The following is a 144,179-nucleotide window of genomic DNA, read 5'->3' as shown; positions in this document are numbered from 1 at the left end:
TCATCTAGTGGGCTCTGTGCGCACTGTCTGGCACTGTGAAGCTCAATTGGCATTTGCCATAGAATAGCAGAATTGGCAGGGCCCCCACTGGGACCTTGTGTTTTTCACAGATGAGAGAAGGTTCACCCGGAGTACTTGTGACAGACATGAAAGGGCCTGGAGAAGCTGTAGAGAATGTTATGCTGCCTGTAACATCGTTCAGCATGACCAGTTTGGTGGTGGGTCAGTGATGGTCTGCGGAGGCATATCCATGGAGAGACGCACAGACCTCTACAGGCTAAACAATGGCACCTTGACTGCCATATAGGTGCAGGTGTTACTTATAATATCCAAATCAAAAATGATGAAAAGAACAAAACACAAAAAAACTCTTCCACCTCCTTCATCTAGCTACAAAACGGATCATGAAGGACAGGCTGAAAAAAAATTAATCAAAAAAAAAAAAAAAAGAAACTAAGCACCTACTATATACACAAAAGACAGTACATATCTCCACTACTAAGTTACAGTAATCCCTCGCTATATCGTGCTTCGTCTTTCGCGGCTTCACTCTATCGCAGATTTTATATGTAAGCATATTTAAATATATATCGCAGATTTTTCGCTGGTTCGTGGGTTTCAGTGGACAATGGGTCTTTTTATTTCTGGTACATGCCTCCTCAGTTGGTTTTCCCAGTTCATTTCATACAAGGGACGCTATTGGCAGATGGCTGAGAAGCTACCCAATCAGAGCATGTATTACGTATCAAATAAAACTCCTCAAATATATTGTGAGCACGGGGGCTGTTCGCATTCCTAGAGGATTTGACTGCTCCTCAAAAAATGCTGAAAGACTACCTTCACATTGCTCCCTTCCTTGCTTGGCTTACTTGTGGTTGCTTTTTTGCGTGATATGCTTCTGGCATGGTGCTTCACATACTTAAAAGCTCAAACAGCACCTATTGATTTTTGATTGTTTGCTTTTCTCTCTCACTCTCTCTTGCTCTGACATTCTCTGCTCCTGACGGAGGGAGTGTGAGCAGGGGGGCTGTTCGCACCCTAGAGGATATGGACGCACGTCTAAAAAATGCTGAAAGACTACCTTCACATTGCTCCCTTCCTTACTGGGTTTCCTTGCAGCTGCTTTGTCAAGTGACATGCTTCCCGCACGAGGCTTTGCATACTTAAAAGCTCGAACAGCACCTATTGATTTTTGATTGTTTGCTTTTCTCTCTCTCTCTGAAATTCTCTGCTCCTGACGGGCACTCCTTTGAAGAGGAAGATATGTTTGCATTCTTTTAATTGTGAGACGGAACTGTCATCTCTGTCTTGTCATGGAGCACATTTAAACTTTTGAAAAAGAGACAAATGTTTGTTTGCAGTGTTTGAATAAAGTTCCTGTCTCTCTACAACCTCCTGTGTTTCTGTGCAAATCTGTGACCCAAGCATGACAATATAAAAATAACCATATAAACATATGCTTTCTACTTCTCGGATTTTCACCTTTCGTGGGGGGTTCTGGAATGCAACCCCCGCGATCGAGGAGGGATCACTGTAAACCAATTAGTTGCACAGATCTACATTAAAACCCAAAGTCCTGGGGCCTCATGCATAATGCTGGGCGTAGAATTCATACTAAAACATGGTGTACGGACAAAAGTGGAAATGTGCATACACACAAAAAAATTCAGATGAACAAAATCATGCGTAAGCCAACTTCCATGCATTTCCGCTACATAAATCCTGGTCAGCGTGAAAAGTAACGCTCGTGCACGTGCCTGCCGCTCCACCCAGACTCCTCCCAGAATTTTGTATATTTTAATATGCAAATCAATATAAATAGCCCTTTCCATTCAGTGTTAAGTTAAAAGACAATGGAAAATGCACATGAAAAAAGAATTTCAGCGAATGCAAAGTTGAGGGTAGGAGAAACATACTATTTGTTGACTTAAGCAGTGGTATTAACAACAAAAGGAAGTCGATCGAGTGATATAGAGTGTGGAGAAACTCGGAAGTTCAAGTTCAGAATGTCGCACAGTACCTGAAATAAAAAAGAAGTGGTCAGATGTCAAAGTTGCTATAAAAAGGCGAGTTGTTATCTACAGTCTGAGTGTCATACAGAAACGTATTAGGGTACAGAGAAATGAAAAAAATAGGGACACAGTGAAAAAAAGGTCAAAATATCCACTTCAATCTTGGAGTTAATTTTGTAATTAAAGGAGAACGTCCTAAACTTAATCTTAAAATCAATGTTTAATTTACTAGTTTCTCAAATCCGATCGTAACTAAAGTAGTATGTTAAATGCTTCGTATTCTGTGTATTCTTCTATGTACTCTATGTGTATGAATCACTACTTGCTTCTTAAATGGGCTTTCTCTTACGCTTACAGGACACAGAATACATTACATTCATGATATTACAGCTCTCTGAACAATTTAAATACTAAGATGTATACTTGATATCATGTTCATGCAAAATTAATTAAAGCATGTATTAAACCAGGGGGCATGGTGGCGCAGTGGTAGTGATGAGCTGGTTCCCCGTCCAGAGATTGTTCCTGGCTCCCACAAGGTGCTTGCTGGGATGTGCGTGACCCTCGGTGAAACAATTTATTGCAGCAGTACTGTTTCTTTCAAACTTACTAACCCCCAATTCCTGTCCTTCCTTTTCTTTCTGCAAGTAACCAATCGCCACACAATAAGTTCAATAATACATGTCAAGTCATCTGTAAGCTTAGAACAGCGATTCTTCAAAACTTTTAAGGAACATTGAAATATCTTCATAGTACATGTTTAATTATTCCATCCATCTCCCTTTTGAGAGCATTGCAGATGAAGAGACTTGGCAGCAGAGGTTTATGTGGGTTGTTCGCTAGTCTAGCACGTATACCAGTCCAGAAGCCACACTTCTGCTTCCTCATTCTATGCCGCCTCAGTCTCCTTCCACCTCGAACTGTACTCCACAAAAACCCTGGCGGTCTGACTAGCTCTGCCAGGATGTTGTGACCCTGGTGATCTTTGTCAAAAACAGAGCTGTTGTGCATAGAGGCGATGTGTATCAATTTGTGTCGGCTATATTTGATATTCACCTGTGCAGCATATGTGATATGCGGTAGTAAACAAACTAACAAAATTAACAAAAAGCTAATTAAGTAGCATCGTTTCGAGAAGTGCTGAGCCACTGCTTGTGCATGTGCCACCGCCATTGATGGAGAACTGGAGGAGCTGAAGAAAATCCAGGTATACTGAGAGTATGCAAACTTAGCATACTATAGATAGTGATATGGATAAAGCCATCTATTGGTCTACCTCATCACTCAGCAATATGAATATGTTAAATTCTTTTTTATTATTAAGTTTCTAATACTTCTAAAATAAAAGACAAAGTTTTCTCTTTTTAAATGGCATTAGTTCTTTTTTCCAAAAACACTCTGACCTGGTCTCCTAGGGTCCTAGCAAACTATATTAAAATTATAACTCATTAAAATTTTCCTTAGAGTAATTACTTTTTAATTAAAACAATGCTAGCCAATTTAAATGAATTAACTCTTTCACAGTGTGCTGAATGGTGTGGTTTTGTACAGTGTGATCATCTGAGAAGGACATTTGCTGCATATCTCTTTATTCTATAATTAAAGCAAGATAAGATTAATATTTATTACATGTATTTTACATAAACATTTAAAATATCAGGTATACCTTACACAAAATATTGAGCTGTGCGCTAATAGTAGACCCAGGTAGTCTGTGAAGTTTTTCTTTAAACTAGCAATGATTTCACAATGCATTTTTGATGATACTGAAATATTCATTTAAATAATTTTTTGAATCAATTGCAATGCTAAAATGAATACACAACATGGGAGCGTGTTATCATGCAGCAACAGCAGCTCTGCATACCACCTCCATAATGGTGTACTTTAATTATTATGTGTTGTTTTTCTTAATTTGTTAATTCAGAATGTCCATTTCCTATGATTGTCTTATGCTATTGGATATTGGAACACAATGTAAAGGATTAACCACAGCTTACATGATGTTTAGCACAGGTGTCTTTAAAACTCCAGCACAAAAAGCTGTCAGGTTTGTCCAGATGGACCAGATGGCAACACACGTGTAAGCAAGCACAAGCAGAACCAAAATAATCAGACAGGCGATAAGATGTCTGAAGCGGTCAATGGATTGTGGAGGAAAAAACTGCCCTACATTTATTTTTATAGAAATCTAGCTGCACAGCATACAGTTTCACTGAACTTTGTAATATACTGTAACTACATGGTTTCTTTGCTTTTAATTTTGACAGGACTGCCTCATTGAGACAAAACAGTGACGGTGCTCAATATAATGTACAATATAGTAATTACAACAAGGTGTTGCTCACCCAGTTTAACATTTTTAGTGATAAGGTGGTAACTAAATCCAGCTTCTGTTAGGACAGCAGACATTTTTTAGTTCTCTGTCTTCTACCTGGGAAAAAAAGTCTACACAGTTACTTGTTTGTCCTCCTTTTCACCATTAATGTTATTATTTTGCATGGTATGACCTTATATACCTGTCAAATGCAAGTATTTTCAGTTTAATTGCTTTGACAGTTTCAGACACTGACTGTTATGCCAGAAGCAAGTTTTCTAAGTGGGCTCGACTAGACTGTAGCACAGACACCACCGACTGCCTTTCAATTTCCAGCTGCCCTTTAAATAGCCTGCTGACAAAATGAGAGAGAGTAACTGCAAGACAAGGAGATGTGCATTGGTTTTGTCTAGAACAAACCAGTTGTGCTTAAGGGCAATCCTAAGAAAATTAATGATAACATTACATTAAAAAAAGTATTTGGTTAACTTGAATATAATGTTAGTCTTAGATAGATAGATAGATAGATAGATAGATAGATAGATAGATAGATAGATAGATAGATAGATAGATAGATAGATAGATAGATAGATACTTTATTAATCCCAAGGGGATATTCACAATATACCTACATAGAGAATAAAAGATTCTGTTTTTTCTGTTTTATTCCCTAAAAGGTAACATGTTAATAGAACATTCCTAACACCCTGCTAATTTCCAAAGTAACATCAGAATAGGTTAGATAGAAAGTCAGATTGTTAGAAATGCAAAGGTATTGAGGTATACAGTTTTCTGACCATATGCCGTGCCAATATCAATACAGTAATTTAAGAAGAAATAATGTAAGCCTGAAACTGAAATTACTTCTGATCACTGTGCAGGCAGCAGCCTTTTTTTATAGAAGCTCTGTATAACTGTTAATTAAAGCTGTGCACTGAATAATTTTTGTAAATTAAAAGTAAGATATATGGGCACGGCCAACTGGAAGGAGACCCTGTGCAAGACCCTGGGCTCACTGGGAAGATTATATCTCCCAGATGGCCTTGAAATGTCTTGGGATCCGACAGTATGAGTTGGCAAGCGTGGCTGGGGAAAAGGATGCATGGGCTTCACAGCAAAGACTGTTGAACCCGTGACCCAGCTTCGGGTAAGTGTTGGAAAATGGATGGATGGACTTTTTAAGGTTTTTACGTTTTTTTCCAAAACCCAAGCATACTATTGATTGTTCATACATTAAACAAAATTAAAAAAAATATTAGGTGTGGATGAGAAAAAAACACAAAAGCTATCTACAGTATAATGCTAGATTAAAAAATCCAAATACAATGATTTTGACAGAAATATAACATTTCGTTTTACCTAATAAGAGTTCAGTATTTAATGATTTAGGGCTGAAAAAATGGTTGTACTTCAAAACAGTTAAATTCCTGGGGGTAATAAGCTGAGACAAACTGCTGAGAATCCCTTTTTTGAAAAAAATAAAATTGTTAAAGTAAGCAATGACTTATCTTAAAAATACTGTACATCTCATTTCATACTTGAAAACATTTTGGAATACAGACATGCTTATTTAATGTGAAATCTTTTAACATTAAACCTATTACATACACTATGTTAAATGCACAATATGGCAGTTCACATTTAATTGTATTTCAAATCTCATTAAATCTATATACAAATGGTATCAGTTTAACATGAAATGTAATTTACAGGCATATACACCCAAAGGAGTTGCAAATCAGTGTCTTTAGGCAAGGACTAGAATAAACTAAAATCTATGCCCATCCCTTAATAGCCACTTTAAAGTAAAGACACTTAAAAAACTAAATAAAGTTGAATCCTATTTGACCATAGAAATAGCAGAGTGAGGGCATCAAAGTAATGTTGCAGTGATGGCTCCTGCACAGTCTATTTCTTGGATGGTTCTTCACATTTATTCAAAATATATACTGTTGAGAAAGCAGAAACAGCATTATTAACTGTAATGTTTATAAGTATCCATTTATCCATCCATTATCCAACCTTCTATATCCTAACTGCAGGGTTGCGGGGGTCTGCTGGAGCCTATCTCAGCCAACACAAGGCGCAAGGCAGGATGCAGACCCCGGGCAGGGAGCCAGCCCACCGCAGATGATTATAAGTATTTAACTCACAAAATACCAATGACTGTATTTTGTATTAATCATGCTGCAGAGAACTATATGATTTTATACTTCTATATGATTTTATCTGCATTTAGGTAGGAAAGGAATTATGTTTATGCACAGAATATGAGACTGATTTAATTCTTCTATGTGAAAGTGCTAACCTCTTGATATTAACAGAACACCTTGTGATATTATAAATCAATGTGATCTTTCTTTACTCTTGTTTAATATTATAAGAAAACAAGTCACTTATGAATTAATAAATAAGGATTATTAATTCTTTAATAATAAAGAAATTGCTTTTAATTTTAAATTGGTGTTTTTTCTCGTCGTTTTCCGACTTCAGCTCACACTGTACATTTTTTAACATGTGTGTATTTCTTGTAAAGAGTATGAACTTTCACATGGGGTGAACCAATGATACTCACTGTGGTTGCTCCAAACATATTCATTTTTAATACAAAAATAATTCATCCTTTAACCCTTGTTTTTTTAAATTTTAATGACTTGGTGCTTTGTAGTTTGTCAAGTTCTGACTTCTCAGAATGCAGCCAGAACTAGGGCATTCTCTAAAGAAGCATATTTTTACAAATTCCTTTTGTAACATGTCAAATGACTGTCTAATCCATCCGTCATTCCAAAAGTCTAACTGCACACACTCCCTATACAGATACTGAAGATCTAGATAGAAGACTCAAAGTTATATGATTGTTCCAAGAGAACATTAAAAGTAAAAACATGAAAGGATCCCATTTCTGTTCCCAACTGTTCAAATTAAAAACTAAATTACCACCCCGCTGTGCTTTATGATTCCAGTCAAGAAGTGACATTTGTTGTTGAAACAGTGCTGGATAAAATACTGAAAGATAACTAAATTAATCCTAAATTGTGTTGTATTTAGATACAAGTGACATAAGTGACTGAACACTCTAGAGCTATATATTGAATTGTAACAGTGCACCAAAATTGTAACCCGATGTCTAACAGGGCACACAAAAGAGTCTTTACACAGTTTTGTTCTTCTGTACTTTGTGTAAAAAGAATAACCAACATTGTAACATCCTCAGATGTGCATTTCTGCAGAAGAGCATGGATTTAGCAATCTACAGCATTTACAGTTTCCATTTGCCAAAAAGAAATCAATTAAACTGTTGAATGGGATTCATTTTTTCTTATCTGTGTCTGAACTAGATGCAATTTTGTACTTGCTCTGCTAGTAGTGACAGTGGAAAAAAAACTTACTGAATTAATTTTACATTACCAAATGTGGAATTCTCATTTGTTTGAACACCAGTACTTACTCAGTATAGAACAGTTATTGTCCTTTTCATTAATAATCTAATGCTTAATCTCTATAACAGAGTATTATTATATTGATTGGAAGATTAAATGGCGAGCCTTATTCATTACCAAAGACCACATTTTTATAAAACAGCTCATAAAAAATTATCACATTTTGTAATGTTGAACTCAATATTAAATTAAACCTGCACTTAAAAACTGCAGTATTTATTACAGATTAGCTTGGCATATGGATGTTGCATGGAAGGGATATACAATTGTGCACAAGTGAGATAGACTTTATTACTTTAGTAAAGACTCACTAATTCAATATCACCATATGGCTTCAGTGGTCTATAAAGGCAGTTTATTTCTTAAGATGCAGTGTGTGGCCACCAAGGGAGTGCACCAATTCCCTTAACCTGACACAGACAGACACAGGAGCAAGTCTCTAGAACACACAAGTCTTTTATTCAGGTATGAGAAACGTTTCCCAAGTTTCCCACCCGAAGATCACAGTACAAAGCACCACCAAACACAATATAAAAGGCCCTTTGTCTTCAGCCTTCTCTCTTTCTTTCTCTCTCCTATCTTCTTCACCTCCACTCCTCCTACGGCAACCTTTGTCTTCCACCTTCTGGCAGTTTTTAGACTTGAGGGCATTAAGCAGCATTTTGAAAGAGATGCATGTACTGTAGTTAGCTGTAGTACTAGCTATAATCTTTGGAACACTGATTTATAAGATAAAATGTTCCTAATTTGTTGCAATTGCATTTGCATTCACACAAAGTTAAACATCTTCAGTATACTTGACTTCTTAATTTGGTGCCGTGTACAGTACTCCCCAGGAAAAATATATATTATATTTTTAACTTTTAGGTTTTGAGAGCTTTTTTTATACTGTGCTTTTAAGGTTTAAGTTCTGAGTACCATAAAGTGAACAAAGTTCTTTAAAGTATAAAAAGTACCTGCTGCTACCAATATTGTGAACTATATTTTTCTCTGCTAAAGGATTTATAAATTGTTTTATTTTGTATTTAAAGTAAATTCTGAACTAGCACAAATGAAAAGTTTTCTTCAAACACTTGGCTTTTAGCAGCAAAATGAATAAAAAAATATTCTTCTTCAGGAAGGATTCATGCATATAAACAATAATTGGTTCTGAATTTTGTAGACAAATATAGCCGAGAATTGCTGTAGAAAAAAAAGGTAAATGGGGCCATAGGATTAAATAACAAAATTACTTTTGAACAATCATTTACTTGTAAGTAATTTGTGAGGAAAATAGCATATTTATTATTGTTTATTTTTATTCAAGAATTGTTGAGTACTACTTAGCAAAGACTGTCTAAGGTTACATTAAATTAATTCACTATAGCTCAAATATAATTACCCTGAATTTAATTAAACAGGTTTGAGAATGTTGTTTATAATATAATGACCCAGTTCTACACATTTCTTTTCTAAAATCATTTTAGAAATGTTCTTTAAATAACTAAACACAAAGACAAATTGATCTGCTATAAAGCAAATAAACATCTTCAATAATGAGTGCTAAATAAAAGGCTATGGTTTTAACAAGCTACTGTGCTTGTTACTAACAAGGCCCTTTCCCATTGCAGAAAATATGTTTTCAGTAACCAATGTGTTCCAATAGGCCTACAATGTAAGCCCTGAGTCACAAGTGGTCCCCAGCCACTTTTGTGTGTTGCATTCCCACCACACAACAAGAACTGTAACCTTTATGCAAAATATGTGACATGGAAACAACAGTGATGCAGTGCAAAGTGACGCACATTCAGGAGTTTACAAGGACTCCCCTGCCCTTACTCGTAAGTGCGATGCATGGCGCAGCACACCAGGGAGGTAGCTATAAACAGTAATATGGTGTGTGATGATCCATCTTTATTGATAACTGTCCAAATTTCAAACTAATAGATTTGTAAGATGCTGCCATTGCTGGTGGTCAACCAATCAGCACAATTCATTGCCAAAGTCCCACTCATGATAGTCCCTAGACTACATATCCTTGAGTTGGAGCTAAAAAAAAGTAACAGGAACTACAAATGCCCGAGTTCCTGCAGTTGGAAAGTTACAAAAGTTTCTAAAACGTCATCTGGTTCATGAAAAAGTTCCTGCAGTGGGAAAGTACATATAGTGACCTCCATCCATTCATCCATCCATTATCCAACCTGCTATATCCTAACTACAGGGTCACGGGGGTCTGCTGGAGCCAATCCCAGCCAACACAGGGCGCAAGGCAAGAAACAAACCCTGGGCTGGGTGCCAGCCCACCGCAGGGCACACACACACACACACCCACACACCAAGCACACACTATAGACAATTTAGAATCGCCAATCCACCTAACCTGCATGTCTTTGGACTGTGGGAGGAAACCGGAGCGCCCAGAGGAAACCCACGCAGACACGGGGAGAACATGCAAACTCCACGCAGGGAGGACCTGGGAAGCGAACCCAGGTCTCCTAACTGCAAGGCAGTAGCACTACCCACTGCGCCACCGTGCCACCCTATAGTGACCTTAATCTTACAAGTTTCTGAACAAACAGAAACACCACTAATTTTAATGTACTTTGTCTATCGTATTATCTAAATGGTCTTTTTCCACTTTTTTGTTTTCTGCTCTTTCCGAGTTTCCTTCATGACATTCCTTCTGTGGTTCACTCTTCATACAAAAAAACGTCTGATGCAACTCCATATATAGCTTGCATAAATATGTCTTTCCAATCTACAGATGCTCCTCTGGATGTCAAAATACAAACAAATGTCTGGGACCATATCAGTGCCTACTTCCCTACTGCTACCACTGTGGAGTTTGCACTTCCATAAGAAAGAAAATTTGCTCAGTCTGAAGCTTTGGAACAGGGATTATGACAAAAATGATAATTACCAAAACAACATGAAAAGGAATTTGTGCAGAACTTTTATATTATAAATACTGAAAACAATGAACACATTTCAAGAACTGAATGCTTTTCAAAGAACACATCTAATGTGCATATTGCAAGTACTTCTTTTTGCTATGACAAATACATATTGAATATTTTAGGTTATGGTTCCATTATAATGGTTGTCACATCAGTAACATTTACTTTTCTGCTAGCCAGACACTGCATTGTAAATTTCTTAGATCATCATCATAAATTCATACTAGAACATTTCAAGTTATCCCCATATTTGGGTGTGTGGTTTTATCCACATTAAGTGAAAACATTGTCTTTTTAATCTTATTTCTTAAACAATCCCTGAACTACAGGCAATATGAAGTGTAATTACATAGTCTTCTGTGCTTGAAATAGTCAGTCCTGAAAACGCCATTTGGTCCTCTGACAGCATTTTACACAAGTCAGTGAGTGACTGAGATTTTGTGAAAGACAGGTCATGCTCAGCAATTTTTTGTTTGAACATATGGCCTGTCATAGATGTAATGGAAACTATGGCGGCTGTCACCTCACACAATGCTGATGTAATTAGCATAAATAGATGGCCTGTGTGTTTGATTTGTGTCACGCTGAACCAGTACTTCTTTCAAGTTGTGCATTACTGTGGCTTCTTAGAACACACACTACTGAAACGAATAACTGATTCACTTATGACCCAAATGCTCAAGATTTTGTTTTTTTACCTTTCTTTTCCTCCAACTTAGCCCACCACCATTGATGTTTAACATTGCATTCTGTTGCAGCCTCAATCAACTTTAATTCCATCTTGAACTATAGTCTTGCTCATAATATGCTAAAGGCAGCTCACTGTGAACAGTCTGTTGTTAATTTGTTAATAGACTACCCTGCTTGCATACCATTTGTCACTGTGAGAATACTATTAAACATTAAGTTAAAATGCATCCAAACAAAGATCATTGTTGCTTTTTATCACTGTTGTTGCTGCTTTTAGTAAAATGGTGTAATGGACAGTGTATCATATTGTCGGAAAAGAAATCAGAGTATTGAGAAATTTTAGGACTTTTTCATTTTCGTGGCTTCGGGTGTGGTGCAAAATTTTGAAAATGTGGGTCAGATATAAACCTTTTAACAATGCAAAATGCATTGCTGTTTCCTGCAAGGCATTGTTCTACTCCCTTCTCTGTGACAGTACAGCAGACAAGATTAGCCAATAATGTAAGGAGCCAAGGCAACGTCTGTTTCTATAGGGCAGAGGGGGAAAGAAACACCCTTCTTCCTATTCTCCAAAAGGAACCCCGATCACCTCCTTCATGCCTTATGTGAAGCATAATGGCCAATAACATTAAATCAAAATTAGCCACGGTGAAATGTCAAATTACTGATAATAATTCTAGCATTATATTTTGCATCAAATTAAACAGGATTTCCTGCTTGGAAAAAGTGCTGAAGGGAACTAGTTTATGACAGTCATTGAGTAAATATGTGGAAGATAAAACATATTGAGTGCAGTGATATTTTCATAACAAAAACAAGAACTAGAACAAAAAATACTGTTTTTTGTTTTACAAGAACAAGAACTGAAATTAAGGCAAACAGAGAAACTAAAAACTAAATAAAAATAAAAATTAGTGATATGTGAACGAACTAAAATGAGAATGAAAACTGAGTAAAAACGAAAAAAAAAGCAATACTTTTTTTCATTCAGTCCAGTTCAGTCGTGCACAGGGGTTGTTTGTAGGTTGCCCAGAGTGTTCAGTTATGTTGTGCTGTTCACTATGTGGTGATCTTGTAACTTGGGCTTACTAGAATCACGTGGCATAACTTCAGTAAATGACCGTTGTTTGTTTGTTGAGCAGTAAGCACATGTGGTTGACAATGACGTGTTTTGCACAGATATTTGCGGGTAGACATGGAGTAAGTAACGTGTGAAAATACTTTAATACAGCGCAGATGATAATAAAAGCAACTACAGTGTGTGAGAAGAAGAAAACAGTCTCAGAGTTTCAGAGCAGGACCAGCTGGATCAGTACTTAATGGAAGTCCAGCACTTCTTTGGCACCATGACGGCATATCAGGGCAACAGAGTGAAGCTGCAGACCACAATACCTCTGACGTCAAAAAAAAACCAACTAATAATAATAATATAAAATAAATGTGTCCACTGGTCTGTGCTATAAATTTATTTTCTGTATGATTCCAATAATTTTGATCATTTTTATAGTCAAAATCACTGAATTGCCGCATTTCCTGTTCAAATACAGGGGAGAAACGTGAGATGTGGTACCTTCGAGCCTCACCTCAACTCGGACTGTGCTCTCCCTCACACACTGGGTTGATGCATGCAATTAGGCCACTTAATCTGTTTGCTTGTTGATAGTCAAGTTGTGTTTAACGGCATTATGAACTGTGAGTGTATTTTGCTAACTGAAACATAACTTGCATTGAAATATGTGTAGGCTGGCGTTTGTGGTCTTGCAACAGAAAAAAAAAAACTAAAATTGTACTAATATTATGTAAAAAGACTGGAAGTAAATAAAATAAAAACTAAAATTTTAAACACAGAACGAAATAAAAATAAAATTTTTTGACTTCACTGAAAACTAGAACGAAATAAAAATAAAAATTAATTTTATAAAATAAAATAAAAACTAAAACTATAACTAATATCAGTACTGAAATATCACTGATTGAGTGCTGCCAGGTGACTGTGCTGACTAGCACGTTAACCAGGAAAATTTTTTTCCATTAAATGAGAAACTTAGAGTGACAAAAAAAGAAGGCATGGACCCAGACCCATCTACAATTACAATAACAACGGGGCAAATTGATAATGTCACTACTGTTACATGTACAATGTACAGAGAAATTATTACTTGCATGGACTAATCAACATTCAGCACATCACCCTTCTCCAGCACCACATCTGTGATGTCAGAGTTAAAAAGAGGATCAACTATGCAGACACAGGAAGATGGTGGAAATTCTACATGGATGCTAGTCTTCACGGTGAAGCAAGTACACTGATCCATGAAGCAGCAGCAGTAGTGCACTACTGTGACATCACGAAACAGATTTAAACACCTAGTTTCAGCCGTAACCACACAGATGAAAACTGTGTTGACACTGTTAAAATGTAGAGGTTTTGGGTTGGTATGCAGTCCAAAGTTGCTTGTTTTATTTCATCTGCTGCTGCCTGAATAAAGGGAGCGATGCCTAAAAAAACACATTGAGACATATCGGGGGTAAAGAGGATGATAATGAAATTTATATATACTAGTAATGTGATAGGAAGAGGGGTTGAGTCACGGTAGGACCACACAGCATAGAACATAGACTAATGTTAGTCAATTTGCCTGAGCTGAGAGTACAAAAATTTGTTTAATTCTCCAGAGCAATATTGAGTATGCATATTGAAGTTTCGTGGAGAAACGCAAACACTAGTAGTTCAAACTAAAGTGTTTTTGAAAACATAATACTGCTGGTGAAGGAACTAAGTTGTGAGTATTGCCTGAACAAAGTAATTGGTACAAAGGAAGATGTCTAAAAAGGGTGTGCAGTGTATTCTAACATAAACAAAGATAGCATTTGTCTGGGGCTTTTCTGCAGTTTTTTTGCTATGCATTAGAAAGGCACCCAGGCCTATAACTGGGATAGTTATCTTTAAGTTTAAATAATACAGAGCATCAAATTTTAGATTTGCTTGTGTTTATTTGAAATTAAAAGCAACTGCTTATGTTTTTTTTTTGTACACTTGAATAGTATGCTGCTAGGAAGCTGGCAAACAGCATGGGTGGGAGTGGAGGGAGCAGGAATTATGACCAGGTGGATGCTCCTTTTCTCTCACAGTGATGTCAGCAGAGGACTTATAAAGGGAAAGATGAATGCAATGAGAGAGATAGGAGAAATGGAAAAGGATAGGAATAGGACAAAATGCTGAAAGAAGTACTGGGCAATAGCAAGGGAGGGTTATAAATAAGATGAAAAGAGAAACAGGGAGGATAGGAGGACATGGACTTTGTGTTATTTTATCGACATTCCAAAGGCTATGATATCGGGAAGACATTGACCATGACAATGGTAGCGCAATGGTAACAGCCTAGCACAATTTGCCAGAACAGCTAACAGAGGTGACAGTACCTGAGATAAGGCTCCTTCTGTGTCCATTATAGTGAGCTGCTACAACACTTTGTTACATATATAGTGTGTTTACATACTGTATTATGCATGTCAATTTCCAGTGATACATTTTTCAGCAGATTAAAATTCTAGTTTTTGATGTATAACATACAAAACTCTGAAGAAGCCTCATTCTTAATAGACAGGCAGTCGACTTTCATTAACATGCAATAATATTACATAGAAGCTAGGTAATAGATAACTTTGTGGTGCCTGTTACTTCATATCTACATATAATACAAATGTACAAGGGGTGTTCAGTTATAAACAGGAATTTTCATGCTCTGTTCTTATAAAGAGTGCAAGGTAGACATGACTCCTTGGACAAACACATGCATGTTTCAACTTGTCGTTAGTAGTGTTAGCTGCTCTTTCCCCCATTCCTGTCAGTTAAAATCAACATGTCGAAGCAGGAGGTACACAGTAGCGTTATGCAGCAAATTATTATTATATTTTTGACAAATGAAGGAGTCATTCCATCTCAGATTTCTTCGAAATTTAAAAAATAGTTTGGGGATGAGTGTCTCTCTCGGTCTAGAGTGTATGATTTGTGCAAGTCATTCAGAGAGGGACTATCATGACTTCAGTCTGGTTAAGGAATTTTTAGGAGGGAAGAAATTCAAGTTGAATGAGGAGGTTATTGACGCTGTGCAAGAATGGGTCATCATGCAGTCAAAAGACTTCTACTCTTCTGGGATTAAGAAGCTTCCTGAGCACTGGAACAAGTATATTGCAGTGGCAGGAGACCACATAGAAATGTAGTGTGTAAGTCGTTTCATTGTATTCAATTCATAAAGTGTAGCTCTTAAATTCCTGTTTATATTTGAATGCCCCTCGTATAATGTCTGACAGGGGACACTAGTACTCATTTCTAATCATGCATATTTGTTGGTGCGTTTGGGGTTGTGTTTCTTAATCATTTGGGTCACGGTCAATGGAAATGGAACAAAGGCATCTGTCCTAAAGAAGTTAAAGAAGTCTGATGCCGCTAGGGAGCATGGCAGGATTGAGAAGCCTAAGTGGGCCACCCCTAAAGAAACAACTGGTATGGTCCTATTTGTTATTCTCCACATATCAATAAATAACAAAGATAAAGGTATTCTGAAAGACAAATTTAACGAATTAGGTGCTAAGAGTTGGGCAAGAATTGACAAGATGGTCACCTCTGAAGTTTTGCATATGCCACATGCCAACACAGGTAAGATTGTAGGGAACTGTAAGTTCCTTCATGTCACACAATCAAAAAAAAAAAACAGATTGTTTAAAATTCCAGTTTCATATGTTGCCAGGTCTTAGTTGTTTGTGAGTGAGCACCATTGTGAACTTCTCCTTTGGTTTGCACAGTTTACTTTGTGCCATCTTTACCATGTGGGAACCGCATCCTCCATTTTTCACTTGATGTGGGTGTGTTCTTTGTATTCTCAGTTGTGTGAAAACATTTTGATGCTGTTTCAAGTGAATTTATGTACTTAATAACTGGAGCACTGTCTTTTTTCAGATTTATCTATGATCTTTCCCATCAAATAAAATAATTTCAGAGTTCTAACGACATTGGCAATTGCAGTGCAGCTATTTAGAGTATTACCTGCAAACTGATGAAATAATTCAAAATTTAAAAAACAATGTCCTCTGATGTGATGTACAGCAATTCTAGTATTAACACACTGCTGTTGGGAAGAAAGAAAAGCTGTAAAGGAGCCAATAAAATTAACAATTGTGTATAGCCATACTGATATTAAATTGTCAAAACATAACAACTGATTTCAGAATTTAAGACAAGAAACTATACTGTGCTGCTGGCAATATTTTAGCCTAATCACAGGAGTATATAACTGATAACAGCATTGTGCAAATGAGTGGGCAAGAGATATTACTATTTATATTATGAGATGATGGATTTTTTATTTGTTAAGCATTTGAGAGTCTAAACTACAGGGGAGAGGCCCAGAGCGGTGGTTCTGCTGCGAAAAAAGGTAAAAAAAGAGAGCTGGCTGAATCTTGGCTCTCTAATGAAAACGCCATTAACAGGCACTTGGACTTGAACCCAGCATATGCAGGATTAAAAAGAAAAACATCAAAATAATAAAAAAGACTTTATGACCATTATTAATCCCCCCCCCCCATACAACCCCCCCTACTTGTTAGATATTGGCTTACATTCCTGTATGTCTAATCATTTTCCTCTGATGATAACACCTGGTAGGTTAGTTGAAAGCTTAGGAATAAAAAAAATATTTTAAGGTACATGACTCATTTTCTCCCTTTGTGGATCTCTTGCTACAAATATACAAACTGTATCACAGACCTTTACCTCCACATTAGAAAGTATTTGGCTTTCCCTTCCTCCACTATTGTAAATCACAAGCTGATTTACTTTCTTTTCAAAAAATGTGTTAACTATTAACAAATCAGATTCCACAGCAAAATCTACTATCCTCTCCCCTTCTTCTTTTCACACCCTTACTCTCCATCCTCCATGTACCCTCTCTATTAGTTCTCTACTTTTTCCCACATGCCCATTTAGCTCACCACCAATAATTATTGACACATTATTCATGATTCAATATTGACACATATTCATATCAATAAATGATTCTGAGGAAACTATGCAAATGTACTGTATACACACATGATAAAGTAGAAGCTGTCAAATTATTTTTACACTCTAGTTTTATCCAAATAGTGTACAAATTGTGTGAAATTTAAAATGAACAAATTAGTATAAGCATACATGGCAAATAAACTCCCTCACAAAATATTTTATGGAAGTTAATTTAGGATATAACTGCAGAAGAATTAGATATGATTCCAAGTTTCATTGAGATATTCTATTACTGTAATTACAGTATCATAGACAACATATAGTCTTTCCCAATTCATAAATTGCTAAAAGTTTGCTCAAGTAAGGAAAAAAATACATGTTGCTATAGTACTCACCCTTTTTCATTGCTTACTTATACAAGAAGATTTACATCTAAATATAAATTCCTTTATTAACACTACAAACGTTTTACATATTATAGTAATGACAAAATGCTGACATGAAGTGTATAATGTGTGAAGATTGAAGTCCAAATATCAAATAAACACTTTCAAACAAAACAAGTGTGCTTTTATTCAAGAATATAACCAAATAAAAAATAAATTATTCAATTTACATGTTGCTGTCATTTTGTAAAAAACCCAAACCCAAATATCAATGATCTTAAGTGAAATGCTTTCACTTAGCAGCAAGCCTTGACAGCTACAACCGAGGAAGGAAAGCATATGTGTAAAATGCACAACGAAAACTTGAAAAACATAATAACTAAGATATATTGTGATCCCACTAAGCTGGATTGTAACATGTTCCAACAGAAAGAGTTTCAAATTGTTTAGTTTCCTTTAAAATCATCCTTTCATTCTCTAAATGAAAAAATACTAGTAGCAATAGAACTCTGGAGATGCACTTTAAAGAAAAGAAACCGAATTGGTCCCTAAGGGTAATGCTGTTGACACATCTATTTTATTTTGCTGCCATTTGACAACTGCATACTTAGACATGCCAAGCTAAGTTTCATAAATGCAGACCATTTATAGTATTTTATTCCACCTTACTTTTTCACATATTTTATACATGTTGTACTTTAAACAACACAATAATATATTAACGTTCACTTATTTTTAAGCTAAATGATACTTTAATAAATGGTACATCATATATTACTTTAATTCTGGTATAATTCTGACAAATTCACATTTAAATAGTAAAACCTGAAAAGTAGTCACTTACAGTATAACATTAAGTCTATTAACATATTCAAAAGCTAAAACAGAAAATATGTACCCTGCCACATTTCAGAGTTAAATTAATAGAAATAATTCTTCTTCTTCTTTTGGCTGCTCCCGTTAGGGGTTGCCACAGCAGATCATCTTCTTCCATATCTTCCTGTCCTCTACATCTTGCTCTGTAATACCCAGCACCTGCATGTCCTCTCTCACCACATCCATAAACCTTCTCTTAGGCCTTTCTCTTTTCCTCTTCCCTGGCAGCTTTATCCTTAGCAACCTTCTCCCAATATACTCAGCATTTCTCCTCTGCACATGACCAAACCAACGCAATCTCGCCTCTCTGACTTTGTCTCCCAACCGTCCAACTTGAGCTGACCCTCTAACGTACTCATTTCTAATCCTGTCTATCTTTGTCACATCCAATGCAAATCTTAGCATCTTTAACTCTGCTACCTCCAGCTCTGTCTCCTGCTTTCTGGTCAGTGCCACCATCTCCAACCCTTATAACACAGCTGGTCTCACTACTGTACTGTAGACCTTCCCTTTCACTCTTGCTGATACTCGTCTGCCACAAATTACTCCTGACACTCTTCTCCACCCATTCCATCCTGCCTGCACTCTCTTTTTCACCTCTTTTCCACAATCCCTGTTACTCTGTACTGTTGATCCCAAGTATTTAAACTCATCCACCTTCACCAACTCTACTTCTTGCATCCTCACCATTCCACTGACCTCCCTCTCATTTACTCACATGTACAGTATTCTGTCTTGTTCCTACTGACCTTCATTCCTCTTCTCTCTAGAGCATATCTCCACCACTCCATGGTCTCCCAAACCTGCTCCCTACTATCGCTACAGATCACAATGTCATCAGCAAACATCATAGTCCACAGGGTCTCCTGTGTTTTATGAGAATATGTCAGGTAGAATTCAGGAAGAATAATGAGGGCATTGCACAGTCTGTCACCTATCTCCCATTTCTGCCTTTACCTGACAGTATTTCTGCTCTGCCTTTGAAAGACCCACATTTTCTGATTGCCTAATAAAAGGAGTTCACTACCAAGAATGTTTGTAAATTTTGAATCAGCAGTCTTGAAGGAGAAGACCTCCTGTGACAGCTAATTTGTTTGATGGAGAATCCTCGCTGTAAAGGCCACAGATGCGAAGGAAGGTCTGACTGATTGGATTAAATTAACACATTTTCTTCTTACGCAGCCTTTTTTTTCTTCTTTCCCACAATTAAATTTGGCATCTTGGCTGGGACCTCAACTCTTCTCTCTTAAGTGTCTTACTTTTATAATGTATACAATGTAAGCATTGGCTGGAATTTAGAGGGAAGAATGAAGGTGATACACAGTCTATAACCCAACTTCCATTTCCACCTTCAGCTCTGCTTCTGAAAGACCCTCATAAAAGCATCTCACAACCCAGAAGGGTTCTTCATTTGGAATCAGCAATCCTTCCTGAGATGGATAATTTATTTGACAGAGAAACCTGGTTGCATTACCCAAAAAGTTTTTTTTTGTAATGCAACCTTTTTGTTTTTGTTTCCCATGATTAAATAGTGCATCCCAGCTAGGAGCCCAATCTTCCTGTTTTACATGTCAATTTTTACAACTTAATCCCTTACCTTTACGAGTAGAACTCCTTTACTATCTTTTACTATTAAACGGTTGTGGCTGTGTGTCAATGTAACATATGCCACAAAATATAAGTGTGAAACGTTTTTCTCTTTAGAGAATCATAGCTCTCTAAAACAAGACAAATTGTTACCTGAAAATTGCAAACATAAGAATTATACCTCCACAAAGGGACAAATAGAATATGGAGTTAGGAAAAGCACACACATTAACCTTAAAATTCCTCAGAAGCACACAGATATTGATAAAGGAAAAATCAGAAATTAGTTTGAAGAGCAAACAGAAATAGATTCCAAACTGCAAACTAATATTGGGAAATCCACAGAAAGGGGAAATCAGATCCTGATTGTGTTTTCACACCTAGTTTGTTTGGAGAGGTCATTTTGAGTAAGTAATTCTTCATAGAATCAGGTTTGTTTAGTTAGACATGAACATACCAATTGCACTCTGGTGCAGACCAAAATAACTGGACCGAGATTCTGTAGAAATGTTTGTCATGGTGCTGTACCAAGTAAACCCTGGAGTAGCTTCCATTAAGTATTAAGTGATCCAACAAAGGAAGCAATCTAACTACAGGAAATACTGTTCATTATGGATAACATTTGTGCATACTGTGGTAATCATGCTATACCATAACTCTTGATAATTAGGCAATATGAACATAAAAATACATTTGTGGGTATGTGTGTATTTAACACAATTCACACAAAACAGCTCACACAAGTACCAGTCAATTGGAGCAACATAGAACCTGATTTAGGTTCAAAACCTCTGTCTTTTATGATCAGGAAGCAGTTGACTGTGTTAGACTGGCTTACATTTGGGTTGATCAAACCATATACTGAGGTACAAAGAAATGAATAGCATTACCCTGTGCAAAGAACAGGCAAATCTTTATACAGTGAAAGTCATGCCCTTGCGTACGGGTAGCATGTCCTCTCAATGCAACCCACCGCTACAATACAGAAACTTGAGGCACATTAAATTTAATACAATCAAGGAAATTTTACTTAAACATTCCAAAATGAGCAATACCAAAAATATTTACAGGCCTAAAGGCAGTATAAATTTGATTTGAAATAAAATAAATAGAGGTTACGGCAATTATAGTACGCTCCTGCACAACATCATACAATGAAATGAAGCTCTCTCTTCTGTATAAATTAAACTGAAGCACATCACTATATGCCCACAGCAGATCTTACCATCTTTCTGAGCTGTGCACAAACAGCTGTTGTCCCTCCGTGATGATTTTTCTGCATAATGAAACCAAGTCCAAAACATGTCCATGGAGCATTTATTAGAAAGTTGACTATGTGAAATGTAACCAAACTAACAGGTGATTGAAACAAACAAACTAAACATCTCCTGATTTTACTCAAGGCAAAAAGACTATGAGTGTAAAAATACCTTGAAGCATGGGGCATGCCAAGGTCAGAACTAAGTTAACTTTACAAGCAAAACAGCTATCACTAATTAAATTAACCTGACAGCTGACATATATATGTCATTTGTAAGTAGACAAACACAACAAGTCAATTGTTAATTGGTTGTGGACCAGCAAAATGCAGAAAAGGGAAGCAGCTGTTTCTGTGTTCAACGGCTACATCAAAAAAGCCACCAGAAAGTGACTTGACTGACAAACAGAAGATGCAGAACTGTTACTGAAAAAACAAGGATGGCCTAAGACTTAATTGACAGCTGCTGCTCAGTGAGACAGAAACATCTCCAAGAAACAAAAGAAAGAACAGGCTGCAGCCATGGAAATGGAAACATGCCTTTCTCTACTGAGCAAGAAAGTTACTCTACAGTGAGAAAGATGACACACAAGAACAAGATAAACAGACAGGAGCTGATGATAGATTTTGCTTATCATCCCCCAAAACAAATCAAATAATTTTTAGGAATTTCTTATGGATATTTTAGAAGTATTTTAGAACTTACATATATTGTCTTTAGCCTGTTCTTTTGACTATTAGTTTTGATCAGCTCAAAATAAAATACATTCATCACCAGCAAATTCCTTAGTCTTTTTTGGACTGGCCTTCTACTAACATTTATAAAAGTATGCTGTTGAGGGCTGTTTCCTGCCTTGCACCCAGTATCCCAGTATAGGCTCCATGTGACCCTGAGTTGTATTAAGCAGTTCTAAGAATGTTATGTAAGTCTATTGAGTCACTTAATAAATGTTCTGTTTCTGTCTTTAAAGTTTTATTAAGCATATAGATTGCAGCATAAGTAACTATATAGAGTATTTAATAAGTAAAACACAGTTTACTATGCAACATGCCAAAACTTAAATTGCATTAAGTTATTCTATGTGAACAGAGGTCTTTTTATTGTGCACAAAAAACAAAATGCTTTTTAATTTTTAATCTGATACACACCCAGTGGTTCATATTTACACGTTTGCATCCGCTTCACAGTGATTGCATCCTATCCCTACTAGATGCAGTCTTGGAAATAAAACTGTGATATCTTTAAACCTATTTTGTCAGATTTTATAATATTTGGGGGAATGAATGCTTTGATGGCTTTTCTGGGTTTTTTTTCAAGAAAAGGTTTCATTTTTCCGAATTACTAGATTTATTGGAAATTACCAGTATTATAATTGTGATTCTAGTTATTTATAAGCATATTGTAAAACACTGAACTGGTTAGAGAAGACTGCAGCCAGTCTGTTTATCTGAAAACTGATTGTTATTGTGTGAAGTTGTTGATGTGAAGCCTAGAGAAAAAGGAAGGAAAAAAAACTTTGGGTTTTCAAAGCTTTTTGGAGTTGTTCTTAACAGACTGTTGACCTGTACAGCATAAATTGGTACGTTTATACATCATCTGCTAAAGTTCATTGCAGAGAGAATGAGGATCATGTTTACAAATATTTCAATAACACACATCCTGGTATAGCCCATTCTAGGAGTGGGCAGGAGGAGGAGTATAAGAACCTAATCAAGGACTTTGTTAAATGGTGCAACTCAAACCACCTACAACTGAACACCAGCAAAACCAAAGAGCTGGTGGTGGATTTTAGGTGGCCCAGGCCCCTCACGGACCCCGTGATTATTAGAGGTGACTGTGTGCAGAGGTTACAGACCTATAAATACCTGGGAGTGCAGATGGATGATAAACTGGACTGGACTGCCAATACTGCTGCTCTGTGCAAGAGAGGACAGAGCCGACTGTACTTCCTTAGAAGGCTGGCGTCTTTCAACATCTGCAATAAGATGCTGCAGATGTTCTATCAAACGGTTGTGGCAAGCACCCTCTTCTACGCAGTGGTGTGCTGGGGAGGCAGCATAAAGAAGAGGGACGCCTCACGCCAGGACAAATTGGTGAGGAAGGCAGGCTGTACTGTAAGCACGGGGCTGGACAGTTTGACATCTGTGGCGGAGCGACGGGTGCTGAGCAGGCTCCTGTCAATCATGGAGAATCCGCTGCATCCACTGAACAGTATCATCTCCAGACAGAGGAGCAGCTTCAGCGACAGACTGTTTTGGGGTGGTAAATGGTAACATTATACAATGTTATTGACTGTTATTTCTGCCTTGCACTGTCCACCTTGCACTTTTTAACTTGCACTGTGTTTTTATCACTCTTTAATTAATATTGTTTTTTATCAGTATGCTGCTGCATGGTGTATGTGAATTTCCCCTTGGGGATTAATAAAGTATCTATCTATCTATCTATCTATCTATCTATCTATCTATCTATCTATCTATCTATCTATCTATCTATCTATCTATCTATCTATCTATCTATCTATCTATCTATCTATCTATCTATCTATCTATCTATCTATCTATCTATCTATCTATCTATCTATCTATCTATCTACCTATCATGTCATCAAGCACACCTACAGGATCTGTCAGCACAGCAAGAACAATACTGGTTCAAAAGATCCCATAAATTATTAAACTGGACCTGCTCTTTTGAATCCAGATGTTTAGAAAAGCTTTCTAATTACCTTCTGTCTATACCACAGAAATAGTGGCTGCTGGTTTAACTTTACCGTGGGTTGAAAAAGTCTGGCAAGAAAGAGTGGAAATGTGTTCAGACTCACTATGGTCAAGAAGTGGAAATGACTTAATTCTTGAAGTTAATCGGGCTCTGTTTTAAGTATATTATTTAAAATTATTCCTCTTTTCATTGTGGATTATTGCTTATGAAGATGTGGGAGTCAATGAGGTGGTATTTTTTAAACAACTCTTAAACAAGAAAGTACAGTATATAAAGATCTTCCTTTAGAAGGGGTTAATGAAATCCAGAGTTGGCAGATTACAGCAAGACATGTGGGATAATGAATTTAAAAGGAGGCAGCTGTATAATTTCCAGAAAACAGGTGGATTAGTAGGTGTTGGGAGGAAACAGATTAAGTACAACATGTAATCATTCTTTACATTTAGTTTGGGTTTAAAATGATTCAGAAGAATTTAGACATGTTATGATACATTATAACATTTATAGGGAGCTGAGGAAACAACTTCAGAATAACTTGAATTCTTTGGGGGTTAATAATTTCACACTAGGCAATTTATTGAATTATGAAAGTAATAGTTTTTTAATTAATTGTAGTATATATCAGTATTTCTATTTGACTTTCTGGCATTTTTCCTTTAGACTGAAAATAGCATATGAAAAATAAATCTCTTTACCATTGATTTATTTTAACATGCTTACTCCAGTGTAAGTGTTATAATTAGGTGCCTTTTGTTAATCAATTTTTCTTTAACTCAATAAATTTTATTTTGAGATGTAGTATGTCTATGGTTCTGAATCATGTTTTTAGTTTAAGCTTTGTTTTTTGGTTTCATTTTGTTAATGAACTGTTTGTTTTACTTAAACACATTTATTGTTCTACCATATTGCATGACAGGTCACTGCCATCTTTTGCTAGTGGTTGTCAGTTTGTTTGTGTTCCCTTGTTGCTGCCACTTGGCCTGGGTTCAACTGTCACTGAGCCTTCCAGCATAAAACACCAGTTTCCAGTACTGTCATGTATTCCTTGGTGGATAAAACCATTTCTAAACTAGGTGAGAGTCAATTTAACAGAATATTACTTGGTTTTGTTGTGGAAAAAACTTTCCTCTATTTTCAAAGAAGGCTTTCACAGAGACCAGGGGACTCATGTATAATGGCATGTGTAGAATTCGCATCAAAACATGGCATACGAACAAAAACAGAAATGTGCTAATACACAACAAAATCCAGATGAATAAAACTGTGCGTATACCAAGTTCCACTCATTTCCACTTTATAAATCTTAATGAATGCGAAATTCAAAGCATGTACACATGCCTACAGTCACACCCCAACTCCTCCAAGAATTTTGAATATTTCAATATGCAAATCAATATAAATATAGCATGGGAAAAAACAAAATACTTCATGCGAAATGGAGGTCCTGCTAAGTGAAGTGGAGGCAAGGAAAAACATACTAATTGGTGGCATAAGCAGTGGTACAAGCAATAAAAGGAAAATGAGGGAGTGGCACAGTGTTGCGGTGGCACTCAAAAGCTCAGGTTCAGAAAGTCGCACAGTGTCCGAAATGAAAAAGAAGTGGTCAGACATCAAAGTCGCTGTGAAAAGACGAGTCACAGCCCATCGTCTGAGTGTCAACAGCACTGCAGGAGGTAGTGAAATTCCGGGACTCTCACCATTTGAGCAGCTAGTTAATGCAATAATTTGTGAGACACTGATAATCTGCAGAATGTGGCAAACTACGGAATGTGGCAAATGAAGTACGGGATTTAAAGGCAGGATTATGTAATATTGACCAGAAATCAAATGAATGGTTTAAAAAATAAATGCTGCACCTGCTTACCTGTGTTAATTACATTGAACTGAAGTTGTAACGCTGTCTGATTTGGCTGATTCGTTGGTGGGTCAGGGTCAGGTTCATCATATGCCATCTCCTCAGGTACAGGCAAACCACGATTGTGTGCTACATTATGCAGCATGCTACATGCTCGCACAATGCGATGCAGCACTCCACAAGTCAGCCAGTGGCCCTTAAGCTGCCCTATAGTATGTTCTACCACAGCCTGAGCCCGAGTATGGAGGTAATTATAACATCGCTTTTGTTCAGTTATTGCGTTTGGCAATCGGGAGAGAAGCAACGTCTTCAGAGGGTACCTGCTGTCACCTAAGTAAACATGTTCTATGGATACAGCATATAGATAATTTACAAAATTGACCAAAGGGATATTAAATGTCTTATCTTACCATGAAGCCAGCCATCATGCACAACATAATTTTTAGGCTAGTTCCCAGCAATTCTATTTCTCAGGAAGAATGAATCATGAGTTGAGCCAGTCAATCTCACATCAACATTAATGAGAAGCATTTGCACATCACAGATAAGTTGCGCATTAAAAGACTGGAAATGCTTTCTATTTACATAAGCACATTCATTCAGTCATGGTGCCTTTATCGCAATGCGTGTGTAGTCAACTGCTCTGATTTCATTTGAAAAACCAGACGTTGCTGCAAATTGCACTTTAATGCCTGCCTGTTCAATCACAGTGTAAGGAAAGCTTATATATCTGGATGACAAGTGGTTAATACCGTCCTGAACAGCTGTCATGCCAGTTCACGCTGAAAAGCTCCTGTGGCTAAAAACCTGAGAGTGGACAGAACTTGCAGTGGAACAGGTAGAGCACTCTTAGAAATTGAAATCAACTTAGAAGCCAGTCATCATCATGTGTTTGAAATCAGTATGATCTTTAAATACGTGCTTTCTTCTGATTCTTCCATCTAAGATGTCTTCTAACAGTGCTAAAGCAGCCAAGGTAGTTGGACCATTATATCGTTACAGATTGATTTCAATCAAGTGCCTTTAATTTATAAATGATAATGGGATTAATTGTGGTGTATTTGATTACAACCCATGTCATGAATGCAAATCTGAAACAGAAAGGGAAATGGCACAGAAACAGTAGCACTGCTTTGACACTGGGTGCGCCAGTTTGCAGTGTTTATATATCATTGCTCCTGTGGCAAACCAATCTAGGTCTGGATTTAAAACACAATTAAAGTCCCCAGCCATTATAATTTTATGAGTCTTCACATTGGGAATGGATGCCAATACGTTTTGGATGAAGTCCATATCATCCACATTAAGTACGTAGATATTTATCAAAATCACTTTACAGTTAAATAGATTACCCATGACAATTACATATCTCCCTTCAGGATCAGATACTACATCTGATACTACAAATGAGACTGTTCTATGAATAAGAATTCCCACACCTCTCGTTTTCTTTGTAAAGCTAGAATGGAATATTTCACCAGTCCAGTCTCTGTGCAGCAAAAACTGATCTTGGGTCTCCAGATTTATGCAATGTGGTGAATAGGTAGTCCTATTCAATCATATCAAATGCTTTTTCTGCATCCAAAGATAATAAAATCTCAAGAGTGTTAGACTTTATGGGTGATTATGTTAAATAGGCGTCGAAGACTGGAAGCTAAGTGTCGGCCTTTAATAAATCTGCTTTGTTCTTATGATATTACAGAAGGGATCACTTTCTCAATCTTTCTAGCTAGAACTTTTGAGAGTATCTTAACATCATTATTCTGAAGTGAGATAAGTCTGTATGATGCACATTGTAATAAGTCCTTATTTTTCTGTCAAAAAATGGTAATAAATGCATGGTGAAAATTTTGAGGCATAATTTTATTGTCTCTGGCTTATTTAAATGTTGCTAATAAAAGTGGACTTAATGATTTTTTAAAATAAAATTGAACAGGTTAGCCATCAGGACCTAGTGCTTTCACACTCAGTTTATAGCGTCTAGTAATTCTGAGAGTGTCAGAGGTTTATCAGTTCCTCTGCACTGAGAGTATTGGACTGTGGTTTCTGTAATGTATCAACAAACACATTAGACTGTGTCTTGTATTCTTTAAACCGAGTAGAATATAAGGACTTATAGTAGTCTCTAAATGTGTGCATTATATTTTTATGAACAATGATTTTATCTCTACGATGATCTTTTGGCATCAACCCTCACCAGCACAGTTGAGTTGTTAGCAGCAAGAATCCTTGAACTGGAATTGGTAGATTGTTCAGTAGTCACTTGATCAATGGCCGGGTCCACAGCTTGATCCCCACTCTGGTATGACATGTTTCTTTTTAGAGTTGGATGATTTGTTTGTTTGCAGAACTTTATCACAGCTCAATCTCCAGGTTCAAATTCAAGTGCTTTTATTCTCAATGTGCTATCAAAAGCAGCTTTTACCTGCAGGTGTAAAGACTTTAAAACTTTGCTTAATATCAGTCACTATTGCAATACATCATCTGTCATTTTTTAAAAGTTACTTATGGATCTCAAAATAAAAATCTCCTAAGGTGTTAAGCCTGTTTTGTTGGGTGTTCCCCCTATCAAAAATAATGCTAGCAGTAAAACAGATGGTCATTTTATCCAGTCTCTACTTGTCTCTTAGCCATTTTGATTTAACAGTCAAAAATGAATTCTGCAGCTGATAAACACAATGCGTACGTTTCCTTTCATTGCAGCTATTATGTTCAAAAGTAGATCCCTCAATAAAAATGTTCCTCTATAGTTGAATCTAGTTTGGCCATTGTTGAGGACTCCTCTCAATTAATAGTGTATTCATCATAGCAAGTAAATCATCACAATATAAAGTGAAGTTAAAGGCATTCAGTTTGTCTCACAACATTCAAACTGTTTCAACATAACCTTTGCTGTTATGAATCTAAAATTAATTTACTATAAAACATCATAAACTCCCCCCTTATTGATACTTGTGTCAATTTTGCAATTATTATTTTATGTTTAGAGAAAATGTGGAGCAACATTGTATCTGTCAATAAGGAAACTGAAACTGACCCCTGTTAATATGACAGCTTGATAAGAGCTGAATGTTATAATTCTCCTAAAGATGATACAAATACATCCAAAAATAAGAAACAACAGCAAAAGAAAATAGAAGGCAGAGTGGTGTGGAGGTTATTATTTAAAGAGCCATGTTCTTTGGAGATTCTTGTAGAAATTAAGAAAATTCCAGTTGATTATTCTAAAGTACAAATTTGTTTATCTCTGTGTTCACTGTACCCTTCCACTAATTGGATGGCAATAGAACACCAGAGTCCTCCAGAGAAGATCTCTCAGTCAGCATAGTAAGCAGAAATCAAGTAAGAATTCCATACTCCCGGACTGGTAAATTCCTAATTATTTATAAATAAGATGAAAATAACCTAAAACAATTAAGGTCCACATTCCCTCTACTATTTTTGAAGTAAATAATTTATAAAGGAATTTTATATTTAACTGTGTCTAAGGATATCAAGGTAGTTCATGTGGAAATATGTTGTATCATTTTCCTACTTAGGGTCCCTTAATTATTTCAGAAGCTGAACAGTTACTTTATACATATCCTAGATATGTTTAAGTTAATACAGTATTTTACTAATTAAATTGACACATATATTTCTTTCTGTGGTTTCACAATTTTAACAAAATGTTTCATTAAAATATCAAATTATAGGAAATAAAGCTAAGCCTTTTATCAGCTGTGTAGTCATTCCAACGGTAACATTCTTCTCTATTTCACGTTTAAAGTACAGTATACAAGTAATCCAAGAGGTAGACAGGGAAAAAAGAATTCAATATATCTCATTGTATCAAGTGCCTTATCATTTAAAATCTGTTTTGTATTTAAAATGCTTTCCGGGTAGAGTGCATTACACCATTTCATACAGTATTTAAAAGAAAATATTTTAATATATTAAATTTAGCTATGCTTAATAATATGATTTCTTTTACCCATGTATCGTGATCGTGACTGAGAAAATAAAAGTTAAAAAAAAACGGCAACTTTTACAAGTCCTATAAATGTACACCGTCTGTTACAGAGGCAAACCAAATGCATGTGTGTACTGTATAATATTAACAATAAGAGCAGCTCACTACTGAAAAATGGCAAATATAGGAGGCAGGATCGAACCGGGGACTCTTGATTACAAGTCAGCAAATCTTACCGCTACGCCACAGAAGCTGTTGCATCTTCCTTGAACCTTTTGTGAAAGTGTTTATGTGATCTTTGGACTTCAGGCTTCCTACATTATATAGTTTATGCCAACATTTTGTCATTTACTACTAAAATATGAAAAACTTTTCTGTTTTAACAATGTGTTTACACAGATTATTGTAAAAACGGAACACACATGAAATGCATGTGTTCCAAATAACTATTTATTGTTTCCACTCTAAAACTCCAGCACTTCACTCCCTGATAAACAATCAAGGCATGAGCTGGGAGAACTTTGTGCACGTTCTGCGGGGATGGAATAGCAGGCTGCTTGCTGCTTGTCTTTATCGGCACATTTACAGGACAAAAGACGCTGAGGGAGATGTGTGAATGGATTTAAGGTGGGACGGATCTACAAGTTTTTTTGTAGGCTCTGGTAATTCTAGTGTTAAGTAAGAAATAAGAGGAGTGCAAAGTTAGAAAAACACAGAGAAAAGTAAAGTTAATTTCATAAAACGACAAACAGTAGCAATTGAGAGAGAGAATATTACAGGAGCTTAAGGGGGCAGAAGGTGTAAAATAGCTGTAGCAGTTATATAATCTATTTTCTGTGACTTACAGTACATTTTTTTGTTTTTACCGTTTAAGTTAAATCATTTAATTTTAATTTAAAAAAAAGAAAAAGTTAAGGCAGTTTTAGTTATCCTAAATCAAATTTTAATAATGAGACCAGTGCATTGCAATTCCTATTTTAAGTTGGACTTTTTAACTGATGGTTTGGAGGAGCCAGTTGTCTATGAGGGCTACATCTGCAGGAGATGCCAGCTGACCCAATACCTCGAGCTCAGGGTCGTTGAACTGGAGGAGGCGCTGGCTGGCCTGCGTTGTAGTAAAGGATTGGGGAACCTGGCCCTGGTGTCCTTTAGAGAGCTAGTGTGCACCCCTAAGGAGGAGATTCCAGAACATACAGATAGAGATAAGTGGGTCACGGTCACGAAGAGTAAGGTGAAGGGTACCCTACTGATAACCAATACAAAATGATCTTGCTCCTACCTTTTCAGTAAACACCCTATCCCAAGTTGGTATCTGCTAGTCAGAATCCTTCCTAGTCAATCTACCAAAAAATAGCCATTTACTAATGATAGTTGAGCCCCACAACCTCATTTGCTATGCTATTGCCATTTACCAAAAATGAACTGGCACAACCACAGTCTTTTGCATTGGAGCGTATTCAATAGGATTTCCACCTACTCTGCACTTACTCCAATGGGGCTACCTAGTGTAATTCACTGAGGTGGCCTTCTGCCTTGATCAGGTGTGAACCTATTCCACAGTGATTGACTCAATATTACCTTACAACTATGAACCAACAACCCAAGTATTCCACTGGAGCAACATTAAACAGGATTTTTTTTTTGCATCAATTCAGCCCTTCATTGGTTTTACTGGAAGAATAAAAGCATATAATGAAACAGTATACAAGGACTTTTGCTTACTCACTGATTCTCCCAATATTATACTACCACCATATTTGACAGTATGGTAGTGACCTATAACTACTCTATAGGCCTTCCGCTTTTCTACAAACTTATTTACAATATCCCTCAATTTTGTGCCTCAATTCCGCACTCTCACTGTTCTTTAAATACTCTCTAGTTCTATAAAGGAAAACTCTACCTTTGGCAGGGTGAAATCCCTGTGAAACTGACACAAACAATTTAATAGCATAGATTCTTATCTTTAAAGGGCACAATGTTTAAGTCACTTTTCAGAGCATCATCCTGCTTTCTGGAGCACTCAAGCACCTTCTTAGTCCTTTATCTATGTGCTTTATTTGCACATAGATATGCACAAATGCCTTGGCCCATGGAGTGAGCAATCAATACTACAATTCACTTGCTTTTCTGCTACTATTACCTCATCTAATACAGCACATCATCTGACTCTTAATATACATAGCTTTATTATTTCATCCAATCATCTAGTGCCACCAGTATTTTCTGACTCCTTCTGACTCTCCCATTTACCTGAATGCTGCCTAAATTGGGATGATTTGAGGATTGTACTATTGATCTTAACACTGCTTCATTGAAGGAGTGTTTGGGCTTTCACACTACTTTATCCATGCTTTCTAGAGGTGTGTTTGTTACTCATTTACCTCATTCTAACCTTGGAAAATCAAGTTGGTGGTTTCTCTAAGATGAGGCAGACTTCACATGCTCAAGCTTTAAGCCACGTTTAGTTAACCATTTAGTTACATTAAGTCCTTTTCCTTATGTTTTAATAATTCATTGTTACAACTTCATTTATGTATCTACTGTTTTAATTTAAATATAATTTTATATTAACTAAAAATTCAATAGTTTCAGGTTAATGTTGGTTTCCACCTCATTGTGCCTAAAGACTTTTAATCTTTTCTTTACCCCTAAATCCCAGAGGCTTTGATTTATTATTTTCGGATTTTGATTTTGACTAGCCCTTGACAATTCTTTGCTGTAGCCCCTTTGCCTTTGTTTTCCAGTCTATTCTCTTGCTCACAGCCATCACAGTCTTATTTTAATTCTGCTTTTAACAGTAGGTTGTTGGGATTTTGATAGCAAAAGAAGTATAATTTTTTTATTTTCCTAAAAGTATGCTAGGCACCACCTGACAAACAAAATGGTGCCACCCATGAAAACCAGAAATACAAAATGGTGATGTCTAAAAAACAAACTCATAGAGTGTTTGTACATGAAAAATAATATTACCAAAATAGCAAAGATGATGATATCACCTTAAAAGTAAAAACAAATAATAAATCTAAAGTGAAAAATTATTTAAGCATTCCTGACAGTAATGGTTTGATTGTATTTCAGGCTATTGAATGAAACACAGAAAAATGTGGATTTTCCTTATTATAAACCAGGAGAATAGAAACATAATTATTCTGCTTAATAATATTTGTATTATATAAACCAATGAGAAATTATATAATTTGATGCTTGTAAATGTCTGAAAGGCATGATTTATTGGCATTCTACTGATATGCCTTGAAATACAATACATTAGTAAATAGTTTTCATGTGTCATTCCTTTCTGCATTTTTCTTCCATCGTTGTTATAGTTGTTCCTTCCATTGTTGTAAATTTGGGAATTAAGAAAATGGAAATGATGGATGGATGAGAATGCGGGTTATTGACATTACATGTATTTGTTTTTTACTCACAAATATGTTACACTTTTATATATAGTGATTGAACGGAATTATGCAATTGTTCAATAAAACCTGAATATATACAGTTCATTATATTCCAAACACATTTAAAGGAATACTCCACCCAAAAATATTTTTTCATATGTTGCTTACCTCATGTAGTTTATAGTGATAGCCAATAAAAACAATAACAAAGTTTATGATATAATACAAGACAATAGTGACTAATGCAATACAACACCAAATGAGTGATAAATGTCCATGGAAAAATGAAAAAAAAAAAAAACTCAGGATACATATGTTGCATAATCTGCATGTCAGTTATCCAGCTGTATGCACATAATGTGCAAAATGCTTTCATTTGGGAGATGGGTGTCAGCCCAATTGACTGGATAACAGGACTTGTCGTCTGTATCTGGAAAGGGAAAGGTGATCATCTGGATTGCAGAAACTACACAGGCATAACACTGTTCTCGGTGCCAGGTAAGGTCCTTACTAGGGTCATCCTCAATAGGATCTGTGATCACTTGCTGACCTATCAGTGAATGGAGAAGTCTGCTTTTTTTCCCAACAAGTCTATCATCGACCACATCCTGGCACTGAGGGTTATCATGGAGCACAAACGTGAATACCAGCAGAGTGTCTTAGCATTCTTTGTCGATTTTCGTAAAGTGTTTGACTCAGTTGATACAGCTGCCCTGTGGGACATCCTGTGACTTCATGGGAACCCCCCAAAGTTGCTGGATATCATGGCCGACCATTACTGTCATTGCTGTGCAGAGTGGAGGCATAACCTCTGTGTTTTCCCCAGTAGATTCTGGGGTTCATCAGAGATGTATTCTTGCTCCTACTCTGTTCAGTGCTTGCAGGGACTGGGTGTTGGGCAGGGTCGTGAGGTCTGCCGGCTGTGGGGCATCTATTGGTGAAGAAAGCTTCAGTGATCTTGACATAGCCGACGATGCAGTGATCTTCACAGAGTCATTGGAGGCTCTGATCGAGGCTCTCGAGAGACTGAGTGTCTGGGCTTGTGAGTGTCCTGGAAAAAAAACAAATCCAGGCCTTTAATGACCTCTTAGGCACAGCTATCACCAGTGTGTCATCGTTGGAGAGAATGTTGACCTTCTCAAGAGCGTTACTCACCTTGGCAGTGCCATTCATATGTCTGGTGACTCTTTCTATGAAGTCAGTAGATGGATTGGAGAGCATGGGGGTCATGACATTGTTGGAAAGGGGTGTGTGGCGCCCTAGATATCTTTGCAAAAGGATGAAGGTCCAAGTCTTTAGAGTCCTGGTGCTTCCTGTTTTGCTAAATAGTTGTGAGTTATGGATGCTATCTTGTGACCTGAGATGAAGACTGGGCTCCTACGGCACTGTGTCTCTTGGGAAAAACCTTGAGTACCATTGGTTTGATGTTGTGTCAAACAAACGGTTGCTCACAGAGTCCTAAATGAGGCACATTACCTGCATTGTGAGGGATCGTCAGTTTGGCACTACAGCCATGTGGCGCGATTCCCCATAGGTGATCCGACTCACAGGATCCTCATTGTTGAGGAGCCGAGCGGCTGGACCAAACCAAGGGGACACCCATGTTGCGTCAGAAGGGCATCTTGCATAAAACCTGTGCCAAGTCAAACATGCAGATAAGAAACAGAATGTCCATGCCAGAATGGTCGAGGCCCAGGTTACAAACAACTGCCACAGATGCTGCTTTCCAGCAGAATACTGGCAGAAACTATGTTACTGCTGGGCAAAGAAGGTGAACAAGAGGCGGAAAGCAGGTGCAAAGACAATGGGAGAGGAAGAAGGGAAAGAGTGTGGAGTTCAGAGTTGGAATTTTGAACATTGGCACTATGACTGGTAAAAGAAGAAAGCTGCCCAAAGAGCGCAGAAAACGTAGATGTACTGGTTACAGGAGACCAAGTGGGAAGGGAATAAGACCAGCAACATCAGAAGTAGGTGTAAACTGTTCTACCATGGTGTGGACGGGAACAGAAATGGAGTAATAATAATAATACATTTTATTTATATAGTGCCTTTCCCATGCTCAAGGCACTTCACAGAGTTTAACAAAGAAAGTTAGGGCATATAGTACATAGCATTGTACTAAACCAGATAAATAAATAAAGAAGAGTAAGATAGTACATTTAGAGAAAAGCCTAACAGACAACATAATTGATGGTCTAGCACACAAACACACACAAGTAACAAGAGCATCAAAGAAGGGTAATAAAGTCAGGAAGAGCTAAAAGCCTTCCTGAACAGGTGAGTTTGGAGTTGTTTTTTAAAAGAATTCATGGAGTCAGCTGATCTAATTAATTTTGGTAGGTCATTCCAGAGTCTGGGCGCTATACAGCTGAAGGCCCTGTCACCCATGGAGTGTAGAATAGTGTGGGGCACAACAAGATTTCCAGAATCAGAGGACCTTAGTGGGCGGACAGGCACATAGTGATGGAGAAGGTCATTGATATAGTTTGGCGCAAGGTCGTTTAAGGCTTTGTAAGTTATTAGTAGAATTTTATATTCAATTCTGTAGGACACAGGGAGCTAGTGAAGGCGAAGCAGGATATGTGTTATGTGCTCGCTGCTGCTGGTTTGTGTAAGGACTCTTGCAGCCGAATTTTGAATAAGCTGGAGCTGTGATACAATATTAGAAGGGGCACCTGCCAGTAGGGAATTACAATAATCAATGCAGGATGTGATAAAAGCATGGACAGATTTCTCAGTGTTAGAGAAGGAGAGGAAGGAGCGAACACGTGATATGTTATGGAGGTGAAAGTAAGAATGTTTCTTAATGTGATTTATGTGGGTGGAATAAGAAAGGGAGGAATCAAAGATGACACCAAGATTCTTTGCAGTAGAGGCAGGTCTGATGAGATCACCGCCAAGATTGACTGGGAAGGAGCTCATTTTATTAAGCTGCACCTTAGTCCCAATTTGCAGGAGTTCAGTTTTGTTGCAATTTAATTTTAAAGAGTTCTGCACCATCCAAGTTTTAATTTCACTGAGGCAAGTTGTGAGCTGAGAAAGCTCTGATGGAGTTCCACTTTTAACATTGAAATAGAGTTGAGTATCGTCTGCATAAAAATTATAACCCAGTCCAAAACTACGAATAATATGGCCAAGGGGAAGCATATCAATACAGAAGAGCAGAGGACCGAGGACAGAGATCTGTGGAACTCCTTGTATGACTGGCGCTGTGCTGGACCTGCTGTTGCCAAGACTAATAAACGCTTACCTATCAGTCAGATAGGACTTGAACCACTGGAGGGCAGTGCCAGAGTTACCCAGCATGTTTTCCATTCTGGACAGTAGGATGTCATGTCTGACAGTGTCAAATACTGCACTGAGGTCTAACAGAATTAATATGCTGGTTTGTCCAGTTTCTGCTGCCATAAGCAAATCATTGGTTACCCGTAGCAGAGCAGTTTCACAACTGTGCTGTGCTCTGAAACCCGACAAGTAGTTGGTGAGTTGGGAAGCTACAAAACACTCAAGAAATTTTGACAGAAAAGGTAAGTGCGAAATAGGCCAAAAAGTGTTAAGATTGTCAGCATCAAGACCATACTTTTTTAACACTGAGGTTACAGAAGCGATTTTAAAAGTGAGCGGCACAAAACCAGTGTCAAGGGATGAGTTTATTATTGTTGTAATAGTCTGGATTATGGCATGAAGGCAGGATTTAAGTAGTGTGGTGGGGATGGGGTCCAGGACACAAGTAGTCAGCCTCATCTTACAAAGCAGGTCATTAACAAAAGCAGATGTAACTGGTAAGAACTTAGAAAAGGAGTGTGGTAGAGCGGGTTCACAGCTCCCATCAAAGGCCCATTTTAAAAATTAATAATCATTGCGCTCGCGGCTTAGCGTGGGGGTGTGGTGGTAGTGTGGATGAAGCGGTTCTCTGCGAGATTCGCGATATGGGTGTTTCTCACCTGAGTGCACAGGTGAGAAACCACCCACATCCGTGATTGTTCCTGGGGCTGCTGATTTGCCACAGCTGCCATGCCCTCTTGATATATAGAAGCATGAGTTGGCTGAAGAAAGAAAAAGAGAGATGACAGGTGAAAGAAAGCCGGAGGTTGCAGGAGAGCAGGAAGCTGCAGTAGCAGGAGAACGTCGGTGCGGGAGAGCGAGTGACTGCATGCTCGCGCGCAGCTGATCAGGGAGCTTGGGTGTTAGGCCAACACCTGAGGAGTAGCAGTAGTGGTTGCTCCAGCAGAGTTTATTCTGAAGGGCGGGAGTGACCGGAAGGTGGGTGACTGGCCGCGTAAGTCCGAGAAGTCTGTGGGAGTCGGGACTTGGGATGTGGTTTTTCCCAGCGTGAGAGCCCTGGTCGTTAGGGAATCCCAAGTCGCTGTTCGGTGGTGCCTTCCGGAGCCAGGGATTGGAGAGGCGAACAGCCAACAGCAGAGTGAAGAGAAGGCCAGCTGCAGGAAGGGCGACTCCCCTGTTGAGAAGCCCAGACAGGGGAAGCAGGGGAGCCGCCAGGTAAAAAGGCACCGGGCTTGTTGTTGTTGTGTTTTAAAAAGAATGCTTCCTGCATTGTGTTTTAACCTTGTTGTTTTTAAAAGACTTTTTTCTATATTTTAACCTCCATGTTTTTCACTTGCTTTTTATGGATTATTTATTTAATGAAGATTTTTGTAATCACTGCACTTATTTATTTGGACAATGTTTTGATGGTTTCGTTTTAATAAAAGCACTTTGCACTTTTGTACACCATTCTCTTGCTCTATTGTTGTGCCTCACTGCTTAGCTCATCGGTAGCATTACCGACGGTGTTGGGTTTAAGGGATCCCGGACAGCAGACGGGAGCATGCAGCAAACCCACATTTTCACAAGGAGCTGGATGGAGTGGGAAACCAGAGAGAGATATAAACAGATGATGTATTTATGTTAGTTGAATTATTTAGATCTTTAATTTTGTTACAAAAAAGTGGAGGAATTTCTCACAGACTTCAGTAGAAGAGGTAGTTGGGCCAGATGCGGGTTGGAGTAGTTTATTAACTACAGAGAACAAAACCCTTGGGTTATTGTGGCCACTTTCTATTATTCTGCCATAATGGGTGTTCTTGGCAGCAGTTAGTGCTTCTCTGTAAGCTCTTCGGTGGTCAGAGAAAGCCTGGACGTGCACGGTAAGGCCAGACTTACATGACGTTCTCTCAAGGTGTCGGCCAGCTGCTTTCATAGATCGCAATTCTGAATTATGCCAAGGAGCTGAACGTTTAAAGGAAACCTGCATATGTTTTAAAGGAGCTGTTTTATCTAATGCTGAATGAAGGGCTGTGTTATAGTGGTCAACAAGACTATCTAGTGTTGATGGAATAGGTGAAGACAGTAAAAGATCAGAAATGGATCCAGAAAGAACAGAGGGACAGATATTTTTAAGGTTTCTGTAAGAAATTTGTCGTTTACAGGTAAGAGGAGGGAGAGGTAATGAGACAGTGAAAAGTACTGATTTATAGTCAGAGAGTCCCAAATCAGTGCTGTAAGTGTTGGCAACAGATAATCCAGATGTACAGATCAGATCCAATATATGACCACCAGAGTGGGTGGGAAAATCAACATGTTGTGTCAAGTCAAAACAGTCTAGTAAGGATAGGAATTCATTTCTCAGTTTAGATGTGAGGATGTCAATATGAATGTTGAAATCACCAAGAAGAATGACTCTTCTAAAGGAAGAGTATGTTAGGAGTGTATTGGAGGTGAAGAAAATGTCTGACAAAGTGCTGAGCATAAAGTGGAAATCAAAAGGGTAATGTTAAATGTCACTAGCGCATATTTTCCACAAGTGGGATGTGAGGAGGATATGAGAGAATAATTCTGGAGTGAGTTAGAAAAAATAGTGGCGAAAAAGAAGAAAGAAGAAGAAGGAGTTTTTTTTAATATAATTTTATTGATTTTATGGAAATCACACAACATTCCATACAAATAGATCAATTTTACAAAAAAAGGATTGAAAAAAATCAACCCCCACCCCTGAGAAAGAGAGCATGGGCAGCAGAATAAAATTTAAAGCTAGTAAAAATAAGTAAATGGATGAATTAATAAGTGAATAAAGATAAATGGAGAAGAAAAGGAAATGGGGAGAGAATCTGCTTCCTCAGTGCTTTAAAAGCTTATTCTAAAATGTTATTGATCAGATCCTGCCAGGTTTTGAAAAATTTCTGCACAGATCCTCTAAGTGAGAATTTGATTTTTTCCAATTTCAAACAATAAAAAACATCAGTTACCCACTGACTTAAATCTTGCCCCTGAAAACATTTTAGACAATTTTAAACGAGATAGATGTTCTCAATAAAAAAATTTAAGTTGAAAAATTGTATGCTTTGCGCATATGGAGCTCGAATGAATTCTCTGCATTGCTACCTTCCACTCCTTTTCTGATATGTTGAGTGAGAGATCCTTTTCCCATTATCCTCTTGGATCTTTGAAAGAGAGGGACTGCAAAATATTTATATATATTGCAGAAATGCTGGTTGAGTCCTTTTTTCCAGCATAGAGGAAGGTGGGAGATGAGGAAAATCAGGCAGTTCTGTTTGACAAAGTTTCTAATTTGAAGATAGTGAAAGAAATGTGTTGCTGGAAAATTAAATTTGGAATGTAATTGTTCATAGGATGCAAAGATGTTGTCTATATAAAGATCTCTAAGCAATTTAATCGCAAATGTTTTCCAGATATTAAAAACTACATATATTTGAGAGGGTTGAAAAAGGTGGTTCGTATGCAGAGGTGCCACAAATAAAAGATTCTCTATCTTGAAATGCTTTCTACATTGGTTCCATATTATGAGTGAGTGAAGCAGGGAATATAGAGAAGTACTGCAGGATTTTATTTCTATTGCTGACCAAGACTGTGTATGTTCATCTATTTGTGTCCAGGTTTTTATAGCTTGTATGTTTGCTGCCCAGTAGTAAAACTGAAAGTTAGGCAGAGCCATGCCACCTTCTGCCTTTGTAGGGTCGCTCTTTGGATACGTGGATGTTTTGAAATCCAAATAAATGTGGTTATGGTTGAGTCTAATTTCTTAAAAAATGATTTATTGAAGTATATTGGAATGTTTTGAAATAAGAAGAGAAGCTTAGGAAAGGATATTCATTTTAACAATGTTAATTCTTCCAGCTAAAGTGAGATGAAGGGTTGACCATCTATGCAAGTCTTGCTTAATTTTTTCCATACAGATGGTGAAATTTTGTTGATAAAGAGCTTTATGTTTACTTGTGATGTTTACCCCTAGATATTTAAACTGATCTGCAATGATAAAAGGGAAGGTATCCAATCTAATATTGTGTGCTTGAGAATTAACTGGAAAGAGCACACTTTTATTTAGATTAATTCTGAGACCAGAAATCTTTTGAAATTCTGTTAGTGCTGTTAGGACTGCAGGCACAGTATTTTGTGAGTCTGATATATACAGTACCATATCATCTGCATATAGAGAAATTTTCTTTCAAGTCCTTCTCTGATAATCCCCTTTATCTCATAAGCATTTCGACAGTGAACTGCCAGTGGCTCAATGGCGATTGCAAAAAGTAGTGGTGACAAGGGGCATCCTTGTCTGGTACCACTTTCTAGTTTAAAGTAGTCTGAATTAATGTTGTTAATATAAACTGAAGCTTCTGGATTGGTATACAGTAGTTGGATCCATGCACAAATGTTCGGGCCAAACCTAAATTTCTCCAACGTAGTGCAAAGGTAGTTCCATTCAATCATATCAAATGCTTTCTCTGCATCCAAGGATAATATCATCTCTGGGATGTTCAGGTATGGTGTTAAGGAAAGAAATGTTGGCAGATGGTGGTTGACTTTGCAGAAAGGATGGAAATGGTGGTGGTGGTGAATACAAGTTTTAAGAAGGAGGAAAACAGTATGATGTATTAGAGTGGAGGAAGGTGCACATACTGTAGGTGGACTATGTCCTATGTAGGAGATGCAATGTGAAAGAGATTGGAGACTGTAAGGTGCTGGCGGGGGATTGTGTAGCTAGACAGCATCAATTGGAAAATGAAAATGAAAGGCAATATGAACTGGATGAAGTGGAGATAGTAAATCACAAAGTACCAGAGATCAGCAAGGCTAAAGTGAGGGAAGCTATGAAGACGATGAAAAGCAGTTGGCCCGGACATTATACTGTATCAGTGGAAGCATGGAGATATTTAGGTGAGATGGCAATAGAGTTTCTAACTAGATTCTTTAATAGAATATTGAAAAGTGGGAAGATACCTGATGAATGGAAAATAAGTATATTAGTACTAATTTTCAAGAATAAAGGAGATGTGCAAAGCTGCAGTAACTACAGGGGTATAAAGCAGTGGGTGAGCCACACCATAAAATTATGGGAAAGAGTGGTGAATCCTAGGCCAAGAGGAGAGATAGAGATCTATGAACAGCAGTATAATTTCATACTAGGAAAGAGTATTATAGTTGCAATGTTTGTTTTAAGAGTGTTGATGGAGGAGAACAGAGGAGGTTAGAAGGAATTGCATTGTGTGTTTGTCGACTTAAAGAAAGCATATGACAGGGTACCAAGAGAGGAGTTATGGTACTGTATGAGGAAATCAGGAGTAACAGAAAAGTATTTGAGGGTGGTACAGAATATGTATGAGGACAGTGTGACTGCGGTGAGGTGTGCAGTTGGAATGACAATCTGGTTTAAGGTGAGAGTTGAATTACATAAAGAATCAGATCTGAGCAGTTTCCTGTTTGCAATGGTGATGGACAGGTTGTCAGATGAGGTCAGACAGGAGTCTACTTAGACTATAATGTTTGTGAATAACATTGTTATCTGTAGCGAGAGTAGATAGCAGATTGAGGGAAACCTGGAGAGGTGGAGGAACGCACTAGAGAGAAGGGGAATGAGAGTCAGTAGGAGTAAGATAAGAGTACATGTGCGTAAATGAGAGGGAAGGGGGTGAAAGGGTACAACTGCAAGAAGCAGAGGTGGAGAAGGTAGAAATTTAATTACTTGAGTTCAACAGTCCAAAGCAACAGAGAGTATAGCAGATAGATGAAGAAAAGAGTGCAAATATGGTGGGCTGGGTGGACAGAGTGACAGGATTTATTTGTGATAGAAGAGTAACTGCAAGAGTGAAAGGTAAGGTCTATGAAATGGTAGTGAGACCAGCTATGTTGTATGGTTTGGAGATGGTGGTACTGATGAAAAGACAGGAGAAAGAGCTGGAAATGGCAGAGTTGAAGATGCTACAATGTTCTCTTGGAATAACATGGCTAGACAGGATTAGAAATGAGTACATTAGAAGGGACAACGCAGCTATGACAGTTTGGTGACCAAGTAAGAGAGGCTAGATTGAGATGGTTTGGGCACTTGCAGAGGAGATATGAGGAGTACATCAACAAAAGAATGTTGAGGATGGAAGAGGAAATTTGGAATGCCAAAGAAAAGATTTATGGATGTGGTGAGGGAGGATATGAAGACAGTTGGTGTGGCAGGAAATGATGTAAAAGACAAGGATAGATGGAGACAGATGATGCGCTATGGTGACCACTAAATTGGAGCAGCCAAAAGAAGAAAAAGATATGAACTTTTTAAATCAATTTTGCATGAAAACATGAGATTAAAATTTTTTCTTGGCCAACGGTACAAAGTACATTGGGTAAGTAACATATAAAAAAATTTTTTTTTTTTTTGTGGAGAATCCCTTTATGACATGTTTTTCTGTTCATCAAAAACAAATCCAATAATGGTAACATCAGGGGGGTATTTTCCGTATGTCACTTAAATCATCCGAGATCAGATGCCTCATCTTGGATGAGTTAATGCCAGTGAAACTCATCCGGGATAAGTTGGTTTTTCAAACGCGGCTGTGTAGTAGATTAGTCTAGCTGGATCCTGCGCTGATGGAAAAGCCCATTTATATTGAGTCTAGAAAACACGATCAGCAAGTCTTTGATAGGCTGCAACAAAATGACGAAAGAACGGGCGCATTTTTTCACACAAGCGGAGCAGGACCTTTTACTTGAAGGATATGAAGAATTTCAAGATTTAATATGCACAAGGGGTAACACTGCAAAAGCAGCCCAAACCAGAAAAGACGGCTGGCAAAAAGTGGCCGACAAATTAAACGCATGAGTAGTGTGCATTGTACTTACTGAATGCAGCGTTTAATTTCCTATGTGTCAGATTAATTATTATTTAATATGTCATAATTCCAGATCAAACGTGAGCACAAGGAGAACATGGGAACAGGTTAAAGTGAAGTACAAGAATATACTTCAAACTGGTAAATATTGGTATATAACTATTTAAAGAATTGTTGACATAAAGAATCATGTATAATATAAAAAATAATTTTAAAGTGAATAAGAAGAAGGCAGACAAGCAAAAAACAGGTGGAGGTCCACGTGGTCCAGACCTAACCCCTGCAGAAGAGTTGGCTCTCCAGCAAAATGCCTATTGCCCTGTTTCTGAGGGCATTCCAGGGGAAAGCTCTTCCTCAGAACCAGTAGCAGGATGCAGTGGTCACTTCATTTCAGGTAAAGGATGGTCATTGCATATATTTGTCCTCAATGTGTGCCATAGGTATGTTCCATATAGCCCTCTATTTTTGTTGGGTCAGTTGCAGGGAATGTCATATCCCTAGAACCTGTGTCTGACCAACGAGATATTGACGAAGGTCAAATATTTGATGAAGACACTGTGTCTGATTTTTCGTATCTGTGTACAGTCCAGTGCCCCAATCACATTTGGAAATCCTGGGTAATGAGAATGTTAGGCTGATTGTGAGATTCTTTATAGAACTGTGGGTGTTTTGCCTGTGTTTTACCTATCTGCAATGGCATGAAACGCCTCTTTTATTGTCTGCACACGCTGGTGTTCAGGAAACACTATGAAAACCTGAAGGAAATATTTCAGAGCCAAACAGACTTTACGAATTGCCTGGCAAACTGCACTTTCAGATAAATCTTCTGCAGCGCCTATAGTATATAAAAAAGTGCCGCTTGTAAAAAACCTCAAAGCAATGCATACTGTCTTTGTGGTTGTGAGAGCCTGACTTCGCCTAGTTTGACTTCGAATATAAGGTGCTAATAAATCTTTGAGGTACAATATTTCACCTCGGCTAAAGCGGTATCTTTCAAAAAGAATTTCCTCCGGGAGCAATGAAGGATCTTGCCGATCGAGCAAAACGCTCTCTATATGAAATTCTCTTCTTATAATTTGTGCACCGATATCAATTGGTCGCTCATTCATGAACGGCGAAGCCATGACTGAATGAATTCCATGCACGGACAATGATTAAGTGTGTGAGCTAATCCTTGTTTACTAGAACAAACCTGCTCCGAGCAGGTTTGAGGATTTGGATGTGCTGCTATGACAACACATCCAGCAAGAGTTTCGAAAAAACCGACAGATCCAGGATCATGCCAAATCATCAACAATTACATCTGGCTAAACGAGTAATCCACGTACGAAAAATACCCCCAAGCAAAGCAGTTTTTGAATTTACAAATAATTCTTGTTCCTGTATTAATACTTGGTTTATTGTGGAAAATGATAATTTATGAATTATCCTGAAGTGATCCTTAGTACTAGTGAAAAAACAGCACTAATATTATTCGGTTTGCTGTTCATTTAATTATTTTGCACAGTTTAACAGATAGTAGACTTTATCTGTGTTTTTCTCTGTTGGAAAAACTGCAGTCTTAAAAAAATTTAAAGATTCTGATGTTCTTGTGCAGTGCATAATAATGATGTGTTTTCCAGTTTAAAGCTTAGTAAGACACTCAACTAAATTAAACTACTGCATGCAGCTAGGATGAACAAAGCAGAGTCATTGTTATTACATAGATCAGTTTTCAATCAATTAAAAAGCTAACTAAAATACAGCTTGCCATATCCCACTTAAGCATATATGTCTAAGTATTTTCAGTTTAAAAACTGTAAGAAATCACAGCTTTCTAGGTTCAAAGTTTTTGAAGGATGTCCTCTGGCAAAAAATTTAAAGGTTATTAGAAAATATATTGAAGCCTTATCTTGCAGTAAATGCTTGAAGACATCAGTCTTGAGTCAAGCTTTTTTAACGCATTAACATGTTTTACACAACAAATAATTTATATTTCTTTGATTATTTTTGCTTTGTATTGATTTTTCTCTTTATTCTTTTTATCAAGCACATGCACAGTACGTGGCACAACTGTGAGATGATTTTTTGTGAATCCAAGATTAAAGTTCTATCTATCTATCTATCTATCTATCTATCTATCTATCTATCTATCTATCTATCTATCTATCTATCTATCTATCTATCTATCTATCTATCTATCTATCTATCTATCTATCTATCTATCTATCTATCTATCCATCAAATGCTGAAGTTTGTTAATTACAATAGATTTTATTTCATTGCAGTTATAAAAAACATTTTGGATAAGAAAGGTTTGTAACCAAACCAATTTTTAAAATATTGTTTAAACACTTTTACCAATATCGTAAAGTTTGGGTCACAGAGTTGCACGAGAGTCAGGGAGATGAGACCAGGGGATTCATGCATAACGCCGTTTAGAATTCACACTAAAATATGGTGTACAGACAAAAGCGTAAATGAGGATGCATAAATCTGTACGAATGCAAATCAATATAAATAAATGATATTAACATTTTATCTGTATAATGTAATTAACATATTTTGCTGCATTTCATCTTAAAAATGATATTGTCATCATATGTAAATACATGCTTTATAAAGTGGCTCAGGTTGGGCAATATTATAACTATCGCAAGTTTACAGTGAGGTAATTGTACTAATAAGTACAAACAGTTCTACAAGGAGCACTTGATGGATTGATTGATTGTGTTTATAGTTCTTGGGATGAAACTGTTTCTGAACCACGAGGTCCGTACAGGAAAGCCTCTGAAGCGTTTGTCGTATGAGAGCAGTTCAAATAGGCAGCGTGTGCTTGATGCTGCATACCGATAATTCTCTTTCCGATCAGCTGCTGTAGAGCTGTGATTTCACACTCAGATACAGTGAGATAAACACTTGAGAGTAACAACACTAAAGCAGCTATGGTATTTGGAATCGTTTGGCCATTCCATGGACCATTATATTATTACAGGTTAACTATAATCAGATGTCTTGAACTAATAAACAATATTTCAGTGTATTTGATAAAGCCGCGTCAGGGATGTGGATCTAAAAAAGAAAGGGAAACCACACTGGAACAAAAGCACTGCTTTGACGCTGGGTGCCGCCAGTTTGCAAAACCGAGAGGAGAACTTGCGTATGCCAAGCATTTATCTGGCATGAAAATGTGCGTGGCTTTATGCCAAGTTTAGGTTTTATACATCATGATTTGAGCGTGGAAACGGGAGTACGCAACATTTTTGTGCGTATGCACCATTTATACATGAGGCCTAAGGTTCCCAAGGAAAGAATAACTGTATTGCAGAGAAGACAGGAACAGTCTTGAGTCTTAATTCAAAATAGTTTTTTTTTTTCCTTCAGCACACAAGCACACAGATTAAATCTTCCGTCTTCAGATTAAAAGAACACAAAGCCTTCTTCGTGGAAAGAAGACAGGAGAATGACCAAATGGACAACTCAGCACTTAGCTTTAAATGTCCGTGTGACATCATGTGACAAGCATATTACATGGTAAGCCTGCAAACCTACAGATAATCCCGCAGAGGGCAAGTTAAGAGTGTCTTGTTTCTCACTGAAATACTGTCTAAGAGGGTGTTTTTTGAAAGGTAGTTGTGTTGCCATTAGTTTACTGTTTATCAGAGTGTCTGCGTGTAGCTGGCAGCTGTATGCGGGTTAAAACTCAGCAGATCAGCTACCGCACTGTTTTTGTGCAGCTGCTGCCAAAACCAAAGAAAGTGAATCAGTGCAATGAACTTTGTTCACACTCTTGTGAATTAAATGACATTCTAAACTAGGCTCGGCCAGACGAGTGACGACATATGCATTGATGTGTGCAGAACCTGGATGATGATAGACAATAAAGTTAAACGGTTGCAAGCTAATGGACCACCTAGTCAGCAGGGAGTTTGTACCTTTCTGTTTGTACAGCCACTAGAGCGGTGCGTGATCAGTCACCAAGGTAAATTTCTGACATTTTAAGTAATAACTGAGTGCTTCCACAGCCAATTTAATCTCCAGACACTCTTTCTCAAAGATTGAGTAATTACATTACTTGGAAAGCAATTTCCTACTTTAATGCATGATGGCATGTTCCTTACCAATAAAAACTTAAGATAGGGCAGTCCCTAAACCAAACACACTCGCATCTGTCTCCAGAATTTCTTAGAAAAATCTGAATTTCTCAAATCCACGTATGACGACAAAGCGGTCTTTAAGTAAGAGAAGGACCTTTTGTGATTATCAGACCAGACAATACTATGGCTCTTTCAGACCCTTCATTAGGTCAGTTAGAGATGTGGCTCTATTTGTGAAATTCAGGATGAATCTTCCATAATAACCAGAAAGCCCTAGGCAAACACAAGCCTGCTTTTGCATTTCTGGAATCACATACGCAAACACCTTATCTACCTTTTTCATCTGTGGTCTAATCAAACCATTCCCCAGAGAAAATCCCAAATAATGCATTTCTAACATACCCAATTTACAATTCTTAGGGTTAGCTGTCAAACCAGCCTGCCTGAAGCTTTCAAGCAATACTTGTGGGCATTCCAGATGTGTCTGTCATTCATTAGTGAAAATGACCACATCATTGAGATACGCTCCAGAATAGAATGGGTACACAACATCTGATCCATCATATGTCGAAAAGTTAAAAGCATGCCATGAAGTCCAAATGGGAGCCTAGTAAATTCAAACAATCTTTTGGGGTTGGCGAATGCAGTCTTCTTGCCACTGCATTCCTCAAGAAGTACCTGCCAGTACCCCTTTGTTAGATCCAGTGCAGAGCTATACAAGGCTTGACCGAGTTTCTCTAATAATTTGTCAATATGTGGCATCGGATATGCATCAAATTTGGAAATTTTGTTCAAGCATTTAAAATCTATACAAAACTGAATGGAGCCATCTGGTTTGGACTTGAAGACGATCGGACTCTGTCCTTCGCTTTTACTATTGTGGATGCTGCCTGATTCGAGCACCTGCTTCACCTCATTACACACACAACATTCTTCCTTGCCTTCAGTATATGATACGAGTGCACTTGCACTTTAATAACAGGCTCAGTTACAATTTTACATTCAGCAAGTTTAGACAGACCTGGCAAGGCGGAAAGATATTAGTGTTCATCTCAATCAGCAACTCAGCCTTCTGAGTTTCCTTTAAATCATCGCCAATAGCAACGTCGCTCTTATTAGAGTTATGCCACTCCTTCAAAAGATTAACATGTGAGATCTGAACGGGCTTTCACTAGCCCGGTATATTAACTTTATAATTCAAAGGCCTCATCCGTTCTTATACTAAAGCTGGGCCCTGCCATTTCACCAGAAAATTATGTGGGACAGACAGGATTAAAACAAGTACTCAATCACCTCTTTTGAATTTGAGGAGTTTGTTTTTCCTATCATAATTACATTTCTGCTCCCCTTATTCACACTGTTGATGCTCCACAGTGTTAGAGGACTATTTAGAAATGTGTTCCTGCAGTGAAATGACCAATCCACAAATATAAAACTTGTGAGTTCCAGTCTATTTTCAGTCCATTCTTCTCAAATAATATCCAAGACATCTTGTGGATACCTGCCAAATAATAGTTCAAATGGACTTACACCGGTAGAAGCTCGAGGAGATTCATGAACAGCAAACTTGAGAAAGGGCAACAAAGTGTCCCAGGATGTCGAGTCATCTTGAGCCACACACCTAATCATTTGCTTTAAAGTCTTGTTAAATTGTTCAGTCAGGCCATTCATCTGAGGATGGTAAACAGTGGTGCTCAATTTTTTAATCGCAATAACTGTTTCATTATTCTGGAAGTAAAGGGCACACTATGGTCAGTTAAAATTTCGCATGGAATGCCAATGTGAAAAATCTCAGACAAAGCCTTTGCAACAATCTGCGATTTAGCTTTCCGCAAAGCTTATAAGTTTGGGATATCTTGTTACATAATCAACCAGCACAAGTATATACTGATAACCATTCTTATTCTTGGGAAGTGGGCTAACAATGTTCTAAACAACTATCTCGAAAAGGATGTCCGAAATAGGCATCGGTGAAAGGGGAGCCCTAGAGGGTCTGTGAGCGGAGACAACCTGACAGTCAGGGCAAGACTTACAGAACTGTTCCACATCTCTGTGCATATTCAACCAGTAAAACCATTTCAAGATACAATTCCTTGTTTTCTCCGTGCTAGAATGACCGCCCAAGACATGTGTCTGAGCAATTTTCAACAGTGTCTCACTATGAACAACCTGGACTACCAAATGCTTGATCAGAGTGTACGTTAACCAATCAGAAATTACCTGATACAAGAATCTGTTCTTAACTGAAAAAGTGCAGAGTTTTAAAAGTTGGGGCCTCCCGCTCCTTATAGTAGCAATCATCTGTCAAAGGTGCTGTCAGCTTGTTGCAACCATGCAAACTCCACTTGTGTGCCAGCTAATGCCTCACGAGAGCCTGAACCAGAAGTTCCATCTGAAGAAGCTGAAGGTGCAAGCACCTGTTGTGAAGAACCTGCAGGCTGTCCCAGAAAGTGAGGTATTGTCTTCCACATCCACACTACAAATCTGGTTCAATTTCTAAGCGGGTTTCATGGCTGACTCTGTCAATTACAAAACCATCTAATCAATAAAATCAAGTTGTCTTTCTTTGTGTGATACAGCTTAGTGAGAGGACTGCTACAAACCAACAACTTTTTGACTATATTGTTTAAATACTTTTACCAACATATACAAGATAATATAGCAATAAACTTCATAAAACACAAAAATAGAGCCATTATAGCTTTGTCTACTTTAACACAATTGAGTTTTCTTAGAAAGAAGAGTCAGTTTTGACCCTTTTTACAAATACAAATTTATCAGTGACTGTCCTAGATATTTAGATATCCATTATTTCTACAGTCTGCCCTTTTAATATGGTTGTTTAATATTGTTTAATATTTTTTAATATTATTGTCAGAGTGGAGGCAAACATCTAAAATCTGCAGCCACAGCTGTAAAAAGGAAAATCCCAACCACAATTTGTTATGGATTTGAGATTATCAGGTTTGTTTCTGCCAAGACTTTTTATTCCTCCCTTCATAAATATGGCTCATGGATTCATTACATATATAATTCTCAGATAGCATGCTGGTGATTTTATTCTTCGTTACTGCACAATCTTGAATACTATCGTAGCTGCATTTACCCAAAATTAGCAAAATTCTGCAACTTTAGTTTCCTTCATGGGATTCTGGCCATAGTGCGACACATTGAAATAATTCCACAGACCAAGTATCTTCATTTTAAAAAGATTTAGTAAAAGTTCAAGGCAAAACAGTTCACACAAAAATAGAGAAAAGTTTGGTATTACAAAGTAAAGGAAAGTCCTTGTTTAAAGAGAATTCAGTTTATGGCATTTATCTTGTTTAATTTGCTCATACAGTCGAAACTTTTGTAACGGTCAGAAAACTGTATGCCGTCCCATTTTCAAACTGCAAATGAGTTTATCAGTCCATGCTAGCAATGAGACTAATCCCAAAGTTGCTTAATTAATACACTGTATTACAGGTATAGCCAAGAAGGTTCAATTTCAAGGTAACTACAGGGGTTAAAGGCTATACCATAATCTATAAACTATAAAAAACTGTGGTCCTAATGGTGGAGTTTAAAGCTAAAAACTCTTAATTTGGTTGATGATCCTGTATTTTTTGGATTAGTTTCTCACCAGCATTAGCTACAAAGACCTGGAACAAATTGCAAGAACTGGAATTGCCTCTTGCACCTTTGAAAGAGATTTGCCTTTGTGTGGCAGACCAGGATTATGAAATGCTTATTATTAACAAATGCTATTAATTAAATGTCCTGCTTATGCAAAAGATCGAATTTGAGATTCATTGTAGAGAGCATATTACTATACATCCAGTAGTATGTCAAGTAAACATTCAGTTTTTAAATTACGGAGAAATAAGGTCCTTGCAACCATATTTACAATGAACACTGCTTTAATTAATAATTATTTGTTGGTCTCTGTTCTGAATTTTTATTGATAACTGGAATTATTCTACTGATTAATTAAACTCCTTTTCAAACAAATTACACCTTGCCAGGTTACCAGATTACATGTTCTATAACTCTGTAATGGCTAGTAAGATTTGCAATGCTGTAGAGGGCTGGACCAGAAATATGACTTCAGGAGAAATCTACTGAATCAAAAAGCTAATTAAGAAGGTAGACACAGCTATATGGCTCTCTCTCAACCTCTGGAGGTGGTAACGGAGGAGAAAATGAAGACAAATCTGATGAACACAATTTATAGTGCTCCACATCCCCTCTACCTTTAAGTACTTTCAGCCTACAATTAAGTCAGCAGAACTTTGTTAAGAAGTGTTGCTTGGGCCAAATGTATTTGTAGAGAGATAAGCAATTAAATAATTTTTAAAAAAGTATATATACAGTGCATCCGGAAAATATTCACAGCATCACTTTTTCCACATTTTGTTATGTTACAGCCTTATTCCAAAATGGATTAAATTAATTTTTTTCCTCAGAATTCTACACACAACACCCCATAATGACAATGTGAAAAAATTTTACTTGAGGTTTTTACAAATTTATTAAAAATAAAAAAATTGAGAAAGCACATGTACATAAGTATTCACAGCCTTTGCCATGAAGCTCAAAATTGAGCTCAGGTGCATCCTGTTTCCCCTGATCATCCTTGAGCTGTTTCTGCAGCTTAATTGGTAAATTCAGTTGATTGGACATGATTTGGAAAGATACACACCTGTCTATATAGTTCATGTCAGAGCACAAACCAAGCATGAAGTCAAAGGAATAGTCTGTAGACCTCCGAGACAGGATTGTCTCAAGGCACAAATCTGGGGAAGGTTACAGAAAAATTTCCGCTGCTTTGAAGGTCCCAATGAGCACAGTGGCCTCCATCATCTGTAAGTGGAAGAAGTTTGAAACCACCAGGACTCTTCCTAGAGCTGGCCGGCCATCTAAACTGAGCAATCGGGGGAGAAGGGCTTTAGTCAAGGAGGTGACCAAGAACCCGATGGTCACTCTGTCAGAACTCCAGAGGTCCTCTGTGGAGAGAGGAGAACCTTCCAGAAGGACAGCCATCTCTGCAGCAATCCACCAATCAGGCCAGTATGGTAGAGTGGCCAGACGGAAGCCACTCCTTAGTAAAAGGCACATGGCAGCCCGCCTGGAGTTTGCCAAAAGGCACCTAAAGAACTCTCAGACCATGAGAAAGAAAATTCTCTGGTCTGATGAGACAAAGATTGAACTCTTTGGTGTGAATGCCAGGCGTCACGTTTGGAGGAAACCAGGCACTGCTCATCACCAGGCCAATACCATCCCTACAGTGAAGCATGGTGGTGGCAGCATCATGCTGTGGGGATGTTTTCAGCAGCAGGGACTGGGAGACTAGTCAGGATAAAGGGAAAGATGACTGCAGAAATGTACAGAGACATCCTGGATGAAAACCTGCTCCAGAGCGCTCTTGACCTCAGACAGGGGCGACGGTTCATCTTTCAGCAGGACAATGACCCTAAGCACACAGCCAAAATATCAAAGGAGTGGCTTCAGGACAACTCTGTGAATGTCCTTGAGTGGCCCAGCCAGAGTCCAGACTTGAATTCGATTGAACATCTCTGGAGAGATCTTAAAATTGCTGTGCACCGATGCTTCCCATCCAACCTGATGGAGCTTGAGAGGTGCTGCAAAGAGGAATGGGCAAAACTGGGCAAGGATAGGTGTGCCAAGCTTGTGGCATCATATTCAAAAAGACTTGAGACTGTAATTGCTGCCAAAGGTTCATCGACAAAGTATTGAGCAAAGGCTGTGAATACTTATGTACATGTGATTTCTCAGTTTTTTTTTTAATAAATTTGCAAAAACCTCAAGTAAACTTTTTTCACATTGTCATTATGGGGTGTTGTGTGTAGAATTCTGAGGAAAAAAAATGAATTTAATCCATTTTGGAATAAGGCTGTAACATAACAAAATGTGGATAAAGTGATGCTGTGAATACTTTCTGGATGCACTGTATATTGTGGTGGTCGGCTGGGGGTTGTGCCCAGTCGCCATGCCTGGACGGACCAGGAGAAGGACTGTGCCTTCCCAGGACCACGAGAGGGCAGCCGCCCTGACTGGGGATGCCCGGACAATTGTGCGGCCTCAGACGTCAGCACTTCCACCACACTCGGAGGTGCTGGTGGAAGGAATACCGAGGACACCCAGAGGGCTTCCAGGTGCTCAGGCGGCACTTCCGCCACACCACATCCGGGTGGTCATAAAAGGGGCCACCTCCCACCAGTCAGGAGCTGCAGTCGGGAGGAAGAAGACAGAGCTCGGTGGAGAGGAGTGGAGGCAGTGAAAGACCGTAGGAGGGCCCTTGAAGAGGGTGTGTGGTGCAGAGGCATCGTGTGCTGTGTGAACTTTATGTAAATAAATGTGGTGCTTTTTGTAGACGTTCAGGTGTCTGTCTGTCTGTGTCCGAGGCTGGCTTCCACAATATATACGCACCAGAATGACTAAAAAGAAAGAAAATTAAAAAGAAAAATAAAAGTACAGAATTAGGCACGAACACTTGCTGTTTTGCCTGCCACTAGGGTTCTAGTAGAGTATTTTTTTTATCAGTTTTTATATCACACTACCTTGTCTTTTTTTATCCTGCACCTTGTCTCTTTCTCTTGTGGCTTCCATAGCTCCAGACTGATATGTTGAAGTTTCCCTACCTGGCAGTGCCCGCCTCTGAAAATCTTTGCCAGCTGTCCACGTCTTCACAATGTCTATGAAAGTACAGTGCTGCTAACTACATTTAAGTTTTAAATCTCACTCTTCAACAATTTCTTCTCTGAAGTTCTTCGCGAAGAAATATTATTCTCACGAGAGTTCAGTAAGTTGAATAAATGTGACTGAAAATCGTAGTAAAGCCTGCAGTCTTGATAAGCACAACCTTGAATCTCAGTAAAGTACTTCTGTGAAAACTGCCTTTGAGGTTATTTATTGGGTTTCTTTGGATCATTTATATCTGTGAAACATGCCCTTTTGAAGCATTATAGCCTTAAGCTTTGTCCAAGAAGAAAAAAATAAAGCAGTAAGAATACTTTAAGATATAATGGCCAGTTTTGGAGTAATCCATAAGCTTTGCCTTGGGGAATCAAAGGTTTTGGAAACTGCAAAAGCTTAAAGAACCAGTACGTATTTCTTTAATAAAAATATAATTCTGTAGCTGTTATAGGCAGAATTTTCATCTGTACTTACATTATGTACTTTATTACTTTTGTCTGTATAATATATTTATTTACACACATAAATGTTACTGAACTTATAGTTTTCTTACAAAACAATTAATTTTAAAAGTCTTGGCTACATCAGGTAAATTAATAATTTAATAGGTGAAATGAAAATGGCATCAAATTAGTTCTTCATTATTTGTCTGAGCTAATGCTTTAGTGTTTTGCATCTTGCTATTATTTAACTTAGCTTTTAGGTCTTTCCTGATATTTGCCTTTCTTAAAGTTTCTTCTGTGATAAACTCATTTTGTTTTCTTATTCTTCTTCCCTGTGTATCTTTGCATGTCTTCCTCCATGCTGACTTGGTCCTGCCAGTATAACTATCTGGGTCATCAAGACACACACAAGCCCCCTACCATGACAAAGTAACATTCCCACAGAAGGTTTAGGAGCTTCTGGAAATATCATAAAGTCAGTTTCACATATCACTGTACTTACAAGCTTGTTGACATCCATGTGTAATCCTGGAATTATTAATAATACTAGACTGCCTTTGCTGCAGAATAGGGTTAACCCATTATGTGTACTCATGACACTTCAGTATTGTGATTGCCAGTAAGACATTCTAGAGACACAACAATCAGAACACTAGAACACCTCACAACCCACAAAATGATGACAGTAAATGAGGCCACTCATATTTTCCCATCAATAAAAAATTGGAAAACACCTGAAAAAACATTGGCAAAACACAGTTAAAGAGGCTAAAAAATGCCAAGCAAGCACTGGAAATGTACAACACTCAAGAGTGAATGGGCACTAAATGGAACATTCTGGCCACCTTGGTATAATTCTGATGTCATAGCAAAATAAGCAAATATTGTTTGTTTGCAAATTGTAAGGTGTAAAGACATATTGGTTCTGACCATTTGAATTAATGTCATGTAGTGATGTGGTTTTGAAGTAATATAGTAACTTAAACATAACTAGGATATAAAAAACTGAAACATCATATATAAGAATTTGGGGCATTTGTGTACTACAGACGTTTTTCCTTCATTTGTGTGAACTCAGCTTACTTTGAATTTTAGGCAAAAGTTTAAAACAAAAATACTTGTAGCGTAGAATTTTGAAAACCTAAGAGATCTACAGCTACAATATGCAATATTCATAAGAACATAAGATGCCAAATGAGCGGAGACTATTCTTCAGTGCACCAGACATGTTTAGTAAACTAAATAATAATAGCTAATTTTTTTAAATTGTCAAGTTTTCTCTGCATGTGCTGTATATGACTTGGAAGTTTGCCTCCGATTCCCACAATTCTTTGTGTAAAGAAGTGCTTCAGTCTGACTTCTGTCTTTAATACTAAGACATGGTAAGATCATCACCATCTCCAACTTTATTTGAAGTTAGGACTCACTCATTTATTTGCAGATCTTTGACTTATTTCTTTTCTGTTTGTGCCACTATATTTTTGCTTTTTTTTATTGTCAGTCATTTTCCAAGGGTTCTTGGGGCATATAACCAATTATGCTGAAATTCATGTTTTCCTAAAATTATAACACAGTATTACTTCATTGCCTAAATATCCTAATATGATTCTACCCATCCATCTTCCTAACCCGCTTATCCAGGGTCATGGGGTAGTCTGAGCCTATCCCAACAATCACAGGATGAAAGGCAGGAACAAACCCTGGAAAGTGCGCAGTACATAATAGGATTCCATTTAAGTTTAAAACTAATTTTTTTGTGTAATAAACAGATTTATATGGTTTACTTGCCTGATGGATTTATTTAAAACATAATAACGTACGTACAATACTATATTTTTTGGAATTGGAAATTGTAACAATTGGCTTCAAAAAGGCACTAAAGGGGTGTATTTTTAACATTTTCGATACTAACACATTCATACTACGTATATTTACAAAAAAAATGTTATAGATTGTACTATTAGTGATCCTTTTTCCCAATAGGCACCCACCCTCTAGAACACACAATCAAACGTTTACCCTATATGTAACATACACACACAACAATTAATACAGGTGGAATTCCATTATATTGAAACTCATGGGACCATAAAAAGATTTAGTTAAAACAGAAATTTTGTTATAATGAATATGGGGAAAATACATATAATATTGTGACCATGGTCACCATCTCTAATGGCAGTGGTGCAAAGACAGCTCTGTAGCTACTCTGCAGCATCTGGTAAACAGTAAACCAAGGGCAAAGGAATTTGGTTTTGTCCTCTGCAGGATCAAGCTTACTGTGGAATGTACTTGTTGCACAATGTTTAGAACATTTAACATCAGGCTTTGAAATGCTCTTCCTCACATTCTCCTGATTTTTCTTCTCCAGACCATGTCTGCCACAGCAGTGATTCAGAGTCAGTGGTGTTCTTCTAATCTGAAGATGGGAGCTAAAGCAGGATGATTGCCCATGTGGTGGCTCCTAACAGCTCCCATTTTGAATGAAGTCTTGAGACTGTACTTGCCTTCTCTATACAGTAATAAAGTACCTGTATTTTCCTTGAAAACCTGGACTCACCGTCCTCTCATTCAACTTTGTGACCCAAGCTTGACAATATCTATAAAAAGAAAAAAAAAACACTTTATAAACTGCAAAAAATAATTTATTTGAAAACGAGATGTTAAATATAACTTCTTTTTAATAGAAATACAGCTATGAACCCAAATAAAAATGAGATATTAGATGTAACTTCTTTTTTTTTATAGAAATACAGGTATGAAAATACAGAATGAAAATGAAATGTTAGATATAACTTTTTAATAGAAAAACAGGTATCAACACAGAATAGAAACAAGACATTAAATGTACAGTAACTTATTTTTAATAGAAATACAGGAATGAGAATACAGAATGAAAATGAGATGTTAGATGAAGATGAAGGTGAATTCCGAACCCTTTTGCCACATAATTTTTCTTCATTCTGGAATCAGCATAAACTGGTGCTATTTCTCACTTTTTTGTTCATCTCAAAGAAAATTTTGAGAAGCACTATGAAACCTAAACAGTACAGTATCTGCACATGACACAACTATCAATACAGGCATAGATGGAGGCCTCACTCAGAATTAGGCTATACCGGTATCTACACTCTTGCCAAGACTGCCCAAGACACAGAAATTTCATAACAGTCTCTTTCTTTGAGACAGCTTGTTGCAGGGATCCCGAGACTTGCCGCAGAAAGTATAGATCCTGCATTAAATATGTTGTATATTGCATTATTATCTTCAGTGGCCATTTTTGGTTGAAAAAATTATCGTTACACTGAAATTTACACTTCATTAAAACGAAATTTGTTTAACTTGATGTTGTACATTTACAAGCCCTCAAAAAGTATTCATTATTATGAAAAATGTGTTACTTCAGTATTCACTATAATGGGATTTGACCTATGTATAAATAGTCAAAAAAAAGAAGAAAAGAAGCATTAAATGCAGTCTGATGAGATGAGGATTGAATGTCCAGTTCTGTTGTTTGAAGTGTGGTTGTCTCATTGGACAGCAGATTTAAATAGCTGGCTCAGCACTACTCCAATAAAAAAAAAAATCAACTCACAAATCTGGTCAATCCAAAAACAATTGAATCTCTTGCAAAAGCCTAAATGCTTTTCTCACTAGGTGTTCAGGCATTTACTTGTTTTCTGACTGGTAATCTCAGAATAGCGAATGTCCCTGGGTACAGTTTGCCTTGGTTTCTTTCATTAACCCTGATACCTGCCTCCTTGCTCTGTTTCTCTTGATTCTCCTTTTCTTCAGTTAGTGGCATTTATTTACATGCAAAAAATGTCCTGTTAGTGTGATGCGTCTCTTCCTTTGTGATCATGGGAGCTGGAAAGTCCTACTATGCGGGGTCCTCCAAGCTTAGTCATCGCCTCTAGTAAACAACTCTAAATGGCTGTGCAATGTTGAGGCAATGACCAGAAAGAAGAAAGCCAGAATTTTCCTTCAACCTATGAAGCCTTGCTACAAAGCGAAAAGCTTGCTGAAGGAACAAATTCAATCAGTTACAGCGACTGAACATTAAACCTTGTAATTTACCATATAGACCAATACCTTAAACACTAGGTTACATTTCCAGCCTTACTGAATCTGTTAATGCTTTCTTGGAGCTACTGTATACTTTATATTTCTATATCGTAGAATTCCAATATTAGGCAAACTGTTTGAAGATAACAGATAGATTTACCTGTAAACATGGGCTATGTCCTTCCATCCATCCATCCATTCTCTTCCGCTTATCCGAGGTCGGGTCGCGGGGGCAGCAGCTTTTAGCAGAGATGCCCAGACTTCCCTCTCCCCGGCCACTTCTTCTAGCTCTTCTGGGAGAATCCCGAGGTGTTCCCAGGCCAGCCAGGAGACATAGTCCCTACAGCGTGTCCTAGGTCTTCCCTGGGGCCTCCTCCCGGGTGGACGTGCCCGGAACACCTCACCAGGGAGGCGTCCAGGAGGCATCCTGATCAGATGCCTGAGCCACCTCATCTGACTCCTCTCGATGCGGCGGAGCAGCGGCTCTACTATGAGCCCCTCCCGGATGACTGAGTTTCTCAGCCTATCTTTAAGGGAGAGCCCAAACACCCTGCGGAGGAAACTCATTTCAGCCGCTTGTATTCGCGATCTCGTTCTTTTGGTCACTACCCATAGCTCATGACCATAGGTGAGGGTAGGAACATAGATCGACCGGTAAATTGAGAGCTTTGCCTTATGGCTCAGCTCCTTTTTCACCACGACAGACCGATGCAGAGCTCACATCACTGCGGACGCCGCACCGATCCGCCTGTTGATCTCACGCTCCATTCTTCTCTCACTCGTGAACAAGACCCCGAGATACTTGAACTCCTCCACTTGGGGCAGGATCTCGCTACCAACCCTGAGAGGGCACTCCACCCTTCTCCGGCTGAGGACCATGGTCTCGGATTTGGAGGTGCTGATTCCCATCCCAGCCGCTTCACACTCAGCTGCGAACCGATCCAGAGAGAGCTGAAGATCACGGCCTGATGAAGCAAACAGGACAACATCATCTGCAAAAAGCAGTGACCCAATCCTGAGTCCACCAAACTGGACCCCCTCAACACCCTGGCTGCGCCTAGAAATTCTGTCCATAAAAGTTATGAACAGAATCGGTGACAAAGGGCAGCCCTGACGGAGTCCAACTCTCACTGGAAACAGGTTCAACTTACTGCCGGCAATGCGGACCAAGCTCTGACACCGGTTGTACAGGGACCGAACAGCCCTTATCAGAGGGTCCGGTACTCCATACTCCCAGAGCACCCCCCACAGGATTCCCCGAGGAACACGGTCGAACACCTTTTCCAAGTCCACAAAACAGATGTAGACTGGTTGGGCGAACTCCCATGCACCCTCCAGGACTCTGCTAAGGGTGTAGAGCTGGTCCACTGTTCCGCAACCAGGACGAAAACCACACTGTTCCTCCTGAATCCGAGGTTCAACTATCAGATGGACCCTCCTCTCCAGAACCCCCGAATAGACTTTTTCAGGGAGGCTGAGGAGTGTGATCCCTCTGTAGTTGGACCACACCCTCCGGTCCCCCTTCTTAAATAGGGGGACCACCACCCCGGTCTGCCAATCCAGAGGCACTGTCCCTGATGTCCATGCGATGTTGTAGAGACGTGTCAACCAAGACAGCCCTACAACATCCAAAGCCTTGAGGAACTCCGGGCGTATCTCATCCACCCCCGGGGCCCTGCCACCAAGGAGTTTTTTGACCACCTCGGTGACCTCAGTCCCAGAGATGGGGGAGCCCACCTCCGAGTCCCCAGGCTCTGCTTCCTCATTGGAAGGCATGTTATTGGGATTGAGGAGGTCTTCGAAGTACTCCCCCCACCGACCCACAACGTCCCGAGTCGAGGTCAGCAGCGCACCATCCCCACCATATACAGTGTTGACACTGCACTGCTTCCCCCTCCTGAGACGCCGGACGGTGGACCAGAATCTCCTCGAAGCCGTCCGAAAGTCGTTCTCCATGGCCTCCCCAAACTCCTCCCATGCCCGAGTTTTTGCCTCAGCAACTACCGAAGCTGCATTCTGCTTGGCCTGCCGGTACCTATTAGCTGCCTCCAGAGTCCCACAGGACAAAAGGGACCAGTAGGACTCCTTCTTCAGCTTGACAGCATCCCTCACCGCCGGTGTCCACCAACGGGTTCGGGGATTGCCGCCACGACAGGCACCGACCACCCTACGGCCACAGCTCTGTTCAGCCGCCTCAACAATAGAGGCACGGAACATGGCCCATTCGGACTCAATGTCCCCCACCTCCCTCGGGACGTGGTTGAAGTTCTGCCGGAGGTGGGAGTTGAAGCTACTTCTGACAGGGGGCTCTGCCAGACGTTCCCAGCAGACCCTCACAACACGTTTGGGCCTACTAGGCCTGACCGGCATCCTCCCCCACCATCGAAGCCAACTCATCACCAGGTGGTGATCAGTTGACAGCTCCGCCCATCTCTTCACCCGAGTGTCCAAGACATGTGGCCGCAAGTCTGACGACACGACCACAAAGTCGATCATCGAACTCAGGCCTAGGGTGTCCTGGTGCCAAGTGCACATATGAACACCCCTATGCTTGAACATGGTGTTCGTTACAGACAATCCGTGACGAGCACAGAAGTCCAATAACAAAACACCACTCGGGTTCAGATCGGGGGGGCCATTCCTCCCAATCACGCCCTTCCAGGTCTCACTGTCATTGCCCACGTGAGCATTGAAGTCTCCCAGCAGTACGAGGGAGTCCCCAGAAGGTATGCCCTCTAGCACCCCCTCCAGGGACTCCAAAAAGGGTGGGTACTCCGAACTGCTGTTCGGTGCATACGCACAAACAACAGTTAGGACCCGTCCCCCCACCCGAAGGCGGAGGGAGGCTACCTTCTCGTCTACCGGGCTAAACCCCAATGTACAGGCTCCAAGTCGGGGGGCAATAAGTATGCCCACACCCACTCGGCGCCTCTCACTGGAGGCAACTCCAGAGTGGTAGAGAGTCCAGCCCCTCTCAAGGAGATTAGTTCCAGAGTCCAAGCTGTGCGTCGAGGTGAGCCCGACTATATCTAGCCGGAACCTCTCAACCTCACGCACAAGCTCAGGCTCCTTCCCCTTCAGAGAGGTGACATTCCACGTCCCAAGAGCCAGCTTCTGTAGCCGAGGATCGGACCGCCAAGGTCCCCGCCTTCGGCCACCACCCAACTCACACTGCACCCGACCTCCTTGGCCCCTCCCATAGGTGGTGAGCCCATGGGAAGGGGGACCCACGTTGCCTCTTCGGGCTGTGCCCGGCCGAGCCCCATGGGTGCAAGCCCGGCCACCAGGCGCTCGCCATCGAGCCCCACCTCCAGGCCTGGCTCCAGAGGGGGGCCCCCGGTGACCCACATCCGGGCGAGGGAAAATGCCGTCCAAATTTTTTATTCGTCATAGGAGGTCTGTTAAACCGCACTTTGTCTCATCCCTCACCTAGGACCAGTTTGCCTTCGGTGGCCCTACCAGGGGCATAAAGCCCCGGACAACAGAGCTCCTAGGATCATTGGGACACGCAAACCCCTCCACCATGGTAAGGTGGCGGTTCGAGGAGGGGCATGGGCTATGTCATTTAACCAAAACAAAGACCCATTATTTTGATGAAGTATACTTCTACTACTCCTGTAGGTTGGGACTGCAAATATAACATTATTATTTGCTACATTTTTTGCTTTGCACCATCACCCACCATTACCTATCGTCTATGGGGGATGGATCAATGGATTTCAATGGTTTAGGGTCCTCTGATACCAAAAAAAGTGATATCACGACAATGGGAGTGTGTCTGTCTATGTGTGTGTGTGTGTCACAATTTGATATTCTCACCATGTGGTTTTATTCAAAAATTACAATGATTAAATCTATCATTCAAATATTCTTTATGCTAAATGATTCCATAGAGTTCCTTAGGAATTAATTAACACAATCTTCACATTTTATCAGTTTAGCTTTTACAGACTAGTGTGTTGCTCTGGCATTTTAAGAACTGTTTTTTTCAAGTTTTATGACAAGATCTTTTTCCCTTGGAGTCATCCCCCTTTATAAAAATGAGACCATGTTCACTTTTTACAAAGAAAAAACAAAGTGTTGAAAAACCAATTCCAGATAAACAGTATGTAATACAGTAATATCAATCCTAAATCCTACCAATGTCTTCAAGAGCTGACTCAATGCTTAGCATTGCCTGTCTTTTTTTGACCCAATCCTGCTATCCCTTTTTAAGTGACCTGGATATCAGCTTTTTCACGACATTTATATATTTATTTTATATTGATTGATCCTTTTAGAACAGATAACATTTAGGTTGTTTTTATTTGTTGTGAACTAATATAATACCATAATTCCAGTAGAAAATCCATTAAAGTTGATGGTGGGTTCCGAAGGACCCAAAGTCAATTCAAGTTAAGTCATATTTATTTATAGCACATTTAAAAGACAGCCAATGCCAATCAAAGTGCTACATAATTAAATCAATTAAGATAAAACAAACATTTAAACAAAATAAAAAAGTAAAAAGACACATTTTAAAAAGAATGAAATGACTAACAGATTAAGAAAGCAATACAAGGTGAGAACCACAATCATCTGACAATACAGAACAAAGACAGAACAGACAGCTGAATACATAGTCTTTAAATAGATTAACGGAAGATGCTCAACATAGCAGTACTTCTAGACACAAGCAGAATTGCGATGGGAGCCCAGGTGAATGCAGGGCCAGCATGACATATCACAGAGCTGTAGCAACCATGCACTGAACTTTTAAGCAAAGTTCACTATAAGATTGTTGTCTGCTTCACACTTGCACAATATCACAACCCAATTAGTGCTCCAGCAAACTTGCAGCATTTTCATTTGAGGGAGTATATTAGGTAACTTTAATGAGATTTATTATGAGTACTGTCACCAGACATATAATACTGATCCCTGTGAACTTTGCAGCATGTATGACTTCAAATTAGTTTTTTATGTTTTGACATGTAGTTGCTTTCACATACCATAAAGGAGCTCTCCCCTCCACCTCCTTATGTCTAAATGAGACCCAGTGAAATACTAATAGTAACAAAAACCTTCTTACTATTTACAAGATGTTTTGTGCTCCTTGATGAAAGAAAAAAGAGGGAAGCATCTGCACAGAGATGCATGGGAAACAAAAAAGGCATTTGAGCTGTGCTGCTTCATGGCATAGCCAATGTGGGCCCCAAGATTGGAACTCTCTGAATGCAATGATGTATACTTCTTTTAAGTAGTTTGTGGCCATTTGTTGGATTATGTTTGTAGTATTCATCTGCGTCTTATGTTGTTTGAGGCATGGTGGCACAGTGGTTAGCACTGCTGCCTCATAGCTCATGTCACATTTTTGGCCACAGTAATCGGTACAGCATTATTGGCAGGCAGTTTCCTAGCCCTCAGGAACAATTAAAAGACAATTATACCTACAGTATATAGAACTAGTTCAGTTCTTCCTTTCCCATTGACTTAAATGCATTTCACAGAGTTTAACAAAGTTCCTGAACATTTCTGTGATTCTGCCAAACTCACGGCAAAGTGAACTATGCAGATTTTGCTCATCACTAGTAGTGAACAACCAAACTACCCTGAATGCAGCAGAAAATCCACTAAAGTCAATGGTAGGTCAAAACTGACCCAAATTACATGCAAGGTTAAACACTTTTAGAAGCTGTACAAATAATGGGTTGTTAACTTTTTTTTTTCTTTTTGCTACTTTATGAAATGTTACAAGGTTTCATCCTGAAGAGATTAAATTCAGGCTATGTCTACAGATATTAAACGCAAAAAGGGTCAAATTTGACCCAAAGACATTGTGAAGATTTATTCGGATCAAGGTCATAGTGGGGACAGAGCCTATACTAGCAACACAGGCTGCAAGACAGGAATCATATAAGCCACAAATATACACACACACACTCATACAAGGCCAATTTGGAATTCTAAATAAACATTACAATAATAATACATAGGGCGGCACAGTGGTGCAATGGTAGCGTTGCTGCCTCGCAGTTAGGAGACCCGGATTCGCTTCCCGGGTCCTCCCTGCGTGGAGTTTGCATGTTCTCCCCGTGTCTGCGTGGGTTTCCTCCGGGCGCTCCGGTTTCCTCCTACAGTCCAAAGACATGCAGGTTAGGTGGATTGGCAATTCTAAATTGGCCCTAGTGTGTGCTTGGTGTGTGGGTGTGTTTGTGTGTGTCCTGCGGTGGGTTGGCACCCTGCCCGGGATTGGTTCCTGCCTTGTGCCCTGTGTTGGCTGGGATTGGCTCCAGCAGACCCCCGTGACCCTGTGTTCAGATTCAGCGGGTTGGAAAATGGATGGATGGATAATAATACATCAAGTAAAACTTAATAATACGTTTTGTTTATATAGCACCCTTTCCATGCTCAAAGTGCTTATTATAAATTTAGAATGAACAACAGAGCACATACAATTTTGGATACAAATAATATCTGCATAAAACACTAAATAAAGATAAATACAGGATATACAAAGCTTTTTAATAGAATATGAAACAATAAACGAGAATAAATTACAAAAATATAAATACTATAAGAAAATCCTGAGCAAATAATACAATTTATGATACTAATGCAAATCATCTTGAGCACCTGGAAAGAGAGGGTAAACTGAAAGAAGAATGTCAGGGTAAGTTAACCCTTAACTACTCGCACCATTTCTCGTCTTCTAAGTACTCGCACGGTGTATGTTATGCACCGGTGTCAACTTGACTATTTATATGCACGCTGTGATGTTGTAATAAAATATTGTAAAAAATTACAATAATTTTAAATTGTACATATTTTAATGTAATTTAAATCCATATTATTGAATAGCATGACCCAGTCTAGGACTATCTGAAAATAAACCTGATCCACTGCTCCAGTGCTCATTTGTTACCGGTCACACTTTCATCCACTGTAGGATTTGCAAATGTATCACATTTCACATTTCAGTTGTTGAATGTTCTTTACAGACAAAGTCATTGCAAGTAGAACATCTCATTGTTGTCATACATACATAATTACCAGTGCAGTGTACCAAATGCACCATATGGAATTTGCAACTGTTCACTCACTCATAAAACTGGCTGGGGGCAAACTGCAGGGAAACTATTGAAACATTGTTCTTGTAGTGAATCAAGCTGAGGATAGATGGCGGATGCTGCCGGGATGTTCAAGTAAAAGGACGTTGGACAAAAATAACTGAGATTAGTGTACAAAATAATAATAATAATAATAATAATAAAATACACCAGCGCAAGTAGTTAAGGGTTAAATACATTCCTGAATAAATAATTTTTAATTGTTTTTTAAAAGAAGGTATTGAGTCAGCTGATATCATTAATTTAAGTAGGTGATTCCAAAGTCTGGTTGTAAGCTGAAGGCTCTGTCACCCATACAGCACAGGTTAGTTAGGGCAGTTAGTGGCAGGGGCATAGTGATGGAGGATGTTATAGCCTGATTCAAGGCCATTTAAAGCTTTATAGGTTAGTAATATAATTTTATATTCAATCATATAAGCCACACGGAGCCAGTGAAGGCAGAGCAGAATGGATGCAATGTGCGCAATGCATTTACTGTTGCGAGTCTGCCAATGGACTCTTGCAGCAGAGTTTTGAATCAACTATACCTGTGATATAAGATTAGAAATTGCACTTGCCAATAGGGAATTACAGTAGTCAATGTGGGATGTGATAAAAGTATGGACAAGCTTCTCAACATTAGAAAGGGAGAGGAATGAGCAAACATGGGATATCTTATGGAGGTAGAAGTATAATAATTGCTGCTTGTGAACTTCCCAGTCACAGCCTGGAAATGGTGACATCCCAGTCCACAGTGTTAATATTTTGGACATGTAACAATACTATTGTCTTTAAGGTTATTCCAGTCCAACCATTTGCTCTGGAAAAATTGTGTAATGTGTGTACATTTATTGTGAGAGTATTTCAGCTTATTAGAAACCCAGTACTAAGGGTAAAATGAAGTAGATGGGTAACAAACATCCCTCTAGAAAGTGGGAATAAACAAACACCCCTCCTATGAAGCAGTGCTAAAATCAATAGAAGAGTCGACAGATCACCCCTATTACAAGGCAATATTCAGATCAATGGCAGAGTCAAAAGGAGTCAGAAAACACTGGTGGCACCTGTTGATTAGATGAGGCTACAGTATGCATATTAAGGGTCAAGTGATGTGATATATTGGATGAGGTAATGTAACAGAAAAGCATAAAGGCAGATGAATTGTTTTATTGATTGCTTACCCCATGGACTGAGACATTTGTGCATACCTGTGTACAAATAAAGAAGTTCACTGCATTTTCATCTGGTCTCCATGAATGACTTCTTTCAAAACAGAGAAAAGTTTTTCCACTACAAGAGTAGCAAGCTGACTAAATAGTAGACCAACACAGTGGGGAAGGTAATATGGGGACTCAGGTGAGCAGCAACAAAAGTGCAACAAGAGTCCAGAAGAAACACAAACTGATGCCACTGGAGGTTTCATCTATTTAAAATGTTTGAAATATAAGATGTGCAAAAATATAGTTACCAGAAATGAGAGGTTCCAGCATTCAGCTGTGGACAATCACCAACTGAGTCGCCTGAGAGCCTTTAAGTCTATACTAAATTGGCCCTAGTGTGTGGTTGGGGTGCATTTGTGTGTGTGTTGATCTTGCGATGGACTGGCGCCTTTCCAGAGTTTGTTCCTGCCTTTCGCCCAATATTAGCTGGGATAGGCTCCAGCACCCCCGGCAACCCTGTTCAAGACTAAGCAGGTTAGAAAATGACTGACTAATTACAGGCTACACAATGTACATTTAGAGTCTTTGTACTGTATCTGTGATGAATACCTTCTTGTATTTTTTTTTTATTTTACTTTATTGAGCTTGTGAGCATGACTGAAATGCATTGTGAGGTGGTGGCAGAGAGAACTCTGGTAGCAAGAGTGAAACAGTGAGGCAGCTGTATGGATACACATGTCTGCAATGGAACAGCAGGGGTTTTGTGGTGAACAATGCAAGTCCGCTCAGTCAGAACGTGAAGAAACATCTAGGCATGAGGTAACAAACTGAGGGAAGGATTAAAATTAGCTGTGCCATTTCAAAGAGAGAAAAGGGCCAGAGAGAGAATGAAAGTGATTGCTAGCTGGTGAGACATGTGCGCATGAGAATGGGCTCAGATTTGTAGGCTTCCTTCTGCAGTACTTCTGAGCAGTCGAATAGGGACAGGATTGGGTGCACTTACTCTTATTTATCTCCTAATGTGTATAGGAGTGGGATATGTGGTAAGCTGGATATTTGTTTTATTTGAGTTTTTTTTTTTTTTGGAAGAAGTACTTTGTTTTTTGAGTCAGAATGGATGAAGGAAATGAGGACTGAGGTTGTTTTTCTTTTAGGCTCTGAAAGTCCTCGGTGGTCCCTTCAAGCAGCCTGAACAAAGGATGACTAGCATCATGGGGTATTTGTCTGTTTTTATTTTTTTTATTTAATCACAAGTGTTCATACACATGAAGTGTGATTTTGTGATGGACTTAACAGTGTGAGTTACACTTCAACTTTTGGAAGACCTGCAATTTTCATATCACAACCTTTTAATAAAAAACTGTTTATTTTTGCAACATCTTGTCTGTGTCCCTCTCACTCACCCTGGTTTATCCTTGGTACAACTACTCAGTGCCCCTTGGTTTTACCTTTTCTAAGGCACATGGTTGAAAAGGGGTACCACAAATTACCTCAGTCACACTTTTTTATCAGTATGCTGCTGCTGGAGTATGTGAATTTCCCCTTGGGATTAATAAAGTATCTATCTATCTATCTATCTATCTATCTATCTATCTATCTATCTATCTATCTATCTATCTATCTATCTATCTATCTATCTATCTATCTATCTATCTATCTATCTATCTATCTATCTATCTATCTATCTATCTATCTATCTATCTTTAGTTCAACAACTTTCTCAGCACCAATGAATGACACCGTTGTTACAGATGAACATGTACAATTCTCAATTTCACTTAGCACCTTTATTTAGACAAATGCAATACGTACCTGTTAACATTTTTGTATTATATCTTGTTTTTGTTAATCATTTAAATGTTTTGTTTTAGCTTCAGGACATTGAGAGAAGCAAAAATGTTTTTAGTGATAGCTAAGCATAACAGACTTTTTATGTACAAGAGAAACACTGATGAACACAGTAAATTATCCACTTCATTTAACAAATTTAATTAGATAAATGCATTTTATCACTTTTAATGACACATTTGTATACTACAGTATTTCATGTAATGAATCTTCATCATTTCCCTTTTGCTACACTCTTTAAACTTGATACAACTGGACTCCACACACTGTAAGTCAGGAGGTGTTAATTCCAGCTTCTACCTTCATGTTCTTTGGGTCACCCATGATCTGAAATAATATACAAGTTTCATGGACATAATCAATGAAGGTATGTTCCCTGCTTTCGTTTGGTTCCCAAAAATCAACATGTCCTGAAATACTGTATGTATTTAAATACTGCCTACCTTTACTTTTAAGTCTTCATATATGAAAACATGTTATCCAATGAAGGTTAATTCATACTACTTGTTTCCACATGCTTCAGGTCTCAATGATGAATATATCCCAAAACAGCTACAAATCCATACACGAGCAGTTAGTAACATAAGGAAAAATTCTCAAACCCATTCAATGTAACTAAAGGTTTTGGGGAGTACATCGAGGCAAAAGTAGGTACAGGTCAGGAAACAGCCACACCCACATTCACACTGAGGCCAATTAAGGGTGATAAATTAGTCTAACATACATGTCTTTGGGAAAGCCGGAAGAAAGCTTGAGTATATGGAGTAAAATAAATACAGATAAGGGGCGAAAGTTAAAAATCCACTTGGACAACAACCAAGTGCAAAACTTGTTCCCAGGATGCTTGATTAAGGAAACAGGGTGGAAATATTCAACTACTTTTGCCTTTCTTCTGTTGAAGAAGAATAAGCCACAATATTTTAATTTAACAAAAGGAGGTCTTTATTAGCATTAATGCTGATCCAGAACTTTAACATTAAAGTCCTGAATACCCAATTAACATAGTGCACACTCTATACAGCTTGAAAATCTTCCCTCCACTCTTGCCATGCCATAAATCAATCACAAACTGCTTAATTTATACCAAACAAGAGTCAGGTCATGTCTGAAACCTTTTTGATGACCCTTTATTAGCAAACATATTGTTAGCTTTATTGCTTAAATAGATCATTAATTGCCTTATTAATCACAGCCTGTCCTTAAACTTCAAGATATTCTTTTAACAAAAACAGAGCATTCGTCATATCACCTTCACATAACACTAATGACCACCTATAGAAATACTGTATTTTATGGGTATGATATACTTAATAAGTACTGTGAGAGACAACACACAGAGAGTGGTATCTGGCAGGAGCAGAACTGAGATCCTTACCTGGCAGGGATGCCAACAACGTGGAAGCACAGGGAAAGACTATTTATTCTGGACATTGTCTCCTACAATACCCTGGGTGGCAGCCCTCCTGGGCTTCGGTACTGCAACATATTGGGAATTGTAGTTCTTATGGGCAGCCCTGTAGGGTCTCGTGGGTGCCGACATGGGGTGCTGAGGAGATTCAGACGTATCTGGAAGTACACTCGAGCCACAGTATTGGGGCACCGGATGTGCTCCTGGGTTTTATATAAAAGGAGCAGCTTTCTTCATCCAGATAAACCAGTGTCAGGAGGGATCAGAGGAGAAGAAGAACCCTTGAAGTATTGTACTGTGTGTGCTATTTGACTTTTCAAATCCTTATTATGAAGGTTATTATTATGAACCTTCATATTCATCAGAGCTTGTGTCTATGCTTTTGTGTCGGAAGTGTGGGAGGCTGCAACTCACCCTAGAAGTCACAGTACCTATAAAGATATAGATTTGATTAAATTTGAAAGAAAATAACTAGTATGAAACTATTTAACATACATGAATCCCAGTTCATTACTTAATGTTAAACAACAACATATATTTTCCTAGAGATAGGATTTAAAGTTAACAGAGCAGAACGCAAACTCTGAATAGACATACAGTACTTCCACATAAATACAATACAAACTGGGTAGATTTTTTTCCACATTCCCTCACACTTTTTTTAATCAAATTAAACAATGTCTACTCTACGTAAGAAGTCAGGAAAATCCAAATGTAGTAGTAACCTTGCAGAAGAATCAGATTCTAGCAAAGATTGAAGAACAATCATCTTTACAGTAGCATTTCAACATTTTTCAAGAATCATATGAGGAAAAGATATAAGCAATCCAATAAACACGATTAATATACAGTAATCCCTCCTCCATCACGGGGGTTGCGTTCCAGAGCCACCCGCGAAATAAGAAAATCCGCGAAGTAGAAACCATATGTTTATATGGTTATTTTTATATTGTCATGCTTGGGTCACAGATTTGCGCAGAAACACAGGAGGTTGTAGAGAGACAGGAACGTTATTCAAACACTGCAAACAAACCTTTGTCTCTTTTTCAAAAGTTTAAACTGTGCTCCATGACAAGACAGAGATGACAGTTCTGTCTCACAATTAAAAGAATGCAAACATATCTTCCTCTTCAAAGGAAACAGAGAGTAAAGCAAACAAATCAATAGGGCTGTTTGGCTCTTAAGTATGCGAAGCATTGCCGGTACAAAGCTGTTGAAGGCGGCAGCTCACACCCCCTCTGTCAGGAGCAGAGAGAGAGAGAGACAGAGTCAAAAATCAATACGTGCCCTTTGAGCTTTTAAGTATGCGAAGCACCGTGCAGCATACTTAAAAGCTGCACACAGAAGGTAGCAAGGTGAAGATAATCTTTCAGCATTTTTAGACGAGCGTCCGTATCGTCTAGGTGTGCGAACAGCCCCCCTGCTCACACCCCCTACCTCAGGATCACAGATAGTCAGCGCAAGAGAGGGAGAAAGAAAAGGAAGTTGGGTAGCTTCTCAGCCATCTGCCAATAGCGTCCCTTGTATGAAATCAACTGGGCAAACTAACTGAGGAAGCATGTACCAGAAATTAAAAGACCCATTGTCCGCAGAAACCCGCGAAGCAGCTAAAAATCCGCGATATATATTTAAATGTGCTTACATATAAAATCTGCGATAGAGTGAAGCCGCGAAAGGCGAAGCGCGATATAGCGAGGGATTACTGTATACAAAACTCCCCTTGAAATGCAAAACCCCGTGTCCCAAAGTATGGTAATGTGCCTCACTGGCATTACCAGCCATTTATTGGATATCCAGGTACATTTTTCAAGTACTTGAATTGTGCAACATACTATCTGTTCTTGTGCAATAAATTTTCTTCTCATCACATGAGAATAACCTTATTTGTTCTCAGAATGTGTAATATTAACTTAAGGTGCAACACTCTGCACTCTAGTTTGATACTTACATTTATTATACTTTATTCATATTTACATGATTACATTATACTTGCTCATAGTGTAACATGTCCCTTGTCTGTTGTTAAGTTGTAACATAAGTAATTTCCTTCAGGATTAATAAAGTTTTCTGATCCTGAAATAAAGTTAGTTTTGTGTCTTCTGCAGTTTTGAAAGAGAAACAGTAGTTTTGGGAGAGAAAAGGACAAATAAGTACAAAGAAATAAAGCTTGCCTTTTTGTCCATTTAGAGAGTGCAAAGGGACGTCTTCACTGACTATATGAGCACCTTCTAAGGAGTGTAAGGTAGGGTTTCGTGCGTAAGTGGAAAGACGGCTCTGCCATTGTCCGTCTCCTACTTGTGTGCATGTCTCCCACAACCTCATAGTGCTGGAAGAGCAAAAGACAGCACAAAGCGTCTTCGTTTTGGCCTGTTGCAGCTTACAAAGGGATCCAGTATCGGCACTTGTCTGGGCAGTAGCTCGGGGGGAAAAAGGGGCTTACTTTCAGTTGTGAGAGAAGCGCAGCTCGTGTCTCAAATGCCAGCATAGATATATGCATGTGTACGTCGGCCGCCTGTATTTTAATAGGAGATTTGCGTAGCGGGAGATGCCACTCTTTGGGGACACGTACACGTCATCACGTGCCCGTACAAGGATGACATTCGACAGTTTAATTGGTTGGCACGATGGCACCGAATACAAAAGAGAATTTCCGGCTTCTAGAGGGGTGTTCTGGCTAGATCACATGAGGTACTTGGTAGAGTGCTTTAGAATTTACCAAGCATTGCGGCTTGTACCTTGATTTTTGTAAATATTTTTTCTTCTTGTATATTTTGATAAATATATCTTGATTAGCTTTGGTGGAGGTATTTATTGGGTTGTGGTTAAGGCACTGTTTATTTTTGTATATACACATTTTTAATTTTTTATATTGTGAACATTTTGTGGTTAAATCCAGTACTGTTCATTAACTAGTTTGTGTGCATTTTTCTTTTTCATTTGGGACTTTCAGGCAGCACTGTAAATACTGTATATAGTCATCATTTTTGGGCTCTGGTCCATAACTGTTTTTGTGTGTCCTTTGTGGTATTGGACTGAGTATTTAGATATATTCAACAGGACATTATTTATCTTTCTTTATGTGCACCTGCAAATAAAAACTTACTTTGTTTTTGCAAAACCAATCCTTTTGTGTCCATGTCTCCCTGTCTTACACCATCATCCTGGTCACGCTAAAACACCAAACTATGGGAAAAAAAGTAGCAACAGACTCTCCTTTTGTAAGCTCTCTTCTGGTCCAGGAAGGTCATCAGGGAAGTGTTTGATGAACAGTCACATGAGGAACAACATGAGCAATATAATAAGAGCCGCATCATCCGGTGGGCAACCAGGAATATGGATTTTGACCACACTCATAATAAGTTCCATTGAGGGCCACTAGTGCTTAAGTAAGAGTCATTTGGAGAACAGGTTTTTGGATTAATGTCCCTACCATGATAAAATTTGGCAGGATAACACTGCACAGTTGTTTTATTCAGTTCAGAACAAGCGCCTGAAGTACCACAGTCTTCTTCAGTAATACACCTGTAAAGGGCATAATCATAGCACTGTGACCATCCCAAAAACTTACTGGCATTTTTTTTCACTCCAAGCAGTCCAGTGTGAGCCACTGAAAAGTTTCTAAACAGACAAATTTTCCTCTTATGCTCAGAGCCAGTATGGAAATGTGTGCTTTTGTTTGGAGCAACATGATGTTGCTTATATGTTGTGACATTGAGTGGAGCTGCATCAAAAGGAGCAGGTTCAGGTGGGTATGGAAAAGGTGGGTATGGACAGAACAGTCAGAATATGGATTAAAATACCATTGCTCTTGAAATAACAAAGTGTTATAACAAACAAAGAATGGCCAAGTATCGGTTACAGTTCAAGTATTATATTGGACTTACCAAGTGAGTAAATTATAATCGTTTAATGTAAACAGTACTGAGAAAAATGGAATGCCTGTATTTACTGAATGTGGAAAGCAAGTACAAACACAACAGGAAGAGTTGAGCATTGAAGAGGCCCAAATGTGAGAGAAGGCCAAATAAGTATTGATACCATATACACCATGGGAGTGTTCATGCTCGTCTGGGGTGAGGATATGTGAAAGGTCTCTTTTATTGTATGTCAGAAAAATGCTTTATAAAAACTTGTAAAATGAAGGATATTAGTGAAATTCAGGTCCATGAGTGTGATGTCTGGGCTGCTGTCATTTTCTTCTGAGTCTAAATGAGCCTGCAAAATTCCCCCGGGGACCTAGAAGCTGCAGACGATCAAGAGACTTAGGATGAGGATGAATCTTAGGAGTCCTTGTCTTGTGCAGGTGCGAGTCAACAGTGGGATGTCCTTCACACTTTACAGCAGTCTGGGAGGTGAGCAGTACTGGCAGAGGGCCTTTCCAATGTGGTGCCAAGCCATTCTTTTGTTGGTGCACTTTAATATACACAAAGTCTTCTGAATGAAAGGAGTGAACAGGTTCGGTCAAGGCAGGTGGCAATGCAGATTCAACCTAATAATAAGCAGAAGTGAGAGAATGCATTAAAGCAGTACAGAAGGCATGCATGCTTTCAGTCAGAAAACTTTCAGTATATCCATTTGTTTATAAGTCAAAGGAGTAGCTGCTGGTTGTTGCATAGGTATTACAGTTAAATTTCATGAAGAGAATCTCCTGTTTTATAATATGGTGTTATCCTAATAGACTTAAGTACGAAAAGTAAAGCACCAGGCCATTTCAAGCCAGTTTCTGTACACATTTTATCAAATTTATTTTGCTATTAGTTCTTTCAACTAGTCCAGCTGATTCAGAATGACAAGAAGAATACAGAAATTGCTGAATCCTTAATGCTTTACAAATGTCCTGAATGACTTTATTTACAAAGTGAGTTCCTCTGTCACTCGCCAGTGGACACGGTATACCAAAGCGAGGTATTAAGTCTTTTAAAAGATGCTTAGCAACAGCTGTTGAATCAGCCTTTGTACAAGGAAAAGCTTCCTACCCATTTAGAAAATAAATAAACTATTACTAATACATATTCAAAACCCTGAACTTTAGGTAACTGCAAATATTAATTTCTAAATGTACAAAAGGCCCAAAGGGTGGAGGAAAAGCACCAGCCAGGCATGTTTTATTTTACCAGAGTAAAATAGTTGGCAGATCATACACTGAGTACAAAAACAAAATCAATACAAAAAAAAAATATGTCATGCTTTTTTCTTTTCACAGTGTTAACTTAAAAATAAAAATATAAAACCATGGTATGACTAATCACACCATCAAAATATCACTCTGTGATATCCCGAGTCTGAACTGGAGCAGAGACTTTGCCACAAATTCACAAGAATTGAGATTAAAGCCACATTGTACTGAATTTATTTGTAGAGAAATGAATCTGATTGTATTCCCTTATTTTGGTAAAATAAAAAATCAAAAGCTACATTTTCAATCACACTGTAAAAACAGATCACAACTCTTAAAAGTTTTCAATATTGAGGATATTACAAAAAACATATCAACAGGCTTGTTTTCTTGGGTATGAATCACAGAGCAAAGACAATACTATTGTTTCCAAGATGATGCTAAGCTTCAGTAAAATTTTTTTGTCTGCAAAGACCTAGTGACTTGGAGACTTTAAAGGAAAAAAGAGGATATGAGTAATGATACCTTTGGTAAAAGCATCCTGGTTTTTCTTTCTGTTTAACACATAACAAAGACAACACCTGTGAACATAAAAACAATTGTGTGGTGTCGGCAGACCTATCTACCTGCTATGAAAAAGCACCGACACTCAGTCCTAGTGGGTATAATGAAGCTACTGTAAGGATGCTAGGCGCATACCAAGTGAGATTTTGAGGCGTGATCTCAGAGTACAAACCATTTACGTACCAAATGAATGTCAGGTGTCTTGGTTAAAAAGACCTTTATCGTGCTTTTAGAAACATATTATGATAAAAATGTAAAAACATGTGGCTCTACAGAATTTTACACAACCAGTTACTGCACAAATTAACAAAGATTGTTCATACCTGCTGCATGCCAAAGTTCCACTGTACACCTCTTCAATTGAAAGAATGGAAGTGTTTTTCTAAAAGATGTACAGTATTTGTTATTTGTGAATCATATAATAAACTTGATACAATAAAGATACAACTGTTAAAGCCACCTGCGGTGGGTTGGCAGCCTGCCCAGGATTGGTTCCTGCCTTGTGCCCTGTGTTGGCTGGGATTGGCTCCAGCAGACCCCTGTGACCTTGTGTTCGGATTCAGCGGGTTGGAAAATGGATGGATAGATGGTTGTTAAAGCCACAAATCTTAGTAAGTAATTTGGGTAGCATTTTACAGCATAATCTACTATTTAATAAAATGCTAAGGTCTGTGTGCGTGTCCAGTTCCTCAGAGTAATTTGACTGGTCAATTTGGCTTTGGTGACGCAATTGAAAGAGGAAGTGTAATTGTGTGGAAGAATAATTTTAGGGTAACATAGCATTCATCTTAAATAAATAGCATAAATAGTTAATACATGTCAGAAACCTGTTCAGGTATATCAGGAAACTACATGAAGGTCAAGTGAACAACAGTGACAAAAATGTAATGCAAAAAATGTACTGAAGGATGACTAAGAGATCAGATGACCTGTACTCAACAAGACTGGACAGTTGTTATATACACAGAAATTTTAAGGTTGGTGGCTCAACCCAAAGAGTATGAGAAGAAACATATCAAAATAGACTTTTATTGTATATGGATCATTTGGGTGTAAACCAACCACCCAACAAACCAAAGTAAATGTGTGCATTAACTGACAAATTTATGTAAATTCAGTTGTTTATAAAACAAACCTACACCTTTAGTATTTGACCATTCTGATCATACTATAGAACAGGGCTATTCAATTACAATTTCAGTTGGGTCAGATTTTTAAACCAAGAAATGTAGCCGGGCCAGACATTTTCAGCAGCCCGTAAGCAACAGGTAATGACAAATTTTAAATCAACACAAATGAATGGATTTAAAAACAGGCAATGTTTATTAATTGTTTCCATTTTACATATGGTCACATCTGAAACAGACACAACAAAAATGTATAAAAAAAACAACAAAAAAGCTATAACTGAACAGAATCTGAGGTAGTAGCAATACTTTTTTTCCCACTTTTGAAATAAAAAAAATAAACATCTTTCTCACATCTGATTCAGGCACATATCAAAGTGCATAAAATCAAAAATGTGCACAGTATTAGAAATAACATTGGTTTCCCTTTTGAAATTTGAGATCCTCACCCAATTTATGTCATGACAGGCAATGGATTTTTTTTCCATAGAACTTAAACTATTTTATTCACACATTTAAACACTCGTATGACAGAGGTTAAATTTGAGTTTCACAACAAAGCTTTTCCTGTTAAATTTGTTTCCCTGCTCCCCAATAAAAAACTACCTGAGTAAATGTTTAAGAGCAAGACACCATGTATGGCGTGAAAGTGAATTGGTACATTTATTTTAACGATTTGTCTTTAAAATGTTTGTACAGAGTTCTTGGGTGTCAAGTAATGAATTATTAATTACAATTATTACTATTATTATTTTGTTCACTAACTTTTATTTTCCATGTTTCTTTGTTGATGAGCTCCTGTTGAAGAATTTATTGGTAACACAACATATAGTGTCCACACCAAAACGACTGAAGTAACAACTAACAAAGTGGCATTTTGATACCATTTTAACAAAGTTTACTGTCCGCCATCAATCACAGAACAGCCTGGTAAAATAACTGTAATGCACCTTCAACCTTAAAGTGTAGACTTCATCACAACGCTGTATGTTACTGAACAACAGGCTGGCGACTGCTCATACATGTTTACTGACAGACAGCTGGCATTTTGCATGGAGTATCTGTTAAATCAAAAGAGAAATGGCATGCAAAGATGCGCGAACACAAGGAGATCAGTGACAATCACACGTTAATATGCTGCACCAAATCAGGAGGGACAAGTAAATTCCACAGGGCACAGATATATTCATAACAGGCGACCTATATGAATTTCAAATGTTTTGCATGCCTAGCTTTTGTTTTGATGACCGGTTGTGTCATATTCAGCCCTTCGTTCATTACTCCGGCATAAGCATAATCAGCCTCTTATTGAAATTCATGGCAGTTCCCGTCAGTAGTGTGTGTACTTAGAAATATTTTCCCTGATCACGTCTCGAAGTCTGACATCATTTTCGCCATGATTTCCTTGCACCCAGTGTTGGGATATAAACCAGCCTTTATACAGCTCAGGGGTATGCAAGGGGGAGCCCGTACCAACACATATATTAATGGCACGTACAGTATACTCAATAATAAAAAAATGGCCTTTTGCATCTGTTACAATATAATTAGTCTGTTTTGATTTCATTCAAAACTGGTGAACTAAGTAGAAATGATAATCAGTAAAGACTATTTTTGGTTGCATTTTATATCATTTTAGTTGGAGTCTGGAGCCCTGGTGGGACCAGCGTGGTCCTACTGGAGCTTCACATGTTTAAAAAGCATGTGCCTTTATTGTGCCAAGTTTAAATCGTTTTCTAGTCTAAAAACTTTCCCATAATATGGTAGTGCCTGGCCAGCGCATTACAACACACCCTCTCCCTTAAGATTCCAGACCACTAGGGTGGGACAGATAATCTGCTAAAAGGATTCTGTTCTCTGAAACATAGCATACCTGAAACCTATATTGCTGGAGTGCCAAATACCAGCAAGCCACTCGGGCATTGGAGTGCCTCATTCTATGCATCCACTGAAAAATGCTGTGGTCACTCTCAACAATATACTTATTAGACAAAAGATAATACCTTAAGATATCAATTGTCCATTTAATTGCAATCACTTCTTTTCCTAATGTTACATATTTTTTTCTCTTTATCAAATAGCTTTCTGCCATTAAAAAAATTGACCTTTGCTCTACACCTTCCCCCTGCATCAGAGCCCCTCCCAAGCCTTCCCCTGAGGTGTCAACCTATAAGAGAAGAGGTTTGTTAAAATGAGGACAGTGTAGAATCGCATTATTACAGATAATTTATTTCAGTGCATTAAAAGCTGTTTCACAATTTTTTATCCATTTGGTGTTCCAGGGTGTAATGCCATTGAAGAGGTCAGTAAGAGGTGTTGCATATTTAAGAAACTGGGAATGAACCTACTGTTACCATCCCGCTAAACTAAGGAACGACCTGACCTGTTTCTTTGTGTGGGGACACTGGACAATTGTGGCCATTTTGTCCACTTGGGGTCAGATGAGACCACCCCGTATGGTATACCTGAAGTATTGGACTTACTCCTTGGCAATACTAGTTTTTTCTGGGTTTATTATCAAACCATCACATTTTAAGTGATGAAATACATTAACTAAATGCTGTAAGTGCTCCTCATTGGTTTTGCTTTACAGTACCACATCATCTATTTGCATTCTGGGTTAGGTTTCTGCTTCTTGCAGCAGTTACTCCACGAAGCAATGAAAGTTCACTGCTGCTTCATGTAACCCAAATGGCATCATGATGAATTGAAATAATCCACCAAGTACTCTAAAAGCAGTGAGTGGTTTTGCCTCCTCAGTAAGTGGAACCTGACAATGACCTTTATAAAGATTGATAGTAGTTAAACAATATGCAGAACCCAACTGTTCTCACGGCTCATCCACCCTAGGCATGGGGTAAGTACCAAAAGCTGAGATGGCATTTAGCTTACTGTAATTCACACAGAAACGCATTTGTCCATTCTTTCTGGGCACAAGGACTACAAGGCTACACCAGTCACTCACAGATGGTTCGATATTCCCTAGTTGCTTCATCTGTTTCAGCTACTCATGGAAAACCTCCCACCATTGTGCAGGGATTCTGCAGTATGCTGTTCTCACCGGACCTGGGGCCTCATGCATAATGCCGTGTGTAGAATTCACACTAAAACATGGCGTACAGACAAAAGCAGATATGTGCGTACGCACAACAAATCCAGATGCATCAATCTGTGCGTTCACCAACTTCCATGTTCTTCCGCTACATAAATCCCGGTCATCGTGAAAAATAACGCATGTGCACGCGCATGCTGCCACTCCCCAACTCCTACCAGAATTACGCCTCTTTGAATATGCAAATCAATATAAATAGCCCTTAAGCTCAGCGTTCTGTGACAAGGCAATGGCAAAAGCACATGGGAAAATAAAAGAATTTCAGCGAATACCAAGTGGAGGCAAGGAAAAACGTACTATTTTTTGGTTTAAACAGTGGTATAAACAACAAAAGGAAGTTGATTGAGTAACATAGAGTGTCGGAGAAACTCGAAAGCTTAAGTTCATAAAGTCGCACAGTGCCAGAAATAAAAAAGAAGTTGTCAGATATCAAAGTTGCAGTGAAAAGGCGAGTCATAACCCACCGTCTGAGTGTCATATGAATGTTTATTAGTGTACAGATAAAAGAAAAAAAAATAGGGACACAGTGGGAAAAAAGTTTGAGATGTCAACTTTAATCTCGAAATTTCCACTTTAATCACGTAGTTTATTTTGTCATTAAAGTAGAACATCATAAACTTCATCTTAAAATTGTTTAATGTACTAGTTTCTCAAATACCATCATAACTAAAGTAGCACATTAAATGCTTTGTTTTGTATATGTTCTTCTATGTGCTCTATGTGTGTGAATCACTATGTGCTTCTTAAACGGGCTTTCTCTTCCTCCGACAGGACACAGAATCCATTACATTCGTGATATTACAGCTCTCTGAATAATTTAAATACTGAGATGTACACTTGATATCATTTTCATGATGATAGGAATTAAAGCATGTATTAAACATGGGAACACGGTGGCGCAGTGATAGTGACGAGCTGGTGCCCCATCCAGAGATTGTTCCTGCCTCCCGCAAGATGCTTGCTGCACCGTGCGTGACCATGTGTGACCTTAATAATAATAATTTATTGCAGCAGTACTGTCTCTTTCAAACATACTAAGCCCCAAGTCTTGTCCTTCCTTTTCTTTCTCCAAGTACCCAATCGCCACACAATCAGCTCTGTAATAGACATTAAGCCATCTTTAAGCTTAGAACGCCGATTCATCGAAACTTTTAAGGAACATTGAAATATCTTCATAGTACATGTTTAATTTATTCTATCCATCTATCCTTCAAGTGTCACGCCAGCCCCAGCGAGAATACAGCGCAAGGCAGGAACAATCCCTGGATGGGGCGGCAGCTCCTTGCTACCGCTGTGACACAGTGTCCTCACATGTTTAATTATTAACAATATAGATTATTTAAATGATGTTAACATTTTATCTGTATAATGTAATAAACATATTTTGCTGCATTTCATCTTAAAATATCGTCATCATATGTAAATATGCGCTAAAGAGGCTCAGGTTGTGCAATATTATAACTATCTCAAGTTTGCAGTGAGGTAATTGTACTTATAAGTACCAACAGTTCTACAAGGAGCACTTGATGGACTGATTGTTTGCGTTTATAGTTCTTGGGATGAAACTGTTTCTGAAATGCGAGGTCTGTACTGGAAAGGCTCAGAAGTGTTTGTTGTATGAGAGCAGTTCAAACAGCGCATGGCTGAGGCAGCGTGTGCTTGATGCTGTATACCGATAATTCTCTTTCCGATCAGCTGCTGTAGAGCTGTGATTCCACACTCAGATACAGTGGGATAAATACTCCGAGTGGTGCAGTGATAGTAATATGGAAAAAGATGATCTGTTGTGGCAACCCCTAACGGGAGCAGCTGAAAGAAGAAGAAGAAGGTGCAGTGAGAGTAACAACGCTAAAGGACCTATGGTATTTGGAATAGTTTGGCCATTCCGTGGACCATTATATTGTTACAGGTTAATTACAATCAGATGCCTTAAACTAATAAACAATATGCGGTTAATTTCCAGTGTATATGATAAAGCCGCGTCAGGGATGTGGATCTAAAAAAGAAAGGGAAACAACACTGGAACAAATGCACTGCTTTGACACTGGGTGAGCCAGTTTGCAAAACCGAGCGGAGAACTTGTGTACACCAGGGTTTGAGCTAGCGTGAAAATGTGCGTGGCTTTACGCCAAGTTTAGATTTTATACATTGCGATTTGAGCGTGGAAATGGGAGTACACAACATTTTTGTGATTATGCACCATTTATACATGAGGCCCCTGGGGAGGTAAGGTGTATATCATGTTGCATCAAATTTTTCTTACCAGCCAGGGATTCAAACAAATCCTCAAGAATTATATCTAAAACTTCTCTTCTCTCTGTTACTGTCAAATGTTACAATGATGGCAATATTTCTGCATTCTTGCCGGATGGTAAGTATTGTTCTTCTGCCTCTTCCTCTTTCAGGACACTGCAAATTAAAAACTAATATGAAGGATTGGTATTTTCATACCAGGGCTTTAGCATATTTATATGGATGGTCTGCTTTGGCTTCCTGGGATGATCAGGCATTTCAGTTTCATAGGTGATAGGCCTGAGTTGCCTCGAAAGCTTGCATATTGTAATCTTTCTAGTTAGCCAATAAAAGGTGTCATTTTGCTTGGCTTTTCTCTACATTCATCATGGCTAACATGGTACAACACCCTAGTACTATAGGTGATAGGCCAGTTTTGCACATTTACTGTGTAAGGTCCCTGCCAGTTGGTTAACAAATCATTTTCTGAGGTAGGCAACAACCGCATCTTCTGTCTAAAAGTGAGGTCTCAGTCTCTGACATCCTTGTCGTAGCATAATTTCTGTCTGGCTTGTGCATTTTCCATATTTTCTTTTACTAATTGAGACAGGTTAGCAAACTTTTCCTGTAACTTAAGAACAAAAGTTATCATATTTTGCAGCTCATTTCTGTCTTTGTCCTCTTCTATGTCTTCTTTTTGGACAGCTAGAGGTTCTCACACATGACAACCATATAAAAACTCAACAGAGAGAATATCCAGTGGATGCCTGAGGAACCTCCTGGGTAAGCAAATAGTACATATGAAAATAGTTGATCTCAATCTGAACTATTCTCATTAACAACCTTCTGCAGCATCTGCTTCAGGGTGGCATTGTAATGTTCTACCAGTTCATCTGTCTGGGGGTGGTAGGCTGCGGTTCTTAACCCACTGAAACCTAATAAGTTTTTCACCTTCTTTACTCTTTTGGATGTCAAGTTGGATCCTGTTCTGTTAGGATCTCTCTAGGGAGTACTAACCTGGAAAATAGCTGAAAATATGTTGCTGGCATTGGTCTTTTTTAGGGGTTAGAGTTCAGGGGATCTGGTTGCATAGTTTCACTACTAGTATATATGTTTTCAGTACGTCTATATTCAAGATGATCCATGAGGTGAACTGCGATACAGGTAAAAGGCTCTGCTACAACTGGCAAAGGTATAAATGGAACCTTGACCGCCCCACCCCCCTTCACCTTCACAGGTCCAACCTTCTGACATTCTGCACATTGTTTAATGTAGCTTGACACATTTTTAGTCCATCCCTCCCAATAGAAATGTCTGGATAGCCGGTCTGAAGTCTTCAATTGCCCCAAGTGTCCTGACCATGGAATGTTATTGCTAAGGTACCACACTTTTTCTTGCAGACTTGAAGGCAACACCAGTCTCCGCCCATGTTTGTCTTGTTGATAGAGAATGTTATCTCCTATGACAAAGTGCTCTCCTGTCTTAGTTCGTAAACCGTTTGTGGCTTTGTCAAGGCATACATGCAGACTGGAGTTGTCCCGCTGAGTAGAGACCAGGTCCCTAGGTAATACACAAGTTTCACCTGAGAGACCCAATGGCAATAAAGGCTGGCCATGTTTCTGGGGAACGCTCCATAGCTTCTCACTCCTCTATTAACTTTGGGCTTTATAGACCATACTTTTACTTTCATTTTCCCCAAATGGCAGCAAGTCCCAACCATCCTGGGCACTTTGCTTAGCTGCTTGGGCCCTCATGACCACCAGACTCTCTGCCTGTAGAGTACCCTATAGGAGGTGTTTGATCCCAGGCATGTCCCACCCTAGCAGTATTGGGTATGGCATGTTTTCAACGACACTCATTGGCAATTCACATCTCAAACCTTGAATCTCTAGGTTAACTTCAACCAGAGGATAGGTAACTTTGTCATGATGGACACACCTCAATGCAATGCTTTGCTCTGACTCCACCAGTCAGTCTTACAAACAATCTCTCCTCACCAGAGACTGGGTGCTTCCAGTGTCTATCAGTGTTTTGTACTGTTTACCTGCCATAGTAATCCTTACTACTTTCTCTCTATTCTTGAATAGAGACTTATTCTCAGTTAGGGGGCAAGGGATAAAGCAAAGTTTTGTTTCTTTCTGTTTGCGCAGACAAAACCTAACCATGTGGCCTTTCTGTCCACAGCATTGGCAAACCCAACATTCCCTGTTTACTGACTTTGCAGGTGGACTGACTATACTAGTAGAACCACGGCCCAAATCAACCTGAGACATACCTGTGGGCATTGCTGTCATTCTGGGCTTCATAGTGACTTCTTCCTCTTTCCTCAGGTTCCTTGGACAAAAGCAGACAGGAGCATCACCAGAGGTTTGGTTGCTTCCTTGGAAGTCTTTGGATGATGCTCCTCAACTCAGGTCTGGAATTTGATGTCAAACACCTGTAAATGTTGCTCTAATACAAATATGTCAATTATTTGGTTACTGAGTGCTTCTGTGGCTGTAACCATTGTATGTTCAATTAGTTTAATAGTGTCAGAAGTTCTTTTGGGGACTGACCATCTTCCCATTGAACAGAACGGAATCTCACCCGGTTTCATCTTACCCGTCACACGCTGTAGCCATCCTCTCAAAAGTGGACATGTAATTTTCGATACTCTCTGGCTCCTGAAATGGCTTTGAGAAGAGATAATCCCATGTTCTTACTGGCGAGGCTCTACTTCTCTCCGCAGAATCTGGAATTGAGGACTGGGACTGTTATACCAGATTCACTTATCCCTGCAAATGGGTGAACTGCGTTGATCCTTGACTTCTTGGATGGTGATGAACTGTCATAAGAGTGTCTCTACCACACGGAAATCTGCAGTGATATTAGTATACTCAACTGCCTGAACTGCTCCTGAGTCCAATCTCTGGAACGGTATGGAGTGTCAACTCCCCACAACTTCTTAGTAGAAATACTGCCAAAAACTGCACAGAAAGATGGTATTATAAAACAATAGTGTTTATTCTGTGCACCCATAAATAAAACCCACTACTGTTTTCATAATACCATCTTTTTGTGCCTGTGTCTCTCTGTCTAACAGCTCTCCATTACGATCCCAGTTGGTCCTGAACTACAAGACTCCCAGTGTGTTCCATCCTTCCCACTACATGGGGTGTCACAGCCATTTGCTTATGAGGCAGAAGCTCTTACCTCTACACCAACCAAACAGACATATTGGCTTTCTGTCAATTGATATTTGGGCTTGGGTGTTTACTCATTGACAGCAACATGTAAATTGATTTCTTTTTCATTGGTTATATTCTTGAATAGAAGCACACTTGTATTGTTATATATTTTTTTAAAGTGTTTATTTGATATTTGGACTTCAGTCTTCACACATTATATACTTCACATCAACATTTTGCCAATTAATACTAGAACATGAAAAAAGTTTCTGTTTTAATTATGTGTTCAACATTTCCTACCTCGAATTTCCTGCCATCTTACATTTAAACAGATTGCTGAAGACACAAAACACACATGAAATGTATGTATTCCAAATAACAATATATTATTTTACCCTATACTATTCAAGGCACCTCACACCTACATAAACAGACTTGAGCTAGGAGAACTTTGTGACTGACTTCAGCTGAGTCAGTGGGGGATGGCATAGCAGGCTGCTTGCTATTTGTGCTGATTGACACATTTGCACAACAAACATGCTGATGAAGAGGTGTGAAGGAATTTAAGGTGGCCCAGCTTTACGACTTTTTTTGTAGGCTTCAGGGATTCTAGTGTTAAAGTTTGTATAATTTTGTTTACTAATGTGATTTGATGAAATATATAAGTTATAAACCTCTTAAGAGTAAAGAGTGGAAGGGAGAAGAGATAACAATAACAGATAATTCTTTTCCAGGTTTATAAATACCTGCAAAGTGCCAGAAAAGATAAAGTGCTATGGTCTGTAAAAACAGAAATTGGTTGGCTGTAAAATTTTGTAAAAAACAAATTACCTCTCTGGTAAGAGAGGCATTTCTTTTTTAAAGGGAATGTTTATAAATAATTACAATATGTTCTGATTAAAATTTCATGGATATGTAAACACGTCTCCTGATAGTTGACACAAAATATACAGAATTGGTTACTTTTATTCTTTGAATTTTTCATGCTTTATGAGTTTTATAAGTTCTTAATCATCAGTGAGTTGGTCAAAAAGCCATTTTTTTCTAAAGTGTCTGCTAAAGTTTTATAATATAATATAATAAAAATGTCTTTCCAGGGAAATGAGTCTGCTAGCAAAACAATACAAATTAAGCAGACAAAACTTAATATAAAACTTTAGCATTTAGCACGGTTAGGATTTTGAGTCTGTCAAAATAAATATCTAGTATGCCAATTGCATGTGACTAATATAATTGTAGTATATACTGAAGGTGAGAGGGAAAACACCACTGATGGCAGATACATTTCTAGTGCCTAGTACCAGGAGTTTAATAATCTGATAATGCTGACTACTGCCATTAACCAAACATCAGCACTTCTCAGTTTCAGTTGTATTCTTTATGCTTTTCATATGGTGTATGATATATAAAATTATTAGGTTTAAATTTTGCTTCCCCATTTAATCTTACTGTGCTTTGTGAATACCGTTCTTTTAAAACCAGCTTACCATAAGTAAGTAAATAGCTATAACTGAACAGAATCTGAGGTTCTGGCAATACTTCTTTTTCCACTTTTGAAATAAAAAAATAAACATTTTGCTCACAATGCATAAAATCCAAAGAGTGCACTGTATTTGCAACAACATTTGTTTCCCTTTTGAAATATGAGATCCTCCCCCAATTTAAATGGGTGGTCATGACAGGGAAGGGATTTTTTTCATAGAACTTAAACTATTTCATTCACATGGTTTTAATTACACATCTGACAGAGGTTAAATTTGAGTTCCATAACAAAGCATTTCTTGTTGAAATCGTTTCCCCACCTCCCAGAAAAAAACTACCTGAATAAATGTTTAAGAGCAAGGCTCCACATATGGCATGAAAGTGGAGTGGTTCATTAATTTTAATGATTTGTCTTTAAAATGTCTTTGTACAGAGTTTTTGGTTGTCAAGTAATGATTTATTAATAATTATTACTGTTTATTTTTTTACTAAATCTTATTTTCCATGTTTCTTTTTTGATGAGCTTGCGTTGAAGAATTTATTGATAACACAACATATAGTGCATACACCATATGACTGAAGTAACAACTAACAAAGTGGGATTTTTGATACCATTTTAACAAAGTTTCCTGCCCGCCGTCAATTACAGAGCACCCCAGTAAAACGACTGTAATTCACCTTTAACCTTAAAACGCAGACTTCATCACATCGCTGTGTGTGACGAAACAGCGGGCATGTGACTTCTTGTACATGTTTATTGATGGACAAGCCTGCATTTTGCATGGAGTATGCGTTAAATCGAAAGAGAAACCACATGCAAAGATGCGTGAACACAAGGAGATCGCCGACAATCACACCTTAGTGTGCCGCACCAAATCGGAAGGGACAACTGAATTCCACAGGGCACAGATATATTCATAACAGCAGACCTATATGATGGGCAGACAAACAGAAACAATTGCCAAGCTTCATGTGAAATACTCAGACAAAATAGCAACTTAAAACAATAAAGAGAATAAAAGCAGAAAGACTCAATTATATGCAGTTATTTGCCTGATACTGCCCTTCTTTTAAATAAAATGTCTCAAGGGAACAAAAATGCATGTGCTACAATCATAACCAATCTAATCTGAATGGATGTTGGTACAAGTAGGATATTTTTCTGAAAGCAATGATTAGTGTCATTTGTCATTAGATTTGGCAAAATTCCAGGATTCAGTGAAATCCCCAACTCCTCATTTAGACTGGTATGAGCAAGCATATCCTTTTCCTGAAAGACATTTACAATGTTTTTGTAAAGTGCAATCTTTATGTATGAAGTTCAGGATAATATAATGGGAGCACATATAAATGTTTCAGAGCATCACCATTTTCCTGTAACCACATGATAAGCTGTAAATAATATGGATTTGTTCAATCGTAAAAACTCCCATGAAACTTTTTCTGGCACTAAAAAGCAGAATTTGTTAATTATCAGTATTTCTTATTCAGAGATGTACCTAGTGAAGCAAGTCTGTTCTATAGACTATTCTGGAATTTCTGTATCCACTGAATCTCCTGAGCAGCAGCAGAATCTGACACGATACATAAATCAGACTTTTTTAGGTTGCTGGATTTACAGATGTTATTAATGAACACCAGTGGTCAAGTATCTTAAATTATGATCAGAGTTACGGCACACATTTTAGAAGCAAGAAGAATTTATGGTCACAGAAAGCTTGGATCAAATTAGATCTCAAACAATAACACTGTTGTTGTGTTGCCGGCCACAAAATTCACAAAAAGGCCAGAACAGGACCTCACTAGTCTGCCCCAAAATGGACCTCACTCCATGCTACCAGATTCCAAATTAACTAGCAGGTTATTTAGTTCAGGGTAAGTAAAATATTTTTTAGATTTCCAGAGGGAAATTTGTTTGCACTGGAAAAATACAAAAGAGAAGGCACTGTTACACAAATACAAGAATGTCAGCCAAGATGCAACAAATGACAACCAGTGTTATCATAAGTGCACACACTCTCACGATTAATACAAAGAAGAATAATTACCTTTAATAGTGTGCAAAATAATAATTTATATTTCAGCAGCATTCCTAGAGTAACAGAATTTAAACTGCTCTAAGCTGGTGCCAAAGAGTGAATTCCTGGACAGTAACAAGCTACTACACATAGCAAATCAAGCTGTGTTATTGCTATTTTATTGAAGAAATGAACTTCACTTCCATTACACTTTGATGTGTGCAAAACTGTATAATATCACTTACAATGTGTTTGTTAGTTATTTCTTTTTTGTTCTTTAATTCCAACTGCAATATCATTTTTTGAAGTTACATTTTAAGTATTTTTTTGAGTTAAAGTACCATTAGAAAAAAGGACTATTGTCTTGAATATGGGTACAGAAATACTGATCTATCTGACAATTTATTGTCTTTGATAATATGTGAAGTTATCAAGGCAGTTTTAAATATTGCTGTTTCTGGAAATGTCCCTGCTATTTTAAGTTTATGAGAACTCGTGTTGGAATTGAAAAATAAGACAAAGACTATAGTCATATTACTTAATCAAGTTGTTTGGCATTACTATAGGTAGTGTTAATTACTTCTGTCCATCTGTATTATATCTTTCAATCTGTATTTAAGTCTAAAAACTATTTGTAAGAAGTGTTTTCAAGCTAATTATTTCATCCCCAACTGAATTTTATGTATGATTGTAACCTTCATCCACAAACCCAACTTACTACTGAATGCATCCCTCTTTTCAGCATTTCATGCGAAGATGTCTGGAAAAATGTATACAGTACACCCCAAAAATTCACGGGGGTATGTTCCTAGAGCACCTGCGAATTGTGAAAAACCACGAATTTTAGATTTGGTTAAAAAAATGCCAATTTTTATAGTTTAAACCCTAAATATGCCCCCAAAACACTTTAATTTAATTTCAAACTCAGCTTAAAACATTACCTAAAAAAATGCAAAGGTAAACCTGCATACTTTACAGTACTGTACTGATATGTCACCCGAAGTGCTAGAATGTAAAATATCGATGTTACTGCTATATGTACTGTAATTCATGCAAGCACGTTTTCATTGCCAGAAGCCTTAAAATGTGCAGGGCGTTTTGGCGGCATCTTTCGGCTTTAACTCTTAAACTGCCAGATACTTGGGGACAGGTTCAGGAGTGCTCTTAAGTGCATATTGTAGACTCTACTGTATGTGAGAGTTGTTCATTTATAGACAACTGTAAAGTTTTCAGTTTTAACAGAAAAAAAATTTAGATGACACTTTTATCCAAAGCAATTTTTCAATTGCAGTGATCATATTTTTGCATATTTGTCCAATAGGAGCATTGACATGTTATGATATTTTGTCAGGAACATAAAGTTATTCAATAGTAGGAGCCAGACATCTTATTCTTTACAAGCCAAGATCTTACCCACTAGATCACATGGCTTATGTACAAAGCATCAACTCAAAGCATAAATAGTGGCAAAGTTTTTTGCTTTAACTTTGTGCTTCAGTTTATTATAAAATTTATGTTTGTTTTTTAAAGGAAAGAGTTGAAGGCTGTGAAGCTATCTGTTTCTGATAAAAACAACATTCACATTTATTTTTTTACATACAGGAAGGTGTTCTATCTCTACTTAGGCACTCACGTGTTAATTTGTTGAAAAATGAAATTACTTACTTTATTTATTGTTATTGCTATAAGAAAAAAATACAAAAAAGTATTGCCCCATAACAGAGCTAATTGATTCCAATTTGCAACGCATGTGGTGTTCCTGCCACAATGCCTCACACATTAGGAAGATAGAACCACCTTGTAAGTAGTAATAAATCTTTTGTTGTTATTATTATTTCACAGGGTCTCATGCTTTCCAACTCTTGTGGAGCCTTTTAAGGTTTGTTTTGATCGCTCCGTGTAGCTAATTCTTAAACATTCAGCCTTTCCCTTACAAAGACCCAACGTACAACTGCAGACACTCTAAGATCTGTTTGTGCTACTCCATACTGGCAGTTAAAGTATGTGTGCCAGTGACACACACCAGGCTCATAAAGCCTCAATTGCAATATATATATACAGTGACCTATGTTTTGTCCATCTGTGACCAGCCAATTTGACATAATTAAGTCAATAAACAATCCATAAGTAATCCCAATAAAAAGTGTTCTGTGAGGAAGTTAAAAGCAATAATTGCCTTTATCTCTGTTGATCCAGAGCTCTCTCTCTGATTCTTGTCTTGCCCCACTCATCTAACTCCCAGGCATGCTCAGAAAGGCATCTACCAAAACATGCTAAACCCTACTTCATTTTCCCACTGCCTACATCAGCATTCACAGGGTCCCTAGGAGTTCTGATCCCTCTTGCTCCTCTGCGAGGTTTTCCCTAATCAGTTTGCCACCTTCTGACCACACAGGTTCCCTTACGATTCTGCTCCTTCTCTTATACATCTTTACTTTCTTAATTTCTCACCTGTCGTACTTTTTTTTTCCTTTCTCAGGCCCCCTTTATACTCCAGTGGATGCTACAACTTAATTACAGTCTGCAGAGTGCAAATGAGGAGCAGCTGACCTAGTTAATCAATCTGCTTGTCTTTATACTGAAAGCTCCACAGAATACAAGATGCACTGTTTCTTTAGCTAAAAACTTGCAGGCTGCCATTGACCCTAAACATGCATCATCACAAAGGCAGAAGATACAGTAGTGGTTTTGTTTTTTCTCAGCCAGATGGAGAAGAGTGAGGGAGAAAGTTGCGCATGCTCCAGTACAGACCAAGGCTGGGTGCACCACAGTTAGCTGTGGTGAATGACCTTGTTTTGCTTCTTTTAGCCGGGGGGGCTCCAGATTTTCCTTCTTTGGTAGAGCTGAATTGATTGTGCTTGGAGCTGCTATTGTTTTTAAGGCTAACATATTACCTAGGTCTATGTAATAGACAGCTGAATATTTTTATCTCAATGTAATTAATTTTCCACCCAGAACTGTATATTTTTTTCAAAAGGCTGTTGATAATAAAATCTACCCTTTTATCTATATCTGCCACTTTTTATTGCCTCTTACTGTTACCTTTGGTCTCAGTTGGTCCCAAACTACTAGTAGGGCACTTTCTAAATTGGCCCTAGTGTGTGCTTGGTGTGTGGGTGTGTTTGTGTGTGTCCTGCGGTGGGTTGGCACCCTGCCCGGGATTGGTTCCCTGCCTTGTGCCCTGTGTTGGTTGGGATTGGCTCCAGCAGACCCCCGTGACCCTGTGTTCGGATTCAGCGGGTTGGACAATGGATGGATGGATGGATGGATGTTGCTACAGTGTGTGTTCTGTAAGATGTCAGACTGAGAGACGTCATCGACAAAATATTATTTACACCTTTTGCACATCACTTGTCACTGAAGTGTTTGGATACATTCTAAAAGTGTAGCGCAATTTTCAGCTGTGTTTTTCTGGCAGAAAAGCTTCTCTTTTGACTTTGATTTATGATACTTGTTGCTAACAAAAGGCATACTTGATTTCTGTTTTTAACACTGTTTTTGACTTATGGTTCATTTTCTACTTCATCATGTCTTTCTTTCATCTTTACTTCAGTTTGTGGTAGCAAAACACAAACTGGTCCCAGCTCTATATTTTACTATTTTGTTATTTTTTGTTACATTTTTGTAATATTTTTTATGATAATTTATTTTGAAATTTCATATTTTTGCTAGTTTGTTTTGTACTTAATTTTTAGCACTGTATTACTGACAATTATGTTAATTCTATTTATATTTTGGGTTAGATTGTATGCTCAGCCTAAGTAGACTGGGTCTCAAGTCAAATGCAAAGCATGCATCAAACGGAGGCATTGATTGTTCGGCTCCCTTGGTTCTTTGTTGTTCTTCAGGTTTGTGTCTTGATTTATGATTTTGGATTTCTTAGCTTTTGCTCCCTTGTTTTTGATTCTTGGATTATATGTTTTGGCTTTTGGACTTAACACTGTTGTTATTGGAAGACTTTTTTAAAAAGTCATGATATTTTTCTCTAGTTGTGCTTTTATATTCTTTGCAGATTTATTTTTAATTTTTTATTTTTATTCAAAAATTAACTAAAATATTACGTTAAGCCTTTGTTATTTATGGGCCAGGAGTTTCTCCTCTCCTTTTTGGCGATTTTTATAGTGCCTTGGGCCTTTTAGCTTTGTGCCGGTGTCAGCTTTTTCTTAAATTATTCAGGATTTGTGGTGTGAGGTAGGCTGGAATCACAACAATGATTATAGTTTACTGACCCCCAAATTAACATTCAGAAGGTTCAACCTACAGGCTGTAATGTGTGGGAGCTAACAGTAATGATGACATTTACAAAAGTGGTCCTAGGAGACGTTACAGTATTTAATTTAAATGGATCTTAAAGCAATGATTTATTTTATTGAACATAGGTCAAAAAATGTAACATGAACGTATAAAAGTGATATAATAGAGAATTTAGGTGGGGTAGCATTAAGTTTAAGTTTAAATTACAAATCACAAGATGTGTATATGTGAACATTTTCTTTTGATAAACAGACCGTCCTTAATATTTAAACTTCCACTCCCGTGGTGATGAGTATGTTCATTAGTTCCCTTGCCTGAGGTAATTTTTTTCCAAACATGAAAACAACAGTAAGAACAACATTTAAAGATCATTAAAAGACCATTATTGTTGCGGCTATGTATATATTTTTTACCTCTGCCTGTCTCATAAACTTCATCCTTCAATGCCAGAGAGGTTCTTTTAGAATTCAGAAAGGAGGACAGTTTCCAGAAAGTTTCCAAAAGTCACTAATTTTTGCTGAACTTACGTATTTGTTTTGTGGTCTTTGGCAATTGCATATTTCTTAATAAATTCCTCCAAATAAATCAGTATACCATCCAGCTAATAATTTTTAAAATATTTCTAAAAGTATTTCTAAATGGTCATTTTGTAAATGATTATATACTTTGGTTCTTAGTATGGTTAATTCCATGGTTATGATCTGAACTAAATGTCGGATTTGTTCCTTCAATATTCATCAGCTTTGCAATATCAACAAAATTTTCTTTTTGATAAGCAAATGTTACAATATCAGGAAAACTTCAATATAATTTGTTCATGATTTTAAATTTGAATTTATTATGCTGGTTGACTATAACAGCAACTTCAGCAGGAAAGTCTCAAAACAGAAGTTTGACCATATCAAGTCCAACACAGAAGTTACATTTAAGTGTGTCTTCTTCTTCACCCTTTTCATCTTTTCCTACTTCTATGTGGGCTCAATGTTTTATAGGTTTCACTGTGATTGTAACAGCTGAATGCCTTTCCTGAGCCAACCTTTATGCAGTTAAAAGCTGCCAGTACTTTGTTCTCTAAAAAATGGTTAGCTAAATGGATGAACAAGATTTCAAATGAAGTATTGCTCTGAGAGTTTGGAGCCAATTTACTATTTAACTTCATAAACCATAATTTCATAAGTAATGTTCTTGTGCATTTTCTCTAGATAAAAAGCTTGGAGAATGGTAAAGCTTTGGTTCTGAAACTGTGGTAAAGAATCTTGGTCATCATTCAAAACATCATTGTGTGTCATTATATCATTGATATCCAAAGTTTTAATTTTTTCTTACTCTTTGGAGGGGTCTTATTATTAATAATTAAATGACTGTTGGTGCTTGTGACAATGTCAGCATGTGCTTTCATGAGTATCTAATTTTTAATGTGCCTTTAATAAAATCATCAAAACAGAACTCATTAACACAGGCCAAAATGTCCATGAATGAAGTGTGATCCACCAATATCATCTCCTGACGTACTGGAAATTGTGCAGTTTTTGATGATTTATATGTAATAGTAATGTGAATAAAGCAATGATCACTTGGTTTTATTTGTTTAAAACAAACAGCAAGACCAACACAAAGGTTTTTAAATCTGCCTCTTTTTAAACTGTATTTTTGCAGTTATGCTTGAGAAATGCATTAAATTATGAACGTGGTCTTCACATGAGATATTTACTGAAGAGTAAAGTGTCTTTTGACTTTGCATTGCTGAATTACATATGTCCTAGTGATAGGCCAAGTTCAGAGGCCGTAATTAATGTAAATATTGAGGCAGCTGTTTGGTTTATCACGGACATTTGAAAAAAAAAAAAGTAAAAGAAATAAAGTTTTCATTTACCTGTTTTAGCGCCCCTACACAGATGAACACAGCAGCAGTACAAAGTTTTAGCGGCAGTTTGAGCGCGGGGATGTTCGAAGGGCGGCCTGGAGGCCTATAGGTGCTCCGAGAGCAAGCTGTGGGGCTCAAACTTGCCAATGCCGAGGCACACGTCTGAGGTCGTTTTTCAAACGAGCTTACAGTTTCTGACGACCCAGTGCGGCCGTAACTGCTGGAGGAGAGAGAGCGAAGGTGATATACAGTAGACCCCCGCAAAGTCGTGGTTCAGAGTTCGCAGCCTCAGTCATTCGCGGATTTTTCCTTAGAACCTATCCAATAACTGTTAGCAGAAACTGTAAATATCCTCCGCAATTTTTATGGCTTTTTTCATGGAAATACTGTACTGTAGAGAGAACAGGAAGCAACTGTAGAGGAAAACGCAGCTTGGGATGGTGAAAGTAGCCAATAGAATTTGAAACTGCAACTCCCAGCAGTCCCTGCAGTGGCTCTGATTGGTCTTCTGCTGAGGGTGCTGGGGCTGTTGGGGTCAAAGGATGTCAGCGCGGCTTTTAAAAAGGGGGCCGGTGACCAAAAGCAAAAAAAAAAGTTTTTGTAATTTGTGTTTCAAGTTCCTGTCTGTCTGCCTTCTGCTGGGTTACCTGTACTTATTCGTTTTGTCCTGGATCGTTTCGTGATTGGAATCTGAATTGTCTGCTGTCTGCCTGTGTACATGTGGACTGTAAGTGGATTCATGGCCATCCTGCAAAGAAAGGAACACTCCTAAATCCTTCTCATAAGGTGTACTCTCGATTTTTACTTCCTATGTGTAATACTTTACATTTACTGACATTAAATTTCATCTGCCACAAATCTGCCCAAGCCTGTATGCTATCCAAGTCCTTCTGTAATGATATAACGGATTCCAAATTATCTGCTATTCCACCTATCTTGGTATCATCTGCAAACTTAACCAGCTTGTTACTTATACTCCTATCTAAATCATTTATATATACTAAAAATAGAAGCGGCCCTAGCACTGACCCCTATGGAACACCACTCTTAACATCGGCTAGTTCTGATGAGGTTCCTTGCACCATCACACTCTGCTTCCTGTGTCTGAGCCAATTCTGCATCCATCTAAAAACATCACCCTGAACTCCCACTCTTTTAATTTGATGCCCAACCTCTCATGTGGCACCTTATCAAATGCTTTCTGAAAGTCCAGATAAATAATATCATGCTCCACTTTGATTGTATCCTTTTGTTGCCTCCTCACAGAATTCCAGCATGTTAGAAAAACACAACCTCCCTCTTCTGAACCCAGGTTGACTGTTCGGAATAACTCCTGTCCTTGACAGGTGTTGCTCAATCTTATCTTTAATAATTCCTTCCATTAATTTTCTTGTGATGCATGTTAAGCTAACTGACCTATAGTTGCTTGGATCTGCCCTGTCACCCTTTTTATATAATGGGATGCTATTTGCCATTTTCCAGTCCTTCAGAATCTTTCCAGTGTGCAGTGACTTCTTAAAAATATGTGTCAAGGGTTTATATATGTACACGCTAGCCTCCTTAAGAACTCGGGGGTAAATATTATCTGGTCCTTATTATTTGTTTGATTTCAGCTTATTTAATCTGAGCAGCACTTCTCCCTCTACAATTTCCAAATCCCTTAGTACCTTCTTAGTAGTCCCTATTACCTCTGGGAGGTTATCCACTTGCTCAGTTGTAAACACCTCAGAAAAATGTAAGTTTAGGGCATCCGCTATTTCACTGTCTGTATCTTTTAATTCCCCTTTACTCTTTCTGATGCACTTGACCTCCTCCTTCACTGTTCTTTTACTACTAAAATACTGAAAGAATCTCTTAGGGTCGTTTTTTGCCTTATCTGCTATATTCCTCTCCAACTGTCTTTTAGCCTCCCTGATATCCTTCTTACTTGTTGCCCTCCTATTCTCATAAGCTGTACGATTCACTTTGCAGTCATTAGTCTTGTATGCCTTATAAAGCAATTTTTTTGATATTACTAAAAAGATGTGTGTTGAAATTACTGTCTGAATTGGGTGGTCTATAACACACTCCTAAAATAAGACCTCTTTCCCTAATATTTTCCAGGCGAAGCCACATGTCCTCACTAAGATGGGGCTCATCATCCAACTAAAGAGGACTTACATTTAAATCCTGTTTGACATAACAACAACCCCAACTCCTTTTCTGTTCTGTCTATCCTTCCTAAAAAATGTGTATCCCTCTATGTTACACTAATCCCCATCTTTGTTATTTAGCCAGGTTTCTGTTATTGCTATAATATCGTAATTATGCTCTGCTACATACAACTCCAACTCACTTACCTTATTTTTGACACTTCTAGCATAAAGGCAAGCTATTTTTAATGTGTTACTCCTTCTACATTTAAATGTTTGCTTAGAGTTTACATTACTGAGCATTTTTATATCTACATCATTGTTTTTTCTTCCATGTATAGATCTAAACCGGGCCTGTCCTAAACTCCCTTCCCCCCCATTCCCTAGTTTAAACAATCCTCGACTAGCCTACACATATGCCTCCCCAATACATTGGTGCCCCTCCAATTCAGATGTAACCCGTCACGGCGGAACAGGTCCCATCTGTTACAAAAGAAGTCCCAATGCCCCATAAACCTATACCCTTCTACCCTGCACCAAGATTTGAGCCACGTGTTAAACCTTCTAATCTCCTCAATCTTACCTGGACTGGCGCGTGGCACAGGCAGAACTTTGGAGAAGCCAACCTTGTCAGTTCTGCTCCTCAGCTTGGCACCTAACTCCTTGAATTTGGATTGCAGAACTGACAGACTACCCTTATGTATGTCATTTGTTCCAACATGGACAATGACAACTGGATCCACCCCGGCTCTGGCCAAGAGCCTGTCCACCTTTCCAGGGAGGTCTCCCACCTGTGCTCCCGGAAGGCGATACACCGTGCAAAACTCTCTCTCTCTGGAGCACACCTGCACTTCAATCCCCCTAATGATTAAGTCCCCAACTATCACTACCTCTCTCTTTTTGGGAACTGGTTTTAAGGTGGCCCGTTGGGGCTCCTCATCCCTGCCTACCACTCCAGAATTATCAGAGACACCGTACAGCTCCGCAAGGTCATGATAACGGTTTGACACTTCTAATTCTGGGGTTGATGCCCCCGGACAGTGTGCACCCTTTACCTTACGCCTTGTGACCATGACCCACCTATTTCTACCTGTCTGGTCTGGATTCTCCTCTCGCGCCACCTTGGGGGTGCACACTATCTCTCTAAAGGAAGTTCGCCAATTCTCTATTACAACGCAGGTCAGCCAACTACTCCTCCAGTTCAGCGACCCTGAGCTTGAGGTACTGGATCAACTGGCATCTCTTGTAGATGTAGCCCTCATAGACAACTGGCTCTTCCAAACCATCATCTAAAAAGTCCAACATCCAACAGGACTTGCATTGCACTGGCCTCATTATTAAAATTTGATTTGGGATTAGCAAACTGCCTTAACTTTTTTTTTTTCTTAAAATGAAATTTCTTCTTCTTTCGGCTGCTCCTTAACTTAAATGGTAACACTAAGATCTGCTACATATATTTTACACCTTCTGTCCCCTTAAGCTCCTGTACTGTTCTCCATCTCAGCTGCCTACATGTAGTTGCATTTTTTCCAAAGTTACCAAAGTTCAGCAGCTCTAACTTAAAAAATGGAATTCAACAAAAGCCTGACGCGCAGAAATGATTCCACAGACAAAATATCTTCGTTTTTTAAAAGTTTAGTTAAGTTTCAAAGTAAAACAGATTCACACAAAAAAGAAAATTAAAATTGCAAAAAATTGAAAAATTTATAATAAGAAAAGTTCAGTTCTAAGCTTAATCTTGTTACATCTTAAATCGTTACTATTCACTTATCATTTCTGAACCACTTCAAAACGTTTCTGAACCATTTCAAAACGGTCAGAAAACTGTATGCTTATCCCATTTCTAAGTTAAAAATGGGTCTTTCAGGGACCTGTTCTAAACACAACAACTGAGCTATTACCACACTGTTTCTCAGTTATAGCAAGAAGGTTCTATCTCTTACTAACTTATAGGGGGAAAAGACCATACCATTGTCTATGACTATGGAGGAAATTATATTCTATTCAAATTAAGCAAACATTAATATAAGTTTAACTCAAAACTTTAACTTTCTAAGATTGGCTCTCTGTAAACTTTCTAAGATTGGGTCTTACTGATTTGTCTTTCCCACACTCCACCTTGATGAGAGGCTGATGGTGGATTGAAAATCCATTTGATTTCTTCCTGCATCATAGCATTGCCGATTTTTTCATGTTCTAAGTGCATGATTTTAACTTGTCCTCTTCTGCTCGTAAATTGGAGTATGGCTTGAATACAAGAATCAGTGTCTAAGCTATGTGCAATCTCTATGTGCACAGCTCTGGTTGTTAAACACATGAAGATTACTCCGTACCTCTTGACTAGACTTCATCCTCTTTTGACTAGAAAGGGGCCAAAATAATCGACTCCAACATTAGTGAACGGTGGTTGATCGGTTGCTAGGCGATCTTCCGGCAAATCTGCCATTTTTTGCTCACCTGCTTTCGCATTGTATCTTCTGCACGTTGTGCACTTTGAAATTATTTTTGTGATAGCGGAGTTTGCTTGAGGTATCCAGTATTTCTGGCGTAACTGTGCGAACACGTAGTTGCGCCTACAATGTCCGATTTGTTTATGAATCTGCTGCAATATGAGAGAAGCAACATGTGAGTGATTGTGAAGAATTGCAGGATGTTTAGCTTCTTCAGGCATTGCAGCTTTGCAGAGTCTTCCTCCAATTCTCAGTATTCCATCTTGTATGATCGGGTCAAGTTTATAGATTTGACTGTTCTTTTTAACACAAGTCTTTTTGTTTAAAGCCTTTAATTCTTCTGGAAATTCTTGTTGTTGACTTAGGCGGATAAGCTGTGTTTCAGCTTTAACTAAGTCATCTAGAGAAATTGTACTTGTTTTTAAAAAGTCAGCTTCTACCTTTTCATATGCTTTGTGATAAGTGATTTTTGTTCTTCTGGATTACTTTTAGATTGATTGACTTCTAGTTGGAATGTTTTTCTTTCATTTCTTAAGTGCATCAGTAAGTCTTTAAACTTGAGGAACCAAGCCACTGCTTTCTTCAAGCGATGCCAATCTGAAAAGTAGGTGATTAGTTTGTGGATGGGCTCGGTTGCTTCCTCTATTTTTGTCATGTTAACTGCACAAGTTTTAACTTCTGGATCATCTTCAAAGAGTGAATTATTCAGTTGATCTGGTCTTTTTGGCCACTCTTGTTCGTGCTTCAATAAGAAACTTGGACCTTTTGACCATGCAGTGCTTTTGAGAAAGTTTTCTATGCTTAGCCATCTAGATGCTTGATCAGCCGGATTAAGGGTAGATGTGACATACCTCCATTGTGAAGGTTGTGAGTGATCTCTGATCACGGAGATTCTGTTGGCAATAAAGGTCTTGAATCGAGTGCTTTCATTTGAAATGTATTATAGCACCGTGGTGCTGTCAGTCCAAAATGTAGATTCTTGTAAGGGCATTTGAAGCTCACCTTTAAGCATTTTGACCATTTTAACTGCCACAACGGCTACTGTCAGCTCCAATCTTGGAATCGTGACCTGCTTCAATGGTGCAACTCTTGACTTGCCCATCAGGAATGAACAATGCTTTTTGCCCTCTTCATTGGTTAAGACAAGGTAAGTGACAGTGCCATATCCATCTTCACTAACATCTGCAAAATGGTGCATTTGTGCTGTCTTTATGGTTCCAAACCCGGTAGGTTTGAAGCATCTGCTCACTTTATAGTCTGCAAGTAACTGCAAATCCATTTCTGAATGTGTTTGACTTCTACTTCTTCATCCCACCCAAATTTCTCTTTGCATAAGTCTCTTAGAATAAGCTTTGTTGGCAGTAAGGCAGGTGCTAAAAAACCAAGTGGATCATAAACTGAGCTAACAACAAACAGAATACCACGCCTTGTAGCGGACTTGTTTTGTAACTTAATCTGAAACTTGAAACTGCCCGTTTCTGTGCACCACTGGACACTCAGGGCACGCTCTGTGGGAAGGAGACTGTGGCTCAAGTCTAAGTCCTTTTGTTCACGAGCTCTGTCTTCTTCAGGTATGGACAATAAAACTTCTCTGTTGTTACTCACCCACTTAGTCAAATGAAATCCCCCTTTGAGGCATAGAGCTTGGAGGTCCTTTGCCAGCTTTATTGCTTGTTCTTCTGTTGTCACTGACCTTAAACAGTCATCCACGTAGAAGTTATTGAGAATGGTGTTAACAGCTTCCTCAGGAAATGTATCTCTGGCATCTTCGGCTGTTCTACGCAAAGCATAAGAAGCACAACTGGATGAAGAAGTAGCACCAAAAAGATGTACTGTCATTTTGAATTCTTCAAGGTCTTTACTTAGATTACCTTCAGGCCACCATAAAAAACGTAAATGATCAGTGTCTTTATCTGGTACTTTAACTTGGTAGAACATTGACTTAATGTCTGCCATTAATGCTACTGGCTACTTTTTGGATCTTGTAAGGACGCCAATGAGTGTGTTAGTTAGGTCGGGGCCTTTTAATAATTGTTCATTAAGTGAAATCCCCTGGTAGGTGGCAGTGCAGTCAAAGACCACTCGAATTTTAGTTTTCTTTGGATGATACACACCGTGATGTGGAATGTACCACACTCTGCCTTCATTGCCATTTAGGCTTTCTTTGGGTACCTTGATAGTGTAACCCTTGTCTATAATGTCTTTCATGAAGGCTTTATAGTCTCCGTGGAAACCTGAATTTTTGCTCAGTTTTCTTTTGAGTCCAATAGCACGCTGTTCAGCATTACAGTGATTGTTTGGCATTTTCAGTGTTTCATCCTTCAAAGGAAAGTTTAAACAATAGTGGCCACCTACCAGTCTCGCAGATTCTGAGGCTATGTGCATGAACTTGATGTCCTCCTGTGACATCTCCTCCTTTTCTTCACAGCTGCGCTCTGGAAAATCTGTGTTATACTGCTGCAGCAACATATCCTCAATCTCTTTTATTGACACACGATTGATTGGAGTGTTTGGGCATCTTACCACTTTGTTTTGTGAGGTCATCTGTCTCTTTGTATGGTCCACCAACCACCCATCGAAGTGCCGTCTTCATAGCATGGGGTCCACCTCCTTGGCTAGGTATGGTTCATAACTCCTTGAAGATTTCTGGGTAGTTGATTCCTATTAAAAGATCAACTTCAGAGTCAATATGAGATAGACGTACCTCTTTAAGATATGCCCACTTATCAATATCTTCTTGCAGTGGAATATTTTCTCTGTTCACTGGAATGGAGACCTGTGTAAAGACCTTTGGCAAATCAATATATTCAACATCTTTGAGACCACAGACTTGGAAATCTGATAAGACATTGGGTTAGTATCTTTGAATCATCATCATAGTTACTCATAGTTTTGAGGAATACTTGTGTTCTTCTCGCTTGAAGGCTTAATTGTCTCTGGAGCCTTTCAGTGAAAATTGTTACTGTACTGCCGAGGTCTATAAAGGCATATGTTTCTACATACCTCTCGCTCTTCTTAGATTTTATCTTAACAGGAACTACTTGCAGTGCACACTCTTCTCCGGCCTCAGTAAAGTTACAAGTTTCAGTCTCGGTTTCCCTTTCGGTAGATGTTGCCACACTGGCTGTAGCTTTAGATGTTGCTCCACTGTCTTTTTTGATGTACAGGATGTCTGGGTGCTGAAAAGAACATGTCTGACATTTCATTCTTTCTTTACAGTTCTTACCAAGGTGCCCCTGTTTGAGACAGCGAAAACATAAACCTTTAGAATTTTAAAAAGTCAATTCTTTCTTTATGTGGCAGTTCTTTGATTTTATTATATTCAGCAAGGGTATGCTGGTCATTGCAGAATACACAAGGCTTTTTAAATGCACATGTATCATTAACAATCTTTTTAACCGAGGTTTCTCTTGTCCCCTTTTCATCAGTACTGGAAATATGCGTGGTAAAAATACCTCCCGTTCTCTGTCGGTACTTCTGAGGAGACCTACTTTTGTCAGTCTTTTCTTTTTTCTCTGTGCTACCTTGTGAAACATCTCCATAAAAGGGATCCATCATCATCCTTACCTGACGATGTAGAAAGGTGATTAGGTGATCAATACCTGCCCTTCTTGCTTCCTTTTCTTTAAATTCAAAGGCCCAGTTTCGCCACTTGTCTCATAAAGTATATGGGAGCTTAGAGATTATTATGCGAATATTTGGATTGTTGAATACATCACGACTCCCTGCACTTGTCATTGCGTTTTATTTGAGGCCACTTCAATGCCCTTTCTATGTATGCATCAGCTATGAATACTTCATCACCAAAGTAAGTTTCGAGTTGCTTTCTGGCCTTTTGATAACCTCGACTTGATGGCAGTCGCACACAGCCTTTAACTAAGTCCTGAGCAGGACCTCTTGTGAATTGGATCAAATAATCTAATTTATCTTGAGGGTTTTGTAACACATCCCCAACAGCGTTATCAAAAGCCCTAATAAAGTCTGCATATGCCATTGGGTCACCTGAAAATAAAGGGACCTGCCTGTGTGGTACTTTACCACGCGGCGCTGGAGGTGATAGAATAGTAGCTATGTTTTTTTGGGTTGACGATTTAGCCATTTCGGTGATTGCTTTCTGACATTCAGCTTGATTCTTCTGATGTTCAGCTTGATTTCGCACTAATACATCTAGTATATCATTTCTGGATCTTTGAGTGTCGGTTTTTGCGTTTGTTGTGGGTTGTTCCTGCCTCTCTACTTTAGCTTTAAGTTCATGCAGCATTTGTAGGATACTATCGAGTTCTGTGCGTTCAGGTGTGACTGTCGAAGAAGGTGATGGTGCTGCAGCACTTTTCTGGGCTAAAGAGTCACATTTAATATCCAACGCGCACTTTAACGCCTTTCGTACCTTTGACTTTGAGCGATCCCATTCTTGCAATTGCATCTCTTCGAATTGATTAACTAGCTGTTCGTCAGACGTGTGTGTTAACAGGCTATTAGTTTCTTTCAGCCATACTGCTGTAGCGTCAATAAATTTATTCCAGATCTTAGAACTTTCCGCGAATGTCGTTTTCTGTTTCTTAATCGTGTTTTCTTTATTTAGCGCTGATAATAGCCTTTTGTGCAATTCCTCTATCTGACTGTGCATCTCATGGAAAATTTCAAGTCTTTCTACTACTTCTAAATGATTTTCTGAAGTGTCTTTAATGCTTTCAATTTCAGCCATAAGCTCAGAGAGCTGATCTTTCCTTCTACTAATATGATCGTTAAGATCTCCAATTACATTCTCTGGCTTTGAATCCATACTCAAATCACTACTAGCTTCACTTGAGTTATGCTTAGACGTTGCCATGACAACAGCTCGAATGACTGACAACTGGTTTTCTTGACAGCAACAGACGTCACAATCGGAACGTTCCAAAAAAGCAGATACTTCCTTATAGCGAGGCTTCAAAGACTCAGGCAAAAACACATCCACAATGTCTTTATAATATCACAGTCTATTAAAATCTTCTTAAGTTCAGGTGTGGCGACCTTGCTTTCATTTACGATAATGCAGAGGTAGAAGATAAGAGCACAGTACCTCGAAATGACTCAGTTCTTTTTCTTTTCTTGACGAGTTCTGGAGCAGAAGTGTCCTCTGTCCTCAGATGGTAGATTCCAGTTCAAGTTCAAGGCCTTCAGATGGCAAGTTTTCTGACCGTTTTGAAATGGTTCAGAAATGATAAGTGAATAGTAACGATTTAAGATGTAACACGATTAAGCTTAGAACTTTTCTTATTATAAATTTTTCCATTTTTTGCTATTTTAATTTTCTTTTTTGTGTGAACTGTTTTACTTTGAAACTTAACTAAACTTTTAAAAAACGAAGATTTTTTGTCTGTGGAATCATTTCTGCGCGTCAGGCTTTTGTGGAATCCAATTGTTTTAAGTTAGACCTGCTGAACTTTAGTAACTTTAGGAAAACTCAGCTACACTACTATTTGTCTTTCTATGAGGTTAACTTTACTTTTCTCTGTCTCTTCTCCTAACTTTGCGCTCCTCTTACTTATAAGCGCTCCACTTCACTCACACTGCTTGTATTCCCCCGTATTAATGAACCCTTATGCTGTCGCCCACTTAACTGCTCTACCTCTGTACCGTTAAGGACTGTTTAATCTAAAATAAACAAATAAATAAAACTTTACTACCTTATTTGCTCCTACAGCCCCTTGTGCCTGATCGGCATCTTAACGTTTGCCGCTTACCTGCGCACCGCTGAGCCTTCCCCTTTTACTGCTTTGAAGTCAGTTGCGGCCATTTTTTCTTTTCCTTTAAACTAAGGAATCGCTGTTATGACGACGCAGTTACTTGCTGCAAATGCCGATATCAGTTACTGCTTCTTTCTACCCTACCTCCTCGATGCTAATTCAAATACAGATAACAAGAACAAGTACAGGTATAAGTACAAGTAACTTCCAAGTGCACCTCCAAACACCCAGCTACTTTTGCTCTTGTGCGGGCAAAAAAATAAATATATAAAAAACCCTTCTAAAGGGTAGAAAGCTTTAAAAATTCCCACATGGTTCCTTATCGGCAATCAAAACCCACGTTTTTAAGAGCAAAATTTTTTTTTTTTAAATCACACACCACAGAACAGAACAAAAACTCTCAACAGCCTCTAGCGTTTGCAAAGCAGTGCAAATGGAAGTATTAGCAGTGAGCGCATATTTTGAGATCATATTGATTTCTTGTGTCATGATGATGACTGGCTTCTATGTCGATTTAGATTTCCAAGAGGTATCATCTTGGAGCTGTGTGCTATTGTGCACATTTAATTTTTTTTGATGAAATGCATCAAAATATGTATATTACATTTTACAAATAAATTGTTAACTTCATTTAAGTAATGTATACTGTTAACAATTAAACATTTGGGGGCACTGTGGCTCACCAGAAGTGCTGCTGCCTTGCAGTAAGGGCACAAAGTCCTGGGTGTACCCTGCCTGAGGTTTGAATGTTTTCCTGGTGGGTTTCCTCGGCGTGCTTTGGTTTCCTTCCAGACATTTAGGTTAGATATGGTGAAGCCAATTGATACTTTTAGTGTATGTGTGTGCTCGTATTCACCTGGTAATGAGCTGGTACCCTGTCCTGGGGATGCTTACTAGGATGGATGGAATAATTAAACATCCATCCATCCATCCATTGTCCAACCCGCTGAATCCGAACACAGGGTCACGGGGGTCTGCTGGAGCCAATCCCAGCCAACACAGGGCACAAGGCAGGAAACAATCCTGGGCAGGGTGCCAACCCACCGCAGATAATTAAACATGTATAATGAAAATAAATCAATATTCTTTAAGAGTTTTAAAGAATCAGCGTTCTGAGACTACAGCTAGTTTTAAACTTATTACAGACACTTATTGTGTGGCAGTTGGTTACATGGGGAAAGAAAACAGAAGAATAGGAATGGAGGTTGGTATGTTTGACAGAGGCAGTACTGCTGCAATAAAGATAGTCCTTCCATAGAGCATCCATTAAATTCCCAGGAGACCTTGCCACAATATCTCTAAAAAGTGATTGCAAAAGTAGCTCTATGTTGCAGAGAACCTTTAAGCCAGTTGTGACAAGGCTCCAAGACTTTAGATATATGAATGAGCATTCCACGTGTTTAACTGTGAAATAATGTGCAAATGTTGGGTTTCTGAGCTAGTGGTCGGTAACACAGACGCAGAATTCAATGGATGTTCTTCTAAGCGGGCTTTCTTTATTGCAGCCGTACCTTTTTTATCAAACGTACCAAACCACAGTACCTATCCTTCTGATTTCTTTTCCCACTTAACCAATCACCACACAATAGATGTATTCATGATAGTAAAACTAGCTATAAACTTAGAACGCTAAGTGTTCATAAATTTTAAAGAACATTGAAAAATCTTTGTTATACATCTTTAATTATTCCATCCAGGGTCACATCTGTCCCAGTAAGCATCGTGCGCAAGGCAGGAGCAATCCCTGGCGCCAGCTAAGTGCAAGGTGAATTCAAGCACTCACATATACTAGTAGCATCAATTTAGCATCACCAAATCCCCTAACCTGCATGACTTTGGAAGGAAACCAAAGCAAGCTGAGGAAACCCACAAGGAAAACATACAAATTCCTGACTGGGTACATCCGGGATGTGACTCCCTTAATTCAAGCAGCATAAGTGCTGCGCCACCGTACCTCACTCTATGTGATGATACAGAGTCGACAGAACAAGACACTTACTTGTGAAAAGCAAAATCCTGGAAGGTGGTACGTTCACAACATTTTCCCAGACACAGCAGACCTTTCAATGAAAATATGACAATAAATACTCATTTTTGTTTGTTTGGCACTAATACATATCTGAGATTGTACCATTGCACCATTGCTGTGTTACAATGGAACAATCCTTTCATTAGCCTTATTATACATATTTTCATTCCAAGTTAATATTTTCAGGAGCTGAATTTAAATTATATGGTATGTCTAACTTAGAGTTAGTTGTTTTGTTTTAAATTTTTTTGCGCTGTCATATTTATTTCTGGATGGGCGCTGCCATTTTGTACCTGCTTGTTGTGCATTGTTAAGTCGATTGCTATGTTATGATCATGGTGAAAAACATGCAATATGTGTGGAGACATCTCATTCAGATATGAGTCACTCTAAGTCTGAATTCAAGGTGGTGGAGCTGGTTTTCAGAAAGTCAGGATGGAAGGGGCAGGTTCAGGAGGCCAGGAGACGGAAGTGATGTTGTTAGCCTGTCAATCATCCATTCTGCAGAGGCAGGAAGAGAAGAGGCATTAAGTGACAGTGCCAACCCTTGGCTTAGAGTGTATCTACCAGTAGACAAGCCCTGAAGTTGTCTCACATGCATGCCTTTATTTTAGACTATGATTTTTTGGTCTTGTCCATCTCCTGATGGTGTTCTCATCCTATCTGCCTACTTACTATTGAAAGAACAGGCCAAAAAAAACAATGCAATGTAGAAATTGATTGAGTATGATGTGCTTCTCAGGAAAAAAAAATAATTGTGTGCGCATTTGTCATCAAACCACAATGTCTTCACTGTATATGCCATGATTGTGAAAAAATAACCTCTTTTAAAAAGTGTGTTGTAAATAATATTTTCTTTCCTGTAGGACTTGTTTCTAAGGCATGAAATATACCACCTTACACTAGCTCTCCACCACTTCTAAAATAACAGCTGTAAAGGACAGCCGGGTCCCATGCCCGGCAGGGACGCCCCTGCTGCATCTGTTCTGGGGGAGCAGCTGTGGACACTTCAATACCTCCCCTGGGACGCTTGGTGGCAGCCTCCCTGGCGGACGATGATACCCCAACCTGGCGCATGGCTCCATGGGAAATGGAGTCCTCCACAGCCTGGTTGGGGGCTCGGATGGCCGCTAGGGGGAGCTGCATGGAGTTTGCAGCCCGGCTGGTCAAATCTTCAGCCCCACCCGGAAATGCAATTAGGACCAGGTGGTCAAGCACCTGGAATGCTTCCGGGTGGGGTATAAAAAGGGCCAGCTCCCACCACTCGGGAGAGCCAGAGTCGGGAGGAGGAGGACGAGGACTAAGCCTGAGGAGGAGTGGTGGTAAAGGAAGAGAAGAGTGTTGTGGTTAGTTTGCGAGTGTTTTGGGACTGTGTTGGGCCTGTGGGACACGGGGAAGGCGTGCTGAAGAAAAATAAAAAACCTGCTTTGTGTAAGTACGTGCCTCTGCGTCAGTCTGTGCCGGGTCAGGCGCTATATAGCGTCTATATTAAACAGCAAAAAATGCAAAGTTCAGGAGAGCAATGAGAAAATCCATCAAAATATCTGCCCAGGTTCTCTTGAATTGACAAATGTTAAAAGAGATCATATGAACATCTGAAAACCAAGTAAAGTTTTAACTGTACTTGCAGTATATGTTAGATTTTTTTATTATTATTTTATGAGCACAACACTCAGCTGTACCTATTCCTAAAGGACTAACAATGTTTTACGTAGTGTTTCTTTAAGTGCTTTAGTGGGTTGTTAAGTAGACAACACTCATTTAGAATTATCTATCTATTTAAGAAAACATAATTTGTACTATTTTATTGGAAATGCTGTTAACAGTAAAATAATAGTTAATTTTCAACACAGAAAATCTGAATATACTGGTAAATCAGCAGGTGTTATCTTTGACACTCATTCCTCAGTTTACTATTTTTACAGTTAAGAATTACCATACAGAAACATGCACTCACGCATTACTTTCAAGCAAAATTGTCTACTGCAACACTCACAGGTTATTCACAGGTTATTCAAATTATTCTGTTTCTAGCAGTTAATGTGAGGCGATGCCACCAGTACTAGGAAGTATGATTTAATGACTCCTTTTCTCACATCTGTACATTATCTTTCAATTTAGCTTTAGGCCAATTTCCAAATCATCCGTGTAACTTGCAGAGATTTTTAAACAGTTCCAATTACTCATACTGAATACAGTCCAGAAATGTACATTATGATTGCAGGTTGCAGGTCTCGTAAAATTTCAAAGGATCCACTGGATTCAAATTTTGTATTGTGGCTTCATTGAAGGAGGCACCATTATCAGAATATTGTAAGTAAGAAACAAAAAAGAAATATGCTGAAAGTATAGAAAAATGTATTCTTAAAATTGGTAATCTCTACGTATTACAAAAGTATTATAAGCACAGGAGAAAAGCAGACACTATATTTCACTAAGTATTAAGATGTAAGAATTAAAAAGGCTTATGCCTACATATTTTCATTATTCTGTATGAGCTAGAAACCACCAATAGTTCATAAGCCAAAGGTTAGACATGTGGGAGAGCTGCAAAAGGATGGGCCTCTCGCTTAGAGAGGGAATATGAACTCTTTGGCTGTAAACAATGGTAGCAAGTGCTGAGCTAGTAGGGAGTAAGGATAGCCCTTGTCAAAAAAATATGATGGACAGGGAGGGGTTTGACACCCCCTCAGCTAAGTAATATTGGTAGAATTAAGACAAGATTAGAGCAGTGAAATGATTGGAGTCAGATGAGGATGAATAGTGGCTTGTATGATAAGAATTGTAATAAATGTAGGAGATACCCATAGCCGGGCGCTCATTGCATCTGTAGTGAGTCTACGTATTTGTGCGCTGTACAATAATTCTTGATTCTGCTGCCTGTCCTGAGACTCCAAGTGCCTTCATTGGGGCTGAGGGTGTCCGTGCCAGTCTGCTTCTAGAAGAGTAATAACTTGACAACAATTTAGTTAGCTACTTGTTACTAGAATCATATCTTAAGCATCATTGCTTCCTTTGCTTGACTCGAAATAAAATTTTGCTCTCACTGTTTGCCGAGGTAAAACAGGTGGCAGTCTAGTAAGTATTTCCTCGAGCTGGTTAAGCTGTAAAGATGCCAATTTTGGTATCTTTGTTTCTTTTGATTATCTTGTAGCTATTCAAGAAGCATAGAAATCTCTAGCATTAACCACTTATCGACATCCTAAATATAATGTGTCTTTTATCGATACATTTTCAGATTTAGTATCTATAATACAACATAATAATAAACAATGACAGGTTCCTAATAGTAGGCAACTTCAAACTTTCATATTGATAACCAGTCTGTCAAGAATGTATTCATTTACTGCTTTCGTTTGACTTTAGCCAGCACGTTAGTGAGGCAACACATAAGGGAGGGCAAATGCTGGATTTAGTAATCTCAAAAGGGTTAGACATTAATATGAAGCACGTTATAGACATTGGTATATCTGACCATTTCTGCATTTTTTTGATGTAGAAGTACTGGTGACTAGAGCTAAAATGCAGTATATCATTAGAAAACGTTATTTTGATGCCATAGCAGCGTCTAGGTTTGCTAATATTATGCATGACAAGTCTAGGAGTACAGTACTAAGTTAACACTGTATCCGGTAAGGACAATTTTAATGCTAAGGTGAGAGTTTTAATTGACACTGTAGTCCCAGAAAAAATTGTTAAAAAATCTACTAGCACCAGAGTATCATGGAAAATTCATGCTCTGTCTACCCTTAAGAGGACATGCCGCAAGTCTGAGTGTAAATGGAGAAATACTAAATTAACAATTCACTATGAAATACTTAAGGCACATATCACTGAGTGCAACAAAGCAGTCTGACGAGGGAGGTAGTCCTATTTTTCTAAAATTCTAAATGTAAGTGCAGGAAATACAAGAGTTTTATTTTCTACATTCAATCATCTTCTAACACCAACTCAATCAGCAAATTGCCTCCTGAATACTTCAAGCGAAACATGTGAAGTTTGTGCAGCATTCTTTAATCACAAAATAAACAAATTTCGATATAATATAATACATCCTTCAAAGGCTTATACTGGTGAACCTTATCAAGCTCAAAATTGTGAACTGAATTCCTTCACTAAAATAGGTTTACCTGAACTTCATAGAATAATTACTCATATACAGTAAAACATTCTATTTGTACCCTTGACCCAGTCCCAACACAATTTCTTAAAGAAGTTTCTGATGTGCTCATTGATAATGTACTTTATATAGTTAACTCCTCATTAGATACTAGGGTCTCCCCAGCTTCTACAAAGACAGCAGCGGTTAAACTCCTGCTCAAAAAAAATATTCAAGCCTCTGTCTTTTAAAATTTCAGACCTATTTCTAAACTTCCTTTTTAAAGTAAAATTCTAGAAAATGCAGTTTTTAAACAGTTAAATAGATGCTTGAAAAAACATGCCTGTCTTGATAAGTTTCAGACAGGTTTTAGACCAAATCACAGTATAGAAGCTGCATTGGTTAAAGTAGTTAATGATCTGCATGTTAATGCCGACGCAGGCAATACATCCATTCTCATTCTTTTAGACTTGAGAGCAGTATTTGACACCATAGACCACAGCATTCTTATTGATTGTCTTAGCCAATGGGTGGGTCTCTCCAGTAATTTCCTATATTGGTTTCAGTCTTATTAAACAAACAGGATTTTTTTTGTTAGTTATGGTGATTGTAGCTCAAGGATCCATGATATTACATATGGGGTTACTCTGGTAAAATGAGGTTCGCGGTGTGAATGTTAAGAACTTAGATGTAATCATGGACACTAATCTAAACTTTAAATCACACATTAATTATATTACTAGGACTCCATTTTTTCACTTTAGAAATATTTTAAAAGTTAGACCTCTAATAGGGCGGCACGGTGGCGCAGTGGGTAGCGCTGCTGCCTCGCAGTTGGGAGACCTGGGGACCTGGGTTCGCTTCCCGGGTCCTCCCTGCGTGGAGTTTGCATGTTCTCCCCGTGTCTGCATGGGTTTCCTCCGGGCGCTCCGGTTTCTTCCCACAGTCCAAAGACATGCAGGTTAGGTGGATTGGTGATTCTAAATTGGCCCTAGTGTGTGCTTGGTGTGTTTGTGTGTGTCCTGCGGTGGGTTGGCACCCTGCCCAGGATTGTTTCCTGCCTTGTGCCCTGTGTTGGCTGGGATTGGCTCCAGCGTGACCCTGTGTTCGGATTCAGCGGGTTGGAAAATGGATGGATGGATGGACCTCTAATATTTCAAGATGCTGAAAAAATAATTCACGCTTTTGTTTTTTAGTCAAGTTTTTAGGTAATGCTCTCCTAACAGGAATACCAAAGAAAGACTTCAACTGATTGCAGTTAGTTAAAAATGCAGCACCTAGAATCTTAACCAGCAAAAGAAAATCTGAGCAGATCTCACTGATTTTAGCATTGTTATACTGGTTACCTGTGTCCTTTAGAATAGATTTTAAAATACTGCTAATGGTATATAAAGCTCTAAATAATCTTGCTCCCTTGTATATTTTGGAGTGCTTGTTCTTTTACATTCCCCATCATAACCACATATTATCCAATACTGGTTTGCTTATACTGATATCTAAGCATAAAAAAAGTGGTAAGGCGGTCTTTTGCTGTTACCCACCTATAATTTGGAATACTTTACTGATATGCACCTATAATTTGGAAAACTTAAGAAACTAGTAAAAACCCACTTTTTCGATTTGGCCTTTCTTTTTCATTTCTGTTGTGACAGATAATATGTGCATTGCTATACCATATACGTCATGGATGTGCTATCATTATTAATCCCTACTTTTCTCATTTTTATTTTCCGGTTTCGCCACCACCACCTGATCACAGTACCATGCAGCCACTTGAGATGATGGAATGAAAGTAGATACTCTAAATATCTACGAGACCATCTGCATCAAGCTGACTTATATAAAGACTAAAAAATAATAAGATTGACTTTAGCACCTTTATTCTTTATGTTAGGTAGAATGCCCAGTAGGGGCTGGGTGGTCTTTTGGCCTTTAACCACTGCAGATTTTGTTTTTTCTTCACCATCTCACCCCTGGAATTTTTTTTTTTGATTCTCCCTAGCCATCTGACCATAGATCAGACTTATCTTAATGGACTTAATAAACTTATCTTCAAATTAAGATTCTACCACTAGTATATCTGTGTTATACAACTGCATATTCCATCCATCCATTTTCCAACCCGCTGAATCCAAACACAGGGTCACGGGGGTCTGCTGGAGCCAATCCCAGCCAACACAGGGCACAAGGCAGGAACCAATCCCAGGCAGGTTGCCAACCCACCGCAGACAACTGCATATTGATTTTTATAAATAATTTTTTAAATATTACTTATTAATTATATATAATCATCTATTTTTGCTTTGTGCCCTGCATCACCATAACCTGTTGTCTATGGGGGATAAGTGAAAGCTTTAGATTTGTCATAAATTTTGATCTCCGGTTTTCAACAGATCTTGACGTATTAGGGTCCCATGATCCTGAAAACATTGATATCTTGGTGATGTGTGTGTCTGTGTGTCACAGTTTGTTGAGGACAGTCTAGAGCTAAAATGGCTAGACAGAAAAATATCAAACTCAAAACTTAAACCTGTTATGAGATGATGTGCTGATTAGTTTTTGAGCCAAATTGAGTAAGAGAAAGAGGCACTCTAGAGGAACCCTCAAATACCATACTATTGCAATTAATTATGAATTCTTCTCATCAATTGCTATCAAAATGATTTATTTTATGATCAGAAAGATCAGCATCAGAGTGGTAAATAATTATTGAAATGTTATAGAATAGTTTGGTTAATTTGGTTCCTAGAGCGGAAAGCCTACTCATGTCCAAATTTTTAATTTATTTATTTTTCTCTTTTAACTCTTCTTTTAGATTGTATAAAGCACTTTAAGCTACATTCCATGTATGAACTTTTGCTATAGAAGTAAGTTTTGTTATTTTTTTGTTAATTTTGTTGATAATACAAAAAAAGCTAGTAAATTATCAGCTGCCAGATCCCTGATAATTTTGATATGTCAGTTATGCACACAGCTTATTCTAATGATTTTAAACAATCCAAGCATCTCAAAAACATATATAATAGATTGTCTGATGTTGGACAATATTTACACTAGAGGACAGACTCTATACAATCCACATTGTGAAAAATGTAACAAAAGAATTGGAGGACAGTTGCAAAGATACTTCCATAGTACTCGCTTGAAATAGTGTATGGAAGAATCATCATTCAATACATATATTACCAATAGCATTTCCAAAATTAAAGAATAAATAACAGCATAAGGCAATCCTTATTTTTTTTTTACAGTTCACCAGGACAATTACAATTGATTAAAATTACATTTTATATGAATTACATACTGTCCTGAGTTAAGTATGATTAATTTATTATTATTATACTTCAGCCAAAACAGACACCATATGTGTTTTATGATTTATGCGTTTTGTAATCATCCCAATCTTTGTATTTGCATATGTTTTGCACATGCATTTTCATGTCTGTAACAATGTGTATGATGCACGCATGTATTCAATTTATGACATTCACCTCTGCCTCAAGTCAGTTACACCTGCTCACAATATGGTTTAAGTTTAGCAGATAACTCTGTACCCTTTTGCTGGCTCCAAGATGCAAACTGCCACTGCATTTAGTACCCAGCCAGTCTGGATCCACTGCAACATTGCAACAGTTCTAAACATGGCAGATAATATGGTAGCAAGATTAAGATGAGAACATCCCATTCTGAATGCAAACTGCAAATTACTGAAAGTAACTTGCTATGTATACCATTGTCTTAGAATGTCAGGTTTGTTTTTGTGTAGTATGGCAGAACTATCCTCTCCTACTTGAAATACATTAGATTTAATGTCCAAGAATATATATTGTTTCCAGCTGTCAATTTCTTGCTGGCAACAAATGGCAAGAGCACTGATTAATAATGTAATTGGCTAAATGCTGTTTGATATTTTTATATTTGCATAATAAATGTCAGTGAGTAGCTTTAACAACAGCATATTTTCTTTGAAGATCCACAATAGAAAAAATCATGTAAAAATAATTGTTCCTTTGAAAAGCACTAGGCTATAAAGTTATAGTGTGTGTTTCCTGTATTGTTATCTATTAGCTACTGTATAACGTAAATTATTTTCTGTTTCTGTTTAGAAAACCATTTAACATCACAAATAGTTAAAAAATGATATTGATGTGTTGTTCTGTTGCTAAAATTCCTATTAAGGTAAATTAGTCAGGCTAATATTTCAAATATTAAATCCCTTGGTGATTTATTTATTTTTACTGTCTTTCAATTTAATTTAATCAGTCTTCTTGTCTGGTACATTTAAAACAATTCCATTGTAGGCAGTTGCCATTCCATGTTTACAAACAGAAAGTTGTTTTTTAATTTTTCAGCAATATAATTGATATTGTATTAAATTTCTGTTTAGGCATGAATAATTATCTTTTTAAATTCAAGGCCACTAAATAATGCAATGGCATTTGCTAGAAAACAAATTTTAAAAAGCCGGAAAATATGTTCTTCTGTTCTAATGCCAAGGAAGTTCTGTAATAATTGGCAACTTGGATAAAAGCCTGCTTCTACCTTGATTCCGAAAAAGCTTTTACATCCTCTTGACAGTGTACTTGGCATTGATACATCATTGAGCTGATTTACATATGTCGACCTGTTTTGATCAAAGATCTTTTTTATGATGTTAAAAACCCATTGCTTGCAACTCATTAATCAAAACTCTCTCAACTGCACCACTGGAGGAATTTAGTTTCTTCCCTCTTCTTCATCTAAATGGAATAAGTACAAGGTTGTTTCTTTCAAACTCACATTTTAGCAAGCATAGGCAAGTGACCTTCATTTGGTAATACACCATATATTTTAGTCAGAAAGAGACTTGTGCTCTTTTTACAGGTTAATAAAATATTAACCATAAATTTTAACAAATAATCCAATGTAACACTTGAATTTTTTTAAATGTATCAAACAGTAAAAAAATATATAACGAGCAGAACATACACTGTTAAAAGTATTTACACCTTTATCATTAACACAAGAGAAAAAAGTGTGTTTTTTAATTAAATCTTTATTGAAATATAAGAACCAGCATAATAAGGAAAGCCATTATAACATGTATTAAAATAATAACCCTATACTTCAAAAATTGAACACAGAAACTCCCATGACATGTGCATAAATCCCAAAACATGTGCCTGGTGTGTTTCAGGAACACAGATGACAAGGTTAAGGGCCAATCCCCAGGCATATTGTTTACATTGGGTGGAATATAAATGGTGAACCAACTTAAATCGGATTTCTTAGTAATTTGAATTTCTTCATACCAAGGATATATTTTTAAAAAACAGAAGAAATAGAAGGGGCAAAGGAAAGATCACAATGCCACATTGACTTGAATTGATGATGAGCAAAGACAGCAGGTTGTATAAGGCTGCTGCTGATTTCTGGCATGGGGACAGCATAAGTGAACATTTTTACTGATGGGGATTTTTACTGACCCATACTAGCTTTAGAAACAGGGTTAATTTGTGGAAAGAAGAAAAAAAGGAAGTGAGGGATTGGAATGTTCAAAGGCCTGATTCATCAAAGATATCACCTGGGACCTCATGTATAACACCTTGCATAGAATTCACACTAAAACATGATGTATGGACAAAAGTGGAAATGTGTGTACGCACAAAAAAAATCAGATGTATAAAACCTCAGATGTATAAAAATTCCACACACTTCTGTTCCATAAATCCCGGTCAGTGTGAAATGTAACAGACGCACCTGCTGCCCCACCCTGACTCCTCCCAGAATGACACCCCTTTGAATATGCAAATCAATGTAAATAGCCCGTTAAGTTTAGAGTTTTGTGAAAAGACAATGGCAAAAGCAACTGGGAAAAAAGAACAATTTCAGCAAAAGTGATGTGGAGGCAAGGAAAAAGTACTATTTGTTGGCTTAAGCAGTGGTATAAGCAACAAAAGGAAGATAAACGAGTGATGCAGAATGGCAGGGACACTCAGAAGTTCAAGTTTAAAAAGTCGCACAGTGCCCAAAATAAAAAAGAAGTGGTTAGATGTCAAAGTCGCTGTGAAAAGACGAGTCGTAGCCCACCGTCTGAGTGTCATGAGGAAGCATATTAGGGTACAGAGAAATGAACAAAAACAGGGACACAGTGAAGAAAAAAAGGTTGAAATGTCCACTTTATTCTCAAAATTTCCACATTAATCTCGTAGTTTATTTTGTCATTAAAGTAGAACGCCATAAACTTCTTAAAATCAATGTTTAATTTAGTAGAGTCTCTCAAACACCATCGTAATTAAAGCAGCTTGTTAAATGCTTTGTATTCTATGTGTTCTATGTGTGTGAATCACAATGTGCATAAACGGGCTTTCTCTTTTTTAGAGGAATGCACAGGCACTGAACTCCAACAGAATACATTACATTCATGATATTACAGCTCTCTGAACATTGTAGAATACTAAGATGTATACTTGATATCATTTTCATGATAAAATGCATTAAAGCATGTATTAAACATGGGGGCATGGTGGTGCAGTGTAGCAATGAGCTGGTGCCCCATCCAGGGATTGTTTCTGCCTCCCACAAGATGCTTCCTGGGATGTGCGTGACCCTCGATGAAAAAATGTATTGCAGCAGTACTGTCTCTGTCAAACATATAAACCCCCAATTTCTGTCCTTCTGTTTTCTTTCTTCATGTAACCTGTAACAATAGGATTGTTAAGCCTTAAGATAATGTTCCCACACGGAGGGTTTTGAATATAGCACCGGAAGAAGCATAGAATAGCAACGCCCATGTGACTGTTCTGGCTGTAACTACTGTGAAATAAACAGACATAAACTGGAACTGTGAGTCGGTGCCTTTTAATAATCTTGAGAGAGAAACATGGTGGCAGCGTAGGTGACGGAAAGTAACGGCTGCGAAAAGTTCGGGACGCGGAGACGCTAACATGATAGGAAAATGGAGGGACTGAGACCGCCACCGACATTATGCCTCGAGGCTAAAGACCTGGCAAGTCATGGAGAAACTGGAAGGAGGAGTTCAGATTATACACGGAACTTGCAATGGCGGAGGCAGAGGAAGACACCAAGGTCAGACTATTCAGTTATCTTATTGGAGAGAGCGGCAGAGAATTGTGTCAGGCGCTGACCAGTGATGTAAGTCTCAATGAGTTAACCATGAGCTTGATGCTACTGAAATTTGATGAACATTGCTGCCAGAAACTGTAGAGAGGTACAGATTTTTTTTCAAGAAACCAGGCAGGGGGAAAAATATAGACAACTATGTCATAGACCTCAGAGTGTTAGCAGGCACATGCAATTTCGGGGAGATTAAAAGTTCCCTCAGTCCCGCGGTGGGTTGGCACCCTGCCTGGGATTGGTTCCTGCCTTGTGCCCTGTGTTGGCTGGGATTGGCTCCAGCAGACCCCCGTGACCCTATGTTCGGATTCAGCGGGTTGGAAAATGGATGGATGGATAAAAGTTCCCTCATACGTGACCGAATTATGTGTGGAACCAGTGATGCAAGTCTGCGACAAAGATTACTCAGAGAAGACAAATTGACTTTAGAGAGGTGCATACAAATATGCAGAGCCACAGAACTGTAGAAGGAGAACAGCAAAACAATTGAGGGCAATACAGAAGTAATACACACAGTGAAACAGGCATCAGAAGAAAGAGGACAGTGAATCACTTGTAAATTTTGTGGGAAAACACATGAGAGGAGCAAAAAGAACTGCCCAGCCTTTGGAAAAATCTGTAAAAAGTGCAGAAAAGCCAATCACTTTGCAAAAGTGTGCAAAACAGGGATTAACACTGGAAAAAGACAGGTGCACGTGGTGGAGGAACAGAGAAATGATGACTGTGAGGATATTCTGAGCATTACGGCAATACGGAAACCTACCGAAAACATAAACCAGATAAAAGAAGAAACACAGAGCGACAAACAGCTTTATGCAGGCATGCTACTAGGTGAGAACCTGGTAAAATTTCAGATAGACTGTGGTGCAACCTGCAACATCATCCCAATAAATAGATTAAATCCAGATACACAGATTGAAGACTCAGACAAGATTTTACTAATGTATAGTAAAACAAAATTGAAGCCAGTGGGGAAATGCAGAATCAAAATTAGAAATCCAAGGAACCAGAAACTATATAGATTAGAGTTTGAAGTAGTAGATGAGACGGTTAAAACACCACTATTGGGCAGAAGGCAAGTGAAGCCATGAAACTCATCAGTGTTGAATATGGTAACATTTATGCTGTAGACAGTATAGTGATGAGTGAGAGACCAGAAGAGAACAAATGGTCACTGGACAAAAATTAAGAAAGAATATCAAGATGTGTTTACAGGAGTCGGTGAGCTGGAAGGAAACTACAAATTGGAGGTTGACGAAATAGTGAAGCCGGTGAAACTACCAACGAGACGAGTACCAGTCGCCATGATGACACCCCTGAAGGAGGAATTGCAGAACCTGGAAAAAAGTAAGATCATTGCACCAGTGGAACACAGCACAGACTGGATAAGCAGTATGGTCATAGTGAAAAAACCAAATGGTAAATTAAGAATGTGTATTGATCCAAAGCCATTGACTAAAGCCCTGAAACGAAGTCACTTCCCACTTCCCACAATTGAAGACATCCTCCCAGATTTATCAAAATCGAAAGTGTTTACTGTCTGTGATGTCAAGCACGGGTTTTGGCATGTAAAACTGGACAAAAACTCAAGCTACCTCACCACATTTTTGACTCCTTTTGGGAGATACCGATGGCTGCAAATGCCAATGGGGATAAGTCCAGCACCAGAAGTTTTTCAGAGAAAGCTGACACAGGCCCTAGAGGGTCTACAAGGTGTGTACCTGATAGCAGATGATGTGCTAATCACAGGTGAGGGGGAGACAATAGACCAGGCAGTAGGGGACCATGATAGAAAATTCAAAAAGTTCTTAGATAGATGCAGGGAGAGAAATATCAAACTGAATGCAGACAAGTTCAGACTCAGGAGGCAGGAAGTTGCCTATATGGGACATCTGTTAACAGCAGAAGGACTGAAAGTTGACCCGGGAAAAATCAAGGCAATCACAGAAATGCCACAACCAACAGATGTGAAAGGAGTACAATGGTTGGTGGGCATGGTGAATTACTTATCAAAATTCTATCATCATCTGACAGTTGACTGTGAAGTTTTACAACAACTGACACACAAAGACACAGTATTTGAATGGACTGCAGATCACGAAGATACATACAGACGGCTGAGAGAGAACATTGCCAGAGCACCAGAGCTCAAGTATTATGACCCAGTAAAGGAACTGACACTTCAGTGTGACGCATCAGAAACTGGTTTAGGTGCTGCTTTGACACAAGAGGGCAGGCCAGTTGCATACACCAGCAGAGCACTAACACAGACAGAGAGGGGCTATGCAAAAATAGAGAAGGAATGCCTGGCCATAGTTTTCGGCATGGAAAAATTCCATCAGTATACATATGGCCGACAGGGAACCGTGCAGAGCAACCACAAGCCACTGGAGAATATTCTCAAGAAACCTTTACTTAGTGCTCCAAAACATCTGCAAAGAATGCTACTACGGCTCCAGTATTATTGCATGACAGTTACTTATGTTCCAGGCAGAGAGATGCTGTTGGCAGACACATTGAGTAGGGCATACCTACCAGAGGGCACACAGGGAATGTTGGAAAAGGATGTCGAACATGTGAACATGATCAACTTTGCACCCATTTCAGGGGAGACAATGGAGACGATTAGGCAGGTTACAAAAGGAGATGGTTGTCTACAGATGCTGATAAGAACTATGCAAACAGGCTGGCCACAGACAAAGAAAGACACATCAAATGAAATCAGGCAGTACTACTCACTGCAGGATGAGCTCAGTGAGCAAGATGGAATAGTATTCCAGGTAGAACGAGTGGTAGTTCCACGTGAAATCAAAGGCAAGATTATTCGCAGAATTCACTCATCTCATCTTGGCATGGATGGATGCCTCAGACGGGCAAGGGAATGTGTTTATTGGCCAGATATGACAAAAACAGATAAAAAACTATATTGGAAAACGTGACATATGCAGGTCATTGGACACAAGACAACAAAAAGAGAGACACTACACTCACATGAAATACCGGATAGGCCATGGTCGAAAGTTGGGACGGACATTTTTACATGCAACAAAAAAGAGTATCTGATAACAGTAGACTACTACTCCAACTTCTGGGAAATCGACCATTTGCCAGACACCAAATCCGGCACAGTTATCAGGCAGCTGAAGGCACACTTTGCGAGACAAGGCATACCCAACACAGTGATTTCAGATAATGGCCCACAATACTCATCTCAAGAATTCAAAAGATTTAGCCAGTTATGGAAATTTAATCACATAACCTCTTCCCCAGGCTACCCACAGAGTAACGGCAAGGCAGAGTCAGCAGTCAAAACAGCGAAACGGCTGATGCAGAAGGCGAAAGCAGCGGGCGAGGATCCTTACTTAGCTATGTTGGATCACAGAAACACACCGACAGTCCTTCTCAAATGCTTCTGAGCAGGAAGACAAGAACACTACTTCCGACAAAACAGAGTCTTCTGCATCCAAGAGTGCCACAGACGTCACAATGACTGAAAAACAACCAAGAACGACATACCAGATACTACAACAGAACAGCAAAGGACATAGACAAGTGGAAGCCAGGTGACAGGGTGAGAGTTCAGCTATTCAAACCATACAGGGTTTAGAGGCAAGCGAAAGTCATTCAGCCAGTCGATCAGCGATCTTACAAGGTGGAGCTGGATGCGGGAGGCGTTCTGAGGAGAAACAGACGACACCTGAGGAAAGACAAGGACCTGCCACTAGATGTCACTAGAGCACACAGCACAAAAACACACATATCACCAGACACAACCTCAAGGACAGCAGGAATCAAACCTGTAACCACAGAGACTGCTCAAGGAGTGCCTCAAGGAAACACAGGACCAAATGACACTATCTTTACTAGAACAGGCCGGAGAATGATTAGACCATTTTACTTAAGAGACTATACTCAGTAAGCCAGTGAAACTGAGTATATAGTGGCTGAAGGACTGATGTATACAGACATATATACAGATGTATATGATGCTCTGGGTTTGCAATATATGTCGTAATGTGTAAGTGTTCAACCGTATGTTATCCATGTTATTATAGTCAGAGAGAAAAAAAAAAAAAAAGGAAAAGAGATGTAACAATAGGATTGTTAAGCCTTAAGAAATAAACAGACATAAACTGGAACCGTGAGTCTGTGCCTTTTAATAATCTCGAGAGAGAGAAACATAAACCAATTGCCACAATATAAGCTCTGCAATAAATGTCAAACCAGTTGTAAACTTAAAGTGACAATTCTCCAAAACTTTTAAGGAGCATTGAAAAATCTTCATAGTACATGTTTAATTATTCCATCCATCTATCCATCCAGGGTCGCACCAGTCCCAGCAAGCATACAGTGCAAGGCAGGAACAATCACTGGATAGGGCACCAGTTCATTGCTACGGCTGCGCCACCATGTCCCCGCATGTTTAATTATTAACAATATGCATTATTTAAATCAAGTTATCAATTTATCTGTATAATGTAAGATACATATTTAATGCATTTCATCTTAAAAATGGTATCAAGTATACATCCTTGTAATCTAACAGCACACAACTCCAAGAGGATAGCTCTTGGTAATCTAAATCTAACTTAGATGCCAGTCATTATCATTATCTATAAATACACACTCTCTTCTATTGAACTGAATTGAATTCCTTTGTTCTCATTATATCGTACAATAAGATTCAATATGAAAATCTTCCATAAACATATTTTCCTATAAAATGATAAATAAAAATAAAAATATGATAAAAAACGATCAAAAATATACAGTATGACAGCATAAGTACAATATGCACATATTGTGCAGACAGTGCAAATGGTTCATAAAGTGGCTCAGGTTGTGCAATATTACAGCTGTAGTGCAAGTTTACAGTGAGGTAATTGTAATTATAAGCATAAACAGTTCAACCGGGAGCACTTGATGGACAGATTGAGTGCGTTTATAGCTCTTGGGATGAAGGTGTTTCTGAGGCTCGAGGTCCGTGTAGGAAAGGCTCTGAAGCATTTTCCAGAGGCAGAAGTTCAAACAGGCTGTGTGCATGGCTGAGTAGAATCCATGAAGATGCTTGTGGCTTTCTTTACGCAGCGTGTGCTATAAATGTCCCCCAGGCCTGGAAGCTGTATCCTGATAATTCTCTACGCTTTTGACACAACCCCCAGTAGAGCTTTCTGATCAGTTGCTGTAGAGCTGTGATTCCACACACAGATACAATGGGTTAAAATATTCTGAGTGGTGCACTGAGAGTAACAAAGGTAAAGCAGCTGTGATATTTGAAATAGCTTGGCCATTCTGTGCATCATTATATTGTTACAGGTTGATTGCAATCAGGTGCCTTAAATTTATAAATGATATGCGGTTAATTTCAGTGTATTTGATAAAGCCCATGGATGTGAATCTAAAAAGAACGGAAAACCACACAGGAACAGTAGTACTGATTTGATGCTGGCAGTTGGCAAAACTGAGCAGAAACGTCCAAATGCAATGGGTAGGGGGGGTGTTGCCATCATAATGTTCGTGGCTTTACAGCAAGTTTAGTTTTTACACATCACAATGTGAGCGTGAACACAGAGGTACGCAATATTTTTGTGCATACACACCATTTACACATGAGGCCTCTGGTTGTGAAAAATAGGAGAATGTGTGCCAGGCTGAACAAGGGCCAAGACACCTTTCCGCCATATTTATAGCAGTTATGTACCCATATTTAACGATCAAACCCATAGAAGGGAACAGTGGGAGGAGAACTTAAGGATACTCTATTTGACTCCAACAATAGCTATTTCTTGGGTTTAGCATAGCGGGAAATCCATTGCCAGATTGGACTCACTGTGTAAGCCTAATGGTACAGCTCAGGATTGGGCAAAGTAATTCCACCCTCACCTTTACCACAGATCAGTTTTATTTACATGGAAACTCCATCCTCACCTTTACCGTAAAGCAGTGTGAACTGTTTAATAGTAGGTCTTTTTCGTTCCTTAGAAGGTAGATGAAAATGACCATGCATTAGACACATACATTCTAACCCTTTTCTTAATTAGTGACCAGATATCACTGCTAATTAATTAACTTATTTTGCCTTAATTTTAATTGGTTTATTGTTTAAGACTCTGACCCCTTAATTGTTTCTTTTTTCCTTAATTAGCAGACAACAACAATGAGATGCAAAATGAGCCAACACAAGACTGTCATACTATTTCTGGAAAAAACAAAGGTGGAAGGTCTCAGTGATGTTGATCTATTTAGGGCCACAAAACATTTGGCAATATTCCTAGAAATAAGAAAATCAACTGTTTTATAGAAGTCTGCTATGGCATAATAAGAGAGCGCCAACAAGCCATGGAATCAAATAATGAGTTTAATTACCATCAAGAATCTGCTTCTAATTAAGAAACTGGTTGGAAGTGTGAGGCCCCAACTTAGCTGGTCATCTGTTGGCTTACTTTACATCTCATTTTTTTGGCTGCCATTTAAGGAAAAAGAAGCAGAGGACTAAGTCTTTAAAACAAGGTAATTAAAATAAAGGGAAAAGAAGTTATTATAAGCAGAAATCAGTCACTAATTAAGAATGCGGCACAAAGCAAACCTTGCAGTCACTATAACTCTCCATGGCCATAGCTGGGCACCCTTACATTGCAAATACTTAATGGGGGAAGGAGGTGATGAAGTGGAAGCACTTACAAAACTGAAATAATAATTTATAATTGAAAATCTACATCTGTCAGATATTGCCATAAATACCAGGATGCCAAAGAGTCTCTCACCTTATATAGTGTCCAGCAATGATTAAGATTAATGTTGTCTGTCAACTAAGAAGACATATCTGTGCTTAGACACTTAATTGAGGTAGCTAAAGTGTTGAAAGGAGGGAAGAAACATACTTTACTAAACAGTTTATTTTTAACCTGAGAGACACTCATAAGAATCAAATAATTTTAGAATATGTGTGAGTTCACTAGGGGTATTATTACGCAGGAAGAGTAGAATATCATCTTCATATAGTGATATTTTATTGTGAAAGCTTATAAAATTGAAAATGGAGTGATTAACTCATATGAGATCTCAGGGCAATTAAAATGCAACAGGGAAAGGGGCATCCTTGCCAGGAATCTTTTAAAATTTGGAAGGAGCAAGAGATGTTTGAATTGGTAAGTACAACTGCCATGAGAGAGGTATAAAAAATATGGGAAATAGGAGAAAACCTTAACAGAGGGAGCAAAACAAATTAGCCACATTCAGGTTTAAAGTAAATTTGTAAAGTGAAAGGGTAGAGTGTGGCATATGCTGAGGTGGAGGAATAGTTTGGACAAAAATAAATAAATAAATATGCAAATAAGCAACAGTACTTTGAAATGTGACAGTAAATAAAGAAAATAGCATGAAATGTGAGCATAAATTTAAAAAATGTCGGCAGAATGTGTTTTTTGTTAATTTATTTCATTATGTCAGCAATGTTCCTCCATACTTATCAGTGTTAGCATTTATACCCAGAAAATTTTCAAAAATGTTTAACTGCTGCCTTTATTTAGTTATGTATGTAAAGAAGTTGACTAATTTGGAGTAGGACCATAAAGACAGCAAAACTGCATTTTCCTCCCTCAAATTCTGTTAAAGTGTAATAAAATCTACCAAAGTCATCAGAACATGAGCCAAAACGTCTAACTGGCAGATTGCACACACCAGAATTGTCTCACCATCTTTCCTGGATGGTGCAGATGCATTTGCCACTAAACTGGAATATGTGTTTCCTCCTCAGGGTACATCACAACCCAGTAAGTTGTTCTTCTGTAATACAGTAACATTTGCCTTTTTATGCTGAAATCAACTCTTTTCAAAACTGAACTCACACCCTGAACACTCCAAGTATCAATTTTTAAGTCAGCCAAAATAAGTTTGGGATATAAGAGAAAAATAGCTAAAATAAAGTAAAAGGAACAAAAAGGAAGTGGGGCTGTGTCTGAACCCTGAGGGATGTTTTCACAAGTCTCTCTATTATAATAAAAAAATCCTGGGATGAGACGTGACTTTTTCAGAGAGATACTTTCACTTCTCATGAGACGAGACTTTTTGCCAAGAGATTTAACCACGCCAGGGGCTGGAAATGAAAGACAAAGAGTAGATGACAAAGTAGAACTTTGTAAAGAATTCAAAAACTTTGGTGCTATAAACATGTAGAGCAGGTTAGAGATAATGAAAGTACTAAAATTCTCAAAAGTCTCAAAAAAATGATAGTAAAGGATCGCATTAGCACAAACAAACAGAAATTGTTACTCGGTGAAATAACGGAACGAGATTGAATATATTGTTCTGATTTAAACTTTAAGTCGGAGACTTATAGATCATCTAATTTGTGTTGCCAACAGGGAAAAGTTGTGTTTTTTCCCAATGAAGAGGCGTATCCACAAGAAGTAAAAGATTTGTTGTTTGGTGAAAGTGAAATCCACATACGCTGTAACGCTTGGGTCACAGACTTGTATAGATACACAGGAGATTTTAGAGACAGAAACATTGTTCAAACACTTCAAACAAACATAAGTCTCTTTCAGGAGTGAATCGAGCTCCGTGTGTAGTCAGTCAGAGGGGACAGTTTCGTCTCTCAATTAAAACAGTAGAATATCTTCCTATTCATAGGGGTGTGCCTCGGGAGCTGGACCCCCAACAGGAGCAGAGGATGTCTGGGGGAGAAGAGAGACAAGGCAGTGAGACAAAAGGACAGCTGCTGTACAGGCTTTTAAATGTTCAAAGTGCAGCGCGAGATGCAGATCACACGGCACGGCACGGAGGTGGCGGTAGCAACTTTAGCAGCAGCAAGCCAGCAGCTGATCGAGACAAATAGGAGGTAAAAAAAAAAAACTATTTTTTTTCCATTGTATCACCGTTTAAGAGGGGGTTTCAGAGGAGCGACCGTGTATCCTTGGGGTGCGTTCAGCTCACCTCTTCACAACAAGAGTGGCAGAGACGCGAAGTGACTGGCACATAGAATTGGCGAGCAAAGTGAGCAGGGGGCAAAGCCCTCTAGTAACTGTGAAAACAGTGAACAGAACTTTAAACAGGAATACATTAAACAGGAATACACGATAGTGTAACATGAAATTACAACCAGTGAAAAGTCATCTTAAAAATACATTCAGGATGAAACTCTCATAAACAATGAAATGCATCATGGATTGGAGAAGCTGGAGGTTGCAATTAAAAAAGTAAAGGCCTCCATAGTCTGTTTTGAGTCTGAGTCATTTAACACTAGAATTACCAGAGTCTACGAAAAAACTCGTAGATCCGGCCCACCTTAAAACCGTTCTCACCTCTCTTTTGTCTTCTAAATGTGCCGATTAAGACGAGCAGCGAGCAGCCGGATATTCCATCCCCCACCGTCGCAGAACATTTACTAAGTTTTCCCAGCTCATGCCTTGTTTGATTATCCGGGAGTGACTGAACTGCTGGAGTTTTAGAATAGAAATAATAGATCGCTATTTGGAATACATGCATTTCATGCGTGTTCCGTTTCTACAGTAATCTGTGTAAACACATTGCTAAAACAGAAACTTTTTCATATTTTAGTAATAAATGTTACAAAATGTAGGCATAAACTATAGAATCTGTGAAGCCTGAAGTCCAAACATCAAATAAACACTTTTACAAAAGGTTCAAGGATGATACAACAGCTTCCGTGGCTTAACGCTACTGTTTGCTGACTTGGAGCACTGCTGCCTTACTGTGCCACAGAGATGCGAGTTTGATTCCCAGCTTTGAAGAAAGTGGTTTTTTTTTCCTCACACGGACATTGAATTTATAAATTGGTATGCACTGTAAATCGTTAACTTTAAAATGTCAATTGCGGTTATTTCTGTTGATTAATTCATGCATTTTTACTTAGAGTCAGAACAGGAGCTTTTTCAGCTTATTCAGCTTCTGATCTGACTCAAACAGTGCCAGTATAACTTCACACCTGATCTGACGCTGTTCGTTTTCAAATAATATTGCATTACTTCGACGATGTTTTCTGATTGTCTCTTTCTTTTTTTAAAATGTGCGTTGTAGCACTCAGCAACTGGCCACCTGCATGTTCTTGCGCACACTAAATAAGACAGCGCTATATGCAATCATCAGATTCAAATGTTAACAGTTATATAGCACAGAATGTAAATCAGCAGTTCTTAGCATTCCACCACGCAAGCTGTCATATCAACCGCCTACTGTAACTTGCTTTCTTTTTTCTTCGGTTATAGTCTTGAATAAAAGTGCACTTGTTTTGTTATACTTTTACATCAACATATGTTCCTGTGTTTGAGCTACATGGGCATGCTCAAAAAATACACGTATAATGCCACGAAAAGTGCATGCAGACACTTCAGTTCGCAAGCATTGGTACGACAATGCAGTCACAAGTACACTGCAGAGCTTTAGCGCATCTTTATGTGAAAACAGCATCAGATGGGGAGTGTCTGATGATTGCATATAGCGCTGAAGTTACTGCTCTTTACTATGCTTTCCTCTGCATGTCCTGGAGTACAAAAGAAACAGCATACAGCAACACGTGGGGACTGGCAATATTGGGGGAAAAAAACACGCGGTCGTATGTATCGTGATACACTGCAGAACTATAGCGCGTCTTTATGTGAAAACAGCAGTGTCAGGTGGGGGGCGGTAGGGATGGATCCTGAACGCAACTGAGACAATGAAAAGTGAATTTAAAAAAAAATAAAGCTAACCTTTACAAATATCATAAATTACACCGGCTGTTACAGACTGAAATCAAATATATCTTTTTATTCTAAAATAGTGAAAATAAGAACACTTCTCAAAAGGGAGTTGTGCAGGATCGAACTCATGACCTTCTGATTCCCAGTCAGCGACTGATACTGTTGCGCCACAGAAGCAGTGATAGTTAATTCATGTCAATGTCTCACACTAAGGCGGGTTTTTTTGGCGGTGGCTTTTTTTTTGCACCTTTTGTGAAAGTGTTTCTTTGATATGTGGACTTCAGGCTTCATACATTATATAGTTTATGCCTACATTTTGTCATTTGCTACTAGAATATATAAAACGTTTCTGTTTTAACAATGTGTTTACACAGATTACTGTAGAAATGCAACACATATGAAATGCGTGTGTTTCAAATAACAATCTATTATTTCTACTCTAAAACTCCACTTCACTCCCAGATAATCAAGGCATGAGCTGGGAAAAGCTCATTTATGTTCTAAGTCGTTGGGGGGATGGAATAGCCGGCTGCTGGCAGCTTGTCTTTATCAGTACATTTGGATGACAAAAGACGCTGGCGGAGAGGTGAGAGGTTTTAAGAAGAGATTTAAGGTGGGCCGGATCTACGAGTTTTTTCGTAGGCTCTGGTAATTCTAGTGTTAAAGGCAAGCTGGATAGGAAAGGATTCATACCTGTTTCTCTAGCTTTTTTTTAGCACCAGGGATAGTGCCTTTCTCACTTGCACAATCAGACCGCTAATGTTGATAAAGAATAAAACATGATGGTCATTGTAATACAGATTAAGATTTCTTCTGGCTTTTTTCAAAGTATTTGTTGATTGACATAGTTCAAGAACTTCATGATAAGTGGCCTAGGATGGAAGGAGTCATATTTCTAAATATGTATGTGATGACACTTTTGTAAAACAAGGGAAAACTTGCAAATCACTAGTCTTTAGTCATTCATAGCGACCAGCAGCAGAATTGCCTTGCTCTGTATTTTTTTTTTTGTTAAATCTTTTATGTTTTCTTACTTTACATAATCCTTTTTCTTTTTTTGAGGTTTAACAGTTTTGTAGCTAAGTAAACAATATTCAGAATATTTATTCTTATCATTTTTGTTTGGATTTTACTTTCATCAGACCTGGGGTCTTCAAGCTACCCCTTCTAATCAGTCTACATGGATTTCCTATAACAGAGAGTGCCTGTTTTAATGGAACTCACCTGAACATACATATATACTGTACCACCTGATTTCTCTGTGAATTTCAGCACTATTATTAACAGCATAACTTATTATAATATTCACTTAACCTGGAAAGAATGAAAAAGTGGAAAAAGAGGAGGTATTCAAGAAAGACTGAAAAAACTGCATGGAACTCGACACCCTTTACCGACTGTTATAATGGGAAATATTCAGTCTCTTCAAAACAAAATGGATGAACTTCAAGCATGTGCACGCTTTCAGACCAATTACAGACATGCATGCATTATGGTACTTACCTGGTTAAATGGAAACAATTTGGATGACTTGATGATTGATGTACTTGGTTCACTAATTCGCTTAGACAAACACTCAGCCATCACTGGTAAGTCACAGGGCAGAGGTGTCTGCCATTATATAAATAAACAATGGTGTAAAACAATGATGGTTAGAGAAAATGTGTGCATGAAAGATGTGGAGCTTTTGCCTGTCTCGCTGCACCCTGTTTATCTGCCCAGAGACTTTCCACAAATTTTCATCACGATTGTGTATATTCAACCGAGGGCAGTGGCAAGTGAAGCGGTTAACACCATCTCCAGAGTGATACAGAGGCTCGAATTGCTGTCTCCTGACTCTCCAAATTTTATTTTGGAAAACTTTAACCAGTATGCAATGAACAAAACACTGCAATTTTTACCAATATGTCACTTGCCCAAATCATCACAACCAAGTCCTTGAGCAATACTATGGGAACATCAAAGGCGCTTGTGAATCAAGAGCAAAACCACCTCTGGGTTCATCAGATCATTGCAATCAATAAACCCATTTTCAAGAGAAAATAGCTGGAAAGCAAACAAGTTAAAGTCTGGGACGAGGACTGCGTGGCTGTTTTGAGTGCACTGAATGGTCAGTGTTTGAAAAATCCTGTGCTGATATTGATGAAATAACAATACAAGCTGTAGACAATCCTGTGAGGATGCCATAATACCCATGAAATAAGCCAGAATATACCCTAACAACAAGCCATACATTACTAGAGATCTAAAAGAACTGATAACATGAAAACATAGTGCATTTCAACATGGCACATTAACTGAACAGAAGGAATTACAGAAGATGGTGAAACGTGAAATAAAGCAGACAATACTGAATTATAAGTACAGGATAGATAATGAACTGTGGATTGATAACCTGGGTTTATTACAGAATGGCATGAAGATGAAGGCTGGAATTCATACAGAAATCAAGAATCGAGTTGAACTGGCAGGGGTCAAAACTGACTATCAGTTGGCACAAATTTTGAATGAGTTCTATTCAAGATTTGAAACACAGGATTTTGCTTCAAAAGCAAGTCAACTAAAGAAAGGGCTGAGTACTAGAGCCAGGAGTCAATCATTCTTTGATCAGAATGATGTCAGAAATGTGCTTAAACAAAGCAATATATCAAAATATGCTCAGGTCCAGACATTATAAGTGGCCGTCTGCTTAACTACTGTGCAGAGGGGCCCTCTCCAATATTCCACTCTATATTTGAAATATGCTGGGATTTACAGCAAGTGCCCAGAAACAGGCAATTGTTATTCCATTGGTAAAAACTGCACACTCCAAAGCATTAAGTTACTTTAGATTAGTGGCATTAACTTCTCATATCATGAAATCCTTTGAGATGTTAATTAGGAGACAAACTACTTAACCAAACTGAGGCTCTTCTGGACCCTTATCGATATGCATGCAGAACAAAGAGGGGTGTGGAGGATGCCACAGTAACACTTTTGAATTTACTGTACAATTACTTGGAAGGATCAAAAAACCATGCAAGATTGCTGTTTATAGACTTTTTATCAGCTTTTAACATGATCCAGCCCCAAATTTTAGATGACAACTGATCGATCTATTCTTAATGGATCCTAACTTGCTGGGTTGGATTCTGGACTTTTTAACAAACAGAACACAAAGAGTGAGTGTCAATGGCTGTTTCTCTGATAGCCTAAGTACATCTGTTGGTATTCTGCAGGGGTGCTGCCTGTCTTCTCTTTTGTTTATCTTATATGCAAATGACTGCAGGAGTTCATACAAGGATATATATATATATCCTGAAATCTGCAGACAATTCTATCATTGTCAGTCTTTAACAAAATATTGAAGACAGCCTGTTCTACAGATATAGCCAAGAAAGTTCTATCTCATGTTAACTTACAGGGGGTAAAAGGCGATACCATATTCTTATTATTATAAAACATTAACTTTTTAAGATTTTTAAGATTGGTTCTTATAGTGGCACTGAAGTGCAAGGCACAAAAACAAATGAAATCATGCAAAAACAAATGAGAAAACACAAAAACAAATTGGAAATGCAAACACAAATCATAAAACACAAAAACAAATTGGAATGGGTAAAAACAAATTGGAAAAGCAAAAACAAATTAGAAATTTTTAAAAAAGCTTGCAAAAATAAATGAGAAAAAGCAAAAACAAATTCGATGTGCAAAAACAAATCAGAAAATGCCAAAGCAAATTGAATATGCAACAACAAATCAGAATATGCTAAAACGAATTGAATAAGTAATAACACAAAAACAAATCATTAACAACAAATGCAAATAGAACAGCATGCAAACAAAACGACAACTGCGCAAACAAATTGAGAAGCATGAAAACAAAAAGAGAAGCACATAAACCAAATCGACGTGGAAAAAACAGTGAAAACTAAACGATCATCACGATTCAATCCCAGCTTTTCAATGAGTGGTGTGGTGGAAAAGAGAACGCTGAAAGGTAAAAGAGATCTCTTACCATTTGTAGGTATTTTTATATACTGTACTTTGGCAGAAATTATAATGTTTGCATAACTTTGAGTACTCTGTGCCAGAATAGTGTTTAAAGTATTACAAACATATTTCAGTATTTTGAATTGATAATGAAGCAATAATGTAATGCCATCAGCACTCCACATTGAAAAAAGTTTGATATTGCCCTTTTTTTATTGCATTAGTATACACAATACTGACATGTATTACTTAATTACAATGTAGTCTTTGACCCAAGTTTTATTCCTAGTATTATTAATGTTTCACGTCAACACCGTTGAAGTATTGGGTGTGGACCTAAAATGTATTGTAATGACTCAAGGGTGAGAGAGAAAGAGAAATAAATTCAGCTGCTTTAAGCCAGACTGCTGGATGTGGCCCTAAAAAGTTCTGTTAACTTCTTCAGCTCATAAATGCCAGTCGGCTCTGTATCACTTCGCTCACCCAGGGTCAGAGGCAACCCAACCTGCCTTTTCCCCTGGTTCCATGAGCTGACCAAAGGTCAGGGTCCACATTTGATGCTTACTGGAAGCCAAGCATCAAAACTGGTGAGCTTTAGCTGCCGTGTGCACCCCCTTGTACCCACTACTCATGTGGCTGCTTTTATAGGCGGCTTCTCTGGGTATTTCTGGTCCTTCAGACTGTGCACATCCACTAGAGGAGCGTGTTCCTCTCACATTCGAACCTGGGGAGCTATAGTATTGTCATTACTGTATATTATTCATGGATGAAATAGAAAACTATTTCACTTTGTGGAGTCTTCCATAGCAGCTTGCTGCTACAGCACGTTTAATCATTTTGGCCTCAGATCCAGTATGATTCAGGTACTTTGCTCTATACCTAGTCATATTTCACTTTCAGTATTTGATATCACCATATTTAGAAAAAGAGAATGAAAACAACCAGATATTCCTTTTAGTGTATGACTATTTTATGTTAAATCCCAAAATCTTTCATGTCTGTCTTCATATTTTAGTCTGGTCACTCTTTTAAATGGCAAAACTACTGGTTAAAAAGAAAAAAAGAGAAATGAGGCAGCAGTACGTCACAAATCAATTACGGAGTCTTAACGGGTGGTGTGGTGGAAACAGTGTAAAGTATTACACACAGACCTATGCAGCCTGTTAGAAAACCGTAACGCAATGCTGAGAATGTGATGGCAAGCAAATATTCACCAGTGTTGCAGGACACACATAACCAACTAAAAGCAATCATCTGTGACACATACAACTTTTTTTTAACATGCTGTGTTAGTTGGCTAATTTTAGACCAAACTATTATATCTTAAACCAAGATATAAAATCCGTTCTGCTACACTTTCAGTAGATGTGTCAGATTTCTATTCAATACAAACCTACTTACTGGTGAAACCCCAGTCAGCTTTGCCACTGCTTTGGCCGAGAGTGCTCAAAGTTATGCAAACATTATCTTTTCTGGTAAAGTATATAAACATACAGTAGAACCTCTGGTCACAAATGTTTCCGAACACGTACAAATCAGGTTACGATCAAACAGTTTGCCAAAATTTTGCATCTGTTCACAGCCACGCGCTCTGGTGGCGAACAAAAACACTGGCGGCCAGTTTCCATACGCGCCAATGATTTCCCATTCTCTGTTTACCATTCTCTGTTACCCATTTTCTTTTCTTTGCGTATACAGGGCCTAACAAAGCAGCTGATGTTGCAAAATGAGTTATAATGTTAACCAAGCAGAGGCCTCAAGTGCTGGAAGAGGTGGAAAAACTGTTGCTAGTGTGGTTGAATGAGAAGCAACTTGCAGGGGATAGCGTAAGCGAGGCGATCATATGCGAAGGTGAGGAATTTACAGCCAGTAAAGGATGGTTTGAAAAGTTTTGCAAGAGAAGTGGCATTTAATTTTTTTCCCTGTGCTTAAAACTCATAAAAAAGTGTTTACAGTGAGCGGTTCATAAGGGTCTAGCGTGAACTCTTACAATGTTAGTTTTCTCTGTTGTTCAAGGTTTTCTCAGTGTTATTCAATGTTTTTACATTTAGTTTACTATTACACTGTGCATGCTATGGTATAAGTAACTATTTTTGTGCTTACAAAAATATATTTACATACAGTTTGAACGGTATGTAACAGATTAATTGTATTTGCATACAATCTTATGGGGAAATTGCGTTCGGGTTGCGACCAGAGGTACCACTGTACCTGAAAAAGATCTCTTTAATCTCTCTGAAAGAGATCTCTTTTACCTCTCAACACCCACCGTGCCTTAAAAAGTTGGGGTTGAATCGTGATGTACATTTAGCTCTTTTCTGCTCCAACTTGGGCTATTCACTGCTCTTTTTGTTTTTGTGTTTCTCAGTTTACTTGCGCAGTAGTCATTTTGTTTGTATGCTGCTCAATTTACATTTGTTGGTTCTGATTTGTTTTTTGTTTTCCCTTTTGTTTTTGCACATTCAATTTGTTTTTGTCTTCTTGCACTGCAATGTCTTTTGTTGTGTGGCATTCAGAATTGCACACAATACTTAAAATGCCTTTTTACTACCATGTTATAAAGTTGCAAAATGTGCATGCAATCATTTATGATGTGCCATAATATTTTATTGTTTTTAACTACTACTTGAGGGATTAAAAAAATTGCATCACCATATTTAAGTGGATTAAGAAAGTTATTGATAAAGTTATGTTTATGGTTTATTGTAAATTCTTCCTTTAGATGAAAGATGCCCATTTCATACCTACAGTTTAAATTTTGTTTTGTGGCATGTAGCATTTTAAACTTGTCTACTTTAAATTTATATTTTCATATGTTTTCCCATTTCTAAGATTGTCGATTTATTACTGTTTTTACTGCTTTATTTGTATTTCCTGCCTTTCTAAATATAATGTCAGATACCCGTAATCATAGAGCTATCATGGCAAATTTTGAATTTAAATGTATGGAGATAAAGCTAAATGAAATATAGCAACCATTAATATTAACCATGGATAAAACCAAATTTTAAACAAAGACACTTTATAGTAGTCTGTATATAAGAATATTTGATTATTCATAGAGAAAAAATGAGTTAAAAATGTTCAGCTACTGCCTCGAGTTGACTGGCCCTTGTGATTGCCAGCATAGTTCATTATGAGACGATCTCTCTGCGTACTGCACTGTCACAATGACACAGACAGCAAGAGACAGAATCATGTCGAGTACCCCACATCCAGTCAAATGATCTTACTAAATTCCAGGCCTTCTTTCAGGCCAAGATGGTTTATCATAAGATTCATATTAACTGAAATTTAATTTTAAATGATTTATTAAACAGCGAAAACACTGATGAAGGTCAAGTTGAAAGTTTATGAAAATGGAGTTAACACCTGGTGTTAAACTAGATGGCGTCATAGTTAGAAGATTTCACTTTCATTTTATTTTCTTTAGTATAATGTGGCCAAAAATCTAAACTGCTTCATGGTTTATTTTACAAGGATGTTAACTTTCAGAGGCATGTGGAGATAACATTAGCTAGCAAGCAGTGAATGCATGTTTAAATGCTAGCCCCAAACTTCACACATATGTTTAAACCTTAAATCGGAAATTTAAACATATGTTAGACCCTTAGATATTTGTAATTTTTTCTCAAGGTTCAGCCAAGTGCAGCATCTGCAAACCTCCACAGCAGACTTCAGCGGGGCAGAGGAAGGAGGACAAAGTAGCTGTAGGAATATCGGAGTTTGTGCTTTTATGTCGCTCAGTGCAGTAAATAAGCACTTGATTTAAAAATCAACAGCAAGTGCAAAGATGGCTGTATTAATTGTGCTGGGCAGGTCTTCACAAAAGTCCTAGACCAGTTTCTGACCACTGTACATCCCTGAGTGTTACACAGAAAACAAGACAGCAGCCAGCCAATCATTTATTTAATAAATCTAAGTTTTAGCATCCTATTTTTTCATTGCATTTTGGTATATGCCTGTTTTCATTTTGGGATTTTGTGACAGTCTTTGCATGACTGCATCTATATTGTTTATGGTAGCAGTCACTGCAGGTTGCAATGTCACATCCCTCTCATTATGATAGAGTAGCACAATTTGAAAACATTTTGGGTTTGAATCCTTTTTTTTATTTTGCATTATTCTACTAGATTAGTTGAAGCTAAAAGTAATTCCAAGACGATTTAAGACTTTGTTTTGATTTTATTTACTTCAGTTCTAGCATTTGTATTTTCAGGTTAGTTGTTTGTTTACTCTAACAGACTTTCTGTATATTGACCTCTTGTCTGTCCTTTGTTCTCTGTTTCACCTGAACACTTTTCCCTTATTATTAAAACTAGGCTGTGAGACATGAGTGACACAAAGATGTAGGAGTATGCAGCTTCAATTAGCTGAAACAAAATATACTGAGGTACTGTACCTCAGAGATTGTTCTATTCTTATACAATACTGCTTTAAAGAAAATGTTGGCTTAGTAAAACAAACTAAGCTTTTTTTGTAAAAATATTTTACCCACTAAATTGGAAAGGGAAGGTTTAAGTGATGCTGAGCAAAAGAGATGCCTTACTAAAGAGTTGTGTTTATATTGTGATTTTTTAAGATATGTTATCGCTTATTGTCACAGGCTTGAGCAAAAGTCTGAACACACACCTTGGGGTATACTTGGAGGTTCTGGTATTAATATTTAGGGGTTTTCTAAGAATAATCTAATGGTGTTGGTCAGATTTCAGGATTTATTTGAAACTGTACACTGGGACTTATTGACTTAGCAGAGAGCTTTGCTAGTTCTGGATTACTGCATTTGATAAAGATCCCCAAGTTGCCATTAAAGGTCACAATATGTATTTCAGGAATCATCAGATGTCTTATTGACAATAGTTTATAATCCAGCTCTTGTGTCTCCAAATTAGGTTTCAAAAGCACTCTCCTCAGGTGATAAGTCTGTTAAAGAACTTACTGCCTGGGGAAGGATTGCCTGGGGTTTTATATTGTTTTAGTCTATTCCCAAATACCTCTTTGATACAATTGAAGCACTACACTCAGAATATAAATATTTTTCTGATGTTTTTAGAAAGCCCCCATAGGTCTTATGAATGGACAGTTTTGCTGCCTGGACCATCTTTACACAAAGGGAAAATGTATGCTTTCCAGTCCACGTTTGATTACATAAAGGAGAACCTCACTTATGGTTTTGTTAGGCTCCTTCAACAGTATGATTAGGGCAGAGTTCTTCTTTGTAGAAAAAAGGTTTAATTAGTTAAATACATTAATAGGTTATAGGAAACTTAACAAGGCAATACTCAAGACCAGTTATCTGCTCCACCTAATTTTATTTTGGTGTCACCCGGTTATGGGATCAACTATTTTTACTAAATTGAATCTATGTAGCTCTTACTGTATAACCTAACCAAAATCAAAGAAGGGGACAATGGTTATGATCAAATGACAAAGTAACAAACAAAATGACAAAGTAACAAGTGTATGCAAGCATCACCTTAACCAGGTCTGGAAATGGACTACGTTGGCCTTCAATAGTGATGTAATTTGGGTCTTTGGCCCAGAAGTCTTCTATCTGTGGAATAGGTAAAGTTGAGCAGCAATGAGAGCACACCACTTTCAGTATGTTGTCCAAGTTTGTGTCTGAGGGGTGAGCAGAAGTTTGACCCTTTACTGCAACACTGATGGAACAACTTCAGTGTGAAACATGTTCCTACTGATTACCGCTCCATTCCACAGTCTGTTTTCATGGCCCACTCTACAACAGGAACCCATTGCTTCTCAAATACCATCACTTTCTGTGATTTATTACAGTAATAAAAAAGTATTGTGGCCACTTTTTTTTTGAGTGTGCCACGTTATGAATACTCAGTAATGTGGGAAAGAGTGTATTCATGAGTTGATTACATGATGATGAAAAAGTACATGAATCATAATTCCATCTATAGTCAATCAATTGGAACTGTCATAAACCATATTTCAGTGAAGTTCAGACCCAAACCTGTGTATGCTTATTAATTAAGCTAATGTACCTAGAATATTTCAGTTCTGTGTTAATGACATCTTCTGCAATGTAATTTTCAGGCTAGTAGATATTGATAATAAACTCATCTTCTCTCCCAATTTGGATGCACATAAAAATCGTAGATGTGAAGTTTTCTGTTGTTTGTGAGAAAATAATTTGCATTGTAAAATAGAAAAATGTAAATGACATAGCCCTTCAGTCATATTTTTTGGCAGCTTCATTAGTTTGAAAATTGATCAAGCCGAGGTCAAGGCAATACAAGAATGAAAACTTCCCACATCAGTAAAGCCAGTGCAACATTTGCTCAGATTTGTCAAATGTTATAGGAGGTTTATCAAGAATTCAGTTCAATTTTCGCTCTAGTTACCTCAATTACAAAAAAGTGGTAAAAGCTATATTTGTGCCTGTAAGACAAAGAATGCCTTTCAGCAATTAAAGAAATGTATTAATCTCAGTCCGGATTCAATATCACTGAAATACTGCACATCTGTTTTTGTTCCAGTATGGGCATTTGTGCTGGGTAATTGCTGGTGGTAAGCTGCAAACATTGATATTTGAGGTTCTTGTGATGGTGGATTTCTGAGTGATTCCCATCTTTTACCCTTTTAGTCTTTAATTTTTTGTCCATTTTAGATCTGTCTTTTTCTTTAAAATTCTTGTTTGTAAGGCCAGTATCCCAGACTCAAAATTTCAACGAACAAACATATTTAGACTAACTTGTTTGGTTTTCTCTAACTAGCGTTACTGTTTTTAGATTGTTTTTAAGAAGATCAGTGCTCAAATAACAAAGCATGCCGACATCTTATATCATGTGACTGGCAATATGCTGTGGCAGACGGCTGGGACCCTTGCCCTGCTGGGACGCCTGGAGAACGGAAGGACCAGGAAAGAGGCAATATCTCCCCTGGGACATGAGAGGGCAGCCCCCTGGTTTGTATCGGGGCCATGGGACTGGAGCTTGCAAGCTCAATCCTGTTGGGGACCGTGGCCACCGCCAGGGGGAGCTTGGACAATCCCAGAGCCTTGGACTGCAGCATCTGCACCTGCTGGAAGAGAACCCGGGCGCACCGGAAGTGCTTCCAGGTGCTCATGCAGCACTTCCGCCACATAGACGTAGAATTACTAGACGCCTCATGACCAGCAGCATCATATGTTAATGTCGCCGCCATATTGCGAGTGGCACTGCTGTGGAATCAAGTAATGGATAAGATGTCTCATGCATGTGCTGCTTGGGATTGTACAAACCGCTGTACAAACCAGATCATAGGGATTACGTTTCATAGGTAAAGCTGAACAATTGTTTTAGTTATATTTGGCCATTAGAAAATCCCGTTTTACAATTTTAACTTTAGCTATGCCAGGCTAAGCTAGCAAAGCTATGCATTTATGTGCTTAAGTGAGCCTCCAAACAAAGTTTTGGCTAAACGAATTTAGTCACTAACTATGTAGATTGTTGTTAGCTGTTAACATTTCTCAAACTTTGAAAGTTTCCCAAAGAAATCCACCTCAGGAAGCAGTGGGAGGTAGCCCTTCGACGGGATCTTGAGAAAGCTGTCCTGTGATGTGTGCCGCTAGTTTCGTAACAGATGCTGTACCGGCATCATATGATCAAAGCTACCACTTGCTCACATTAAAACACAAAGGAGGTTTGATGATTCCTTCTGAGGGTACTACAGTCAAGGTGGTCAAAGTAGCTGAGCTTGTTATCCGACAGTCGACATTAGGGCAAGCTGTCAGTGTATCTTTGATCAATCAGTTTGTTCGGGCTGAGATTGGTTCAGATGATGTGTTTTTTCTCAAGGAGCACATTGAGGAAACACAGTTTGAAATTGACAACCATCATTTTATGCTCATGTCTTTAGTTGTGTCTGTCTTCCACAAACTAAGGCTGCACTTTTCATATTGCCAAAATGAATACTCTCAAATTACAGAGTGGCAACACACGGAAAAAGCTATGTAAGACAGTTCTGTTTCATGGATTTTAGATCCTATCCTGTTTATATTTAAGAAACCACATTGTGTGTGTGTGTGAGAGAGAGAGAGAGAGAGAGAGATTGAGAGGCGAATGAGTGAAATGTTTTCAGAAATTATTAAGCCAATTTGTATAGAATAAAATTGTTTATTTTTGTCATTGAGTGTATTATTTCACTGTTAAAAGAAAGACAAACAAAGGTAACTGGCACTAACAGTGCAAAATTAACAATTGGTATGCCAGTTTGAAAAGATAAGTTTTGAGGGTAGTTTTAAAATGTGTTATTGAATCGAGCTGACGTATATGAGAGGGAAGAGAATTTCAGAGTTGAGGAGCACTATGAGGGATGCTCGAGCTCCCATAGAACAGAGTTTGATATGCGGTACAGAAAGTAGAGCTGCAGATGAGGATATGAGTGAGCGGGTGGGAGTGTAAGTCTGTAGGAGACCAGTGAGGTTGTGGAGAGTTTTAAATGTTAAGAGCAGTATTTTGTATTGGATTCTGTAGTTAACAGGGAGCCAGTGAAGTTGAGAGAGAATAGGTGTAATATGTTCAGTCAATTTAGAACAGCAGGTTATTATCCTGGCAGCAGAATTTTGAAGAAGTTGTAAGCGATGGATAAGTTTTTGTGGAATGCCAGATAGAATAGCATTACAGTAATCTATACGTGAGGTGACTTGGGCATTAACCAATACTTCAGTACTATGTTGCGTAAGAACAGGACGAAGTCTAGAAATGTTTCAGAGATGGTGAAGGCAGTCAGAGAAATGTTACTTATATGGGAGGAATTATTTAATAATAATAATTATTATTATTTAATAATTGCCATTATTAGTGTATAAATGGATATAAATAATTGCATTTAAACGATTCACCAAAATCTGTTATATGTAAACGATACTGTTTTAAACGTTATTGTTTTTTCATCAGAAAACCCGGTTTCCGCGTTTACTTGTATTAGTTTAAATGGCAGTTTTGCCACTTGCAATATGGTGTATGCGCTGACGTACCGTGTCGACTGGGCAACACAGTGAATGTGGCGTCTATCTATATATGTCTATGTTCCACCACACCAGGAAGTGCTGAAGGAAGAGAGTCAGGGGGCTCCTGGAGCACATCTAGGTGCATTATAAAAAGGGCTGCCTCACTGGAGCTGGAGTCGGGAGGCAGAGGACAGAAACTGTGAGGAGAGGAAAGGAAAGGAAAGGAAAGGAAAGGAGAACAGAGGAGTGGAGGCAGCAGAAGAGTAAGGAAAGGAAAAGACAAAAAATAAAGAAGAAGGGACTGAGTAATTGTGGCTGTTTGGAGGCACTGTGTCAGGTGCTGTGTTGTATACTAAAAGAAGAAATTAAAACGTGTGTGTTTTGGACATTGGGGGTCTACGTCTCTGTCTGTGGTACAGGCTGGAATCTCCTCAATGCATAACAACTATAAACAATAAGGCAGCAGCCATGCATAAAATGTGAAAAATTCTTAGGAGATGAATAAGCCATAAGTTTGGTATTTTTCAAGGTGAAGTTATTTCTTTATAATCAAGGTATAATTTAGCATATTAAATTGGGCTCTAAGGTAAAGAATTTTTTATTAAAATTTTAAAAATACACAACCTGGTTTTGCACTTTATAATGACGATGGAGGGTCCCGAAGTAAAAACAAAGCATAAGAACTTACCAAATAAGTCAATTTTTCGAGACAAAGGTGTTGTTCTGCATCTCAAAATGACACATATATTGCAATACAAAATAACCATGTTGTATTAGGAAGGAAAAATAAAAAATGAAACCACTCAGCCATTTTAAAAGGAAACCAGCTCTGCACTTCACTTCACTGTTTCTCTTCCTCTGCACTGACTTTTCAGATGCAGGAGTGTGGTCTCCTTCAGCCTATACTTTCCACTCAAAAATTAATTTCCAAGTGCTTTTATTGACATTATTCAGTGTTAATATCAAGATGTGAATTGCCTTTTCTGTTTTGTAGAGAGCTGAGACAATAATCACTAATAAAAGTCACACTTACGACACACTCACTCACGTTCTTTTAAAATACGGAAGTGTTATTTAGTTTTTTTGCAAAGATATTGCCTGCTAGTGCCCTGTATAATGATTGTACTTTGGTAGTTATATGAGTGAAAGATTGAGCAAACACATAGAGTGCTGTCAAGTGACAAAAACAGAAAAGATATTATAGGCATACATTCAGTTTTAATCACAATGAAGTTTAGAAAATTTAGTACTCATGTTTTAGCAAAGGCAGAGTGGTAGTGCACAGCTGTATTCCTTCCTCACAACACTGTGGTCCACGTGGAGTTTGCATGTTCTCCCATTTATTTATGGTTTGAATGGGTATACTGATGAGTGTTATTTGGCTCTGTAAACTTAGTATTGATGTGCTGGTGACTCTTTCAAAAATGTAAGTCTTTTAGAAAAAATGCATTGCAGGTATAATCAGTTCAGTACAATGAAAGTCTTAGGTGTACTTTTCGCCTTCATGCTGCCACTCAGCATGAATTTCCCTTTGTAGCTTATGTAAAATAACTACACAGAAAATAATATATATATGAGCATGCATCTGTCTCTTGTTGTAAGCCATACCAGAATATAAACTTTTGAAAAACAACATTGCATAAACAAAGCTTTGGCAATTTGGTGAATGTAGTAATGTATGTCAAAACCTCACCCTTGATGCTTGCTGCGACCAGACAA

Source organism: Erpetoichthys calabaricus, chromosome 8, assembly GCF_900747795.2.
Source record: "Erpetoichthys calabaricus chromosome 8, fErpCal1.3, whole genome shotgun sequence".
Classification (NCBI taxonomy): domain Eukaryota; kingdom Metazoa; phylum Chordata; class Cladistia; order Polypteriformes; family Polypteridae; genus Erpetoichthys; species Erpetoichthys calabaricus.
Note: the sequence above shows the minus strand (reverse complement) of the source record.